This window comes from Pocillopora verrucosa, chromosome 4, assembly GCF_036669915.1.
Source record: "Pocillopora verrucosa isolate sample1 chromosome 4, ASM3666991v2, whole genome shotgun sequence".
NCBI classification, from domain to species: domain Eukaryota; kingdom Metazoa; phylum Cnidaria; class Anthozoa; order Scleractinia; family Pocilloporidae; genus Pocillopora; species Pocillopora verrucosa.
Window position 1 is genome coordinate 8,807,846 of NC_089315.1, and position 141,228 is coordinate 8,949,073.

The 141,228-nt window shown below is 38.0% G+C and overlaps 14 protein-coding genes across 18 annotated transcripts in view; 8 read left to right on the top strand and 6 right to left on the bottom strand.

Annotated features, from left to right (window-relative positions):
- Window positions 1-7,368, top strand: part of LOC131795633 (protein NLRC3-like) — a 9,302-nt gene extending 1,934 nt beyond the window's left edge. The window contains exons 3-8 of the mRNA XM_059113216.2: window positions 392-999; window positions 1,810-2,067; window positions 2,556-2,651; window positions 2,824-2,919; window positions 3,140-3,214; window positions 3,787-7,368. Coding sequence (XP_058969199.2) covers window positions 392-999; window positions 1,810-2,067; window positions 2,556-2,651; window positions 2,824-2,919; window positions 3,140-3,214; window positions 3,787-6,857 — 4,204 coding nt within the window. The 3' untranslated portion in view covers window positions 6,858-7,368. The remainder of the gene's footprint in view (window positions 1-391; window positions 1,000-1,809; window positions 2,068-2,555; window positions 2,652-2,823; window positions 2,920-3,139; window positions 3,215-3,786) is intronic.
- Window positions 7,369-8,873: 1,505 nt separating this feature from the next.
- Window positions 8,874-15,999, top strand: LOC136280488 (pre-mRNA-splicing factor 38B-like). Its single transcript, XM_066165767.1, has 6 exons — window positions 8,874-9,177; window positions 10,354-10,422; window positions 10,998-11,149; window positions 11,951-12,011; window positions 14,280-14,512; window positions 14,889-15,999. The coding sequence occupies exons 1-6, from the start codon at window positions 8,989-8,991 to the stop codon at window positions 15,286-15,288; spliced, it is 1,104 nt and encodes a 367-aa protein (XP_066021864.1). The 5' UTR covers window positions 8,874-8,988; the 3' UTR covers window positions 15,289-15,999.
- Window positions 16,000-17,409: 1,410 nt separating this feature from the next.
- On the top strand, window positions 17,410-61,986 carry LOC131795644 (uncharacterized). 2 transcript variants are annotated; one of them, XM_066164993.1, is made up of 37 exons: window positions 17,410-17,546; window positions 17,885-17,971; window positions 19,568-19,610; window positions 20,047-20,124; window positions 21,406-21,456; window positions 22,397-22,469; window positions 22,694-22,774; window positions 23,047-23,107; window positions 23,213-23,406; window positions 23,814-24,013; window positions 24,419-24,504; window positions 25,090-25,130; window positions 25,891-25,961; window positions 33,864-33,987; window positions 34,127-34,207; window positions 34,917-34,981; window positions 35,396-35,435; window positions 35,589-35,636; window positions 36,549-36,656; window positions 37,757-37,822; window positions 39,271-39,329; window positions 39,771-39,846; window positions 40,403-40,534; window positions 41,546-41,590; window positions 41,848-41,982; window positions 42,445-42,567; window positions 45,080-45,182; window positions 53,346-53,446; window positions 53,739-53,836; window positions 55,287-55,395; window positions 56,137-56,270; window positions 58,221-58,322; window positions 58,463-58,556; window positions 58,641-58,794; window positions 59,144-59,552; window positions 60,588-60,672; window positions 61,261-61,986. In XM_066164993.1, the coding sequence occupies exons 2-37, from the start codon at window positions 17,899-17,901 to the stop codon at window positions 61,351-61,353; spliced, it is 3,636 nt and encodes a 1,211-aa protein (XP_066021090.1). In that variant the 5' UTR covers window positions 17,410-17,546; window positions 17,885-17,898; the 3' UTR covers window positions 61,354-61,986. The 2 variants fall into 2 exon arrangements, with proteins under 2 accessions (XP_066021090.1, XP_058969213.2); XM_059113230.2 differs by having other exon boundaries at window positions 23,817-24,013.
- On the bottom strand, window positions 26,514-53,025 carry LOC131795645 (proline-rich transmembrane protein 4). 4 transcript variants are annotated; one of them, XM_059113234.2, is made up of 4 exons: window positions 52,928-53,025; window positions 52,194-52,352; window positions 40,390-40,520; window positions 26,514-28,507 (listed from the first exon to the last, which is right to left on the bottom strand). In XM_059113234.2, exon 4 carries the CDS (start codon window positions 28,463-28,465, stop codon window positions 26,960-26,962), a length of 1,506 nt encoding a protein of 501 aa, XP_058969217.2. In that variant the 5' UTR covers window positions 28,466-28,507; window positions 40,390-40,520; window positions 52,194-52,352; window positions 52,928-53,025; the 3' UTR covers window positions 26,514-26,959. The 4 variants fall into 4 exon arrangements, with proteins under 4 accessions (XP_058969217.2, XP_058969218.2, XP_058969216.2 ...); XM_059113235.2 differs by lacking the exons at window positions 40,390-40,520; window positions 52,194-52,352; window positions 52,928-53,025 and adding an exon at window positions 37,482-37,565; XM_059113233.2 differs by lacking the exons at window positions 40,390-40,520; window positions 52,194-52,352; window positions 52,928-53,025 and adding an exon at window positions 31,402-31,642.
- Window positions 61,876-64,176, bottom strand: LOC131795646 (bcl-2-related ovarian killer protein). The gene is made up of 2 exons (XM_059113236.2): window positions 63,648-64,176; window positions 61,876-62,506 (listed from the first exon to the last, which is right to left on the bottom strand). Exons 1-2 carry the CDS (start codon window positions 64,152-64,154, stop codon window positions 62,339-62,341), a joined length of 675 nt encoding a protein of 224 aa, XP_058969219.2. The 5' UTR covers window positions 64,155-64,176; the 3' UTR covers window positions 61,876-62,338.
- Window positions 64,177-66,554: 2,378 nt separating this feature from the next.
- On the top strand, window positions 66,555-71,191 carry LOC131795608 (RNA-binding protein RO60-like). The gene is made up of 4 exons (XM_059113191.2): window positions 66,555-67,634; window positions 68,218-68,502; window positions 69,201-69,434; window positions 69,932-71,191. The coding sequence occupies exons 1-4, from the start codon at window positions 66,801-66,803 to the stop codon at window positions 70,226-70,228; spliced, it is 1,650 nt and encodes a 549-aa protein (XP_058969174.2). The 5' UTR covers window positions 66,555-66,800; the 3' UTR covers window positions 70,229-71,191.
- Window positions 71,192-71,497: 306 nt separating this feature from the next.
- Window positions 71,498-82,302, bottom strand: LOC131795607 (tyrosine-protein kinase ABL1-like). The gene is made up of 7 exons (XM_059113190.2): window positions 81,974-82,302; window positions 79,812-80,548; window positions 78,625-78,887; window positions 77,943-78,127; window positions 77,279-77,431; window positions 76,558-76,647; window positions 71,498-75,877 (listed from the first exon to the last, which is right to left on the bottom strand). Exons 1-7 carry the CDS (start codon window positions 82,083-82,085, stop codon window positions 74,199-74,201), a joined length of 3,219 nt encoding a protein of 1,072 aa, XP_058969173.2. The 5' UTR covers window positions 82,086-82,302; the 3' UTR covers window positions 71,498-74,198.
- Window positions 82,303-82,401: 99 nt separating this feature from the next.
- Window positions 82,402-90,265, top strand: LOC131795679 (uncharacterized). Its single transcript, XM_059113274.2, has 12 exons — window positions 82,402-82,445; window positions 82,846-82,879; window positions 83,495-83,551; window positions 83,903-84,014; window positions 84,720-84,793; window positions 85,558-85,630; window positions 86,172-86,259; window positions 86,661-86,729; window positions 87,559-87,630; window positions 88,343-88,487; window positions 89,072-89,159; window positions 89,626-90,265. Exons 1-12 carry the CDS (start codon window positions 82,417-82,419, stop codon window positions 89,703-89,705), a joined length of 921 nt encoding a protein of 306 aa, XP_058969257.2. The 5' UTR covers window positions 82,402-82,416; the 3' UTR covers window positions 89,706-90,265.
- Window positions 90,266-92,216: 1,951 nt separating this feature from the next.
- Window positions 92,217-103,449, bottom strand: LOC131795696 (sulfhydryl oxidase 1-like). The gene is made up of 11 exons (XM_059113302.2): window positions 103,171-103,449; window positions 101,023-101,123; window positions 99,762-99,810; window positions 99,038-99,140; window positions 98,419-98,512; window positions 98,103-98,162; window positions 96,440-96,525; window positions 96,189-96,344; window positions 95,279-95,408; window positions 94,870-94,986; window positions 92,217-93,939 (listed from the first exon to the last, which is right to left on the bottom strand). Exons 1-11 carry the CDS (start codon window positions 103,415-103,417, stop codon window positions 93,208-93,210), a joined length of 1,875 nt encoding a protein of 624 aa, XP_058969285.2. The 5' UTR covers window positions 103,418-103,449; the 3' UTR covers window positions 92,217-93,207.
- Window positions 103,450-104,337: 888 nt separating this feature from the next.
- On the bottom strand, window positions 104,338-106,505 carry LOC131795693 (uncharacterized). The gene has a single exon (XM_059113295.2). The coding sequence runs from the start codon at window positions 106,363-106,365 to the stop codon at window positions 104,875-104,877; it is 1,491 nt and encodes a 496-aa protein (XP_058969278.2). The 5' UTR covers window positions 106,366-106,505; the 3' UTR covers window positions 104,338-104,874.
- A 5,193-nt stretch (window positions 106,506-111,698) lies between these two features.
- Window positions 111,699-114,865, top strand: LOC131795660 (uncharacterized). The gene is made up of 2 exons (XM_059113253.2): window positions 111,699-111,878; window positions 112,217-114,865. The coding sequence occupies exon 2, from the start codon at window positions 112,258-112,260 to the stop codon at window positions 113,953-113,955; it is 1,698 nt and encodes a 565-aa protein (XP_058969236.2). The 5' UTR covers window positions 111,699-111,878; window positions 112,217-112,257; the 3' UTR covers window positions 113,956-114,865.
- A 3,583-nt stretch (window positions 114,866-118,448) lies between these two features.
- On the top strand, window positions 118,449-120,110 carry LOC131795615 (uncharacterized). The gene has a single exon (XM_059113197.2). It carries the CDS (start codon window positions 118,449-118,451, stop codon window positions 120,108-120,110), a length of 1,662 nt encoding a protein of 553 aa, XP_058969180.2.
- A 9,462-nt stretch (window positions 120,111-129,572) lies between these two features.
- Window positions 129,573-134,797, top strand: LOC131795652 (uncharacterized). The gene is made up of 4 exons (XM_059113242.2): window positions 129,573-130,002; window positions 130,670-130,993; window positions 131,459-131,616; window positions 132,493-134,797. Exons 1-4 carry the CDS (start codon window positions 129,643-129,645, stop codon window positions 134,228-134,230), a joined length of 2,580 nt encoding a protein of 859 aa, XP_058969225.2. The 5' UTR covers window positions 129,573-129,642; the 3' UTR covers window positions 134,231-134,797.
- Window positions 134,798-135,697: 900 nt separating this feature from the next.
- Window positions 135,698-141,228, bottom strand: part of LOC131795694 (uncharacterized protein C1orf21) — a 9,835-nt gene continuing 4,304 nt past the window's right edge. The window contains exons 3-8 of the mRNA XM_059113296.2: window positions 140,515-140,698; window positions 140,081-140,214; window positions 139,566-139,606; window positions 139,151-139,207; window positions 137,948-138,005; window positions 135,698-137,427 (exon numbers count right to left, since the gene is read on the bottom strand). Coding sequence (XP_058969279.2) covers window positions 137,395-137,427; window positions 137,948-138,005; window positions 139,151-139,207; window positions 139,566-139,606; window positions 140,081-140,214; window positions 140,515-140,611 — 420 coding nt within the window. The 5' untranslated portion in view covers window positions 140,612-140,698 and the 3' untranslated portion in view covers window positions 135,698-137,394. The remainder of the gene's footprint in view (window positions 137,428-137,947; window positions 138,006-139,150; window positions 139,208-139,565; window positions 139,607-140,080; window positions 140,215-140,514; window positions 140,699-141,228) is intronic.

Below are 141,228 nucleotides of genomic sequence, written 5' to 3' on the forward strand. Positions count from 1 at the left end.
TGCAAAGTTACTATGTGAATTTCTGTGTTTGCTTTGCAAGTTTCATTTACAGCCAAGTTTATTGTAATTCCTCAACGCTTGAAAATATTATAATTTTCAAACCAAGGGTAAGTCACTTTGCCTGGGATGCAGAGCAGAGCTAAACAGCTTACTTTCAGCCAACTTTGTGAAATTTTAAATTTTAGAGCTCTTTTAATTAATTGCTGAAAACCAGCGGAGATGCAATCAACAGTCAATAAGTAAACCATTCCTTTTGTAGCAAACAAGGACACTAACCACTGAATTTTCAGTAAATAAAGAGAGACAGTTTTCTCCATAAAAGTACAATTCTACTTCGATTTTTCAGAAGTGGAAGCCAGCTTGCTAATTAGTTTACTCATGTAATCCTCAGTTCAAGCTACCTTGCTGTGACTGATGATCAGAAACGATGGCTTGTGGTAGGAATTGCACTCAACAAGATCCTTATACCACAGATACGTCCATTTGTAGAACAAGGAATCAACACTGAATACAACAATCTAAAGATCAGCCACAACATACATGTTCAGGACCCACCTGGTCGTCTTCAGAAGTGGCTTGCGTCCTCCAAAAAGTTGTTGAAATATGAGAATATCAATGGAAATGATGTTCGTCCAAGGCTTCATGGTGGAAGATTCAATTATTCTTTGTTTGATTGTCGGGTGAAGTCCCATGTGGACTTTGCTAGGCTGTATGTTGAGAAGTACATGGCGAAGTTCGCTGCCTTTGATGATCACTGTGATGCATCAGCTGTGTTGTCTTTGCTTGGTGGGGTTCCTGTATTCTCTGCTGCTGCTGCAAGCTCTGCAGGTGATGTCAGAATAGCAAGGAATGATTGGGCTCACTGTGTCTTCAATAAATGGGATCCAGCCAAGTTTCAGAAAAGTTTCACTGAGATGGAACAACTGGTCAAGAACATGGCCCTGCCTTCTGTAAATGAAAGAGAGCTTCTTGTAGAACTAAAAGACTGGGAAACAAAAGGTAATCTGTTAATTATCTTTATATATTGACAGAAGATATTTTTTATGTAAACTCTGTTTTTTAAGGTTTAAGAGGGAGGTGCATTGTGGACTGTTCATGATTTATGGCAGATTGTGGTATTATCTCTGTGTCTAAACTCTGATATGTTTTCACTTGACAGTCAAGAAATGATAGAAAAATGAAATTTTGCATTCACTTAGTAAATTTTTTTTGTGGCTAATGTTGAGCAAGTCATTGTCTGATATATTGATGGAACTGACTTAGGAACTGATAATATCCTTTTTGGTGCACTTTCCATCCAGATATTGGGCTGGAAATAAAGAACCTATTTTTCAGTATTTGGAGGCAGACATATATTTAATACATTTGTTTTTCATGATATCTTTGTTACTATTCAGCATTCTGAGTTGGGAAAAGGGTGTCACAGGATTGTTATAGATCAATCAATATCAATCAATCAATATTCTTTATTTTACCACTGGCAATTCATCAGTTATTCAAAATGATTTTGTCATTCTTGCCCTGTTAAGGACCATTAATCTCCAGTGTTTACACTTACATTAATCTCCAATTGTTTACACTGTTAAGTATACCAAAACAATAGAGTGAAAGTGATGACAGTAATGTGCTCCTAACATGTATGTATTAAATGTCTTCCTCTGCACCAATAAATTTGGTGTATTTCATTTTATATGTGGCATAATGCTCCACAATTGTCTTTAAATGTCAGCATGAGGTATAAGTGTACCATTTTAGTTTTAATTTACTTAGACTGCCTGGTCCTCTTTGCATTTATTAATTTTGCTGTAGGAGTACATCTTTGCATGAATTCTCCGGTAGACCCTGCATTGCTGCAAGTGGTTCAGCAGGAGCTTAAGTCACTTCAAGATGTGGTGGATAACATGTGCTTAGAATTAAACCAAAAGAAGACTAAGATTCAACATGAGCTGCGAAGTATTGCAGTTACCTTGAATTATATGGAAAAGAGACTTCAGAGGTTAGAGATAGGACAACGGAATCTGGAGAGCCATGTTGATCAAACTGATAGCAGACTGGATAAAATAGAAGGTGCTTTTAAATAATCTAAATATGAAATGAAATGAGTTGATCCAATTGTGATTAAATTATGAATATGTTATTGCACTGAAGAGTTTTAAATTAAGAATGGAAGAATTTTCAAAAACAACAAATCAATGCAAGCAGAGTCCTCAATTAAGGGATTTTTATATGGTGGATATTTCTTATTTATATATGCATAAAAAAACCATGTGTACTCAACTGGATGTAACAATCAAATGTACTTTCTGTTGGTTTACTTGTCAGCTTATGAATTTGTATCTTTTCAAAAACAGTCTATTGATGAATAGTAATTCATCATGCTCAAACTCATCTGATAATTGCTTTATCAACTCTGTTATAAACCAAATTACTGGTATTTATTATTTATGAATGAGGGGTTACATGGAATTGAAGCTATCTAGTTTTTAAGATTTAATGTTTTAATCTGGACTACTATTCTCTTTTCCTCATCTTTTGACATTTTCTTGGTGTTGCAGAGTGCATACATGAGAAGATGGAGAAGCTTGAGAGTGGTCAGCAGACTACAGAGAGTCGCACTGTCCAAATTGAGGATAACATTTACCAACTCAGAGGTGTCTAATTTGGTTTTGCATTATATTGTGAATTATCAATTAAACCTTGTGTCTGTATTATCTGCCTCAGCCAAACTATGGAATGGCAGCTGTCTCATTTTTTAAATTTTATCATTTCATCTGGACATTATCCTGTTTTCCTCATCTTTTGACATTTTTTTTGGTGTTGTAGGGCACATACAAGAGAGAATGGAGAAGCTTGAGAGTGGTCAGCAGACCACAGAGAGTCACACTTTCCATATTGAAGATAATATTCACCAACTGCAAGGTGAATTTTTAGATTTAAAACAAACAGGTCTTCCATTTCTTCCTTTCCTAACAACAAAACAAAAACATTGAGTGCTCAATACCTTAACCAATCAAATGTCCATGAAAGAACTAAGTAAATAAACTACTGCTTCTTTAATTGATACTGGTTTGAGTTGAGTGACCTCTGAATGCTTATATTCTAATAAATATGAACAAGCTTATTTTCTTCCTTAATACAGAACAAATGGATGACTTGTTTAAATCAAAAGAAGCAGATTTAAAAAGATCATGCCAGGAAAGTCCAGAGACAGCTGGTAGGTTATCCACAATAAGTACAATCATTATTCTTACTGACCTAATTGAGAGTATTTGGTCCATCATAGAAGTCTAACAGTGTCATCAGGATGGGTACATGATTGTTTTGTTGAGAAATCATCTTGTTGTTTATGAGAAAAGAATAAATTATCTTGGTCTTCTTGTATCCACACTTTTCCTTTTTCATTTCATTTCCTTGGATGTCAAGATGCCTATGATGAAAACTGACATGCCACACCTGTATTTTTGACTGAATTAAATAATTTTTATTGCCTTTCTTTATTTAAAGTGAAACTGTGAAATTGCATGCTTGCCTACTGAAAATATCATTGACAAATTACCTTTTTATGAAACATAAAAGGTATTATTTATATTGATACTGAAGTCTTTAACCTAACAATTTCATTGACTTCATTATTTTGAAGTCTTCTTTTAAAGAATTTCCGTATTAGAACGTAATCGCTCGTGACTTGCTTGTTTTGTGTCAACGGTACATATTTGCTTTTTACCTCGGTGTGGTGTAGAAGGTGATTGACTTTTACTAAGCAGTAGTTGTCGTTTGTTTTCCCAGTCTTTCCACAGAAATTTGTAGAGCTCATTAAACGAAAATACAAAGGTGCTGTACTGTGTCCCTTTCCTTGGTGTGAAGATGAACTACAACTGCAACTTTCCAAGGTTTTTACAAGACTGAAGATAGTTGAAAAGAAGAAAGAACGAGCAAGAAGGACAGAAGAAATCGTCCCAATGACAGATGCGTTTCGATCCCATGAAGAATGTAAAGAGCCCAGAGTGGTGCTGATTGAAGGGGAACCTGGAATAGGAAAAACCACTTGCTGTCAGAAGCTTGCATATGATTGGTCTGTGGAATGTATATCAGCCGAGGCCTGTTTTCCTAAAGTGAAGATGCTACTTCTGTTGAAGTGCCGAGACATGAAGACTGCTGACATTGAAGAAGCTATTGATGATCAGCTGTTGCCACTTGATGCCGAAGAGAAGGAGAAGAAAAACTTCTTCCGTTTTATCCACCAAAATCAATCTAGGATCCTACTGGTTCTTGACGGACTGGATGAATCAAGTGAGACAGTATATGAAGGATTGTTACCTTTGATTCAAGGGAGAATCTTTCCTAGTACTTACCTCATGCTAACAGCTCGCCATGAATTAGGAATGAAGGTGCGGCGTGAATGTGACACGCTTCTTGAGATTGTTGGCTATACCAAGGAGGATGCTGACACCTACATTAAGAAGTACTTCAGAGATCACGATGATCCAAGTCTTGCGAAGAAACTCATTAAGAATTTAAGGAAGAATCCTCAGCTGAGGGAATTAACTGCCAATCCACTTAACACTGCTCTTCTGTGCCTAATTTGTGAAGATACGCAGGGGAAACTTCCTTACAATAAAACCATGTTGTATTGTGAAATTGTTTCATGCGCCCTAATGAGAAATTTTCAAAAAAAGGGGATCGATTTGGTGAACGCAGATCCAATCGAGGTATGTTCAGAGCAGCTGAATCAGTTGGGTGAGTTGGCACTTGAAGCCTTGGCTAGAGATCAGTTGTATTTTACTACAGAAAAGCTGCGAGGTCATTCAACTGAATTTCTTGACTTTGGTCTTCTTTCTCGAGAAGCCAGTGCAAGTAAAATCAGACCAAAGCCAAGTTATGCATTTACCCATAAGACCTTTCAGGAATATTTCGCAGCATTTCACGTAGCCCATGAACTGCTGACTGGTGGTAAGGGCAAGGCTGCCTTGCTTACTCACCTCACTCCTCCGGATAAGTACTGGCCGGTGTGGGAATTCCTGATCACAATGGCATCAAAGAAAAGTGATGATGTAGCTGTTTTTTTGGTGTCAAGTTTGTGTGCTTCCTTCCAGAACAAAATGCCAGAGCACTTTAGCCTCCATTATTACTACGAACCGGAGGAAGAAGCTAGCGATGACGAAGATGATTCGGCGGACACTTATTCTTGTTACCAGTACGACAACGAAATTGATTCGGGCGACTGTGATTCCTATGACGACCTTGATGATCTTGCCGCAGAATCCGATGTCGACATTGACAACCGTCTCGATTACGGGTTTGATGCTAACGTTTGCAGAGAAGTGAACTTTCCCACAGAGTTAGGATCGATAAAATGGTCAAGAGGAATTGAGGAAGGTATCGTCGATAACACAATTTTTGTCATTGCTCAATGCGAACGACCTGAAGGTGAGCTAAAGGATTATCAGAAGAAAATGGCATCTGAACTGGCACGCTGCTTCCCGCTGGATAAAGTTAGAGTTAGCCATCTGCATACTCGTGATGGCTCCTTCTTCGCCGGTCGTTATTTCCAAGTTTTCTCTGAATATCTTAAGGTCCATTCCCAACTGACTGGTTTATTGTGGCATGCTGAGTTAGACGAGGTAGCACTAGCAGCGATTGAACACATCCTTCGATCAAGTGATAAGCTGACTTACTTACATTTGTGTGATGACCTACATAGCACGTCACTCACACCGGCTCTGCAAGCAAATCGTTCATTGACGCATCTCAACCTACGCAATGCCAGGATCCGTATCGCTGGAGCTAAAGCACTTGGAGAGGTTCTTCGACTGAACTGCACTCTGACACATGTGAGCTTGCCTGGTAACGCTATAAGTCATATTGGAGCAGAAGCTATCGCGAAAGGCCTCGAGCTCAACAACGTGTTGGTGCATTTGGATATAAGAGATAACTTCATTGGTAATCAAGGTGCTGTGGCATTTGCTAAAGCTTTTGAGTCGAATTCTACTTTGAAGTATTTTGATGTAAGTATGGTTATGGAAATTCAAAAAAAAATTGATTTCCTTCGCCCAAAGTCTGACTTTGATGACGTAGAAACTGACTGGATTCGTGACTCAGGAATAAAAGCAATTGCAAAGTCTCTTCGATCAAATTGTTCGCTGACTTATTTAGATGTTCAGGGAAATCCCTTTGGTGACTCAATAGCGATGGCTCTTGGAGAAGCTCTACAATCAAATTGTACCCTCAATCATTTGTATCTGAGAGGCTCACTGTTTTCCTCCATAGCAGGAACAACTCAGTTCGGCAATTTAGCAGCAGCAGCGTTTAAAAGAGCACTTCAGTCACGTGTTACAAAGGTTACCCATTTAGACTTGTGTAATACTTCGATGACGTCTTCATGTGTGATAATCCTTGCAGAGGCTCTCCAGTCCAATACAACTCTTGTCCGTTTGGATTTGAGTTACAACAGCATTGATTATAGAGGCTCAGCAGCTATTGCGAACGGACTGAAGTCAAATCGGACCTTGACACATTTGCAGCTGAGAGGAAATCAAATCAGTGATGCAGGTGCAACACAATTTGCCCGGTGTCTACGTTCCAATGGCACTCTTGTGTATTTGGATTTGATTTGCAACAGCATTAGGTATTCAGGCGCGGCAGCCATTGCGCAGGCGCTGAAATCAAATAGGACTTTGACTCATTTGCAGCTGGGATGGAACGAAGTGGGCGATATGGGAGCAGTGGAATTTGCGGACACTCTTCAATGTAACAGAACTTTGGTCTTCCTCAGCCTTAAATGTAATCAGTTTAGTGAATCAGGCAGAAGTATGCTTGAACAGATTAAACCGCTCATTAGCTGCGCGTTGAGGATTTAATTGAAAGACTGTCCTAGGAGTTTGTCAGAAGTCAATCTGTTAGTAAAAAACCACATGTATGAACATGTGGCAGATGCCAATCTGTTAGTCAAAAATCACATGTGCAAACATTTATGCACCATTTATGCACCATAGGAGACGGGATGCTATTAAATTAACAGGAACTCATTTTTAGGTTATAGATAAGGTTTAAGTGTGAACTTTCAATCAAAAAAAGGAGAAACTGAAGCAGTGATCGATGATGAAGTAGTGGCCGGTTTTAGTTTACTCCGGAAGTTTACACAGAAAGTGAGGGACTTTTTTTTATCCTTTTTGGTTAAGTATAGTTTTTCGATGGAGGAAGGAATTTTAAACTTGGCCGCTAGATTGACATACACACTGTAGCGTAACAATTAATGGCGAATATCACCTTGGATCTGAATACTACCTGTGGTATGTCTTATCACCGAAAATACTTTTATCTCCCTCTCGGGATCATGACTCATATAATAAAATTAAATATTCAATTGCATTTGGTATCTCCATTTTGGGCGGATATTGGTTGATTGGCGCAAATGTCGAGACTTTTTTATTTGAAATGTTTCAGTGTTAAATTATAATTCAGTCATATTGCGTAGCTTACCGAGAAACTTTCTTAATATGCCTCTCGTGTAACTTTGGCAGATACCTTTTTGTTATCCGTGCGCTGTAACACGTACAGAACTATATTGTAGTGAAGCTCGGTCAAAGTTAGAAGTATAATGTGAAACTCCATTCACGAACATAATGTACTAAAACCATTAATACTAGTCAACCTTAAAGGTGGATTGTTTAAGCGAATAGTATTTGAATCAGTGGACACAGGGGGCCTTAAAGCCAAGATTTCATCGTACCTCATTATCAGAAATTGAATGACTTATATCCGGGGCTAATGTCAAGAGTTTTTCGGTTATGATACGGCTACATTTCCGTCTGAGTTTATTTTTTTGGCAGGGAGACAGATATTTAGAGGACTTTCTTTCGGAAGTGATCTGTCGACATTCAGTCTTATCGACACAATTTTTAGCCAAATTTTGGAGAAAAATCCATTATCCAAACTTTTTCAAATTTAGATGTTTATATTTCTTAATTACCGTGATAAGTGAGATTTATACTTAAATCAAACGATATCTCAAATAGATTAAAACTACAAATTAAGAAAATATAGACCTTTTCAACTTCTGTGTACTCTTTAGAGCAATTTTGAAGCACAGATACACTTCTTTTAAAATCAAAGCAACAATTTAACAATTGCTCTTTTGTTCAAAATGCTTTACTTTGCTTTAAGAAAGTCAAGAGATATTTTCATTTAACCCATGATAGGAGATAACTGTGGCAGAATAGTGTCAAAGAATATTGGATTCGCTGTAGAACAAGAAAATCAGATCGCCAAAAGCATGTTTTTCCTCATGCTACTAGACCACAGATTTGGATACAAGGCAACTAGCCATAAACGTGCTACTTATACATGCACTGTTTTTAAACAGCCATAAGGTCAACCTGTATTAAGCAGTCACCCCGCCGTTCCCCGTAGGTGACCGCTAAATACAGGTGTGACTGTACCTATATTCATGTAGTTTCAAGTAGCAATGTACAGCTGTATTTTGTCGGGGTAAAAGGTTTCAATACTTCACGATCACCAGCATGGCCGAAAAAAATTTGCAATAACCTCATCTTTTTTTTGTTTTGTTCACTGTCACGACCACCTCGACCCTCACAAATAATTATCATAGAACTGAGTTCAGAAACTCGAAAGACGGTGAGCCGTTTGCTCCATCATTCTATAATTCCACCGTATAAGACGATGAGCAACGTATTTTTAAGGGTTTTGACACTTGAAAAGACATACTGAAAGCAACACACTACAGAGAGTTTTCTAAATTGTTAGTATAAAGGGAGTGGTTCACGAATGAACTGCCTCTTGGGAAAGTCAACGCAATTTACTACGTGAGGGAATGGTAACTAGCTAACGCAAAATGCATTATGGGTTATTGAATCGGCCGCCATTTTGGCTTCTTGAGGAGAATGTTAGATTTAGTAAAACGTTGTCACTATTTTCAACTTTAGGGTATAAAACTTGCTCTAGCTGTTCTTACACTAACAAATTTGCAACATGGACGTGGAGGAATCACGAACCCAAGGTCAAAAAAAGCAAAACAACGTTCTTCCTCTTTGGGGAAACGAAAAAACCATGAATCTGAACAGTATGATTCTAACAAATGTGCTGTCGTCGCCGTACTTCAAGAACGAACTTTTCCAGCTGAAAACCTATCACGAAGTGGTTGATGAAATTTACTACAAGGTAAGAACGGAAAAAGGTCGACGGAGAATTGAAGGACACAATTGCAACCGTGGACTCGTCACTCTTGACACGTAAGAATATAGTGGAAGCTATGAGCTACAGTACATAATTTTACTGTTTTACTAAAATTACGGCTTTTAATACTCTTGTACTATAGCTGTAGTTTTTCTATTTGAATCCTCCCAAAGGCGATATATTTCATCATGGCTTTCGACTTTTGTTTCGCGATTTCTCCAATTCAGATGCCTTGGTTTTTTTGTCGCAGACAGGCACACCTGTCTACTGTTTTGTGAGTTTGTTAAAGTAGTTGTAGCATTGATTAATAAAGTTCAACATATAGATGGAGAAAATTACCTTTCGTAATTAAAGGATCCCATGCTAAACAGAAATCTGGATCAGTGATTAAAATCAGGTTTACTTCATAGCACCAAGTCTGCATATTTGGCATGGGTAGACACTAGTTTTTCCCAACTGCCCATTGCAGCCAAAAATGAAGATGCTGAGGTCATTTCATCTGCATCTATTTTTGTGCAAACCTTTTTCCATCATCCTCTGTTAACTGTTTAGAGACCAGCAGAGGTGAATTGTCCTCTCTAGTTAGGTAACTTTGAAAATTATAATGTACATGTGAAGAGCATTGTGTGGCTACAAGAATGATTTCAAGTCACTAGTGTCAGGCAATTATTACATTCTTTTCCTTTTCCTACACAAGGCAATGTTTTAAGTCTGGTTTACTGAAAGATACTGGGAGAAATACAAGCACAATTATACCAGCATAGCATTTTGTCATAGGCTTGCAATCTTTAAACATATATTTAAAATGATACGGTTTGTTGTTTCATGTGTGCTTGAAAACTGTAGCTTCTTCCAAGTTGATATATGTTTGTGAGCTTAAATATGAGTCATTTTGGTAAAATAAGAGGAGGAAAATACTTCATCCTTGTGCTTGAGCTTGTGTTCAATTGTACCTTGTTTTCATGCTTAAATACGAGCCGTTATTGTTGAGCTTGAGTCAATGCTCCTTTAGGCTTGGCAGCAGCAATGTTAATTTCCACATCATTTGATGAGGAATGATAAGCAAATGGGTTTGTATGATATTTCAACTCTTTGGAAACCAGTGCTATTTGTAAAACTTTTGTGTATTATTTGTGAAACTTTTGCATATTATTTCTAAAGGTGGACCACCTGGAACCATGGGAGAAAGGCAGCAGAAAAACATCTGGACAAGTTGGAATGTGTGGAGGGGTAAGATCGTAAATACACTTGTATCATACATGTTCATGCATGTAATCCCTTTAACTCCCAAGATCTGAGTATTAGCTCTCTCCCCTTGCTGCTACACATTTCCCTATAATAAGTTATGAGAATTTGGCATTCAATCAAAGTAACAACTTCTACCTGATAAGTTATAGTATTCTCATCACCAGTGTGCTTGGTAATCTGTGGATGTTATAGGGTTCAGGGAGTGAAAGGGTTAAGGAAGTTGGATAATGTCACAAACCTGTGTATTTTCATTTTTATCCAAGTAGTTTTTCTTTGAACAGGAAGCAAATCTGGCTGCATTAAATGATTATTTAAGGAAGTTGTCTTTTTTCAAGTAGATATGTTTTTCACCCCCTGATATTTCTGGTATTTACAGGCTTGATGTTTGTATGCAAAACAAAGATAACATAATACTTGGGCCAAAAATTTTGTGTTGTAGGAAACGTTGATGATTTACTTGGGGACTTCAGTTTTGGTATTCAGTTGTCTTTTTATTTGAAAAAAGTTAAACATTCAAGTTTTTAATTATTTTCTGCTTCATTTCTTTGCTCTTTTAGGTTCGAGGAGTTGGTGCTGGTGGGATTGTATCAACATCATTCTGTCTCCTGTACAAGTTGTTCACATTAAAACTAACTCGCAAACAACTCAATGGTTTGATAACACATGTGGACTCTCCTTACATCAGAGCATTGGGTTTCATGTTTATCAGGTAGGTGAAACATGTTGGTACGCCCCCTCATAGGTATCATATTTACTCTTTGTGGGCTATTTTATGATTGGCTTTCCTATTGAGACTGTACATTACTGCTTTTTAACCCTTTAACCTCTAAGAGTGACTAGCATCTAATTTCTCCTTACAATATCACCCCTGAATCAAACCTTCAGGAGATGAGAATAAAGGAAATGGTCACCAACTAGAGAAGCTCTAGATTATGAAACAAATTCTCCTCAATAGCACCTTAGGGAATGTATAGGGAACAGTATGGAGAATATGCATACTGATCAGACATGGTTTGATGCTACTCTGGTTTACAGATTTAATGAATGTAACTGAAGAAGTTACAATTCATAGACCCAACGTTTCGACACTCCTGTCTAGTGCCTTCATCAGGGGTGATCTAAACGCTGCAACATACTGATGCATACTGATGTTAGGGTTGAAAGGGTCAAAGAGAACAAATTATGACTTGCACAATACTAGAACTACTGCTGAGAGTATGAAATCCAGCTTGGCTTTGTAAGCTTATAGCTTGTTTAGGGACTTTGCTGAGGGAATGGTTCTTGTCTTGGATTAATGTGAAAAATATTTTTCATCCTGGAAAGCGCAACTTTTTTAATTATGTACAGAACACAAGGAAAGTACGATATGGCCAAATTTCATTTAGATACTTTTCTCTGGAATGTAATCATACACTACAACCCACAGGTGCAGGGACGGGTGGGCTTTATTTTTTCCTCTCATATCCTTGTATCAGTTTTATACCAGTTGTATATTGTTACAATCTTACAGATACTGCCAACCTCCTGCCAAGCTTTGGGAATGGATGGAACCATACCTAGAAGATGAGGAGGTTAGTTACTGGTAACTAAAATATTTGAGAAGTTCTGATTTGCTTTATTTTGCCAATCCAACAGCTAAAAAATTAGTGCCTGGATGTCTAGCTTTCTCTGAAAATTATGCAAGTTATTATTTCTAAATATTTTTGGTTGTTTCTTATGCTTTTCTACTTCCAAAATAATTTTTTTAATTATAATTTTGGAAAATATATATCATTTTAGTGTACTTGAGTGTGCATTTTTCTCTTTTTTTTTCTCTTTCTTTTCTTTTTTTTTGTCATTAAACTTTTTTATCCTAGTCATATAATTTTTTTAATACATTGTTAATATTTACATATCAATTAAGTGATAGTCCTGCCAATGACATACTTTAAATTATAAAGATACATGCACATGTAGCTACGCTGTTTGTAACATGGACTGTTACACACACAGCCATGAGCCTTTTCAGCTTTTTGGCTGTGGAGCTACCTTACCTTGTGAATGTTTTGTTAATATGGTATTTGTATGTGATTAAGTGTGAGGCAATATCACTGAAAATGAAACTTTCTATAATGTAAGAGCAAAGTTTTCATTAGGTAGCACAAACAGATTTAGCCATGTGAAATGTCATCACACTCGTAGCACAATACAGCAAATTGTAAGAAAACAACATTTCTTTTAAATTAACATCATTTTGGGAAGGGAATTCATCCTTAATTCTTATACATAACTAACTAGATCTCTTCCTTGCCTTATTAAATGTAAATACCAGCAGTTGATGTGTAGGCATGAAATATATAAGATTATATCATTGAACACTGTTTGTGTTGAATACAGAAAACATAAAGGTACACTATGCATGTCAGACATTGTTTAAGGGGGGCACATATGAGAGGACAATGCTGTGTTTAAGTAGGTAATCAAGCAGGCAGGTGTTTCATGAATTGTAACACCCATTCCCCCCCCCCCCCCCACCCTAAAAAAAAAAAAAAAAGAAAAAAAGGCCATTGTGGGCTGTTATAAACATTTCTTATGCTACTCTAGCATTCCACAACTAAGTTTAAAGAGTTCTGTTGAATACAGTGGTGAGATTTTGCTTATTTATGTGTAAACAAAAGAAAACCATCTAATCAAGCCATTGGACAATTTATTTTGCAACTCTCAGTTTTATGTGGTGAGTTTGAACAAAATTTCTCTGCCTGATTTTCTGATTGTTATCACATTTTACCTGTTGGAAGTAAGTTGTTGACATGTGGTGTTGATGTGTTTGTAGGTTGTTCTGTAATGTACCTCTCTTAGGCAGCTCATGACAGCTGTTGTTTACATACCAACTGCTGGCCTTCAGATATGGAACTGCTCCGAGCTGCCTGACAAGAGGTTAACATGACACAATAGTAGCTATGGCCAACCTTGTGCTTTGTAGTTGGCAGTGTAGTCCATATTCATGACACCAGACTTGAGTTCTAACTTTGGAGGAATGCTCACTCCAAATTGGGTTCCTATGTAAAAAATTAATGGAGAAAAAAAAAAAAAAGAAAAAGAAAGAGAGAAAGAAGGAAAAATAATACATTTCAGTTTTGAAGGAAAATGAGAAGGAAATTTTTCGTCGGTTTGAGTCCTCGTAAGTCATGTTATCTTAGGTTCGTTGGATAAACGTCCTCTTTGTTTAAGTTTTTTGCCATCTTTAATATAGCAGTCTAAATCCTCTATGTTTGACTGTACTAGAAGTCAATTGAATCAAGGGGGTAAGTTTGTGAAAAAACTGTGGTGCTGTGTCGGTGGGAGAGTATAACAAAGTAATTTAGTGTTATCAACTGAGTTTATAACGTTAATTGGTCACCGTAAGGGGTTTCAAAGCTGACGTTTCGAGCGTTAGCCCTTCGTCAGAGCTAATGGCGAAGGGCTAACGCTCGAAACGTCTACTTTGAAACTCTTAACGGTGGCCAATTACGTTATCAACTCAATTGATAATACCAAACTGCCTTGAACTAGAAGCCCTTATGTTAGAGGCACAGCATCTCCCAAAGTCTTCTGAAACCAAGTTCGTCTTTTGGCGAGAAAATGATGTAGTATGGTTACATCTTAACAAAGCATAAGCGCTTGACCCAATTTGCTAGTACACCTTGTATGTAGAGCGTCAGTCACTTGGCAGGCGTTTGAGGGTTAGAGTGACCAGGTCAAGGTTCTTTGATTTGATACCGCTAATTTTGTTTAAACAGTTGTTTTCACTTAGCACCTCAGACCTTGCTGTAAATCACACTCAATCATAAATGTTCTCTTCTGTGTATTGTATTTTTCAGGAAATTGACCCTAAAGCTGGTGGAGGCTGCACTATGACTATTGGACAGATGGTCAGGAGTTTCTTGCTAAAGTTAGAATGGTACGGAACCTTGTTTCCTCGCATTCCTGTTCCCGTTCAAAAGGATATCGAGATAAAGCTGCGGGGGAAAGGACTGTGCGATGACCACAAACGTACCGCGCAAGACGGCTGGGGTGAGGCGGAGGAGTTTGCTCGGCGCGCTCGCGGTGAAAGGTGGGTGAGTTTGCGAGAAATCAACACAAATAGCACTGATAGCATTGTTTCCTACTGCCATAGAATTACTGCGAAATAGTGATATTACGTGAACATTCCATCGTAATGCACGTAACTGAAAGAAGGTTGGATGCAGTTGAAACAGTAGTTCCACTTGTGATCTTCGCGGTTGCAAAACTCCTGTTTTGTGACTTTTCTACAAATTAAGGGGAAAAAAACTTCTTTTCCGTGTTTGTGTATCTTGAAAAAGATAGTGAGTCGAATAAGCTTTTCCTTCTAGCAGGGTGTGTTGTGTTTATTTGATATGTTACTGGACAGTGGACAACTTCCTCTACGCAAGTATAGCTAATCCTTCTGCTGGTTACTTTTTCCGCAGCCCGCCAAAGAGTCGACAAGACGAAGAGGAAGATCTTCAACGAAAATCACGTCGAAGTCGAAGTCGAAGTCGAAGTCGCGATCGTGATCGTGATCGTGATCGTGATCGCGAACGGGAAAAAAGACGAAGTCGAAGTCGAAGTCGCGATCGTCACAGTTCGCGAAGACGAAGCAAGGAACGCCGAAGTCACGAACGAAGACGCGATGAAAGTAAAGAACGTGATAGAAAAAAGAGACGGAGTCGGAGCCCGAGTAGGCGAAGTAGGGACGACGACAGAAAAAGAAGAAGCCGAAGTCGGGATAGAAACCGAGAGAAGAGACGAAGTACTGATCGTGAAGAATCGCGAGGAAGAAGTAGTAAGGAAGAGAAAAGAAGCCGAGAAAGGTCGCGCAGCAGATGAAATACATTCTAAACTTTTAATCAATATAACTCATATGCCCCATGCTACTGCCATATATTTCCAAATGTACAGATCATGGAATACCTAATGCATGTTTTTATACTTACCTCGTGGCTATGTGTAAATTGCTCCAGTGATGTGCGCTTGTCGATCAAATATAGTTTTTTTTTTCCATAACCATCCCATGGCTTATATTGCGTGGCTTTTTTGGGAGACATCTCAAGAGGTTTGCAGTTGGCTCCTTACTGCTAGCTCACTTGAAATTAACAGAGCCAAGCAGCAGTCGCGAACGCTATTCATGGAAGCGTTGAGATTTTGGTGCCTTTTTTTTACGTTTTAGTATAGAAGAAACTGGCTCTCCGCCTTATTTAAGTAATAATTAAAAACTTTTATCAGCAGTATAATACAGTTTTCTTCGAACTAAGTCTATTCGTATTACTCTTTAACTTTTTAAACGGCCGTTGTCTTCCGTATACGTTCATGGTAAGAATGTGGGTGGTTTCAAACCTAGTCACATCCAGGGGTGTTTTCATTCTCAACTGTAAAGATGATCAGAAGAAAGAAAAGGATCTTTTAGCTGGATATTGTTTGAATTGACACCAGGTACTCCGGGCTAAAATTCTAAGAAATATTTGTTAGACAGTGCATCGACTTTTATTAAGGTCGTGGAAGTGATGGAGGTAATAAATTTCGCAGTGAACTGCATCGAAATGATTTCTTCCCTTCTTAACGAACTTACTCCCGTAACCGTTTTTAGAAAGCCCGAATTTCAGAATGTACTCAGTTTTACTCGCCTATGGTGGAACCTAGTACCTCTTGCCGTAGATATCTTTAGAAACGTTTTTACAGGACTACGACGTTAGTGGTGTTTAATTGTGTGCATAACTCTGTTCATTGATATCTGATTATGATGAGATATACTTAGCGAAACTTGTTTGAAATCTGTTATTTGTCCTCTTTTTTTTTTAATAAAAGAACAGCAAGAACTTTGCCACCTTTGATCATAGCGTCCACTTATATTGCACTGGAGAAAGTTGGTTTCCCCCCCCCCAGATGAAAGGCCTGAATTACCGAACTAGGAACACGAGTATTTCAACATGATGTGCAGCCTGTGTCTTTGCACTCGGTTTATCGGGCGATTGTAGATCCCCTCGGGGACAAGAGTAATGAGTAACGATTGTGTCCGCTGGCTAACTCAAATTATTAAATTTCGGCTCTGAATATTACACTTCTAGTGTTCTGATTGATTGATTCAACTCTGGTCATCAGCTTATTTTCCAAGTCACCTTAAATGGAAATGCATTGCGCTTACTGTAAAGAGGAATAACGGCTCCAATTATCCAAATGTTCCGGATTAGATGAAGTGAAGTAAATATTTAATAAACTTATTATTCCATTCGCGCTTGTGGGGTACGAAATCGATTATAGACCCCCATTATGGCCAATTCGGCCCTAAGCATCTCGTTGGCTATTTACCATCTCGTATCCAACGCGCGCTCATGGAGTAATTGAGACGTGGCCTAATGTCAGGCCGAAAGAGTTATTCAGTGATCATTGGATGGGTGAGTAAGGGTACTTGTGACACACCGTACTCTGGGGGGTGTCAAGGAGCTGACAATCGTACTAGACCCTGTATGAAAACTGAAACTTCTAGGATTTCCCTAGGAAAAGGCCTGGTGTTCATCAAATGCACATGGTAATGACCAAGGTTGAAATTCAGGGCTGCCGGTTAACTTTACACGCACAACACTGGACGAAGACAAACAGTCAAATATCCGGAATATCACACCAATATCGCGATAAGCTGCGGGCTAGGAAAATCCGTCCTGCAGATGGTATGGCCAACTCTAAGTATAACGTGTCTGAGAGGAAGCGCTTTAAGAATTTTCTCGCTCTTGAAAAGCTGCCATATCTTAGCCAGTAATAGTGCAAACACGATCGAAATGTTTGGGTTGCTCACGTGCTGCAAGTGAAAATTTCACTTTTCAAGTTCATTACTTTGTCCATTTTCCTCTCCGTGACCACTGCAAAATGAAGATGCTGATCGTGACACATTCGTAAAAGGGATGTCCGGGAATCTCTCCTATAGTTATCCCTAGTCCCCGCTCTAATTTTCAGCGACTTAGCCCAAGTTTGATTCTTGCGTGTGAGCCATTGGGTCACGGTTAAATTTTCTCCGCACTGGATAACACCTTTTTTACTTATTTCTACGAAGGACTAATCTGGGGTCTGTGTCCTCAAACGGATCATCTTTTAAGGTTACTGTGTTACTAAAGATTTCAGTTTTCATTGCTATTCAATTAATGTCGAAGCCAGCTAAGTTCATTTTGATCAGATTGTTGTCTGAACATTGTGATGTTGAATTCGAAGGACCTGAACCAATTTTTCTACTGTTATAATATCTGAATTTAAGAATGGTTGATCAATTATAGTTTCTCTTAATTAATGGTAATTTTTTCACGTCTCGCTTAATTCCTGTGTAGTGTATCTTTTTAATATGTGATGTTATTTCCTGTTGACTGAAAGAGAAGCGCAGGCGCATTCAAGTATGAAATACTTCTAAATGACTTTCTTGAAACTTTTCCTGTTTGTACAGTTAATTGGGTCGTCATGAGTTCGTCCGTAGTGAAACGCGAATGGCTTGGCTTGGAGGGGCACATACAAGCTCTGAACAGCAACTGTGGTACGTATTTAAATTTGAGTGCTCAACAGACCAGAGCGTCTCTTGGCTAAATTCGATATTTTCATTTCCTATCAATTAGCGGTATCGATATCATTCAGTTCTTTCGATGATGGTTTATAGTACTCTCTCGTGTAAACTAAATGTAATCAGGTGTATTCTTGGTAATCCTTTAAAGCCTCTGAACACTTAAACTCTTACAAGTAATAAACATAAAATTTAAATATATTGTCAAGCTTTAAATATATTGTCAAGCAAGCGGTTGATGAGAAGAATCAAAATTACTCACTACGAGAGAGAATTTTTCCGAGTGGCACAGTATTGCCACTCTCCAGTTTCCCTGAGAGTGTCCTATATATTTACATATGAGACACAGAAAGCTGAGAATTGAATAACTTAACTCCCAGATCAAATTTGTAATTCTCCTTTTGTTACACACTCTAAATTCAAATTTTTACTTTGTATTATTCAGAACCAAAGATGACAGAAGAACTGTTGAAACATGTTTTTAAATTTAAAAAGTGTTATTCATTTTCTTATTTCTCCTTACTGTCAACCATGCAATTCTTATGATGTTAGTTTGCAGAATTTAGTATTGGATCAACTAATTATCCCCAAATTGATATTTTTCTTTATTCTCATCACTCTTATCTGGTTGATATTGTATTGATATTGTAAGGAGAAATTCTGTCTTGGTCACTCATGGGAGTTAAAGGGTTAACACATCAACATTTGGAAAATTCATTAGTGGGTTTGGATCAATGTCATTATCAGACATCTACACACCTTCCCCTCTCTTAACCCTTTAACTCCCAAAAGTGATTAACATCTACCTTCTCCCTTCAATATCCATACATTATCCAGCAAACAGGTGATGAGAGTACCCAAACATACCAAATAGAAGTTGTTGTCTTGATCTAACACCAAGTTCTTGTAACTAATTTAAAAGGAAATATATAGTAGCTGGAGGGGAGAATTAACAATCAGATCTGGGAGTTAAAGGGTTAACCAAATAATAGTCAACTGATAACAACTCAGGGTTAAAGTTGGGTTAGGTGGTGGGGGGAAGGGTATGTTTGGTAGGTGTACAACTCCTGAGATGCTTACATTGATCCAGAGGTTTCATAGGAGACACTAGTTTCAAGTGTCCATGAGAGATGGGTGATTTTTGTCCTTTTCAGTAATTTTTGTCCTTTTCAGCTATACAAATGCTGAAATCAAACCATATTTTTAATGTCCATACTCTTAATTCATGTGTACCTGAAGTATTGAAAGGATGATAATCTATAATGCATGCATTGTACTGAAAAATGGGCCCCTTGTAACATGGAAACTTTTTGTGCTGCTCTGGGTTTCCTTTACCTTCAATGGAAGTTTTACTTAAATTTGTGTTCTAATCAAGTTTAGCTCCCTACTCAGCCACACAGGAGACAAGCTACTGTAGCAATTCGTAATATGCAAAATAGTGAGTTAAGCTCAAGTCTGGTGGTAGGGGTCATTGTGATATGTTCTTAAATGGCTTTTTGATTGTCATAGCTGATGCTGACAGTTAAATTTGCACTTCTGTAATTTGTTCCCCTCTGCATTCCATCATATTAGGGCTTTCCAAGCTAAAAGAACAAGACAAAGGGGACAGACACTGGTAAGTCTTTCAACAATCATGTAATCTCACTAAAAATTCAGTTAAACTTGTTTTTTTAAGCATACCCCCATATTAAGTCCCTGTAAATCTGGACTATCAATAAAAGGATATACAAACAATCTTCCTAGCAGAAGTTTCATTGGTGGAATAATTTGTTTTTTATCTTAGAGAGCAGTTAAGTTACTTAAAATCAGTAGTTAGACACCCCAGAGAACAGTAACTTTGCTTACTCTTAATAGAAATAATTATTTTAAGGTAATATTAAACCAGTTTTTTTCAAATATTTCAATTTGGTTTGCTGCCATTTAAATATAATTAATACAGGTTTTTTGTCAACTTAGCCAACTTTTCATCCTTCAGTGATATATTTTACTATGAACACTCTTACCACTCCTTGGTGGTTGAAAATCTTTTAATTTGCCTTTGTGGCTTACAGGTTCATTATGCAGGATTCCAACCTCTTGTTTTATGACCAAAAAGCTAGCCAGGCCCCACCAGATACCAAACCAACAGGGTAGGTATTTGATCCTGATCTAAAAGGATTGTCATTTGCTATGTTGTTGTGTTTTTTTAAACACTTTTTATGATAATAGCCCCACTATACATTCAAAGAAGTTGCACAAAAATCTAGCTAGTGATGTGAATGGGTGGGAGGGAAGGATGTTAACAAGGCTTGTGTGGCAACACTGTGTGAGAATGTTATACTGCTGGTGAAAAAATAGTTCTTAGATTTCAATTATTGATCAGTTATGGCAGGGTGGGCTCTTGCTTTCTCAAACTGTACAGGAATTGAGGACAGTGGGGTTAAGATTTTAGAGGTCTGATATACAAAGATAGTACATTATCTCAAGTCTGAAGCTGGGGAGGCAGTGGGAGTTGACAATAGTAGGACACTTGAGATATAAAGGGTCCAAGATATTGTAACTCCACTCTACCACATAAGTAAAATTTAAAACATTTATTTAATCTTTGATACTATATGTATGTAAAACCAAAGGTGGAAATATTAGAAATAGGAGGTGGCATAGTGGCTTAGCTTTTAGTTAGCACTTTAATTCATGGAAAGACAGGTCTGGGTTACAGATCTGGTATGGTTCTTGTGTTGTGTTACTGGGCAAGATTAATACTTATGGTGACTCTCTCCATGACAGGGTATAAATGGCTAGTCTAGTGAAGTGTCAGAAAATCTGAAAAAATTCTGGTGTGGGAGGGATACCTGTAAAGAACTGGAATTGCATTAAGGAAAAACCTCCTAGCCACCTTAAATGTTGTAGGAAACAGGAATGAGAGGCAGCAGTTATGGTCCTCTCAGCTTTATGACTTTACTTTCCCAGTCACACATCTTGTTGAGACAAAAGAGGTACTTTAGGGTAGTTTTTTGCAAGGTGCTTGAATTCACCTTTAGATCCCTCTACTTTATTAGCTAGTATGTGGTACTTTCATTAGTTCCTGTCTTTTTTTTGTATTCTCCTTGGTACTTTACGGCATGAATCCCAATCCCATTGCCATACTTTAAGCCTGTAAAGGTGGCTTGACCTTTTTAAATTTTAAGAATCCCTGTATCGCACATTGTAGGGAATTCCCCTTCTCTCCCCCCCCCCCACCTTCATATGCTACAAGCACTGTTAACACTTACTTAGATGCATATATTTGATGGCAGTGTTTAAAACTTTTGGTTTTGAAATGGGCATGTGTTTATGCATTTTTCAATTAGTACAAATTTAAGATAAACCTTTGAGCTAAAGGTAAATTAAACTGCTTTATCAAACTTGCGATCTTCTTTTATTGTTATCAGATCTATAAATGTTGGTTCATCAGTGGTAGATGTAATTGTTGTTATTTCAAGGTAAGATTTAATGTTCAATACTTGCATATAGACTCTATTGGTTAACACTTCGGCCCCTAAGAGTGATTAGCATCTAATTTCTCCTCACAATATCACCCCTGAAACACACATTAAGCTCATGAGAATAAAGAAAATGATCACTATTTAAAAAGGGTCTTGGTTGTTAAACAAATTCTCCATGTCAGCACCTTAAGTAATGTATAGAGAAAAGTATTGAGAATATGCATACTGATGTTAGGGTGCAAAGGGTGAAGGTCTTAGTTATTAAACAAATTCTCCTTGTCAGCACCTTAGGAAATGTATGGAGAATACACATACTGATGTTAGGGCGTGAAGGGTTAATAGAAGGAAATCAGTCAGAACTACCAACCAGACCAAATGAACTAACACAAATACGTGTAATACCAGCAATCATCGGGATCAGATACGCGCGGAAAAACGCTTTTTTAAAATGTGCGTCTTGTTATTTTCCTACTTCTAGCTGGGGATGAGTCGACTACCCCTTTTTTTTCTTTCAATTTTGAATCTTAATTAACCAAAAATATGGTGAAATTTTTTTTCTAGGTAGCTCTTTGTTGCTAATCTTGAAAATCTGATTTTCTGACCGCCATGCGCGCGCACGAGTTAAACGGACGAGTTCAACGTCAGCGTTGTGATGCACTACGTGATAATGAAGTTCCCATGGTGATAGAAAAAACTACTGAGACTCACGGCGAGGTGGGCCATCCGCGCAAACTGCCTGGTTTACAACTCTGCATTGCCTTGTCAGTGCATTGTAGGCAGTGCATACTATCGCACTGCTGAACGTCAAAATTTCGATGTTACGGAAACTTTTTTTTGTCGCATTTTGTTCAACTCTCACCACTATTTTTATTTCCTTTTTCAATCCTTTTTAAGTACCTTCCAGCGTTCTCAGAGTTTTCGTCATTTTCATTTTCAGCAAAGAGGGAAAAGACTATCAGCTGTTCCCTCCACGGGATGTGTGTGTATTTGATTGGGTTGCAAGTCTCAAGGTGAATTCCTACAGAAATACAATCAAACAAATCTTGTTACACTTTTACCGTGCGATTGTCCAGGCCATGATAACTCGAGAAAGGCATCCAGACACAGTCCGCATGCTTCCTTTGTCACGATTTTAACTTTGGAAGATTATTTCATTCTGACAAACAGTCTTCCCAGTTCATTGGATTTGATTTTATTTCAAACCAGGCTTTTGTTTTTGTTTTGTGTTTTCTAGGAAGCAACAAGATTGGCGAGTAAACAACATTCGGAGGCATCTTTTGAACGTGGGGCAGGAGGTGGGAGTATCATGGGCAGGGTGAGAGATTTGACGCGTTTACTGATGTTCGTGCGTGAAAAGATGTCATTCGTCTTATCATGATTGTGTGACTGAATTCCTATTTCTTTGACTGGGTGACTGACTGACTGACCAACCGATGAGTGTCCTCGCTGCCCTACTTGACATGTTGTCTCTCTGCAGAGGTTGAATTGAAACTAAGGATTTTCCGTTCAAACTGCTTAAGAAGTCGTTAATCTTAGTTTTGGTCACAGATCGATAACATGGTGAGCTTTTTTTCTCTTTTCCTTCAGTTGCGGAACAGTCTGCGCCGAAAGAAGAAAGTGACTCGAGCCTTGTCAGATACTAGTAAAGGTTAGGATGATGTCTTTTTTGATTATTCTAACGTTATTTCATTTTGTCGACTCCTATGTCTGCTGCTGGTGACTAATTGTTTTTATCCTTATATCTCATGGATAGTTGGATCCAATGTAAACGGTTCTGCATCAAGTGACGCAACCGGGGACCATGCTGAGGACCCCTCCTTGAAGCTGGAGACAAAGTTGAAAACCCGCGTTCAGCGTTCCAAGTCCTTTCCACACGAAGAGTCACAGATTGTTGAACTTAAACTAATGCCATCGTTTAATGAACAGGAAAAGGAACTGGCAGTGGAGGTATGCGTGAGTTTACATTGTCTTATTTTGTTGTGCCGTTCCTTTTGACCGTATGTCGCTAACTTGGATCTACTCCAGAGTGTTTCCCGTCAAATGAAGTAATTTTTAATTAGATTTCTGGAGTGATCCAGGTTTGCACTTGCCTGCTTTACTTTGCTCTGTGATTGGCTTACGAAATTCGAGCCACTACCAATCAGAAGCCAAACTGAAATCAATCGCGACCTAATCACTAGCGTTTTCCCGCGCTTAAAGTGGTTCGCTCTCTCGCTTTGAACTTTCAATGGCTTCCTCCTTGTGATGTTTTCCTTCCTTCTGATTGGCCATGATGAACCTCGATCGAAACCCAGTCTAAAGCCACCCTCCACTGGCTCAATGTTTTCTTTGATTTTTTTTTCTTCTTTTCGCAGCAGGCAGAAGAAGCGGTTTCGTGTGACCCTGTATGCGAAAATAGTTGCGAAAAGATATCAGTACAAATACCACCTAAAGATGGCGAAATTGCAGAGAACGAAGAAGAACGAAAACGACAACCAGTTGTAACTGAGTCCATTGAAGTGCAAACTGAACCAATTACAGTCGAAGAGTTACTTTCGTTTCAACAGCAGAAATTGTAAGTGTATCATAAATTTACTTTTACAGAATATGTCAATCAAATCACGATGGGAAAATTTGTGCTGCGTCGCTGATAGCAATGGCCATGTTCTTGCTGTAGCATGAAAAAATTGAAGCCATGGACGAGTAAAAGATAGTACATAACAAGAAAAACAAACCTTTGACTTTGTTTTACAGAATGTTTTCTCCTTTTAGGGAAATCAATCATTAATGCTTAGAAGGCATGGCGATGTATCATTCACTTGTTTCGTGGTGACAATCGTTATTTTTCTAGTACTCTGCTTGAACTTCTAATACGTTGTTTTAGTTGTCAGTACTCTGATGGGATTTTTATGAGAAAGAAAACTGACTTCAGGAAGAATTTATTGGTTATCAGCTTTATGTGTGTTTCATTTTCATTTAGAATAAAAGAACTTGAAATAGAGGTTTGCAAGCTGAAATGTGAAGTTATAAGTTTGATTCAAGGAAGTATAAAGATTCCTTTAAAAGGTCAGTTTTCCATTATTGTTATACGGTCATTACTTATGCTGCTAGCAGTTGTTTTTCTCATTGCCTGACTCACGTCACGAATCTCATTATTCATGATGTGAAATGCATGTCGGTCTCACGGCCGTTTACAGACATCTTTATACTAAATAACGATTTCCCGCGAAATCGATTTAAGTTAACAGATGTGCTGGAGAGAAACGGTTAAATGATTTAGGAAAAAATGTTCCTAGACAGAGAAACTATCATTTGAGGAAGAATTGTTTAGTCATTTCGTAATTGCTGTACTCTCGCGGTTAAGGTTAGCAAGGTTCTAAGTTGCCAAGGACACCAAAGTTGCGCGCGCCCTTGGTAATTATCTCTTCTAGTTGGAGCCCTGACACGGTTACCATAGTTAGCTGTGTTATCAATTGCAAAATAATCAGTTACCTCTTTACATAGTTGTTGTGCTGGGGATTTGCTACTTCGGATTTCAATGTTTCTCCACATGTACAAGTTCTACCAGGCGTTTACCACTCCCTGTAGCTCGGCTGAGTTATGCACCCAAGTAATTTACACTGTTCGTTTGATTTCTTTTCTTTGTTAAAGATGACGACTTGGCTGACTGGCAACTTATAGAAGACATCAGGGTAAGTCAGTAAGTCAGTTCTGTGTGCATTAGATTAAAAAAGAAAAAGGACGGTAACAACAACGAGGGCAAAAAATATACATGCTAGAGCTCTGACACCTGAAGCAATTTCATTTGAGTGTTGAAAGGAAGTCAAAGGGTGCATTTGGTTTTTCTCACTATGCTCCGTGATTGGCCCAGAAAATTCGCACCAATTTCTCAACAAATCAAATACAAAATTAAAACCTAAAAAACTCCGACTTGTTCACTCGCTTTCTCCCACGCCTGAGGTACTTTGCCTGTCTTAACGTTTAAGTTTTCATTGGCTAATGATGTTGTTAACCGATGTTCTAATGGGTTGTTGTGGTAACGTTGGTTGTGGTTTTTCGACAATCGGTTGAAAATCGCCCTAGAAGTACGGTTGAGCAACTGTTGGGCATTCACAGACGTAAGAAAAGCAGTCGGTTTCTTTGCCAAACGAAGTAAAAAACCTATCATGATTTTTTTGGGTCAAAGAATAATTGTTGCGCCTTCACGCCGGGAATCCCATAGTGTTGCAAAGAACGCCTGATCGCTGGTTAAGCGGCCTGATCTAACACGTACATGCATTGTGGTTGGCTGTACCACCGGGTAATATTATTTTATTTTGTGATATCGGGAGATTTAAGCCTGAAAGTGCGCAAAGACTGGCTTTTACAATGTCGTTACAATCACGTGGCACAGTCAATCGTGATGATAAAGGGGTTAATACATATTGCTTTGCGCGTGTTTTTCTTTTTCAGTATAAGGACCGTATTTATCAGTTGTTGAGAGAGGCTCGGCTTTACAACCCAAGTTTGCCAAATTTTGACAGGTGAGTACTGCGTGGTAGCTTGATCACAGAACAACTGAGGTACATTACTTAAAAGTTAACTCTGAAGATAACTTGCAAAATGATTTGACTTAGCTCAGGCGATAACTTGAGATTAGAGCCTGGGACCTAATCAGGGGTGAGGTCTCTGAGAATAGGAAGGATTGAGTTATATTATATAATTTCGTTGCGGGCTCTAGACACCATTTAATGCGGAACATTTGTTTTTGGAAAGGGTTAAGACTTCAAATAAATGGCAAGGGCTTCATTACAGAGGTCTTGGGAGATACTCAATCTTAACCTTGGGTGTGCATTGCTGGTCTCTGAGTAGCCTGAAGAACCAGCGTAATTTTTTCGTTATACAGGCGAACGGAGACAAGCGCTGGGTGAGCGCGGGTTACGCGCGAGGGGAGGAGCTCATCCCCTCGCGCGTAACTCGCACTTCGTGCTCGCCTCGCGCTTGCCTCCCTTTGACTGAAAAACGCAGAAAAAGTGACGCCTGTTCTGCAGGCTAGGATTTGAGAATCAAGCGAAGCTTTGTAACCATGGTTTCACGATTGTTTATTGAGATTTAATCTAACTATGACTTTTAGACTGTGTACTAAACCACGAGTAAGAAAAACAATTCGTTTTGGTTGGGATTGTTTTAGGCCTATAAACCCCGCTAAAATATTGTATTTACAGTTTGTCTGTAAAATGAACGGTTACGTGACAATTCTTCACTATTAGTATCAGAGTTTAATTCATGCAATTTCGTCTTTTGCGATGAGTCTGTAGACGCTATAGTTCCGTCCCTTTTTTGTTTGGCCAGTTAGGTTTTTAGTTTCTTTGTAAACTTCGCCCGATGTTCCTGGCGTTTTTTGGCTAGTATTCTTCCGGAAGTTTTCTCACTTTTCCTCGGTGATTTTTTTTCGGTTCGCGTTCGATTTTTTATTTCCTCACAGAAGGTGATGTACTAACAAAAGTTTGTGAGGTAAAAATGTTTTTAAACTCTCTGTAACTTATTCCACGTTTGAGATCGTCATTTCTTGCGGAGATGTTTGTGGAACCTTCGCAGTGCTCCTTCTTACGTAGAAAATGCTTTTCGTCACAAAGCTTCGAGCTGAGGGAAAAATTTTACGTTTGGAAGACGCCTTTGTATTCATGAGTAAGATTACAATGCAGATGGTGGTTTCAAGAAGGCGATTAAATGATTGGAAGATCCACCAAGGCCAGGGTTCGACATACTGCACATCTGAGTATACTCCAAAAACGCCAGCAGCCCCGTATATTGTCAGCACGCTTATCAAACCGCTCACAACTGCACACGCCGCAATGAGATACTGTAGACGCCGCATGCTGTTGTCGACTGCACTTTTGCTGTTGACATTAGCTTTGATGTTTACGTGAATTTTCCAGCCAACACGGACATATCCCGCCGCTAGCAGAAACCCTAATGATAGGAAATACAGTTGGCACACCAGGAGGAGAACCTTAGCTTCTAGGAAGTAAACCACCACAAAATCTGTCACTATCACCAGGACCACGTGGAAAACTACCACGGGGATGATGAACTGTATGCGTTGAAATTTAGGCGGGGCAACGTTCATTTTTGTTGTGTCAATAAGTACCAGGAGTAAAAGGCTTAAAGCGGAAATGATGCATGGATGACCGAGAGAAAACAAGAGCTGAGATACGATGAGGTGAAATCGTTTGGTCGAGCCGTACGGGTCCACAAAAAGCGCCATCGCCCGAGTTGAACTGAAGATGAAGATAATGACGAGCAAGCTGGACTTAAGGGCGGACATTTTGCCCTTATCGACGTGCATTCTCAGTAGCTCGAGCGTTGGAATCAATGCGATGATTGTGAAGATCACGCCGAAGCCGTACGTGTGTAGTGGCCAGGCAGCTTGCCATTTTCCGAAAGCTTGATCCCAATCTGGCTCTGGTTCTGGCCAGGACATTTCAGGCTCTGCTGTAGGGTCTGTTGCTCCTGTGTATCCTGTATGCGATCCCTCGGGTTCTCCCGTGGGTTCTGCTCCGGGTTCTGCTTCGGGCTGTCCTTCGGGTGTTCCCTCAGAACCTGGTTCTCGTTTGCTTCTTTTGAGAAATTTGTATTTTCTGTGGTCATTTAAAAGAACTAGTTTATCATTTAGGTTCGCCTCACTTTGTGATTCTCCATTTTTTTTATCCATTTTCTTGCTGCCATCTTCGTACTCGCATTCAACATTCACACTCGAGTTTATGTCTCCACTATCAAGTGTTTCTCTCTGTTTCGCTGTGTGATGCGCTTGAATAGTTTCGTGACTTGTACTACTTTCATCAGCAGCTCTTACAGGAAATAGTTCCGTTTCCAAATCGTTCTTCGTCTGGCGAAGTTCTTTGTCGATGTAGGTTCTCTTGCTGTTGATTCGTGCATTTGATTGTACATGCTTTGGATGGGCAACACGTCCGCTCTCAACAGAAATTTCCCACAGGCAAAAGATGAGACTCAAAATTATGGAACAGGTGCGCCTACAGCTTATCATCGCTGCCTTGAGTAGATATTCGCTGTATTCCCGTCAAGCTCCCTGAAAAGAACCGCACTTGAATTAGAAATTCGAAGATTTATCCCTTGAAGAAGGATTGTAACTCAAATAGTGCTCTAAGATTGTTTAAATGGAAATTTCGTTAGACAAATATAGACACAGTGGCCAACTCTCGATGGATATAGTCACCAAGACAATTGAGTTACGTTATGACAGCATTCATGCTTGCTACAACATTACCTTGAAGTGAACCTGTGTAAATATTAAGTTCTGCTGTATAAATGACAGCTAAAGATCAAATGACTGTGCCAGTGAGCTGCGTGTCATGATCATCTGAAAGTTATATTTCTATACTCAGGGAAAACTGGAATTTATTCCGGCTGCGCTGACCTCATCCAGTAATTTGAATAACTTGAATAACAAAGAACCCCTACTGCTTCATTGCAATTCAGCCTTGTTCTCTCATCGCAATAATTATAACTTGCTCAAGTAACCAGAAACAAATATGCATAACGATTAAAGCAGCACTATGCTTTTGAGGTTGCACTGATCTTTTATGCCGAAATTTGGAGACCAAGTCTGTCTCGTCAGCGCGTTCGTGAGATTCTTGAGTTTGGACTATACGCCCTTTGTGATTAGAACATACTCCAAGCTGTGTTTTTTATCTGATTGGAAAAAAAAATGAGAAACTTTAATTATTTGTCTACTCCGATGTTTGTGAAGATTTAAATAGTGATATTGTTTGTCGCCTCACAGTTGTTAACCTGGCAAGCCGCTCACTCACTAATAAGGGGGGGTGTACACCACCTCTTCTATCAATCCAACGGGTTGTGATGTTTTTCGGGGTCCTAAGTCTTCGCAATAAATGTGAAAGACATGCCTGGATGGGGTCAACATTTCACACTCTAGTTAATTTTCTATTATGAACAGGGTGGCTTAATGAGGATTTTTGTCTTAAACATGCTCTAAGTTTTATGGCCACAATGGCACAGCTTCACTAAGACCTCCCTGAGATGCCCTCCGGACATGCTTATCCACGGTCGATCGAGTGATTGACGTTTTGACAACCCGAGCGGACGTCATTATCTGAACCGCTTCTTATGATGACGTTCGTTGTGATTGTTACAACGTTAGTCACTGTCCTCGACAACAGTCTATTTTAGGTCTAAACTCATAGGAACGTTTTCACTCCACGATCTTCTGTTTTTCGTGAGTCTAAACCAGTATTACTTATCAAGGATTCATATAGTTCTTCAATCATTTGACCTTCTCTCCCTGGAAACCACTTGAAGCCTTTGTTATTCTTCTCTTCGTCGAATGATAATGGATTTCATCTTGTGCCTCAAATCAACGAATCGTGCATAATTGTTGATCATGAGCGAACTATTAATCATCTTTGGAACTTGTGTATATCTCATTATTTAACAATTATGAGCTGACAACTGAGGTTGAGTGAACTAATCGGAACACAAGAAAAGCAATATCCGAGGTGGAAAGTTTACTAGTTTAATCCCTTCAGTAATTTGCTGAATCGCTTTCTATTCTATGTATGAGCTGAACGTAATCTTTAAATCTTATTGGTCTTAAGAAGACTTAACGTTAGAAACGTGAGCTTTAAAACCTAGTTACGGTGGTTAATTTACACTGTCAAGTCAGGTGTTAAAACTAAAGTACCTGAAAATCGGTTTTATTCCTTCAAAGTGCAAAATGGGTCTTACGAGGCTGTTTTTCTTAGTTGCAGTCATCGCTCTTTTCTTCTCAGTGTATGATATCGAGTGAATTTATGAACAGTTTGCTGTGTATAATTTTGAGTATTGTAAAGTATCCGTAGATCTAAAGAAACCCGGTTCTATGAGTGCTTGTCAGGCTAACAGTTTTGTTAAAAGATAAGCAACAAACGCTACGATAGAGGGACCTAATGAGGAAAGTGAGTGCAATTGAGAGAATCTGTTGGAAAAGCGTCCAGATTCTCTGACATTTCATATCATTGATAGTTTCCGAAAAAACTCTTTTTAATACCACAAAAGGTTTTTGTCTATCATTAATGTTTTTCAAGAATGGTAAATTGAGTTTTAGCGAAGAAGTTGAAAGAAGATAGTTCAATTGAGTGTCCTCAAAACGTTTTTCATATTACCAAGTTGCTAATTGGGAAAATTTTTCCGTTTCCCGCGACAAATCGTTTGAGGTGTTCCGTTTTATTTCGAGCTCCTTAAAATAAAGAGAACAACAGTGTGGATTGGAGCCTCCTTGGCATCATAGCTTTTCTTTTGTCTTGTTTGCTATTGAGCAGAAATTGTCTTCTGTCTCGGGTAGAATTGGCATTGTGCCTTGCTAATTGACAGGGAACCCGCCGTGAGAAATCGTTTGGGAAAATGTTTTGTACCAGATTTTGGATTGATAAATTATAAAGGAGAACTGTGGAAGGAGAGAGAATAGCTTCTCCAACAAATGGAAGAAAGAAAGATAATGCCTTTGTTTTGCAATCTTGGCCACCATCATCGAGTTTTTCCAATCATCTTTGCGCAAGCCTCCAAGGAAAAAAACATACGTGTGTAACATACGATGTGGCCATGCAACATAACAACGGATTGGCATTTGTTTTTCACAAAGACTAAATGTTTATCGGAAATAAAGATAAATGCAAAAGCTCTAATGGTTTACTTTCGGTTTAGTTCAAGGTAGAGATCCAATCTAGCACTCTTACTGACTTCGTATTATTGTCGATTTTTTTTTTTTAGTTTCCAAGTGCAACTTTCTAGTAGGTATTCCAGAGAATTATTTTCCTGTTAGATATGAGATTAGGGAAACTTGACTTTGCTCCATACCGTTGAATATTGAGTTCCTATGGCTTTGAATGAAAAAATTAAGAAGAGTATTTCCTCCATCAAGTCCCATCAAGGAGGGATCAAGTACAGAATAACATTTTCAAGACTTACCTCTTTTGAAATCACTTAAGTGGGAATGGATTTCTACTAACGGAGGTTTCTGTTGCTCTACATTCGAGAGCTAAGCTACTGAATGGCTGAATTGCGATGTCAAGCAGAAGAGATGAATTAAAAAAGTAATTCTCGTAGGAGGTTATTCAGCTCTTCACTTTCAACTATTTTTTTCCGTGCGTTGTTTTCATGATGACGATACAAAACAAATATGAACACCTGCACCGGATTTGACAGATGTGTATGAGAATTGTGCAAATACTGGGGATATTTTGCATGATAGCTTAAATGTTTTTGAACTTATAAATATTTTACGTTCAGTTTCTTTGTGAATTTTTCAAGAAGGAAAGAAACATTTCATGACGCGTGCCGACTTGCGCGTTCAATTTGAGCCTGGTCTCCGTAGATGATCTCTGAGATAGCAAGCTACTGAATGCGTTGTCGAAGGGACTTCTTTTCCCTTTGAATAATCCTTTACTTACGCAGTAAGGCAGGGTTATTTAAACAAAGTTCACCTGTTGTTTACTAGAACTGCGTTCTAAACCATATTCAATTCAGCCAAACTTTTTGAGTGAAAGTTATTTTTTGTGAGCATTTTTTAAAAGCTGCATTCAGCTGACACTCAAAGAAAACTTTTTACTTGGAACAAACCGCTTGCAAAGGTCAGTTGATCGCCTAAAATCGCCACTTTGGTTAGGTTACGTTTGAATAACCGGCCTGAATAGTCTAGTTTTTCACAGCTTCATCTCGAATTCCTGCAACCTCTGAAAACCTGACACGCGTGATATTTATCCTTAATTTTTACTCGGCCCCATGCGATTACCCGTGGTAGTTGAGCGATCAAATAGTATGAAAAATTTTGCATGTCAGATAAGTCAACGTAGAACAAATGCCTTGCGAACTACTTCATCTCTTACCCACATTTAAAAATGATTTCTTCTTAAAGGAATCCACTTAGGAGCGTGAGATTCATGTTTAACTTTTAAACGAACGTGAATCTCGCATTTCATATGATGATCTCAAAAAAGGGAGAAAAAAAAATAAAAGAGTAACCTATTGAGACGAATTGAATCTTTCTCTCTTTTGTAAGCATTTTAATTCTCCTTATTGAGTTTTGTTGCCATAAATGCGAAATGCGCCGACAGTTGCAGAAAAAGCCAGCAACAACGCTGAGAAGAGGGTGGAGAAGAGGAAAAGTGAGACTCGCCCAATGAGAAATTCAAAACAGTTGTCATAAAAGTTTTCATGCTATGGCAGGCTAGATGTTATCGCGAAAATGCATATTTTTTTCCTTTAGTGAAATTAAACATCTTCACATCGTTAATCGCAATTTAAATTCAAGGCGAGTGATACCAGCAGATGCTAATCACATATTGACCGCTAGGTTATATAGCCCACCTGTCACTTGCAAGCCATTTAAGTCATCTTTTGACGTGAATGACGGAAATTTAAGAGTGCCATTTTAGTTTAATTTCTTTCGTTTTTTTTTTTTGTCAAAATCCAGCGCTTTGTGTCGTACATAGCTTTAATCTCTCTTTTTTATCTCTCGACAATAAATCCGTTTTGCGTTTTTTCTGCCATTATAAACTTCTGGCCTCGTCGTCTGCGCATTGTCAATCGACTGACTTTTGCTACCACCAACATCGGTGGGTAATAACATGCAATTACTAAATATTCAAATATCGTTGGCAAGTTTTCTGGTGGTTGGACCATTTCTCCGAGTTGTTTTGATGTTAAAGAGGAGTATTAACGGAACTTTTCAGAACTGATGATCAAGGAAAGCTTATGAATTTTTTTTAAACTTACAATCGGACTAGATACAAGAGAATCTTAAAAAAATGAAAATTTTTGAAGAATCAGTTTTCAGTCCTCTCTGCCCGAGACAATGCGAAATTCGATGCAAGAGATGAAGAGAGGACTAACCTCCTTCACTCCCTTTGCACTTTTCCAACTGGGGCTTATGTTTTGAGGAAAGTAAGAGGTTGTTGCTAGGCAGACTCCACTAGATAGACTCGACTGCTAACCGCTGTTCGGGAAATGAGTCCGCGATTCTCCCGCAAGGATCGAAAACTGGACTCGAGAAAACGGCGGAAATTGAGCCAAGCCTCCAGGGGCATTTCAACCCAGCAAGATGTTAAACTTTTGTCGCAAGCGTAGGACAATGAAAAATTTGAGTCCACCTTGGTTAAGGATTGGAAATCTAACTAGTTTCAATGATTTTTTTTTGCTCAAACGCTTTACTAATTGCGCCGCAACAGTACGAAGTTCTTGGTAGTGACCAAGGCCGCATGTTACATTCACATGTGACAAGCGTCCCGCTTGTTGCTAGTTTATTTTTATTAACGTTAGAGGAGAATGTAGCTTATTTTGGAAAAACTACTGATCTTGGGGGGCAATTGTGTCATGGATTTCATGTTTTAGGAGTTCTTTATTGGATGACCTTTTTTTCTTATCTTTTGAAGCACATCAGCTTCAAGTAGTTTTAGAGACAGTTATGGTTTTATCCGTGGAGCCAGAGAGAGCGAAAGTGAACTGTTTCACTTCCTTTGTCGCGAGCTGAAACAACATTACTCGAGCTTTTATCAGGTGAAATATACCAACCTTTGTGGCTGCTTTTGTTCAGTTTAGTGCCGACGTTATCTCGTGGAAAGTTTGCATTGTTCACAAAAGTATAACGCCCTTTTACTGGTCTTAGACGTGTTCAATAATTGTTTAATTTCCCTAGAACAGAGATGGTCATGCCCGTTTGTGGTCACAGTATGTGAAAGCTAGGCAACAAGAAAGCAAAGACGTGGTTTTTAACGAGGTAAGTGAAGCTTACAATAGGTCAGTTGTAGCAAGTTGTAGAATGGTGAAGGTGGAGGAAGGTAACATCATTGTTATCTAGAATGCTTTAAGCAGCTTCGTCTATTGTCACTGCGTTTAGCATCACTGCGTCTTGTGAAGGAAAATCCGAAAATATAGAGTACGTGGCGTTCAAAGAACACTTGTTATGACGTCATAGTGATCGAGAAACGATGAAATTAAAACTTATAATAAAGAAATAAAAAACGCGTCGAGTGCATTGTTGAGTTATATAGGCACACGGGAATTTTTAAGAACACGAGAGAAGTGCGGAGAAGCACGAGTCGAAGGCACCTCTCGAGGAACAAGTTTTTTATTTCTTTTATAAAATGTATCGTGAATTGCGCACGCTCGTACCGATGATGTAGGCTGCGTGCATTATATCTCAACAGTGCACTCGTGTGACGGAATGCGCGTACTTTATGGAAATATAATGAACTCGTTCCGACCAATCACGGCGCGCGCATTTCTTTGAACATTTTATAATTTGAGATATAGAATGAGTATACAGCAAACTGCAGCCAGCGTCTTTATCTTGGGAAACACGAGATATTTTAGTTTTTTTTTTTGTTTTAACTTATTGAGGGATGGTTGAAGATGTAAAAAAGGATAAGCAGAGTCAATATTTAGTTTGGCACTATTCTTGAACTCCTCCTTATTTTTGTCCACAGCAAGGAATGAAAGCATTGTTAAGAGAAGGTATCCCCAGAAGCTGCAGAAGCGAAGTGTGGAGAAGGTAATGTAAAACTCACAGAGTCCTAATTGTTTCGCACACATTTTAATCATTGAAACCAAGTTCTGACTCTTCTCTTATTACTTTGTTACCTTGAATCTCCCTCGTATGTGGGGTTGTTAAGGTAATTTTACCAGTTTGACGTTCTTTCACTGTTTCTAAAGGAGTTGCAAGTGATTCTCTTTAGGAGCCATTCCGTATCGCGCCCTGAGTGAACGAAGGACTCAAAAACCAAGATATATGAACAGCTTAATACATCAGAAACAACGTCTCCACTGCCTCGACAAACCGGAAAAAATCGATCAGATATGAGAAAGTGTGTGCCATCGAGAACGTTTTAAGCAACTGCAGTAATTTAAGCCAGTAATCTGAGCATCACTGTTTGGGTTTTAATTAATTTTATATTTCTCTGTTTAGTGCAATGGCGCAAAAGGTAGAACATTTAAAGAAAGAGAAGGTAATTGTCTTCCAGTTCTTTTCCGATTAAAATCTTCGTTAACGGTCACAACATGCTTAGATGTTCTACAGGAGTTCTTGGGAGGGGAACGCACTTTTTGAAGTGTCTAGAATGTAATTAACATTAAGTCTTATATTTTCCTTTATTTTTCAGGGGAGAGATTATTATCAAAAGCTTCTTCTCCAAGTGGAGAGACGCAAGGTATATATTTGAGAAAATGACCATTTCTTCTGATTGTTCTACTCATCCACTCACTCAGTCACCCAGCCTAGTTGCCCGCGTGGCCTCAATAAGGTCTCACCGCTCTGTTTTAGCTCCTCTTACTGCTTCCTTTCACTCTAAATTACCGCTTCTAAATGACTTTGCGCTGTCGCCTTATTCAGCCTACTACCTTTCGCATTGCATTCGTCGATTGAGAAAGAAAGGCCTGTAAGAAGAGGCTCAGTTGCAGTCGCGTCGACAAATTTTATCCGACGTTTTGCACAATAGCTCAGACAAAAACCTGTTCAACTTCTAACTTGTCCTGTAACAAAAACGGTCTGATATCCTTATGGGAAACTGGAAAGCTGCTGTGAAACAGAATAGTGTCATTGTCATTGCGGCTTAGCTGGCAAAGCTGTGAGAGACGTGCAGTCTGGCAGGCGATACGAAGTTGTTACGCTCTTTGGTGACGATGGTTTCTGCCGTTTCTGCCTTCGGGCATATAAGATCCCACCCGTACGCTCGACACTGAATTTCTACTTAAACCTGATCATTGTGTTATCCTTATGAAATAATTTCCAAGAAGTTCATATACGCAGTAATATAAACACAGTACCATTACTTTTTTTATTATCACATACGAATCTTGCGTATGGCTCGGCGAATGAGTTCTCCGTGGCTGACTGCGAAGTCGAAGCAAATAGGCTTGAATTCGAATCTTTACAGGAACTCAGAATATTTCTTCGTCTCACTGTTTATGCATTTTGTTAATATTGCAAGCTGTGCCAATGCTCTATGGTTTTTCAATGGGTTAGTTTTTTGAGTTGCACGTGACTTTTTACACAGGTTTCAAGGACAGGACATATGTTATATATCCTTCAAACTAATACGATGCTTATTTTCAAATTTTAGAATCTCTCTGCCAATCACCCGCTTGGTGTTACCGAGAATCAGATCAAGTGCGATCTGCTACGAACCCTGCCGAACAACGAACGGTTCCGATCAGCAGACTCCGAGGAGGTAAGATTGTGACTTATTTAACTGAGATTAGGGCGAAAATGTTCCTATTGGAAATTTCAGGGTTAAGGTTTCTGGAGATCCAGATTCGCAAATGAACTTATTTCCCAATTTCAAAGATATTTTTTTTTATACACAATTAAGAAATGTCGTTCAATTTTACAAAACCTGAATTTACTCAGATTGTTTACTTTCTGTGACAAAATGAATATTCGTGCTTTGTAATAGTTAGTGAAATATAGGTTCCGATGAAAGATGGTAAGTTTTGAACTCGTGAAAGAAATAGAAGCAGATTTTGCTATCTTTTGTCTCTAGCCAGTGACAAGCAAAAAAAAACATCTCTCTCGAAGGCCCTTTTAATTCTCCAGAGGAAGAGAAGAGGCTCTATTGTGACTGGGTTTTTAGAAGACGCTATATTTAAAATTAGTAAAATTAGCTCTCGCTGGCTCAGTGGTGAGGCATTAAACCGCGAGGTCAAGGGTTTGATCCCTCAATGGGAAACGCATTTTTTCTTTTCACCACGCTCATGGAAAAAAAAATATAACATGTTTCTTTACTACGTCTGGTAGTGTCCATTGATCAAAACTGAAAATTATTCACCACATCTGTACGTCTATCACAGTTTCTTTATGATGAACGTTTGGGAAATTAAAGTTGGCCTCGACGCCTCGAGGCCTCTCGCCCAAATTTCTCCCATCAAACGAACGAAGATGAAATTCTTTATCTCCTTACGTAATACTGTGAATAACAACTTGGGAATTTCCTTAGTCAAGTAGTAGACTTGCTATTAAGTTCATTGAAAGGTAGAAAGTTTGAGTCGAAACTCACCTTGATGAGGATACACTCTTGACAAATTCAAGACAAAGCAAGTGCCGTGAATGTTTCCAAACATTCAGTGAAGCAGTAATTACTTAGCTGGAAAGCTACAACTCTTTGACGGAGAATTTGTTGTTTGTTGCTAAGTGACGTGACAAGATGCAAATTGTCGTGAAAGTTCTGCGGTTTTTGTGGTTTTTGGAAGTTTTAATGCTACAGCCATGTTTATCTCTCATTAAATTGTTTTTATTTTATTTGACTTGCAACTGAAGTTTGTTAATTTGCAGGTTAAAAAACTGTCAAGGATTCTCCACGCGTTTTGTGTCCATCGTCCAGATATAAACTATCTTCAGGTAAGATATCAGTATTTATTAAACACATCATTGATCTCAAGTATCATTAACTAGTCTGTAATCGATGATTCCGTGCGAGAATCCTGTGTCTGGTGTAATAAAATATTTATATCAACGTTTGCAAGGCACCCTGATTGCAGGTGAAAAACATTGTTTATTATGATTTTTTTTAAGGGCTTAGGTCACGTAATTTTTAAGACTTTTCAAGTGAGAATTCACTTAAATACCACATTGACTCTGGGTAACTTCTCGCGGTAGTTAACGCGAAAATTTTCCTTACAATATTAGTAAATTACCCCCTGAGAGAAAGGAAAAATTCATCACGAAATGCATGGCAACTAGAATAGATAATTAATGATCAGATCTTAAGAGTTAGTGGGTTAAAAGTTCAGAGGAATTTACTAATGAGAAGGCGGTAGGGGCTAAAAAAATGACCCCTGATTTATCTTGATTTTTTGGAAGATGCGATATTTAGTATGCTTTACTTTAACGTTGTTTTTTGTTTTTTTGACGTGGCTTTTTTTTTAAGAACGTTTTCCCGCATGTTAAGTTAAAAATTTAGAGCTTGTTATTTACACGAATAAGCATATGTGTTTCAATTCCTATCACTTAGCTTATGCAATTACTTCGATCATCAGAAGTTATCTTTCGTTTGCCATTTACTCTTTGTTCAAATTAAGGCTGCAACGCCGGATCATCTCATTTTGTTTGTAGGCGTATTTTTAATCCACTAGATGGTTTTCGACTTTAATAGAGTTGATCTCTACTAGGTCAAACCAAATTCCTGTACCTCAGAAACTAAGAGGGTGAACATTATAGGAACCGTTAGGTTCAGCTGTTTCATCTTAAAAAAAATTGGTTATTTTTTTGAGAAAGCTCAACTTATTTTCCTTTCTCAAGTAAAAGCTTTTTTTCTGCCTAAAGGCTTTTTTTTCTATTAGCTTAGAATTTGCTGGTTAGGTAAAGGTTGTCATTAGCACTGTTTACATACAACTTTGTCTGTAGACGAACTGACTTATAATTATGAATGTTTCGATTGAACGAGTCTTCTAGAAGAACTGATTAATTCACTGTTTACTTTTCTGCACGTATTTCATGAGCCATCTGAAATTACAAAATTTCTGATTGGCAAAAGCAGACATTATCAATACGGTTTAACATCGCTTCAGTTGGTCTGTTTCGTAACGAAAGAGAGAGGCTCAGCTCTAATAGGCAAGTGAGTCACTGCGGGAGAGAAGGCGCACGTGCTACCACTTCTCTCTTTTTTTTTATAGTTTTGTCTTCAGAGACACACCTGTTTCCAGCTTTAGGTAGCATGGAAGAATATTACATTCATATTTTGTTTTTCTAAACGTAATCGAAGTACAACTGTAACGAGGATATTTCGCTTAACTCGGCATTACTATCTTTGATTTTTCTACATAAGTTATCCAACTCTTTTTTTTTAGGGGATGAATTTTATTGTGGCCATGTGTCTTCTTTTTATGGACGAGGAAGACGCTTTTTGGTAATTGATATATTTGTATTTTGTGTTTGGTTTCAAAAACTAATGCCGTTTTAGTAGATGTTGGTACAAATCGATCCTTACTGGGAAAAAATTACGTTAATTACTGAAAGTAAAACCTGATAGAGGAATTACCTTGTTGCTCCGTGTGCTTAATCTTTGGGACAAGTGATCAATCGAATGACACGACCGAAGTCAGGTCAGGTTTCGCCGGATGGCTTCACAAAACAGTAACAGAAGACGCATTTGCGCAATGTTTAACACATTGGACTCTAAAGTTTCGAGTTCTGGCTGGGTGATCATGTTGTGGTCCTGGGAACGACTCTACGTCAAGAGGAGTAACAATACTGCCAGTTGCTGACGCTTAGAAACTAGAATTAGCTCTCACGCTACCGTTTTTTTTGTGACAAAACAGAAGTCAAGTTTATTTTGATTGCTCTACAGGTCTTTTGTCGCTGTTTCAGAAGTTTATCTTAAAAACTATTTTGATAAAGCATTGAGTGGAGCTCTGGCTGATCAGGTGAGATATCTTTTCTATGGTTGTTATCAACTGAAAACTAAAGTTCTTGGAAGAATCTTACTTATACGTACGATCACAATAAATCAATCAGCAATCAGAGGTCATCGAAACTAATGTGTTTTTGTTCGACTAACCAACATTTGATTCTTCTAATGTAGTAAAATGGAAACTTGGGTTTAGTAATGTTAGTTTATTTATTTATTTATGTATCTATTTATCGATTACATTGTTTGAGCCGTGATAAGGTTGTTTTTGCATCATGAAATAGGATTTGACAACTGGGGAAAAAAGATTGAGATTGGTAGTTTTTAATGCACTTTATATGAAAGGGACTTTTTAGGGGATTTTGATTGACGGAATCTTTATTCAGTGTTTGGAAAAATTACATTTCTACGCGAAGGAGACTTAAAATGATTGTGTGATTGGTAACCAAAGAAGGGGTAGTAAAGCAGAAAGGAGCAATGATGATTCGATTAAATTAAATTTTTCAACGTAGCCCCCCAAAAAGCTGATCCTTAAAAACCTTTAAGACATTTCACTTACTTTATTCTTGTAGTCTGTTTTGAATGAACTCCTGAGTGACTTGTTACCAGCTTTACACGCGCACCTCAAGTACTATGGAGTAGACATCTCCACTGTCACATTCAATTGGTTTATTACAATCTTCATTGATGCTGTTCCATTTGAGGTAAGGAAAGAAAAACAAAATATTATTTTGTGATAAATTGGTTTAGTATTTACTTAGGTTTTCGCATGGTAAACTCCCTTACGGTTTCGATCTTCAATCCTCCCACTCGTTAGATCAAAGATCACTTTAACCCAACTGACGATGATACAATTACTTGAGGACAATTCTTAAGAATTTAGTTTGGTAATTGGAATAATATCCTTCTGTTGATAATTTCCCTGATTCTCATTGCATGTGTGTTTGATTGCGTCTTGATATGAGTAGGTAAGTTTACACCCTGATCACTCCCAGGAGTGTAAGAAAGGGTTCTGGAATTAAGACAGTCTCTCTTTTAAGATCATTATCTTAACACATCAAAACAGTCATTACTATTGCATTGTGAATTAAACCAGAAAAAACGCTCCAACCCCTTCCCACTCTTTGTGAAATAAGAAGGGAAACTGCTCATCATGCTGAAGAAAGTGGGATCTTGCATTAAGGAGCTATGTACCATTTTATCATCAGAGTCAAGAAACCCCTAACGATCTTGTGACGGAAATAATAACATTGCCAGTTAGACCAGTTTTTCAATGGAGTGTCGAACGTAGTTTGGTGTTTTTGTTGGCTTAGAAATTCGCCCTATCCTGTCAACCAATCAGATACACAAATTAAAGCTAATCAGGACTTGTTCATTCGTGTTTTCCGCTCTCAGTGAAGCAGGTTAAATATGTTTAGATTGAGTTCTCATCGACATCTTGTGATATTTTCCTTTGTTTATCCTGGTTTGCGTTTCACCACATTCAAGCGAAAAGCGACTTGATACTCTTCATCTTTCATTTCCTTTTCTTTAAATCGAACTCATTTTTAAACGTTATCATCGAGATCACAGATGTTCTAAAAGAGCAATAGATTGGGCAGAGCTAAGGTTCTTTAACGGATGCACTCTATTTTGTTCTTCATATTTTCTTTATCCGCAGTTTATTGTTGTTTTCTTCTTCTTAGTTATCAACATTTTTCCTCTCGATTTTGCAGACCGCTATGAGAATTTGGGATTGTTTTGTCTTTGAAGGAAGAGAGGTTGGTTTATTTAAAAGAGGAAATTTACTTCACACGTTTGCATAACACAATCGACCTGCCAATAATTGAACAAGTTTAGTTGCCAACGGTAACAAGTAATTGTTTTTCGTGGGGTTCTTTCTCTCGGTTCTAGTTCCCGTCGAAAATATATCTTTGTTGTAAATGATTTAAACCACTTTGATGTGGAATTCAGCCGTTGAAGTAATCTATGATAAGTGTGACTAAGGCTTGCTTTCCTACTTCGTAAAATTTTTCAGGCCCTATTTCGGATCGCCGTTGGCTTAATGAAAGTCCAGCAGCCGGCACTGTTGCAGTTGTCATGTCCGCTGGAGATCATGCAGTACATGAAGAGAGCTGCAAGGGTCACTTACGACAAAGATCAGCTTTTCAAGGTACAATTATACCGCGCATGCTTAGGTCAGCAAAGAGGCCTTGATCCGAACTTAACCGAACAGGAAACTGCAAGAATCGAATTTTTAGCTGTCTCATCTCTCTCTAAGTCGTTTGTGCTGGAATTAAAACATTATGTGCATATATTATGAATAGGAACGGATCTCTTCTGTTTTTCAAGTTCGTCATTTGTATTCGGTTTTAATATGGTCCATCCTCAGTCATTCCTTGTCTTGCTTGGTTTCTTGTTGCTCCTTTTGCGTTTTACTGCTAAGCTGATATTTTTCAGTCCTCCGCAAGTTGCAGTTAGTTTTACACAGACGGAGCAAATGATCACTTGATTGTATTGAATGTCCGTTAAGTGTCTAATGACACAAGTTTCCAGACTTTTTCGGAAGTTTTTTAAGTGTGGCAGAGCGTTTATTGATGCAAAATTATTCAAAACCTTTTTTTTTTCCATTCAGTCATCGTATGAAGACGTAAAGGTCTTCCCAACTATAGAAACTCTGGACGAGAAGCAAGCAAAGTATTTAGGTGGTGCTGATACTAGACTCGACGAGAGGTCGATTACAAGGGATGAACGAACGGTATGTTACTCCAGTTATTTGGTTTGATTCTCCGTTTGTTTTTTCAAGTGCAGTCATTTTAATGTAAAAACTCTAGTAGGCCATCATCAACGTCATTGTTATTATTATCGATATTATCATTGTCATTCTACGCCTCCTTATGTCACTGTCTTCTTTATCATCAATGATTACGGCAATGAACACCTGTATCGGATAAGTGCACCAACGGATTTTTGTCACCGTTTACATATTCGTGTTGCATCAGTTTTTGGCCAGCCAAACGCGCGTGATGTAGTAAAAGTTGACGTACTTTCGTAACAGGTTGCAACTTTGTCGGTTTTTTTCCGCGCAGAATAAAGGACATTTTTAAAATGAACGGGAACTGTTTTTTGTATCCATTCTGCTTGAGGCTTTCCCTTTGAGTTCTTTTCTTTTGTTTTCACTCCAACATATTCTCTTCTTGTTTTTCGGAAGGTAAAATGATTGATTCAACTCTACTTGAAAAATTCACCGTCAATGAATCGAGATCTCATTAAGCTAATAAGTTAAAACTAGATGCGGTTCTTTTCTATTGAATTAGAGAGAAATTTCGACGAGAGTAATTCAATTTGAAGGCTTTTTCCTACGAAAACAACAAGACTAACAGCAAACCTTACCTTACCCCTATTTCAGAGCCCGCTCTCACCGAAAAATCAATGTTGCTTAAAGCTTAGCGATTCGAAATTGCACAACCGTAATATTCAGGTTAGCGTATTTATGAACGAGTACTTATAGGGATTATGGATAATCTCAAGATGTGGCGTGAATGAATTACGTAAAGTTGGTAGACTTATGTTTGGCACACGACCTCCTTCGTTTAAAACGTGCAATGCTGACCTTTTTTTTTGTATCTCATCTGTAATACTTGCCTTGACAGAAAATTTTGTGTTTTGTTTCACTCTCAGTATATTGACGCAAATAACAGAAATTCCGCGATTCTCCGTTGTTTTAAGTACCAGATTACAAGTCATTGAAAATGATGATTGTGATAGCATCAAGTTCAATATGACGATCGAAGAGTCGGCCACGAAACTTTGTAGAAGTTTCACTCGAAGAACTAAACTTTTGTAAGATGGTTGGGTTTTATCCTGCAATCAGGAATACAAAGAGTTTTAACGAGGCTTAGTCAAGTGCAAACAACGAAGGAATATTAAATTGCGTTTTTCAGTTGTTAATTTGTTTTTTTTGTTGATTAAGAATCCAGCTTATTTTTTCTCAATTTTTTCATAAGGTGCAATCTAAGTACTTTGGTCTTTCGTTTATTGATATTTTTTTACAATTGTTTTTTTGTCTTTTGTTTCCTTTTAACGCGATTCTAAATGGAATTTCAACTATACACAGTTTCTTCCGCAGAGAAAGCTCACCATGTATACCGTGAATGGTGCATAAATTTTCATTGCATTGAACGCAAAAAAAAAAACAAACAAAACATTGATTTCAGAAAATCATAGAAACACCTTACTCCGTGCCCCGTTTCCGTCCCAAAGAAGTGGCTTAAAAAGACATCTTCCTTATTTCATACACATTTTTCATTAAGTTGACAGCTTATTTACCGAGTTGAACACACAAACTCAGCTTTTAATAACACATAATGCGAGGTAGCTCTTCTTATAGGTTTGTTAAACCTTGTTGTAAATAATCAGCTGTCCTTAAGTTCTGACATTAATGAGAAAATTTGAAGGTCGTCGCATAAAATTTTGACATTGACCTTGGAAACTTTTGGAAACAATTCCATTCGGCCTTGAACGAGAACCCTTGAAACTTGATGGGACCAAAGTTCGTATTTCAGGCTTGGAAATAACAGAATTATCATATACTATGGTCATAGAAATGAATTGTGAATCGAATGATAAACTGTACATACATCACTGAAAATCGATGAAAGTTATTGGATCAGAAACGGGACTAAGCACGACTCTCTGCCTTCCAATCTTTTCTTGAGCGATCTGAAGACCTTACTCTCGACGAGTGAGTTTAACCCTTTCACTCCCAAGATGTCATTAGTAATTCTCCTTACTGTCTGTTATACGACTCTTACGATGTTAATTCAGAGAATTTGGTATTAGATCGACTAATAATTCCCAAGTGGATATTTTTGTTTATTCTCATCACTTGTCTGCTTGATGTTGTATTGATATTGTAAGGAAAATTTTTCTCTCGGTCACTCATGGGAGTTTAAGGATTAAAAATGCTCTATACGATTAATTTTTCAATTAGCGACATTCTCCGCTCTTAGGTTCTGGCGATAATTTTGAAGAATCATCAGTGCACGTACAGGCATTATATGTCCCATGTTTCTGACTCAGAACTGAAATAAGTCTTGTGAAATATAGTCTCCGAGAAACTTCGGAAACGATTTTTCCGGTGTTAGGTAACTTTGTTTGTGGGGTATTTTTTGAGAGTTAAAGGGGAATTTCCAGTTCAGTGAATAGCTGAATTCTATCTCATTTGCATATCTAGTTCAACTGGTTCAACTAGTTTTCTTCGTTTACAGCGCTCCCGTGTCAGTTCTTTCACTGTGGAAATCCCCAACCAGGAGAAGCTTGAAAAACCGGATCAACACGAAATTCTGGAATGCGCTTTAGCAACAAGTCGAGGTAGGATTGCATGAGTTAAGAAGGACAACAGTATTGTATGTTATGTTGTGAGTTTCTTGTCCGTTTGGTGTAATCGCTTCTTTTGGTAGTCACGTTGAGTGATATAAAATGCTGAGTCGAGATGAGTTCAAGGTGACTAATACTGATTGAGTTGATGTTGAGTTTTATTGAAGCTGCCCTAAGAAGTGCTCTTCCTTTACCCACTGGTTGTTTATATTTTTTACACACGAATAGAGAATCATTGGAAAAAAGTGAAAGGGCACCATACTCGTTTACGAGAGATGGACTAAAATCTTTCTGGCGAGCTGCAGCCATAACAAAAAAACTGTCTCATTTTCGATGTTCGCGCGTTAACATCTTAGATTTAGTTTAGTTTTGTGATTGGAACTACGAAGGTGAAGCCTGACGAGTCCTGACGGTATTCAACAAAGATAGGAATGAAATGTCAATAAACACAGCGAAAACGAAGCTGTATGGAAAATGGATCCGATTTCAGATGCTGAAGTAAGAGTAATTTCAAAACATGTTTGAAGACAAAGATTTCAAAACGGGCGTAATGTGTGATTTTCGGCCTCTCAATGCTTTTTTGCCACTATTGTACCTTGAAGAAATATTTGAAAGACGCGATGAAATAATTTTTTACTCACCAGCACATGGAGATCGACCACACTGGCACGCGTTAGAGCACTGTGAGTTAGTTTTTGATTACACTATTCAGCGAAAAAATGCATTTGTATCAGATAATAGTCATGAACGATTTTAATATTTCGATCTTTTCGTTTTGATTTAAAAAGCCTAGGGCAGGTTGTTTTAGTTTTGTTCTCTGCATGTGAAAGGAAAAAGGGGTTCCTAAATTTTAAGATCGTGTTCTAAAGTAATATGTTACGATAGGTTGTTTTGACTTTCGGAATTATGTTGCTTTCCAAGTCAGGAAATCAAGCCCGAGATTTTGAATTTGAACTTTTGAATTTGAACTTCTATAAGAAATAAAGTGGATGTCAGAAATGTGTTCCGGAAGGAAATATTTTTTATGTTATTGTACACTTTTGCCGAGTACTTTTTTTTATGTTGTGAGATTTCCTATTGTATTCTGGAGGATTTTCCTCACGGTTTGTCCCTCTTGAAAAAAATAGCATTCAATTTTTAAGGCTTTCGTTTGGAATCCTTTTAGCGTTTTTGCCTCCTTGGTGTTTCTCTACCATTACAAGGCTTGTTTTCTAACTCACTACATTTTGAACGATCCAAAAAACAGCTTTAGGTATCGTGACATCGCTTCCATATGTTATGAAAACTCAGGGTTGTTTGAAGAAATGACGTTACTTAGAAAGGAAGTTTTAAATTCTGGATTTCTTTATAAAAGTACTTTCTTTGCGAGCTTATGTACGAAATCAATCATCAAGTTGTAGTGTTACTAACTATAGTGCAGGCACCATTTCCATATTTTGTCTTAAGAGATTTCCTGGTGTCTGAGAGAGGAAATGGGTCGTAGAATGTTCATGTGCAGCAGTTTTGCATTGGTTCTTCTGCAAGTAAATATCTGTGTTTCCGCAGGTTATGACGTTAAGTTTTATGTTCCTATCTTAGAATCGTCTTCGCTTAACTGCACGGTTTGATAAGTATCAGTCATGTGCGTCGATATATACCGATTATGTTATTCCATAACTGGCTGTATTTTTTTCCGGCGTGGGATAAATATTAATATACGTAATTGAGGGAAAAGATATCTTTAATGAAAGCTATTTCATTGAAGGGAATTTTGACACGAATTTGATTATTTGGTCTAACTCTTCAAGACACACAAACTGCGAACATCATAACGAAACCTTTACGTCAGTGTACTTTTATACGAACTGAAAAACAAATTTGCTATACAAACTATATAGTAATGTGAGAGGAACAGTTTAACTCTTTCACTACCAAAATCTGAAAGCTGCCTTTCCTGACTGATGATCTTACACTTCTTCGTCGGCTAGTACGGAAAATTTGGAATTTGACACAAACAGTATCCCTGTTACGAAAAATTGTCTAAGTTAAATCCTAGAACATTCTATAGAACAGTCTAGAACCCGAAGTCATCCAGACGTGACCTTCTCGTATAAGAACATTCTGGAACATTCCATTTCTTTTGTAATTACTCAGATTTAAAAACCGTGTTAATCCACCAAATTTAGTTCTCTAGAGAAGTTTCTAGATCCTTGTACTTTATGTATATAAGAGCGATAGTTTCGTCGAAAAAACAGAGAGAATTGTGAAGAAGCTTGGTGCTGTAAAGTCCATAAGGCAACTACGTGGAAATTAATCAGTTTGTTGCCGTTACCGACGATCCTGAGTTTTGTTTAGGAACAACCCTTCTCTACATCGACACTCGTAACAATCCCGTAGTTTATAAATATCTTCGTTTTTATCACCTCTTCGTTTGACACTGTGTTAGAATTTAAAACGAAAAATCTATCTCGTTGTCACTCCTGTGATTTACCAGATTAAGGAGGACGCCTATGGAAGTAAGGATATTCCTGTCCCTTACGACTGCGCACCCGCGCTGTGCATACTATTCAGTTGGCAAGCGTGTGCTAATTAAGTCATACACCAAAGTCGTACACCGCGTAAGAAGCTCAGTAAATGTACTGGTGGCTGGTGATAGAATCTTTAAGTTTAGAGTGGTTTCACGGCAACTGCCTCTTTTTTTTAGTTGCTCAATCCCTTTCCTGTTTCTTCCAATGAAACATAAATGAACAACCAAACAGACAAGCAAAACGAAAAACGCGCAAAAACTCCGCAGGTGCGAACTTAGCTATTGTTTAGTCTCAGTGTTGAAGTGCACTGGACATGAACTGAGGATTAATTGACCTCAGCAAAAAAAAACTGATAATTATACTTATTTGCGCTGAAATAGCTGAGCGATCCAAGATCGATTTTCTCCCATTAACTTCGACTGCCGGCAGTCGAAGTTTAATAGAAATCTTTCAAAAGATACTTTTTGCGCAAATTTTTTTTTAAAACACTATTAGTTAAGAAAATTCTGCCTTGAACCACTAAAGAACTTTGAAGGTTGACTCGTCTCAGCATGAGAAATTTTACTATCGAATACGCCAGGGCCTAACCTCTTTATATCAGAATCGTACGCGGTTAAATTGTTAAGTTTTCATTGATACAATTGTTCTCTCTAAGGTTTGGGGTTCTTTTTTGATTTGTGTAAATTAGCAGGGTCGTAACGAGGTATATGGGATCAGGGATCAAAGGCCTAAAAAAGGGTGGGATCAGGGATCACAGCCTCGGATCCGGGATCAAAGCCCTTGGGATCGGGATCAGCGTGTTTTCCATGGGCTCAAGGATCAGGCAACACTGGGAACAACAAAATTTTGTGGGATCAGGGATCAAAATTTTCATCACTTTTGGGATCAGGGATTAAAAATTTGCGTAAAAATACGGGATCAGCGACGAAAAAATATACCTCGTTACGACCCTGAATTAGGGTTCTTATTGTATGACATGTACCTTTCAAATGAACTTCAAACCATCCATTTCATTGAAAATTTCACCCACAGTCTAACTCAGTTTTAACTGCGTCAAATTCAACTGACTTGTGTTATATTTACCCTTCTACTTTTCTTTTGATCAGAAATTGACAATTGAAAATTGATTGTCGTATACACAAAGTGAAATTTGAAATTACTAATATCTTTCGTGATCTTCTACAGTTTTTTATTGCACTGCAATAAATTTCTGTCAAAGGAAACGAAAATCTCATCTCCCCTGTCTCAGCATGCTTCCATTGTAAAACACTAACTTTTTATCTTAAGAATTTTCTCGAAGAAAAGGCATCGAAATAAACAGAAAGTGCATGAGTCAGAGTCGGAATGAGTCAGTAGATAATGAAAAGGTTTTGAAGCTGTTTACGGTTTTACATACAGCAAGAATGTGAGCAGAATCACATAACTTTTCTGCAACGCAATTTTCAACACACCTCGTTAAAAAATGTAATGAACAAAAGTTAAACAAAAACGTTCAAAGCCAAACGCTTAGGGCTAATCCCTTCCTCTAAGGATAAAGTAACGAAACCATTTTATCTGATTCGGTGTAACAATCTGTGTAAAAGACGAAATTACGTTGTCTTCAATATCATTCCTTGTGTGATTTTTGCTCAATTTTGTTGGGTTTTGTTTTTGTTGTTTATCGACAGCTCAGTGTGGTATATCCTGTTGTATAATGAGTGCAAAGCCATCATGTCATTGACCATCGGCTGCAGTGCATGTATATAGAAAATACGAATAATTATAAAAGATTGTTTCCTAACTCACGGAGACGTTGTCCTGTGCGACGCCTACCATAACTCGCTGAATAAAACAAACTGCATCTAATCATTTCAATTTTTTTCTTCTTATGATCATTCTTGATTCACCTCACTTGTTCTTGTTTGCTCCCTGCAGTGATACGAGTCTTGTAAATCAAAATGTCAACCATAAACATTTCCAACAACAGAATTATTGCGTTGCGCTGTGAGGTTAAGCAAGTGGCGTGCAGAGAACATTTGCGACTAGAACTGAATATTTCATGATGATTTTATCTTGGATCCTCCTTGAAACGTGATCTGGTTTGCATTAATTTTGTATCGATCCCAACACTTTGGTTACCACAGATCAGGAAATTATTGAAATTGAAAAGCCCTCTAGGGTTAGGGGAAATTATATAGTTCAAATTTGAGTCGCTGAAAGAGATGTTTTGAGGAAAATTCAAGGAAAATTGAAACTCCATCTCAATGTATAACGTCATGGCTAATATATTTTGCCCTGTCTGTCATATTGTTAGCATTAGCCAAATGCGTCGGTATAATTTGCAAAAAGGACGGTTGTTATACTTTATCTTAACTGGCGAAAAGTTAGGATATTTTGAAAACTGACCACTTTCAGTGAAATAATAACACTTCGAGTGGAACACTTTGTCAGCTCAGATTCCAATAATTGTTACTGTTTATAATAAACTCCGTAGGTGAGAACTTAGCGATTCTCCAATCTATGATAACAGCTCAGATTCGAACGACGCTCCGTGTGATTTTTATTTGAGTAACACTTGCTGTACCTACTGGTGAGACAGTTCATCCAACAAATGTTAATTTGCTCTTCTACAGTGAGTGATTCGGCGAATTCAAATTTTTTTACGAGTAGTTCGCGAAATGTGTTTCGTCTCGGCATGTTTCTTGTGTTCGAATTTCGCGTATTTTGTGAATTAAAAAAATGCATAAAAGATTGTAGAGGACTGATCCCGCCGAGGTTGTTGTTTATTTACAATGTTGAAAGTTAATTTTAGGGAGATAAAACGCAAAAAACTTCTAATTGTAAAACGGAGATAACAATGCTTCGTTATTACAATTAAAAATGGAAATTTAACCTGCCGCCTAAAATGATTAAACTCAGTATTTTTTCAACTTTCCGTTTTTAGTTTTAGTTTTTTCATCTGTGTGTAGTTAATTTTTTTGTGGATATTGTCGTTGCAGGATTTTCTCCCGTAATGGAAGACAAAACGTTTGTTTTTCCTCACTTCTGCCAAATTGTCAATAGATATCCTTTGTATAATGTGTGTGTCGGTAAAGATTGCAAATTTTTAGACGTATCAACAAAACTTTATCCAATAGTCTCTTCTTAACAAGGTACTCTTTCTACCACAGAGAGATTTTTTCAGTAGATTGTGTTTCAATTTTCGCATAACTGTCCTAGCTACAGCGTGTGTTGATCAAGGGCACCTGTGAACGTTTCCATGTTCGTTTTACCATAGCAAAGAAAAAAATATCAGTAGTATGCCTTTTGTTAAGAAAAATTGATCGTATTGTAGTCGTTCTTAAAGTAGCTCTTTATCTTTTTGCTATAAGTGCCCTTTTGGGTCAATAGCAGATTTGGTCCTTAAGAGAGTGGCTTGTCATTTTCTTCACAAGAGATTTGTTACAGAAAAAATTGTCACATTTTTAACACACGCACCGCCATAGAATGCTTGATTAAGTTAAAAAAAAACAACAACAGCATTAAACAAAATTTTTGGAAGGTACAAATTGATTGTATAAATGCTTTCAAAGTTATCTCACCAACCTGTAGCTTATGTATTTCCACCCCTTGAAAATCTAGCCCGCGAATACTACAGTTTCGTAGCGGCGAATAACAGTCAGCGAGGGCGGTTGGCATGGAATTAATGAATTTTATGATTTAATTGACTAACTCTGTAAGTTGTGCGAGTGCAGGCGCTTATCTTTTTTTGAAGCCGGCCCCTTTGATTTGAGTGCGAGGCCGCCAACAAAATTGTTAATTTATGCGGCCCAAGGAGGAACACAGACAGTACTTTGTCATCTTACCTAATACCTTTTCATCAAGGTTAGCGCGAATTACAGTCACACTTGTTTCGTAGTCACTAGATATGAATACATGGATCAAACCGTGTAACAAACAACTCGTTACACTGTTTGATGAGATAGTCAAATTAGAACATACCCTCTCGATTGCAAGATGAGGGCCTTCAGCAAACCATGACAGTAACGAATAGGTGGCAAGACAAAAGATCCAAGGGACAAAGCAATGGCTTAGCACGTGCGTTTTAAACTTTGCACATTTCTTAAGCAAGCCACAACGGTAACGAGGAAATGGCAAGACAAAAGATCTAAGGGGCAGAGAAATAGCTCAGCACGTGCGTTTTAAACTTTGCACATTTCTTAGCCGCCCTCTGCTAAAAAAAAAAACCAAACCATAATACCAAGATGTTCGTTGTCTGATAACGGAAACCCCGACTGAAAGTTATTTAAGTTTCCATTTGGAAGTCAACACTACAAAACTACTTCATGCCGAAGCAGAGGTGTGGCGCCGTAACAAATCTAGCCTTTCGCAAAATTCTAACAAAAAGTATACATTAAGTTTGCAATCGACGTCTTCATCGGCGTTGCCGTCCTGACTCCCTAATGTCCCTGTTTGATAAAGAAAGCGAATATTCGAGCATGCATTTGCTATATTTTTTAAGGGAGCTTACATGACTCACCCTCTTTGTTAAACCAGCTTTGTGGGGTTTCTTGGGTTGAAGTTCTTCTCAATGACTACTGTGTCAGCCGGGTTTGAATCTTTTTGAGTCGCCTGTTTATGTAACCAGGGGGTTTGGTGTCGCCCAGTGGTATGTGTTTTATTATGAAGTATTGAGTGTCTTTAAAAAGAAACGTAATTTGCATGTCAAGTATGGAAGCATCTGCAGGTAATTTTCTATTAAAAATATTCATGTATTGAAACTTTGAATCTCTCCTTTATGTTATTGCTACATGTGGCCTTAGTTAAGCTTGCTTTACAATTCACCCCCAACAAGGCTTAGAAATTGTTTCTTTGAATTATTAACTGACTGATATGAAACTAATCAGAACACAATGTGAAGACACGTTTCAACATAATCTTGTAAATTTACACTTCACTTCGGACAGCAACGAGCAAACAAGCGCTAATCGAAGACCAATATAATCAAATTGGGGGAAGCTATGACAACACAAATAAAGCCGGAGTTATCAGTTAAAATTGTCTGCCTTTTTTAGCACAAATTATTTTACCTTGCTTTTAAATCGTGATGTTTAGTGTATGGCAATGGTCTCCAAGGGTTTTGTGCTGTTTTCTTCAATTTCAATTTTTTGTGCCTAATATTAACAAGTACTCTTACACTAGTGGTCTCCAGTGTTTCATACTCGTTTACCTATTTAGTTTTGACTAAGTATTTAGTGTGTATTCATAACTAACCAGGTTGTAGAGAAAGTGGGCTGAAGACTTTTCCTCTCATTTAGCGCAACACATTTAGCGAGCCAGCGCCGCTGACATGCCGAATTTACATCGTGGCTGATAAAACATCCACACCGTGAACCAACTATAACAACAGTCGTTAGCGTTTGCCTGCGCTTAGAGCCAATGACGTCAATGGCCTTTTTGTATTCTGATTGGTTCATATTAGTATTTTCATTTTGCCCTGGTTTTCTGCTGCTTTCGTCAGTTTACAAGTTCTAGTTTTACCACACTAAGCCGTAAACTGAATATCTATGTATCTTAGAATGAAATGATTCTGCTCTGTTTTCGAGATTTAGTTTGGAAAATCCGCTCTAGACTAAAACAAATAATCAATCTTTTCAATTTGTAACTTCTGTTCTATGCTTTTCAATGCCAGATTTGTCAAGCCCCGTGTGTCTATTCTGTAGCAGTAGGCTGACAGCAGAATTTTATCTCCTGGACATCAACAAGAAGGAAATGAAGGCGCTTGACGTAGATGTAAGTGCGTTTGTGATGTGCTGTAGCTTACCATTACCAATTGCATGGAAATGCTGCCGTTCATTGTCATCATTTGTTCACAACATTAACAAAAAATGTGGAAATTTTCTTCTTCTGCTCCAAGCAAAAAAAAATGAGAATATTTATGGATTGCATTTTTAATTGGTCTCCAGAGTGGTTTCAATTTTTACCAATATTCCGCACGAGGTGCTTGGTACGTAGGCACCTCTGCCACCAATGCAACAACTGCTAGATGTTCTAACCATTCAAATTTCCTCAATTTTATTGGCAGACGAAATCACGTGTTCTATGTTGTGATATGTTGGACGATGGCACTATCTTAGTGGGGACGGTGTCGTGGTACATACATGCGTTCGTTTTGGAGCTCAGGTGTGAACATATTTTGATAATTTTGGTTGAGAAACTATTGCTTTCATTTCACTTTTGCTTTATGAATTAAACACACAATCTGATTTATTACTATCCACAGTAATCGATAGGTACACCTCCCTAACTGTGTGTGCAATTGCCGTCCATTACAGCTGAAAATATACAACAGAACCGTCAAAAGTCATTGATTCATTTTATTTTGTAGACTGATAATTCTGGTTATATTTAATTTAATTTTAATTTAATAATAAGTTCTTATATAGCGCATTAAAATTGAACTCTATGCGCTTTACAATTACAAATTAACAAAATTTCGATAAAAATCCTATACATGCAATTCGCTACTCTATCTAAACTAATGAATTATTACGTGTTATGCATATGTTTGACAACGTACGATATCAAATAATCTGGTGGCTTAATTTTTGAAAAGATAAGTTTTCAATAAGCGTTTAAAGGAGTCAACAGATTCGGCGTTTTTTATGCATTCAGGTAGTTGGTTCCACAAATACGGTGCTGCGTAGGAGAATGCTCTTTGCCCATACGTTTTAGTTCGAATTGTTGGGACCTCAAGTAGATTCATATTTGATGAACGGAGGTTTCGTGCTGGAATATATCGACTAAGAAGTTCAACAAGATAGGTTGGAGCCATGTCATTTAGTGCTTTGTATGTTATCAACAGTATCTTGAATTGAATTCGTTTTGTGACCGGGAGCCAATGAAGTTTCCTAAGTATAGGTGTTATACTGTCTCTTGATTTGGCACCGACTAACAAGCGGGCAGCTGTGTTTTGGATCCGTTGGAATTTTTCGATGTCACAAATCGGTAGACCGTACAATAGGCTATTACAATAATCAAGTCTCGATGAGATAAAGGCGTGTATCAATCTTTCATTTTGCTGCGTCGAGAGGTATTTACGAACGCGACCAATATTTCTGATTGCTAGAGACGACGATTTACAGATGGAATTTATATGCGAGCGTAAGTTCATCACAGAATCAAGCATGACGCCTAGGTCTCGGACAGTATTAGATAAATTAATGATATCATCTCCAATATTGATATTACAGAAAGGAGGATTTTTTGAGAAGCGTGAGAGGAAATGAATGATTTCTGTTTTTGAAGGGTTGCACTGCAATCTGTTTTTCTTGGCCCACTCCATGATTGCATTAACACATGATTTCAATCTTTCCATGCCTAGCATTCTGTCAGAGGAGTTTATCTTTATGTAAAGTTGCGAATCATCGGCATATATCATACAGTTTAGGCCATGTTCAGCAACAATGTCTTCTGTAGGCGAGGTATACATTAGAAAGAGTAGTGGACCAAGTACTGATCCCTGGGGTACGCCGTAGGAGATATGTCGAGGCTTAGAGATGGAGTGTTTGATATGCAGTTAGTTGTTACCTTTTTCTCTCTGTGAAGTGACGTACTTCTGTATCTCTTTTAGTTCGGAAGTATGGTGCATCCAGCTTAATGATTCAGTCATCGACATTGCTCATTTACCAGAAGGAAAAATTTTTGCAGCCTTGGCCGATGGATCGATTGCCGTGTTACAGGTATGAAAAATATCATTTTTGATCAGCTGTTTTTAATAGGGACAAACAAACGGCCTCACGATTGTTAAAAGAACTCTGGCCGGGTTTTACGAACCAGCGGTCCCATGTCCTACCCGGTGATAACTCTTACAAAGAGTGTAATGGGTCGAGCAAACGAAGAGACGAAGATACGAACGAGCAACGAACGACACAGCGACCGGTTAAGCGAATCAGCGATCAAACTGAACGAACAAGCGAATGATTGAGCGAACGGTGCAACAACCTACCGGAAACTAACTTTACTAAGTATACGATCGATCGAGTAAGTGAGGGAAAAGACAGACGAGTAAAAGTCGAGCAGTACAACGACTTACCATTCGTACTCCGACGAAGTAAACAAGCGAGCAAATGAATTGACCGTCGCCGGGTCCAACAAGCTACCAATCTGTCTCCGACAGAGTGAGCGAACGAATCAGCGTAAAAGATCTTACTTTGACTAAAGAATAAAAGGGGTAAGTTTCTAGAGAAACTGGGTTGCTGCGTCGGTGAGGGGTATTCCAAGATAAGCTGGTTTTATCATCTGAGTTGATAATGTAAAAAAAAAGATTTCAAAAGCTGACTATTCGAGCGATAACCTTTCTTTACAGCGAAAGATTCGACCGATTCGGCTCTGTTAATAAAACCAAATGATCTTACTCTGACGTCTTTGACCAAGGTTACTCTGAAATTAGTCTAACTGCTTGTGATTAATATTTTTCCTAGAATGCTAGTGGGCAGGAGGTTCCATCAGAAGGCTCTCACATCCGCGTCGGTGGATCACCTGTCACGTGCATTACTCTCGTGAATGAAAACGTGTGGTGCGGCTGCGGAAACAATGTGGTGATTCTCGATGGAAGGTCAGTGAACAACACTCGTGCTTAAGTTCACAGTTCATTCCGCGTTCTAACTGATGTTGCCTTAATTGTGATGTTAGATTTTATTTTTTTTCCTTCTCTTTTTTTAATTTTCAGTCGCGTCTCTTTTTTCAACAAACCAAGAATAAGACGAAGTTGAATTGATTAAGATTTAAGAGCTGTGTTTTTTTGCCTCACAAATTTCAGAATGCTGTCTCTTGACTTCATAACAACAACAAAATAAGAACAAAGAAGATTAGAAACCATTATCTACGGCGTTAATCGCTTGCATGATCCCAGCCTGTAAACAACATGGTATCTTTATTTCCCTCTTTGCCATGTCTGTTCCCTAAATTATATTATTCCTATAGCCTTATCTGAATATTTCTCTTTTGTACGGCGAACAGAAAAAAACTGATTTGTTGTAAACAATCATTGTAGCCATGTTTTACTGTCAAATTGGGGCATTAAAAAGCCCTTATTTTCCAGCGGTTTTGAGAGCAGTAGCTCATGTAAAATTCTTTCATTCTTTATCTCATTGCTACGTTAAATAAGTGATGTATGTTTCTGTTTGTTAGTATCAGAACACTTTGTCGTAACAGAAAATGGGGCATAATAATATCGATGAAATTGCCCGTACATACTCTTTCTAGAAAAAGACTTAAAAGATTGCTCCACGAAAAGAACATATCGTTTTTTTTTTTTTTTTGGAATTAAGGGCTGACCCAATCTTGTTAATTCAATTTGGACACCTACCTTAGCAAGCGTACCTGCCCTAGAAGCACTGCAGTGTTGACCCCTCAACTCCTGCATTAGTATCGGTGATGCGGGGAATCTTTCTGAATAGTTTGTTTGAAGGTACATGTGTTTTTATTGAGACACCCACTGCTTTTACTGAATTATTAAACAACTGTTTTGCAAAATAGATAACCGCTTTGATCGATTGCATTGTCTTGGTGTCGCTTAACCAAGACGTTTGCTAATCAGGCCGACTGTTTTGGTCGATAAACAGAACATAGTGATGTGCGTGGTGTTTACGCGTACCAAACAAAATCTTTCAATATTTTTGGTTGTCGTTGCCCTTATTTTCTTTTGCGTGGTATTTCTGATTTCATTGTACCTATGGATCAATATGTTATCCCCAATAACCATACAGTATGTTTACATTAAGAGAATAGGTTTTTATTCAGCCTTTACCGGATATTTCTTTCAAGTATTTACGCAGAGTCAATAGGTAATCAAATCACAAATGTCGCAATTTTTTTTGTAGTTTTTTTTAAATCAATCGTATTAACTAACGTGAACTAATCGAATTAACACTTATTTAGAAAGAAAAGCCTTAGACCGTATCAGCAGGTGTTGAGTTATTCGTAGGCTAAATAGATTTCTCCCAACAACTTTTGTTCTGGATCATTTATCTGAACACTTCATGGAAAATAAACAGGCCCCCCGTTCGCAACCACGAACAATCTGTTGACAGTATACAGTATCGTACAAGACACTTACGCAACATCTTTTTAAGCGCGTCCAAAATTTCCCTTTGACGCGACTGCGAAACATTTGCCATGGGGAAGACAACTTTTTTTCAGAAGGTTCAGAATCATAACATTTGATTGATATTTCTGCCTTCCGGTTGCTCTTCAATTCGTTTTAAAATAAGGATAACGCCCTCAGGTGACGAGTTTGTCTTTTCTCCTATCCTGTTTGCTGGATATGGCCTTGAAATTGCACGGGAAAGTTACATTTGCATCACATGTGGGAAGTGGTTTAACTCCTTCGTTGTTCAATAAATACCTTCAAGAGCAATTTTCGTTTTCTTTTGAATTTTGGAGGCTCAAATGAAACACAGATATCAGTGATGAATTATTTTTCATGGGAGTGCAAGTTACCGCCTTACCTTTACGCTAAACTTGTTTTTTTACAGTTCGTGCTGTTTTTGTTTCTCTTCACCAGTTCCCTTGGTGAGCTCGGTTCACTGGTTGTATCAAACTCGCGTCGCCATCAGGTTTCCAAGTTAACGCACGGTAAACATGGCGTCTGGTGCAGCGTGAGAGGGTAAGACGCACTGTCTTTTAAATTGAAAACAAATTACTATTTTCATCTGTCTTTCATCCTCTTTACCACGCCCAAGTTGCAAAGAAGAGAAACTTGTTCTCTTTGACTTTGTACAAATCATATTTACCATTTGATTGCAGGTCTTCTTGCATTCTCTTGTTGGATCACGCCACTTTTGACGTGCTTCTCAAGGTCGATGACGTCACAAGCCTCGACACCAGCTCTGACTCAAGGGTAGGAAAGCTATTCTGTAACTTTCCAGTGGTAAAATTATTCGACGAGACATTTATCTTCATGTCGGTCTTCCTCTCTTTCCAGGTAATAGCATTCTGCGAATCTCGGGTCACAACAATGATGGCTCTAGGTGAAGAATTATGGGTAGGGCTTGGTAACGGACAAGTTTTAATATTTGACGTCACTAGAAATGACAAATTCGAAGACGAAGGTTATGTGGTCCTTGACGAACACAAAGGTGAGTAACAGTTTCTGTTTGTTTGTTTTTCCCATGAAAACAGGCCTTCCTTTGCTCCAGTAAGCGCCACATAAAGGAAATATGTTCAGCTATGTTGGCAATGGACTAGCATTCCATCCGGGTAGGGGTAGGAATTCTTCTTGCTGCTTTTCGCTTCGGAACGCGCATGAGCAATACGTGTCAGTCTTTTATACAAATACGTTATCGATGACAATGTTTTCTTAGTCTTCAATTTTCAATCACACAGCATTTTGCACCACAGGTGCAGCGAACTACAATACAGCGAGAGTACTCGCATCTGTCAAAGACATATAAGACGCGTTAATCGAGTTGCGTTGTTTCATTGTAGAATACAAAGAAAAGCGCAAGGAAAGTTCGACCAAATTTTTGCCAACGATATCGGAAACAGAGGAAAAAATAAAAGAACCGGAACTGACGCCAAGCATCGAGGATTCCACGACGCAATCAGAAGTAAATTCCTCTCCAGAGACAGTGAATACTTGTACCGACGAAGAAATTTCATCGATTGACGAATTTAGTGAGAGTGAATTGAGAGAGTCTCTTGAAATGTCCAAGAAAATTGTAGACAGTCAGAACGTGGTTAACGCCCAAGACCACGAAAGTCAGGCACAAAACCCGTCCGGCGAACAAATTAAACAGGACACCGATATGTACTACAGTGATTACAGATTTAGACTGAGGCTCAGAGTTCATTTCCGCATCAATGAAGAAGCCATTCGTTGTCTACTGCTAGTAAGGTAAGAGAAATGGGCATGAAACTTTCTATCCGTTTGTGTTACTGTTTGTTCATTATTGAGTTCGTTTCTTTGCTTATTCTTTTTTTTAATTGGCCCGGGTTTATTCTTAGTTTGTTCCTTAACCCTTTAACTCCAATGAGTGACCAAGAAATAATTTCTCCTTACAGTGTCAATACAATATCAAGCAGACAAGTGATGAGAATAAACAAAAATATTAATTAGGGGATTATTTAGTTGATCCAAACCAAACTCTCGTATGGCACACCGTAAGGAGAATTACTACTGAGATATTGGGAGTTAAAAGGTTAATCCATGTATTCGTTCAATGACTCGTTCATTTAAAGCCTCTCCACAACTGCTACTCTTTCGAGCAATCTCGGCTACTGTTATTAAACAATTATTTACCAATGTTGCCCTTGACGTTCAAAAGCTATTTCCAATGCCCCTCTCAGCCCTTACTATGTCAATGTCACTCAAAGTTGATCTGCTTCGGCCCGGAATCTTTGCCCTCGCTTTGGCTTAAAAAGTATCTGTGTACGGCCTTGTTTTTTGCTTCTGTAGCATGGCCTTTCTTACTTAGTCTTCTTCCCTAATGCCACTTGAATGAAAGAAGCTGCCTCTCATGAAAAGGTGACTAGCATTTTATATGTCCTTACAATATCACCCCCGAATCAAACATCAAACGAGAATAAGGGAAATGATCGCCAACTTTAGAAGCGCTTGGTTGTCAAACAAATTCTCCTCGCCAGCAACGTAGGAAATGTATCGAGAACAATGTGGAGAATATGCACACTGAAGTTAAGGTGTAAAGGGTTTACTCGAGACGTTTTGATGTCCTCCGCTCCCCCGCACCACAGAAAACAAAAGCTAGATTTTCCCCGGCATACACAGGTCACAAGAAAAAAGCCACGCCTCATGTTAACCCGGTGCGCTTTTTAGTGAACGAGGGGAAATAGGACACTGTCTATGGTTTCTGATTGTGAAACAGTAAGGCAAATTTTCAGAATCATTTAATGGCATATTTGTTTTTCACAGAGAACAAGATCCACTGGTCCTCAGCTGTGCGAGTAATTTCAACGAAGAAGGAGCTTTGTCACTATGGCAAGAACAAAGAGGAGAGGTGGGTAGCTTCACAAGAATGTGAACCGTAGTTCACATGTGTTGTTTATGACAGTGCTTTTGTTAAACCTGGTTTCTGGTGGTCTACCGCCGTCTTTAACCCTTTCACTCTCAATATCTTATCAGTAATTTTCCTGACTATCTGCCATGCAATTCTTATGATGTTAGTTTGGAGAATTTGGCATTGGATCGACTAAAAATCCCCTAATCGCTATTTTTCTTTATTCTCCTTACTTGTCTGCCTAATAGTGCACTGACACTGTAGGGAGAAATTCTCTTTTGGTCACTCATGGGAGTTAAAGGGTTAAGACCTCTTACTGACGCGTATTTAGCTTACGAACAAGCTCTCTTGTTTGAGTTTTGCCTTACGCCCACTTTTCTGGGCACATCTGCCTGTTACATTATCGGCAGTAGAAGAAGTCATTTAGACCCTTGTTCTGGAAGTAGCCAGTCGAGGCCTCTGTTATGCCTCTGCTCGGACAAAATTGACAATAAACCTGTTTTACGTCACTCATTTAACGGCGCGTAACTCTCCGCTTTTCGAAATTTTATAAGATAGGAAACTTTCTTTCTTTTCATTATTCGACAGGAAACGAATGAATGGCTCCCATTTTCAATAAAACATCGCTTCACCGAGACCGCTGGTCTATTTTTGAGGGGCGAGAATACACCGAGTGATTGACAACCCAACCCCTTGATCTCACGCTTTGTTGGTTCATTCTCCGAAGGCAAGACTACTCAATGATACTGAACAATTTCCACATATTTTCGAGCAATAATACATGGCTTGCACGACCTTCTTTTTCGATGAATTTGTCGCTGGGACAGAAATGTGCGAATGAAAGAAGCCGTCATTATCCTTAGACACTTAATAAGTCGTTCATGCTCACTAAAATGTTTTCTGCACTAGTACCATGTAGGTGGGTGAAAGATAGGCTATAATACTCTTTTTCTAACATGCACGTTTATGTGTGTCACAGACGGGCGCATTTCATTGATTTGGTCGCTGGATCGCAATGCTGCCGTTGGGCAAACGTGAGAGGTTAAGTTATAACGTGTTGGCGTGTGCGTGATATGTCCAACTCGATTAGTGGGCTTAGGATCTTTTTTTTTTGGTTACTTCAGCCAACCGACAGTAGGTTTTGCCATGAAAGGAATATCAATACAATATATTAATGAGAGTGCATAGCTAGGAGTATTTAAATATATCATTACAGAGAGATGGTTATCAAAATTATGTCCTTGAAACAATAATATATTCCTGTTTACGGCAAAAAAATTAAGCAAAAAGAACAAAAACTGATGAAATTGAAATATTTTTTTGTTATTTTTGTATGAATCAAAATGTTTTTTAAAAAGTATATTTTATTGGAGCCTCAATTGAAATAAACTTGCTATTTTTGACTTAAAGTTCCTGACTTTGTTCTAATAGAAACTGCTAACTACTGAACATTGTGCGGAATTCGCCTCAGATCCCGGTCTCTCTTTTAATTTTCGCAGTCAAGTTCATAGGCGTATATAACTAAACCAGTGTATTGCTAGATTGTCAACAAACACTAGCTTATTGGGGATTGATTAACATTTAATTTTTAAGTTATATGATACACATATCCCTATAAAAGGGATAAATGTTGTTTTTATTTGGTATCATTATACGAGCGGGATATTTAGCCTCCGTCAATGAGACCAATGCACTCTACTGTTGCGCACAGAAACGAGTGAAGTCTTTCCTTCGTCGTACTGACCAGCCACAATCTGTTGTAGTCAAACCATCGAAGGAAATACGCCATTGAATATCTCTTTTCAATGCATTTAAATGTTTCACTGATATCAACCTGTCCAAAAAAGGAAAGACCATCACTTATTAAATGTCAGAGTAAGACTGAAATTTTTCACAGATCATAAGGTTGATTTATTTCGGAGTTCTTTGCTTGGGCTTTGGCCGGAAGAGAAATAATGCTAAGATCTAAATATTATTTTTATTACGTGAGAGTATAGTTTTTTTCCAATTCGTCTTTCATCGCATATGAGCGAACGCAAGAGGTTATGACTGACAAAATCAGGGCACTTTTCTTTTCTTTAACCCCTTAACCCCAAAGAGTGACTAGCATCTAGTTTCTCCTTTCTATATATCACTACTGAATCACACATTTAAGTCATGAGAATAAAGTAAATGATCATCAACTCAAAAAGCTTTTGATTGTTCAACAAATTCTCCTTGTCAGCACTTTAGAAGTTTACATAGAGCAGTATGGAGAATATGCATGCTAATGTTAGAATTTAAGCGTAAAACCAACGAAACATCAAAAGTGATCTTTGCTGAAAATCATTCCAGTCGAAATATGATGATTTATGCAAATATGTCAGAGCTGTATTCTTCCGGCTACACGATTACCGTATCGACTGCCTCTATTGTTTTCAACGACGTTTTGCTGTCTCAGAATACAATTATTAATTTTTCCACCTCTGATATCAGTTCCCGGATTGGTTTGAATATTTAAAGTTAATTTTCTCAGCTCGTATTTGAATATTTAGTTTTTTCATTAAATGAGAGTAACCTAAATAAATGGTTAATTTTCAGATAGGTAAGAGAGCAATCGATTTATAGACTCTCTATTTTTCTGGCGCGATGATTGAACTTTGTCAGAGAATATCTGGAAATTTTCCCAGAAATTATTATACTGAAAAATTGAAAAAAATAAATGTATCTTAAAAATCGCATTAATTAAGTCATCCTCGCTTTCAGCTATTCAAAATGCCTTTTTGTCTTTACATAATGCGCATCAAGTTGTTTTCACTAAAATATTTTTTGTAGTTCATCATTCGTTTTATTTTTGATTCGGCAATGGCCGTACTAAAACTTTCTTTTTTGGTGTAGAAAACAAGTGTGTAACTAAGATTAAAAACGTCTATGTTAATTGGTTATCTTCATCACGAACACTGATTATACAGAGATATCAACAATATATTGCTCACCCATCCGCCTTGGCTCCTTATCCAAACCGCCAAGTGATCCAAAACATAGAGCCTGACGCAACTAAGTACATTTTTCACGAGTTCTGGTCGTCCCTGTGTTATGCAGTCGGCACTGATAGCAGCTGCAAACGCGAACAGGGCTACAATTCGTCCCCAAGTGACACCTTCCCGAAACAGCTCGCGTCCAAAGTTTCTGAAAATATCGCCGACTATTACCTCGCTCCGTAATTTTACCTTGAGCTGTTTTGAAACATTGTTATAAAGATGGGGATAAGATGTTTCCAGAAGCTCGCCGACTTCGATTATTTTTAAAGAAATTGATAGAGTGCTCTCAGACACAGCTTTGGGTCGGATAAATTCAAGATTTGAATCGATATTGGAGCGTTTCAGTCGCTCTTCAATGTAGTCCAAACAGTACAAATTCGCATCGTTCGCTATAGACACATATTCCTCATTAAGTTTTGCTTCAATGAACGGTTTCAACTTTTTAGTGACAGATTTGAGCATGATCGCGGAAAAGTAATTTCTTCGTTCACTCAGTTCTGCATTTTAAGTAAAACATTAAGCTCAGAACAAACTGACGAATTAGATTGAAGATTTAGATGACAGGTGGAAAAGAAACTTAGTGCAGGTGGCATGTTCAAGGGGTTCCTAAGGCTATACAACATTTGAATAGGGTCGATCATGAAAACAAACAAAATTAGCGAAAGTTTACAGATAAACGGTCATAGAAAGAAAGAAATTAACAAGCGTTTGACAAGCACTGTGGGGTCGGACGCATAACAACACCTTTTTTTAAAATGATCTTGACCTGACTCCTGACAAAATGATTACAGATGTAGTCCAACTTTTTGAATTTGATTTGCGACTCAGACAAGGAATATTCCTGACTACTACATTGTAATATCTTATTTCTATTTTTGTGCTGAGCCAAACCACAATCACCCAGCGAGTAGAGTTCCCGTCGATCCGACTGTCTAAGATGATCAAAGGCTAATTCGCTCGAAGAGTAAACCACCTTAAACTTGAAGAGGAGTGAAAAATATTTGTTTGGGAGAAGAACCAAAAATATCTCCGTGACATGGACACAAGGTCATGATGTATTGCTGATTTTCATTTGTCAACTTTCAATTAATGACTAGCTAAAATTTTCAGTCTTTGTGAAGAACGGGTTTAGGAAAATACCTGAATAAAGGAGGTAAGTTTCTAAGGAAATTGTGATACTTCGTCGGTGGGGGAGTATAACAAGATAGTTTGGTTTTTTCAACTGGGTTGATAATGTGAATTGGTCGCAGTAAAGAGATCGACAAAGCTGACGTCTCGAGCGTTAGCCCTTCGTTAGGGCCTATTTACACGGTACGACTTTGTCGCATGCGACAAGCTTACGACAGGCTTACGACACGAATTGTTTCGTGTAAATCAAACCTACAACTCGCTTACGACTCTTAAGTCATGTCGTAGGCCTGTCGTAAGCTTGTCGCATGCGACAAAGTCGTGCCGTGTAAATAGGCCTTTAGAGGGTTCGCTCTGACGAAGGGCTAACGCTCGAAACGTCAGCTTTGAAACTCTTAACGGTGGCCAATTTACATTACCAACTCGGTTGATAAAACCAGAAAATACCTGTCGGCTGACTAACGACCGACTGTCGGTGATCACAAAGAAGTGAAACTCGGGAAACGAAAGCAGACAAAAATGGAGTCTTTTCTTTTCGTCTGTTGTTCCCCTTGACATTTTCCCGTAACATTTACAGAACGATTTCAGATGCAAGAAAAGCTAAGCCGTTGTTGAACTTCCGTGAGGAGTACGGGTTCCGAAGCAAATGCCACCAAACAAGTACCAAGTGCTTTAGGGTTCACGGGGCGCTTTCGTGCCTAGGATCTTTTTGGCGTACCTGGATGTTTTGTGCCCACATCGAGACTCAATATGACCATGAGATTTTTGACCAGATTGAAATAAAAATATCAGATAATAGCATACATTCAAAAAGGGAAGACGACAAAAATTAAGAAAAGAAAATACCGTATTTTGCTCGAATAAGCGCCCTCGTTCTAATAAGCGTTCCCCCCCCCGCCCCGACTGAGCGCTCACCCCTTGGCCATAACATTAAACAAGCACCCCTCTCGAATAAGCCGCCCCCCCCCCACCACTCCCCCTCCCTCATTTTCTTAAGTAATAATGAGGATGCAAGGAAAACATATTTCTTTTGCTACTTGTTTTATTATTTCTTAATAACCATCCTCCTTCCAATAAGCGCCCCTCCTTTTAGATGGAATTTAAACTAGCGCCTGGGCGCTTATTCCAAGAAATACGGTATGTTATAAAAAAAATTAAATACGATGTCACGCAGTAGTATGATAAATACATAAAGAGGGTAAATTTCAAAAGAAACTGCCAACCTATGCTTTCGAACCTTCCTTATTGACGGGTATCGTGTATATCAATAGTCCGGAACTAGCTCTGCCGCAAAGGCCTGGTAACGAAACCTCCACCACCACTTTGAAGATCTCTTTCTCGCTCTCCATGAACAAGGTGAGCCCAATCTGTGATTGTCTCGTCTGAAGTAATCGATTTCATCATCAACTAAATCAAGCCCTTAAAAATGGAAAAAGATTGTTGTGCAATTGTGTTAAATTTTGCTGAAATCGAAGTGAAAGTGCTTACCGAAGCAGAAAACATAGATTACAACTTGATGATGAAATGTATGGTGTATAGGGTCCAGTCTACCCAAGAGGTTTCTTATCACGGCAAGTCTTCCAAATCTTTTCGCGTTTTTTCAAATTTTTGTAACAGCAAGATAATTTTTTTGAAAAATTGTGGATCAAGGCGTTAAAGAATGCCAACTTAGCAATTTTTTAAGAGGATCGGGTAGAAAATTTATCTGGAAAAGAATGGACCGTTCTTTCTAAGGGAGAGGGGTCTGGGTTAAACTCACTCAGCCCCGTTGCCGCGTCAGCCATTACACCTTGCTGAGTCAAAGATCTTTACGTCTAAAAGAAAGAAAATATACCTCTCTAGACACTTTTAGACCGATAGCAGAGTGAAAAAACATACGTAAGCTCGGTCCGTGTGCATTTTGTGAACGAAAGTGAATTAAAAGGCTCGTGAAACTGAGTACTTGACGAATAAAGGAACAAAGGCGGAAGTATTAGATTCATGGCTGAACAACAAGCTCCTCAGGATGTGGAAATGGCGAATGACCCCTCAGATACGCCACAATCGCAGCCGATAGCAGCAAACCAAGTACAGAATGAAGCTGGTGGTTTTGTATGGCAAGTGGATGACTTAGTGCGGTTTCGACGCTTCCTCGTGCTTGGAAGTGAAGGCGGAACGTACTACGCGTCGCAGCAACAACTTGGGCAAGAGAACGCTCAAGCTTTAATGCGACTTATCGCCCAAGGTAGGGGACCCGAAGCCGTAAAAATTATAGTCGAATACAGCACACAGGGTCGTACAGCCAAGCAAGACCCGATAATTCTATCTTTGGCCTTGTGTGCTCGATCGAAGCACATGGAAACCAAACGCGCTGCTTATGCCGCCCTCGGCGAAGTATTGCGAATTCCAACGCACCTCTTTAACTTCGTGGAGATCTGCGAGACCCTAAGCAAACCATCGACTGGCTGGGGCAGAGCACATCGAAAAGCAATTCAAAAATGGTACAATGGGAAGAAGCCACGCGGTCTTGCAATGGCCGTAACCAAGTACAAACAGCGCAATGGCTGGTCACACCGGGACCTGTTTAGACTTTGCCACGTAAAACCGTCCGATCCAGCTATTCAATTTGTTGTGAAATATGTGATTAAAGGATTTGATGCTGTTAAAGAAGATGCTGGGAAGGCTGGAGTTAGTCAGGATGTTACCTCTGTGTACACCTTTTTAGAAGGGGTAGAACAAGCCAAGACAATGAGTGAAGACGAGTTGGTCAGCGCCATTCCAAGGCATGGGCTGGTGAGGGAACATATTCCCACAAACCATCTTAGCTCCAAAAAGGTAACGAATTTATTAGTTTAAACGCAATAAAATTAAGTTATTGAAAAAAATTCTTGTAATACCAAATATCTATGAACTGAGATCGATAAGGTGTTTCATTGAGCTTGAAGGCAATTGATGCTTGTTAATTGATGTCAAAAGTACTACCTTAAATCAGTTTGTGGTTTATAATACCCAATCATTTGTGGATTTGTTAAAATTATGATCCAGGCTTAAAAAGTTACCTCAGAAACAATACAACATCTCTCTGACACTTTTCCTTTTAAACATGTTGTCTGATTGTTGTAGCAAATGTGTGTATGGAAGGGGCTGGTGTTAATGACGTTAGGTGATGTTTTGACAAGTTGGGTAGAATGGTCATTGGAGTGAAGTCAAGTGATTATGCATGAATAGGACTCCTATTCAGATTGAGGAAATGTCAGTAATTGTCACAAACAATGGTTTCCTTGAAGACTTCTCACCTGCAAAATTGCACTACACAAGACTTGTTACCTTCTTGTTGAAACCATGTACTTAACTTTTCATTTTGTTAAATTCAGAATTATTCTTGGTAATTAAAACAGTTCCTTTTTGTCATGAACAGATCTGGGAAGCACTCCTTGAAAAAATGCCTATGACAGCCATGATCAGAAATCTTGGGAAAATGACGAATGTTGGTGTATTAGCCCCCTTGACGGATGGAATGACCAAAGTCTGTGATAAGTTAAGGGATGAGGAGAGCCTCAAGAGTGCTCGCGTTCACCCATTCTCCATCCTTCTGGCTCTGAAGCAGTATCAAGCAGGTCAAGGAGACAAAGGGAAGCTTACATGGCAACCAAATCAAGCAATTGTTTCAGCTTTGGATGAAGCATTTTACATTGCATTTAAGGTTTGTAAAAGAGAGGGTTTCCTGTTTTTGTACCTGACTTTTGTGTTAGTCATAAGAAAGACCAATCATATCAAGTGTGTATAACCCCATAAGCTTTAAGGTTAAGTTTGTAAGAACTCAGTTCTGTGCTGTTAAGTTATATTACAGGTCTAAGATCAAAGAATTGAGTTATGCATGATAATTTTAATCTATATTATCTGAAAGAAAACCTATCAAAAATTTAAAAATGGTTCAGATATGATTTCAAGACAGTGATCAACTTAAATTATTTTTATTCTGGAGTGTCCATCCAGAGCTACTCTAGTCAGAAGAATATAAAAAGATAGGAATATTACTTTACAAGGTTAAAAGATCTTTCCACTAACCACTTTCCACATCATTAATAGTTATCATTTAAGCCTGAAAGTTATATCACCTGGGGCCCATTTTGTGAAGGTCCCAGTAACTTAATCAGCCAATAAAGCTGTTTCACTCAAAAGAGGAATTCAAAAGTTTGGAAAATTATGAAATAAGACTATAAGCTAAAGAAACAAGATGGATTGGTTAGGGTACCAGAACCTACCTTTCTGTTCTTAAAATTTTGGTTTTGAAGTATGGCTTTGGGATCTTTTAGTTACCAGGACTCTAAAGGAACAGACTCCTGGTCATTATTGTAACTTTTAAATAATTTCATAGAAATTCCATTTTTTTGTTTTCAGACTGTTCAACCCACCAACAAGAGATATCTTCTGGCTATTGATGTCAGTGGCTCCATGTCTTGGGGGAACTGTAATGGTACAACCATCACCCCAAGGGTTGCATCTGCTGCCATGGCAATGCTAACAGCCCGCACAGAGCCACAGTATCATTTTGTAGGCTTTTCACATCGTTTGGTGCCTCTTAATATTAACTCCACTCAGAGACTTGACACAGTTTTAAGAACCATTGAACAGGTGAGTTTAGAAATGACTTAAGCTTAATTCAGATTTTGTTCCTTTTACAAAGTAAATCTTGACTGCTTAGTTGGGATCTCAAGTTCCCAAATGAACATTTGTATGCATCTTTGGATAGCTTGGACTTTTCAAGTTATTTTATTTGCTGTCACATATTTTTAGTCTTCAGGGTTTATGCTGTTGTGGGGTAGAACTTGAAGGGTTCTATACAATGTATCTAAACATAATTTAGGAATGTAATCTTTTACTTACAGGCTATATGCACCAATTTGAAAGACCTACCACATCATGCTTTCAGTTTAACTGTCCACAGCAAATCTTGCCCTGCTTTTAATTGAAATAATATTTGTCACTTTTTATAGTGATTTTAACAGTTTGAAATTATCTATTCTTTGTGTCAGGGAGAGCAACAAGTTATTTTTACAACTTTTTGGTCATACAATCAGTTTTTATATGTCCACCAGTTTCCTAGTGCTAATATTTGACATGTCTTACAGGTTCCTATGGGAGGTACTGACTGTGCACAGCCTATGTTGTATGCCAAAGAAAATAACCTTAAGGTTGATGTGTTTATTATTTACACCGACTGTGAAACATGGGCAGGACCAGTGCATCCCAGTGAGGCTCTCAAGCAATACAGGGCTCAGTCTGGTATTGATGCTAAGCTCATTGTCTGTGCAATGACATCCAGTGGATTTACTTTGGCTGATCCAGATGACAGAGGAATGCTCGACATGGCTGGGTTTGACTCTGCTGCCCCCGACATCATCAGAGAGTTTGTGCTGGGTCTCTAAACACTAATGTGTAGCCAGTCTTATTACCTCTATATTTAATAAAACATTTTAGATTTAGACTTTTCAGGCCCACTTTCAACATGGTACAGGCTAGTTTTATTTTAAGCAATGTACCTGTTTTGAATTGTTTTCTCAAGACTTTAGATTGCACTACCATAATGGTAAATACATGTAAAGTTGTTTTTCATATGCATTCAACATATCCATGGAACTCGTATACATAATTTGGTATTGTATGGTTTTTCCTTGTATTATATTTGTTGGTATAATTAGCAATGATCTTTGGTAACAATGATAGTCACCTTGATCTTAATCCCAAGATCAAGAGCCTTTATCTTATATTAACTCCATATGTAGTCGAACACTTAAATGCCACCATTCCCTTTAGTGCTTAATGATAGTCACCTTGATCTTAATCCCAAGATCAAGAGCCTTTATCTTATATTAACTCCATATGTAGTCGAACACTTAAATGCCACCATTCCCTTTAGTGCTTAGTAATGAGCACTAAACAAGGCTTTATGAGATTGTTAGTTATTGGAATCCCCTTGGAGTTACAGAGCTGCAGCTGATTAATAGCTTATCTCACCTTTAGTGTTCTTTATTTTTGCTTAGAATAGGGCATGATGGTCGTGAAATAAAGGAAAGAAATTAACCCAAGTAATGTTGATAAGAAAAGTTGATACTTTTTGTCTATATTTTCTCCCTTGTTGGGAAATTTTGTAGCAAATTATTCTGTGACTATTTTTAGGATCACCTTAAGTTAATGTTTAAAGGTAATAGTACTTGTCAAGAGGATTGAACATTGCATCAAAGTGATGCAGCTGCTTTACATTGATTTTTTAACTAGTCACAAGAATATGGTGGTTAGATCAGGATAATAACCTTTTTTTGGATATGTACGAGTATTCTTGTTACCTGTTTGGTGGATAAGTGTTGGAAATAAAATGATTTCATTTGTAATTTGGTGTAAACAAGTACCTGTAGGGCTAGTGCAATATGTAGTCTTTGAAAAATTTCCAAGACAATGCTTGCAGAGCCCTGCAACTTTGTAGTCCTCTCATATTCATCAAGGGCACCTCATCAAAATTATATCAAGCAATGATTGAATAAAAGCTTTGGAGATTTTTATTTTTACTGCAAGTCTTTATTGACAACAACTTTGAATTTTCTGGATACATTCATCTGAAATTGTACAATTATAATTTCAATTGCTAACAGATTTTCTGTAAATCAGTAACTCTCAAAAATAAGTAATGAATATCTCTCTTCCAATGCAAAACATTCACTTCTATTTAGCTCATTGCATGTCAATCCTCAACATCAAATTACATCATGCATGCACATTTGTGGCTAGAAACAGTTATTGCAGATTTACTGGAAGCAATTGTTGCTTATAAGTTCTATATTAGTAGTTCACAAGTACTACTGAATAACATTGCATGATTTCCTATTCATGTCTCAGGAATTAAATGTGTCAAAATACAACAATATTTGTGACATCTAGGTATTTTGTTGAGTTGTGTGGGTATTATTTTAAGGATATAACTCAAGTTGTGATTATGACACACTAAACTTACTCCATTATGATCATAAGCACAATTTGTACCCTGCAAATCCCTCTAAAGAAATTGTCTGAGATTTAATTCACTCCTGCAGTAGATAAAAAAATGTAACTGCTCCTCACAAGTATAAAATTGATAAGAGTAAGGCCTGATTTCTACTTGATGACCCAATCATCCTGATCTCCCACATTTCTTGAGCCAAAAAGGATGATCCAAGTAATACAAAAACCAGGTTAACCCCTTAACTCCCAAGTTGTGATTTTTAATTCTCCCATCTTGCTACTACTCATTTCCTTGTAAATTAGTTACAAGTATTTTTTGTTAGATCAGGATAATAACTTAAACCTGATAAGTTTAATTAGTATTTACTAAACAATGGATAGCATTAGACAAGCGCTCTGATTGGCTACTCATACTCTGAATATCCTTTGCTATTCACATCAAAGCATTCACGTGCAGGATTTATGCCTGAAAATTTTGTAATCGTTGCAGGAATAAATGTTAAAATCATCTCTTTTTTTTGCTTCATTATCTCACTGTTTTAGTGAATACTAAAACAACAATTCACCTCAGTGTTGGTGGGCAGTGCTAGATATTTACCTTACTGCTTCAAGACTCATTAACTATCCTCCACAAGCCCCCTCCACTTTGGAGAATGGTTGTTAAGTATTTTCATTACCTGTTGAAAGGGAGCAGTTGCATTTTAATCACTGGTGGGAATTACAGGTTTAATGTAAAAGCACACTGGTGATCTGGATCACATGACACCTTTTTTCACTAGGCCCAGTTTCCATCCAATCATTCTAATCCACTGCACAGTGTTCAGTGTTCAGAATGATCAGAGTAGTCCAGGCAATCTTGGGCAGAAACCAGGCTTGAAAGAATGGGGGAATTGTTTTGATAATGCATAAAATTATCTCAAGAAAGATGGAGAGGATTGACATCCAAAGAAAACATTTATCAAAACTTAAGAACAATAAATAGAAGAACCACTATGTGCAAACCAAACGTTAGAGTATTAAAAAAAAAATGGAAAAATAGCAGATAAAAAGTAAATGGCAGATGGGAATAAGTACAAATACATGTAAAAATGTATGCACGTTAATATATAAATATTAGCATTTCATTTAAAAACTAGCTTTGGTATGTTGAAATTGCTGAGTTTTAAGCTTGTCTCTGTTAAAAAAAACCACTGCAAAAAAAAAAAAAGTTGCATTCAATTTGCACATCTACTGCACTCTGTCTCTGAATACTTCCTTCAAAGTGATAACAAACTTCAAGTGTTTCAATTCAATTAAGAGTTATTTGCTCTTTTTTGGGGGAATTTATAGTATTGTCTAAAAATAATTCCTCTATCATTGTAAACTTGTAATGAGCAATCAAGTTTACAGCTTATTGCCTTTCTCTTAACCCAAATGTAAAAATTATGACCCATTATTCCTACAACATTTGAGATATGAAATATAATTCCTTCTAATTACTTGCCCAAACAATGAGCAGAAATAAGAAGGGGGCTTTGCATCCTTAGCTCTTCTAGTTATTTCACATAATCAATTCAACATTGATCGTTTGCTAATTTCTGGTATGTGTTGTTTCATATAAGAACAATGCAAGTTACAATAGGTTCCTTTCTTTCAGACATATATTTGAAGGTATAAAAAGGGAAGGCAAGTAAAAAGCAAGAACTCCTCCTTGGGAGGGTAAAGAAATTCTGCTGGGCTGGAAAAGCACTTTAAATTGTCTAGGGTTTGACACCTGTAACAGTTTTAATTCTACATGTTTTAATAATTTGGGAAAAGGTGCTTCTGAACCCGACAGGTGTAGCTTCACATTGACAAAGAGATATTTTTGATTCATGTAAATCACAAACTGTCTGTGTACATTAACAGCCTGGCAAAAAATGAAATTAAAAACTACCCATATTTACACATTAACGCTTCCTAGATTGTGTTTCATGGGTAAAAATTTTTCCCAAATCTTGCACAACTTGACGATTGCTGCTAATCACAAGTGTGCAAGTAATGAATCAAAAGCCAGCCTTCTTTCTACTGGTATTGCAAAATAAAAAAATATTGAAAAATGCAAGAGCCTTTTTGGATTGACTTTCCCAACATTTGAACAAAAGAAATCATTAAGGAAAATCAGAACAAAGGCCATTAATATCACCAGATGTCAAGGAGAATTAAAAGTAAAAATTGGAAACTAGCCTCAAGCACTGGAAAATGAGAGTGACCAGGTCTCGCATCTGATTGGTTAAGAGGGAAGTCCAAGTTTTTCTGCGACCAATTTCAGAACATGGAAAAACAGAACTGAAGCAATTCAAGGTTACTCTTGAGTCTCATTTCAAAATTCCTCTAAGACTGTGAGATTCTTTCTTTCCAAGTATCCACAATGCAGATAAAATATCAGGAGGCAGTAGCTCTTACAGTGAAACACACATTTTCTAGTGCCTCAGAAAAACTGATCACTGCTTTTCCAATCCTTTCCATATCAACAGCATTAGGATTAGGTCCCACAGTTTCCACTACACCCTCCATGTCACTGTATTTACCCTCCAGATCTGTAACTGTTCGACGGACTTTAAACCGTGCCTGTGGTTCTAGAGAGTCAGTTAAGCTTGATGATGTCTCTAGAACTTCAAGAGAGATTCCTTTGAGCTCATCAATAGCTTGAAGAAGATTATTATGTGAATCATCCATTACTCTAGCATCAGTAAGAGAGAGAATTGCCCTCATCCTTGATTGGCATTGGTCAGAAAGCTGCAAAAGTTCATTTACTTTGGGTGGTAGATTAGAATCAGCTCCTGAACTGGGAGGGGTAATTTTAGGTTTCCTGGGAATGTTTGGTTTAACTGGAGGTTTTGGTTTAGAAGGAGCTGGTTTGGGCCCAGATGACTTTGGCTTCACTACCGAAGAACTGACTTGCTGCTGGCTTGAACTTGAATTATTTCTGGTTAAAGGTCTTTTGGAAATGTCCGGGATTGATGGAGGTGGATGCATTGGTTTCGATTTTGTGGGTGGTTGCCTGAGAGGTTCAATTTTAGAACCTCTATCACTCTGTTCTGATGGTTGTTCTCCCCTCTGCCTTGGGCGAGGTACTGGGCGAGGTTTGGGAGATGCCAGCCCATCATTTGAAAATTCTGAAAGGTTTGTATCCCCAGATGACAAACTTGAATTTGAGGTGGATTTTCCACTTTCTTGTAATGAGATTGGAGGTGGAGGTGGAGGGGGTCTGTTCCGTGGTCTTGGAACTGGACTTTTTGGCTTGCTCACTTCTGAATTCAGATGATCAGAGGGTTTACTTCCTGCAGCACTTGTCTTCCTGGCAGAGTTACTTGGTTTATCTTTATTTGACACCTGGGCATCCAGTTCTTTGGTTTTCTCCTCTAGCAAAGGTGACTTTGTGCTCTTATTCATTTGAAGAGGAGGGGAAAGTGGTGCTTGACTGGATGGACTGGACAAAGATTTCTGTAGAGACTGTCGGGGTGGTGGCAAAAGTGGCTTGCTAAGAGGTTGCGGGTGTGTGATTTTACGGGATCCTTGAGAGGGTGGAGTAGGCTTATTTCCATTTTCTTGCTGTTTTGGGTTTGAGAAATGAGGTGCTCCTCTCTGCTCCTGAGGTTGGTATTCTGGAGGTAAAGGTGCAGGTGGTCTTTTGTGCAGGTTATCAGCAGTAAATCTTGAAGGAAGATCCTCTTTTTGCTCTCTGCTATTTGAAACAATTCCTTTATCAGGTCCTTTTTTCAGTGTCCCAGACCTGTTACCCAATTCCTTCAGCAAATTGGACATCACAGGGTTAGTTGGTACAGGAGGTAATGAGGGACGTGCCTCCTTTTCTTTCTCCCAGTTTTGATCTTTGAGCATTGGCCGAGCTGGTGGTTCTGGAGGAGGCCCTGATGGATTCAGTGAGCTGGTAATTTTTTTCATATTGGACATTTTTGACTTTGAGCCATGAGAATCATCTTTCTTTTTTCTACTTGTGTTCTCGTCTTTTGCTGACAAAGAATCATTGGCTTCACCTCTTTTCTTGCTTTTCTTTCCTTTATCTTTTTTTGATTTATTCTTTTCCAAAGCTTTCTCCACTTCTGTTTTAAAAAAATCAAAACAGCTACTTAAAAAATCCTGATCTAAAATGTATATGACTGTTCAATTTAGATTAGCTTGGGTTAAATTGTTCTGACTCAGCTCTTAGGTTTAAATCATTTGTTATAACATTACACTGTTATATTATGTCTGAATCTGTTTTAGAAAATCTTCCCTGCTGTAGGTCAATGTATTGTTTTCTTGGATTGAACAAACCACTCTCTCACAGCAAGCCCCCACAAAGATGCACAGGTATGAATGGGAAGTGGAAAATTAGCAGAAAATCACAAAATGCTACATGGTCCCAGAATGGGATGAAAGCTATTGCAGGTGGAGTAGCAACACTCCTTGTTGCTCAGTTCTGCGAAATAACCCTCACACCCCTAAAGGTGACTAGCATCTAATTTCTCACCCCTGAGTCAAACATTGAGGTCACAAGAATAAAAGAAATGATCTCTAACAAAATAAAAGAACCTCCTGATTGTTAAACAAATTCTCCATGTCAGCACCTTGGGAGATATATAGAGAACAATAAAGAGAATATGCATACTGATGTTAGGGTGTAAAGGGATTGGAAACTTATGATGTGGACTAGTTAGCAAGATTTCTCCCTAAACATGTGTTCAATTACCATTATGTGTGAAAAAAAAAATAAGAAGCAGGTCTTTAATGGACAAAATACCTTCATCAACACTGGTTGTTGAGAAGACTGTGTTCAACCATTTGTGGATTTCAGAAAATGTTGGTCGATCTTGTGGATCCCAGCTCCAACCTAAATACAAGTATTTCAATTGCTAATTTAAGTTATTTACATAAATCCCAACAACTACCTAGTTCAAATTAAAATTAATACTTCATTGGTGTCACAATTTTCCCACAGTTTACAAGGGACACTTATTCAGCAAATGGAAACATTTTATTAACTAATACCTAATAAACAAAATATCATCTATCAGCTCTCCTGCACACAGGATACTATTAATAGCAATATGCTAAATGCTTATCACATGGTAACCTACACTAAGTATTTTGCTAAGCGCAATTAACTGAGCCACCAATCACAACATCCAAACTGGTTGAGGAGAACTTATTCAGGAGTTGAGGGGAACTTATTCAGCAAATAAAAACATTTTTTTAACTAATACCTAATAAGCAAAATATCATTTACCAGCTCTCCTGCACACAGGATACTGTTAATAGTAATGTGCTAAATGCTTATCACATGGTAACCTACACTAAGTATTTTGTTAAGTGCAGTTAACTGAGCCACCAATCGCAACATCCAAACTGGTTGAGGAGTACTCAAGACAGATTAATCTCCTCTCCCCCACCCCTATTCCCCCCCCCCCCCATTCATGACAAATTATAATATCATTTAATAAGACGCAACACAGATGACTCACATTTCATCATCATTTCATAGACCTCTTGAGGGCAGCCCTCTGGGGAAGGCATTCTGTATCCACTCTCCAACATTTCATACACTTGCGACAAGTCAATTCCTGGATAGGGTGACATACCATATGTTGCAAGCTCCCATAAAAGTATTCCAAATGCTGTAAACAAAAACAAAAACCTATCAACCCATCTGCCAATCTTGAAATAGATGCAAACCAATCACTATCCATGGATCCTTAAATGGATGGGTTGAAATGATTGACAGTAGTCACAATAAGACAATCTGTCTTCCTGATACAGTGCCTATAACAGTTTTGAGAGGATGAAAACATTGCATTCTTTGAAACCCAGTAAATATTTTTCTTCAATTATTCTAAGTCCTGATTAAGGTACATGCAGTGGTCCAATAACTTCATTCTTATATCAAGAATTTTTTGTACTCGGAATACTAGTCATTTTCGTAATTACCTTCAAAGAACCCTCTCCTACACTGTACCTTTTTGAGCCTCTGCCTTAAGGGAAGCTACTGAGGTTTTCTCGCCATTTAGAAAATGATCTGATTGTTAAGTATCTTCTTTTTTGGCCAAAATTCCAACCACCATAGAATTGTTATTTATTGGACCAAAAAATAACAGGGACTAATCTAAATTCTAAAGGGGTATAACATACCCCAAACATCAGATTTAATCGAAAATGTGTTGTAGGCCAGAGCTTCGGGAGCTGTCCATTTGATTGGAAACTTTGCACCTTCATGAGCTGTGTAGATGTCATATGTCACTAGTCTCGACAAACCAAAGTCTGCAACCTTTACAAGATTGTTCTCCCCCACAAGACAGTTTCTAGCTGCAAGATCCCTTCAATAACAAACACAAAGATGGAAAAAGAGTTCATATTTATGTAAAAAAAGACTTACATCAAGTCTAGAAGGGGAAATGCCCAAAATTTTCCCAGGAGAGGACACTAAATGGATGTTTTGACGAGAAAAACCTCTCAATACCTGTAAGCTACTGAAAACTTGACTTTTACTCTGCAAGTGTCCATGCCTACTTGTAAATAATGTTTCTGATTGCTTGATTCTACAAATTTTTTCTGGTTTCAGAACAGAAACTTGGAGCAAATTGATAGAAACTGTAGACTGAAACAACTTGAATTGTACTTTCTGACTCAAATCATTATCCTCATTTTCTTAATTGAATATATAACTTTCACCTTCAACATTTTGGTTATCTTTTTTCAAGCACAGCTAAGGAAGTTTTAGAATATTTAGCAACTGTACGAGAGTACTTTAGTTGGACCACAACAATCTATAGTTCAGTTCTTTTCATTGTATTTAACAATGTCAAATTCCTACCTGTGAATAAAATTCATTGATTCCAAATATGACATAGCATGGGCCACTTGTGTTGCCATGTACATCAGTGTGACAGCATTCAAATCCTTGCTTGCAGTGCTTCGTAAATAGTCCAACAAATTGCCATTGGTCATGAACTCTGTTATGATGTAAAATGGTGGTTCCCTTGTACAGACACCTAAGAGCTGTACCAGTCGTGGGTGTTTTATTTCTTTCATGACTGATGCTTCTTTCAAGAATTCATCCACCTCCATTGTCTCTTCCTAGATCAGATGATTCATAATTCAGTGAGTAAAGAACCCTTCCAAATTGTGCTGTTATCAGACATTTCATAGAACTGTTCTCTCATCTCCTCACCATTGCAGGCCACACCAATGAACTTAATGCCATTCTTACTGACCTTAACCCTTCAACTCTCAAGATCTGATTGTGAATTCCCTCCTCTTGCTGCTACATAATTCCTTGTAAATTATTTATGAGAATTTGGTGTAATATCAAGATAAAAATTTCTTCCTGATAAGTTTTAGTATCCTAGTTAACCATTTGCTAGGAAACATATGGATATCATAGGCAGAAGTTACACGTTAGCCACATCTGGAAGTTAAGGATTAATGCTAGTTACTATCATGCAAGAATTCCAAGGTGGTGTTTATACCATGAGGTGTTGTACCAATGAACTGTCAGAGGCTTAGGGTCAGGTTAACAGTTTCATGACATTGTAAAGACATAAGTGTGAACCATTGAATGTACCATAAAGAAATCAAAGAAGCCCAGTTTTCTCTGAATGATGGCTTCGTTATTTTCCTTAAGGATAGAAATGATTTTAAAAGTCCTTTTGTTGCTAAACTCAGATGATTCTGTCTTTCCACCATTTTAAACTGGAGATTATAATGCTCTGACTATTTTAAATAAACAGTATCTTGAAATCAATGATTTTTAAACATCTCTTTTCAAGTTGGTTTTGGAATCAAACATTGTTCTTTCTATGCCTTTTCATTGAGGGAAATTTCTCATTAAAAGTCTGTTAGAGGTCATCCCCCTTCCCTAAAAAAAAAAAAATGCATGACAATTTTAGGATATATTGCACCAACCTTTTACCTGTCTATAAGACAAGTAAAAAAAGGCAAAATTAATAATTAAAAAGATACTTTTTTAACAAAATGTGAGAAAGCACATGAGCTACCCACCCTTAAGGTCTTCACAGCCACTGGTCTGTTGTACTTCTTCCACACTCCTTCATAAACCTCTCCATACTGCCCCCCACCAAGACGATGTTTCATGGCAATTTCTGATCTGGGTATTTCCCATTCATCTGGTTCAGGTGAAAAACTGTACACAGTGGGTTTATCAGTCTTTGCCGCAGGATAATGAAGAGTTGTTACAAGTCCATCTGCATGCTTAGAATGATGATGAATAAGCTCCGCAATTGATGTAAATCTATTATCAGTGGAGACATACATTTTGCCATCAGGAGCATGGCTGACTCTATAGTGATACACTCTTGAATCAAACCGCAATGAGATAGATAACTGTCCAGGATTACTTTCACTTTCACGAACCAGAAAACTTCCATTGATTCCACTGCTGAGTAAATATTCTGCTGCATTACGTGAAATAGGCCCATGATACCAAGAATGCTTTTCCAAGCTGTTCACAGGTTTCACATAACTACTCGGTAACCAGCCAATATTTCCATTTCTAGCTTGACCTTCGCACCATTCTTCAGTGTCATTGAAACGAATGATAGCCAATTCTTCTCCTGTTCGAATAGTCAACTGATTGCTGCCAGCAGCTTGAAAGTCATGTATTGCAATAAATATTGATTTATCGCGATGGTCATCTGTAAGTAGGTCATCCTTAGAGTCCCATTCTGCAACAGACTTCTCCAATGGTGTTTCAGGCAAAGGTCGCTTTGTAAGATCAACTTTAAAAGTAAATGAAAAGCAAAGTCATTCATTAAGAGCACAATTATTACACAAGTTGATTCTTGTTTCTAATTACAAGCAGATTTGATGTACAGATGGACACTAGAAAAAGCTGCAAGGGGATTTCAAGAAACCCTGTTTTCCCAGTTTTATTAAAGGCGATTGCAGACAAATACTATACATATTTACGATCATGAGAGTAAAGTAAATGTCAATCGGTTACAAAAAGAAAAAAACACTCAGCCCAAACAGAATGAAGACTTCTAGCTAATAAAATGATCCTTTGTAACTTTCCTTCTGACAGAGTACCTGAAAAAAATTGCTTTAAATAATTAATCTTTCTTCCAAAGCAAGTCATAACTAGTAATGCTGAAAGAATCTAAAATTATCACATGTTTAGGGAAGTGAAAATGTGACAGCTTTGTACTCTCATCCACTAAACAGAGTACTCAAAAAACCATACAAGTGTTGTGATTAGCTATTAATAAGTGGCTTGAAACAACAGGTAACAGTTACGATATTACAGGTTTCACAGGACAGCTTAAAACCCACAAACTGTCTTCCAGACTTGAAATATTTGAAGGTTGAAAAATCTCTCCGAATCTCGCTTTATATTGCTCACTGAAAAAAATAGTCTAACGCTAATTGAACAGATTAATAATAAGGAAATATTTTATCTGGGCTGTCATACATTCTATATATATAAATAACAAACGAATAATCAATGCACACATGGAAAAGGAAGTATACAATTAAAGGATGAGAAATGTACGCTTTCACTCTGGGGGCCAGTATTCAAACAACAATAAATACTAGCTTATATGATAACTTTTGACGTATGCACCCTGCTTAGCACGCTTTAAGATGCTGATTAATGTTCAACCTTTAGCTGTAGTTTGTTTTCACAACACGCTTACAAGAGTGATCGATACCTGAAGGTCAGAGTGACGGAAGGTAAATCATACAAATCGCAGTCAATTAGCGAATTTTCGCTTGAATTGGCGAACTTTTCGCTTGAATTAACGTTGTGTGGAGCTATTTATTTCTACAGACCACGAAAGGGATTGGTTAACCATTTAAAATGTGATGTACATTTTGCGTGCGAAATTACAAGCCGCTGCCGGACATAATTTTTCCAAGTGCATTACGCTTTTAATTTCTTTTTCTGCAAATTAGACGGAAGGTAAAGATCACACTGTGCGGAGAGTCAAAGCTTTCCTTGTACGTCATTAGACGTAGAGACATGTATTTGCTTGACATACCTTCGGTCAGCAGATATTTGATCAAATTCCACAACAAAATTTCAAGCTTTACATATTCAAACAGTTCAAACACATTATCACATTAGTGTTTGAGGTTGATCAGATTCCAAAAACATCCGATTCGGAATTGAAAGAGATCTTCAAATCTATTTTCAATCTTACCTGTAGCAGTATGAAATTCTGACTTTTCAGCCTCTTTGCTCTTCCCAGATGCCTTGATCGTTTTCCCAGATTTTGATCGTTCCGTTAACGCTTTAACTGGCTGCTGACCCATACTAGCTTAGCACAGTTGGGTCTTAAGTTCTCGACGTCTCGCCACAAGTGCCATATTACAGCCCGAGTTGTCAACGTGATCTTCTCGCACAGATTACCCACAACTCACATAAAACCAAGCCATTGGATTCGATCAGTTGTCAGCTCAAGGCTACCCTATAGACGGAAATGAGAAACCAAAACGCTTTGCTATACGTCCGTCCAAACACTTTCTCGATGTCATGCGACCCGGAAACTAAGCTGGCTCCCAGTCCCCTCCCTTACAAGCTCCAAGGGAAAATTTCATAAGAACATGCGCAAAACGCAATTCGCGCCAAGGCGCTAAATTCAAGATGGCGACTGTGAGGTCATCATCTACGAGGTGAGTTTCCATATTTCTTTGGTTTGTTTTAGCTGTATATGAGATTGGTGACTATAAAAAGCTCACAAATGGACCTACTACTTACTAGGGTCCCTTCATACGCCTCTAGTTTGACGTTCGAAATGAATATTTGATATGGTAGTGTCACAAGTATGTTTCGAAGATCAGAGAGTATGATATTATGTAGATGTCTTAGGTCAGCACCGCTTGCAGACTGTGTAGAAGTTACTCAGTGATCGCTTCTGGTAGTTAAAGGGTTAAGAGAAATTTCAACCAAGGATGTCGATACTTTTTTTTAGCTTGAATATTTTGTTATTAGCCTAAGATGAATGATGATAAAAACCAGCAAACAATAATACCCCATTGAACACTTGCTCAACTATGGTTTCTTTGGCTTTAGGAAAAGAACCAAACGCACAGAAGAAATACCAGAGGTAGGGGAATTTACCTATTGTGCATTTAAATGATATTAATCACTTGTACCTTAAATAACTATGTTGAATTTTTAGTGGATAGTTTCTCATTTCACATCTGTAGCCAGGCTGTGACTAGACAGATTCCTTTTTATTTCAAGGAGAGCATAGATTCATGGAAACCTCCCACTATCTCTGTCTGTTTTGGGCCACATGTTTCTTCTCAAGCTACCTTCAGCTGTAACCTGCCTTGCTGTAAACCAGTTGGAAGACATAGAGGACTCAGATTTCTTGGCTAAACTTCAGAATACCCAGTCACTTTAGTCCACCTCACTTACATGTGTCGGGAGGCTTTGAAGATCAAGGCATGACACAATAGATGCTATTCTTATTCAATGACATGTAAATGAGTGGCCGGGTATTCTAACATTGCTCCAATTTCTCTCTTTCTCCATTGCTCTTGACAAATATTGAACATCTTTCTACATTTAACTAGCAATCACAAAATTAACATTAACATCTTTCTCAAGATACATGTGTTTTCAAAATAGTTTCGTTGAATTTATTTTAATGGCTGGTAAGATTTTTCTCTCGACCATCAACTGCAATAAGAAAAATTGTTACTTTATTTTAAAGGATGTAGGCTTACAAGCAAGTGGATTCAAGTTCTCACGCCAGAGTCGCTACCGAAAGGTAGAATGCTGTTAGCTCTTTATTTTTTAAGATTTTATCTGCATCAAGGAAATTTATATATCATTTTGTTCAGATGACTTGGAACCTAACCATAGCAAGGTCATTGTGGTGTGTTTGTGGACAAAGACTCTTAAATATTGCAGTGCCTCTCTTGATCTAGGAAGATGATTGGGAATCACCAATTGTGAAGGAAACCTGACTGAAAAGGTTGGGAATGACTTGTAATTCCCCAACATTCCATAATTTTGAAGGAGATACTCCCTGTTATGAAGTTATACACAGACTGGTAAAAGCTCTGGTAGTTATGAGCCATTTGGTTTAAAGAGGTACAGTGATCTTTTTCTTTTTAAGGCTCCCCAGAAAAAAGGAACTGTAAAGAAAAGTGAACAGAAGAAAAGAAGATCAAGCTTTGTTAGAGGGAGGAAGGAACGCAAGTCTCTTGTGTTTTCATCTGCAAAGTCTGGTTTGTGATATATAATTGTTTGTCTAATTACTAGTATTTTGAATAAATCAAGTAATGCTGTAATAGCCTGGATAAAGGTATCTCTTATTTCCTGTTACTTGTGCATCATGCATCCAATCAAAGGAGGTGGAGATGCCTCTGTCAAGGTGAAATCTTGGCTATGAATGATTTCTTATCAAATTTTTTTCTTAGCAATGGTAAATTCTTTGAGCATGCTGGACTACAAATGAGGAAGGATACACTTAGGCTTGATAAATGATACCAATAATCTGTTGTGATCTTAGACAAGACTCTAAGCCTTGACAGTGCCTTTCTCACCACTTAAAAGAATAAATGGGTATCACCAATCTATTGGAAAACTTGACCAAATGCTTGAGGATTGTTTTTTAATGGGAACAGCATACCATCTGTTGCGTATTCATTTATATTCTATCATTAATATTCATTGATCAAGTATCTAATAAGCTAGTACAATCTTGTTACTTAATCACAATACTTTTACATCATTCAGTAGTCCCACAGTGATAATACTAGCATTGGTACAAGTACTTTTACTATGTTCTCAATACATTACACCATCCCATAAAATTAATAATGTACTTCAAGGAGCTTAATGCTATAAAAAGAGAGACAAGCACCAGCACTTAAAGGGCACTGCTCTCTTTAGATTTCCAACAAACTTTTTTGCATCATGTTGTGCTGCAGAGCTTTATAAAGAGATTCCTACTGATTTGACACCTGAGGAAAGACTAAAAAAGTTATTTGAAGCCTGTCTTAAGGTAAACTTTTCAACTGTCAAGTATGCTAAAATGTTACCAACTGATCCTATCTAGACTCTTATCAGAGGGGGATAAATGTAGGCTGTATTGAAGACGTGATATTTTGGACAGTCTCTTCAGGAACAGCTTGTAAATTTCCCAATGAACCAGAAATGAATAGATGTTTTTAGATTTTAGAGTAGGCCTCTTTGTTTCCAAATCATGACTGATTTGCTGATTAGCAAAAAGTTGACCTGTCTAGAAACCTTTCTCAGTACAGAACTTACAGAATTGTATATTCTACTGTGGATGACAGAAACAGAACTTTTCACTAACCCATATAAACACTAATTGATCACCTTATGAATTCTATTTCATGAAATATAATTGTGCCCTTAAAGTTGCACTTATTCAAAATATGAGTTTCATTATGACCAAGTTTGTTTGCAAGCTGTTTGAAATGATATTCTTACCAGCAAGTACATGTAGCAACCATTATGGAATGGATGCTTGATATGAAGCCTCTAGTTACTCTTAATGTAAATTCTTCCTGTGTTTCGCATGAAAATACATGGCAATTTGGAAATAAAATCTATCAGTTTGTCATAGGTCACAGTGGGCTTTTCCATTCTCCCCTTCAAATCACAGTTAATAGAAACTAATTCTGAAAGGGAAAACAGATGGCTTTCCCAATGATATTTTGTAAACAAAAGAAAGCAATGCTCATTTGTCCATCAAGACTCAAAAAAGCTCAGCCCAAGCTTATCTTTATGTCATGTTTTCAGGGAGCATTGGAGAAACTGGAGAACAATCCATTGCAATATGAAGTTGACAGTATACCAAACTTTAATGCAGAAGGTATAGAATTTAGTGAATAAATTGGCTTATTTAATGAAAGAATTAAGCATTGCGGTGGTGGTGCCTCATTAGGAGGCTCTTTTACTGAATAATTTTGGTTATTTAATGAAAGAATTAAGCATTGCGGTGGTGGTGCTCATCTCCTTCACTCTCCACTCTCCACTGGCTTTTAGTGGTACAGTATAAAAAAAATCTTGGGTTTAAAGGGCTATATCACAGGTAACTCTATTAAAATTATTGGGGTTGAAATTTTCAACTGAAGTTCATCATTTGGCTATCCACCTTCACCTTTACCTTCCTTGACCATCATCTTTTCATGGGAGTTTATTCTAACCTCTAATGGTGTTTGTCAAACCAAGTAAATGATTTCTTAAATTTCATGGAGACTACACATGTTTGAGACAATTTCAATGCTGCTGAAATTATTTAAAATAATGTGGCATTAAGCTACAAGTGAATTATTCTCCCCATAGCAAAGGCACGTAGTGTACGAGACTTTATAAAACAAGTTTGAACTGTTGCTCTTTGTTCATTTTCCTAGCAAAAGAAGTGTTCAGCCATTTGCAAACAGTGATATCAGACAGCAATATTGTGAATGAAGCTTTTAAATCTGCTACCAGCAAAATAAAGTAAGTAGAAAATGAGTGAAGTGTCAAGAAACAAAATTTATTATTGCTGCTTTAATTGAATTAGCTTTACAATATTAAATTAGCCATAAGAGTTATTTTTATGTGTTAAACATTATACTCAACAGTAATCCAAGCTGCGACCATTTAGGAAGCCATAGTGGGAAAAAAGGCCATGACATTCAGCAAAAGTTGCCAAATTGGCAATCTGTGTTTGACAGACAAGGCACTGGCTGCATTGTTTTTATTCATTAATTTTCTTGATCAACATTTGCATGAAATTATTTAAGTGCTCCATCATTGCTTAACTTAAAAATTTTATCAACCATTTTCTGATTTTCCATGGCCAAATGGTGACTGATCTCTGTTTCCTAATTACCTAATGATTTTTTTCTTTCCCACAGGCAGATACCCAACCCTAAAAATGAAGAACTGGAGGCTAAAGCAGCATCAAGGCTGGCTGTTACTGAAAGGTACAACAGTATCATAATATATGTGTTTAAAACACTTAATGTAAGTAATGTTCTTGCATTCCTCACTTTTAAGGTAGCAGTAAAATTTACTATTGCGGTATCTAGTGCAGCAGTGATATTTTTTTGACTGGAATTTTTTGTACTCTTTGAACTTTTTCTGCTCAAGTTGACAAAAAAATATCTGCTGGGAGTAATTTTTTGCATTTTTTTTTTTCACTACCATAACTGTCAAATAGTCCCAACCTAACCAAAGCTACCTAGTTAACTCTAACTGCAGGGGAATTCGAGCAAGAGACTGCAGGCCATCTTAGACTCAAGGTGCTGTTCAAGCACCAGAAATAAATGAAGAAAACATACTTAGTCTTTTCAAATCCTTTTAAATATTGAGTTATTCAGAGAAATCACACTAGATGATTCAAAGATGAATATTTTGAGTCACTCCAAAGTATAGAGTAACTGTAAAAAGTACATAAGAGCTCTGGTTGGACTGAAGATAGCAAATTCTTGTGGCAGAATTCTTTTCTTTTGGAGAACTAACTGATGACTCATTTTTTCCAATCAAAGACATTAACCCTTTCACTCCCAAGATCTGATTAGTAATTCTCCTGACTATCTGCCATACAATTCTTATGATGTTAGTTCAGAGAATTTGGCATTGAATCAACTAATAATCCCATGATTGACATTCTTCTCTATTCTCATCACCTGCCTGCTTGATATTGTATTGATATTGTAAGGAGAAATTCTGTCTTGGTCACTTGTGCAAGTGAAAGGGTTAAGGAAAATCCCCTTCAAAAGGTGAATAAGCACATATCTTATCATTTTTCAGGCTGAAGGCAGAGAACAAGAAGTGGGATGAATTACTGTCCTCCCATAAAAGCAATATGGAAAAAAAAGATAGGTACAAAAAGTAAAAACACTATTTTTAACAAATATTCTTTCATTCTATCATTTCATCCTATCATTTTTTCATTCATTTATTCATTCACTCATTCATTAATTCCTCAGCCCAGTCATTTTGAGGCAATATTACCATATTCTCTCTCATGACAATTAGTACAATTCCTGGTACAGAAAGACATGCAGTGTAGTGGTCCAAGGGGTAAATTTCAGATTAAGGAGGGTGGGTTTGAGTCATGGGTGGGTCATCAAGTTGTGTTCGTAGACAACACACTAAGAACCAGTGTCCCTTTCTTTCAACCAAGTACAAAACATTATCAAAAAACTGAAACTTGAAAGGTTTGTTTGAGGATTAGTCATGGTGAACTCTGTAGCATTCTGACCAGGTGTAGAGGTAATACACATAGTCACTTATTTCATAGAAACTGGAATAAATTGCAAAAAGCAGTGATAGATTAAGGTTATAGTGATAAACCAGCACAACCTTAGGATCCACAAGCACATAAAATAGCCATGTACTGGTTTCTTGTTTTTTGTTTTTTTTGTTTTCAATCCATCCCATCTTGGATAATCTTTAAAACTTGAACCTGACTGCCATCTTGTTATTCTTGCATGCTAATGATCATTGTCACTAACCAGCACATGACAGTTGGAATGCACAAGTACTTTATATGATTCCTGATATCATTGATAAAAACGTTTTTATTTGACAGAGAAAATCAAGAAGATGATGTGAAATCCACAGATCAGTGTCCAGACTTCCTGTCCCCTGAACAGCACCAGCTGCTCTCTGGAAAGCCATCATTGAAAGGGGTAATGGACAGACTTCATGAAACAAAACTCAAAATGATATTACAGGTAAATAAATTTCTTTAGAAACAATAACATTAATTAATTTTTTTTACATCGAAAATCATGGAGAGTACCAGATTTGAACTGAGTGTCCAGATTGCTGTGGATTTGATTCATTACATTTTGTGATGGGTCTAACAAACTTGCACAGTGTAAAATTGAAATCAATCCCTGCTTGGTTACACACTTTGTCCCTTGAATGAGATATAAATATTTGCTTTGAGTTTTCAATGGCCTTTCTTATTTATTTACTTTTGTTTTGATCAACATTTGGGATTACTTTGGTTTTGATTCAAATTAATTTGAATGTTCTTCAGTTTGAGAATTTCCCCTTGCCTTTGCCTATAAATATATGATCCAAGAGTGGATCCAGATGAATTTAAAAAGGAATGCTGAAGTAGCCAAAACATTTGTGAAAAACCTTGACTCCTGAGAAGGTGTGTGTGTCTTTAAGGGGTGGGGGCATGACCCTTTAACTCTGCCCATGCAATCATACGATACAGTAGCCAATAGCCTTTGGTCCCTAAGTCCAGTATCTACTTTGTTGTTGTAACTGCTTAATTACAGATATTCCTTTTTCTTGTTTGCAGGCAGATGCAATCGCCACATCTATAAATACCAGTAAGGAGTATGAAGCAGTAAGTAGCAGCTTCATAAGTGAGCAAGTGAAAAAATTTGGTAAGTTGAAGAAGCTCTCATCTTTCAATTACAGTGAAACCTCCAACTATGGGGACACCCATGGGGGTAGAAAAAGAATCCCCTCTATTGGAGAAATCCTAGGATGGGCTGGTGTTTGCTAAATACAGGGTCTGCTTGATATGGTGGCTGGGAAGGGGGGGAGGCTGCTAACCACAGATATCACTGTATTGTGCTCAAGCAAAAATGAAAATTTGTAGAGGGAAACTTAGGACTTGGTTTGGTGTTTGCGAAGGACAGAGTGTGCTTGATATGGTGGAGGGGGGGGGGGGGAGGTCCACTTACCTCAGGTGTCACTGTATTTTGCTCAAGCATAACGACGTTTTTTAGGCTGAGCATACGACTGGCTACGATGGTATTTTGAGTTTCCAAAGTGTTACAATTTCCCTTTTGAATCCCTATTTACTTATGTGACATTTGGTGCGAGTTTTTTTCTTCTCATTTTCAGCCGGCACAACGTTTGAGGCAGTTAAAGAGACAGGGACGCCTCGAACAGTGATTCCTCGGTTACTTAAAAAGCTGTTTTAGACGTCAATCCACCGTTGGAAATCTTCATTTTTTTCACATCTTATTTTATATTCGTATCTACGTTACTGAATCACTGTGAACATTTTTGACTAATAACCGATAGTTCTTCGCTTATTGAAGATAAACATATTTTGTTTTAGTCATCAAACTGCATATATTATCACCTTTAGTTCATCGCTCGAACGAAGGGCTAACGCCAAGGTGGCCAGTTTACATTATCTACTCAGTTGAAAGACCAACTATCTTGAAATACCCCTGCCCACCCCCCCCTCCGACGCAGCACTGTAGTTTCTTCAAAAACTCAACCCCCCCAAAGTGTATATTTTGCTTTAGCTTCGTCAGTCTGTACTGTAAATCGGCCAAGGTTGTCAAGGTTGTCGAGCAAAGAGGTCGACTGCAACCTAAGCGGGGCAACAGGATTCTTGAATTATTGAAGAGCATGTAAAACCTCCTAATTCAAGTGAGGGGAAAGTACGGATCTGAAGAATCAACACGACATGTGTTTCTTTGTGCTTAACCAACAAAATATATTTTTCAATAAAACACAGCGTGAAAATCAACATGACTGTCAGGTTAGCCTGGGAGAAGGCTGTCATTATTGCCCCCGCATGTGGGCGAACGCTTGCTCGATACGATCCGACGCGCAAGGCGATTATGTGAGAGGGACCAAAAATTAGAGCCCTTACAGACATCTTCGGGCTCATATCGCTCCACCCTTGTGTCCCGCGCCAGTGAGAAACCGCACAAGGCTACGGTTAGGCAGATACCCATTGTGCGACGCCCCTTAATAAATGCCATCTACTAAATACACGACAGAAAGACAGAAATAAAAAAGGAACCAATGTCATAAATTTGTGTTCTCTATTTTGTCTAACGTAGCTTTCTGTGCTACAGAGCCCAGTACAGTTACCCACTGGGTGTCAAAGATGAAAAGTTTTTGCAAATAACTACCACTAGTTCGGTTGTACGTCAAATGTCAGCATACTTACTAATTTAAAAGGTAAAACATCCTCCCACGATCCTTCAAGTTTAAGCCAATATCTAAACTTTGCAATGCATTTTAGAAACATTGATAGATTTACAATGAGAAAAAGTGAAACAAGGAAATTGAAAACACAAGCGAAAGAGGATGTGCGTAAAAATGGACAAGGGAAATGTAAAAGTTACAGAGTGTGATCGAATGAATAATTTTGGTTTTAATTTAGCGATGGCTTACGTGTAGAAAAATCTTCGTCTATTTGTTGGCCCTGTCCACATTTAAACGGATAAATCTGAAATGAACATTTTTTTACCAACACTTTTGTCTCCGATTATAGCAAACGATCTCAAAAGGATCTACGTTCCGAGATCGTGAATAAATTTGAAGGCCTGCCAAACTACCTTTAAAGACAGTTTTAAAAAGGCTGCGACATATTTGTCTGGAAAGATTAAAAATACAAAAGAGGAACACAGTAACCAAACACAAAAACAGACCGCTAAGGATGGAGAGAATGCTGAATGATTTTATACAACAAACCGCTCAAAATTTTAAGAGATAATTTTTAGAGATAATTTTAAGAGATAACTTTAACCCTAAAACAGAGACGTCATTCCTTCAGCTAGATCGTCTCCGGAATGGAGAAGGACGGGGAAAGGTGGAACGTACTCTCTCGTTTAACTTTAATTGATGTGCAGTTTTGACCTGGTTTTTCAAATTTACAAGAGAATATGGATATTTTTAATCTCTTAAAAGTTCCTAATCATCCCCTAGAACAGGCCTTCTTTCTGAGACAGATTTGTAAACCTTGGTGGAGACATTTGAATAGGTCTGGCAGTGGGGAGTCCACACTTCTTTGACCCAGTGCTCTTTCGATCTTTTTGTTCATTTTCAAATTTATCTAGATTTTGATGGATGGGAACCTTTATCATTTCTGACTCGTTCAAACTTTTGTTACTGTATGAGAATAAAAAACATTGCACCCATGTGCACATATCATGATCAAGATCATATCATGATCAAGATGTTCAATTTTGCTGTTAAGCGATGAATTATAAAAATATTCTACAACAAAATTCAAAACCCCAAGGTTCGTGGATTAAACCGCTTTGCCCTCATGAGTAGCGCCGGCGCTAATTATCCACAATGCATTATGGGTTTGTTTGGTTCCAGTCGCCTTGCAGCATGCAGCAGCAAGTTCACAGACTTATTACCGTGCGATGTGCGTAGGATTTCAGATAATTTCCGCAAATGGATCTAAGTGTGTTTCAGTATGGTTGGTATCTGAGTGTGTCTTGTGTTCACTGTCCTCCGTCTGGTATTTTTTCGTTTGTAATTGTCGTGCAAAGTAATCAGCAAACTCCTGTAAAGTGAATAGATTACATGTCAGTAACCGTCTGTTGCAATGTCCACAATAAAGTGTCCTCTACCTGCTGTTTTCAGCACAAGCATAAAATTCCTTTCGTAAGAGCCCATGCTCAAGCTAGATCTCGCTAATTTACAGTATCCAACGCCAACAGGAAGAAAGTCATCAATCCAGTGTCATATTCTTTAATTCGTTGCAACAATTTACTCTTAGAGGTGTCTTAATTCACGTGTGAACATGATCAAATAAATCAGCAGTTCTAGCTGCCTGTCTAGGCTGATTGACTGATTTCAGTGTTGGTAAAATCACAGAGAATAGCGCTTTAAAACGCGATTATCTTTTTGCCTTGTAAGATTTAAAATTTAAGACGATAACGTAGAATAAAATTGAATTCAATCTAAAACTCTATCCATTAATATATTATTATGTACATTGGAAATTTTATAACAATTCAATATCATGTAAACTTTAAGACGTTCCACTTTCTCCAACTAATAATATAACTCTAAAATGCTTCCTTGCTCGAGGAGCTACAAAGGAAAGGTCAGTAGTGCTAATAAAACTCTACAGTACTTCGCGCTAGACCTTATGGGAACTTCTTTTCTTTTTTAAACTCAACATTCAAATCTTACTCAATGAAAATTTATGAGGAGATCAAAGTTTTTTTTCCGCTCCGATTTTAAACCAAGTTAGTTTTCATACATCTTTCAACAGAAAAACAGAATCTTGTGATGGAAATACGTTTGTTTGTTTTTTTTAATTTCTTTGCTTTAAATTTTAAATTTAATTTCAAAAATACATCGTGTTAAATTTTCACTTCCGATTTGCGATTACTTTATCTAGTAAAATCAAAAATAACTCAAATGAATTTAGTCTTGGGAATAGTGTGCCCTTTAGCGGCTTTCATATAAATAAATAAATATTAATAGTAAAATAGACTGAGAGAATTTTAAACAAGTTTTAGCCGGCAATGAAAGCTTCTGACCCTGTAACTTGCTATGATTTAAAAGAAAACCGAACGAATTTCCATTGATCAAGGGCGAAGCATGAAACGACCAGAACATTGACTTTTTAAACAATTTGTGTTCAAGTGAACTTAACTCTCTCGAATCAACAAGTGCCCTGACACGACGCATCACATGAGAATTTTTCTGTTAAGATTAAGGTGTGTGAACGTGAAGCCTTACGATTCTCCGGCGCCTTCGTATGAAATAGATGTACAAGGCGATAACTGCAAAAGCTATGGCTGAATATAAAATCAGACACATGCTGGCGTCAATGGAACTCAGACCGATTATACTAAGATGAGAAACAGAATGACGCTTGGAATGTTTGCTTACAATATCAGTGTCCTCTAACTCTGGGGCTGATCGCGCTGGCGGTTTCTTAATCCTGATATTGTCTACCCCATAATGATTCTTCAAAAATTCCAAGACCACCGCCTCATTCCACTGAACGTTGTGATCATCAGAGCCAGGAACCCGACACTCCTCACAAAGGTCCTTAGACGGAAATTGGATCTTGGGGTGCTTCGGATCTTCACTTTGGTCGCCAGCCAGTCGATCATTCACCTTGTTGTGACCCCGCCACAGCCATAGGATTGCCTCGTTGTGCGAATGGACTTCGTTACTAAGATTTGAAGACATCGCCGTGAAGTGTTTCCTACATTCTTCGCAGCTAAAGAAGTAGCGGATGAATTCTCTGATACGAGAGAGAACATCCAGACCTGTTAGCTGGTGGCTCGAGCCGCAGTTCACGGTGAGTGTGTGGAATAAAGTCCATAAACTACACGGGTAGCCTCGGTACTCTGGCTTGCTACCAGAACAAGCCACCCACTTAACCTTTTTGGGTAGAGGATGGGCGTTTGAGCCACCGTCCAGTCTCACGTTCGCCTGAAAATAAATTGTAGAGACACTGTACAATCAGCCACTGTCACATGATTAACGTCAGTGACTTGCAACTCGCTTACCTAAACTTTCCCCAACGTAATTCATGCTATACAGCCACTAGGAGTAACACTTCTTTCCCTTGATGGGGTGCTAGTCACAACAGGCTACCTCATTCACAGTAGTCTTGCAGTTGTTGGTGTCCACACTGATCGAGTTCACCAAAAAATTTCCTGGGCCATTCTTTTAACATCAATTTTTTGACTTGAATAAAACCCGCAAAATGTCTACCCTTGTATATGCTTTCACAAAATTGAAATCAATACTAACTTTAAATGCTTTATTCGGGCTGACCACCTTTGAAGCGAGCGCTCCCTGGGCTGTATTGCTAACTACAGTGAAAACTTAACCCTGGCTTAGTGTCCACCGTGGTTAGAACACTAACCTGAGATCAGAGACAGGCAAACTCAGAGGTAGTGTGGAAGAGTTTGTTAGCCCACCAATACCTGGAAAGATTGCTACCCATCCAGGACAAGACGCTAGTCAAAAGCCGATAACCTCCCAGAGATTAGTCAAAGTTTCCCTGGAAGTTCGCAGCGACCCACGAATATTCCTGAGAGGGGATAAGTCCTGTGAGAGTGAGATGTCTTGCCCACACGGCTAGAGCTCGAACCCAAACCTCTCGATCGGCAGTCCAGCGCAAGAATCAATCGGCTATCACCTCTGGCACAGCCGATCCATTAGTTTACCGCTTCAGTCACACACGACAAGTCATTCATCGATGCGAACTTCACCAGGAAAAAAACACGGCTTTTTTTTTTAATCACACGAAGCTAAAATCCCACCTTAGCGGTAGAAACGACCCAAGTAAATCAGGCCTTGCTTTTATGTTTTTGGGAATGAGCTGAAGGAAAAAGTTCACCTGTACGAACTTACCTGAGATCGCTGCACATTGTACAAATATTCCGACCTGAAAATGTTTGTCCGCGTGAGAGGCAACTTGGCGTGTAAGTTGTTTAACACCTGGCCCAAGGATGGTCTTCCAGGAAAACACTGAAAATATACATTTTTTTTAATGGAGTTAGTCATTATCTCTGACTGACGTGCACTCTACTTATGTACTCTAATTATCTACTCTGAATATTGGAGACTAACAAAGTTTAAGCATGCATTGTTAACAAATGTCGTCATCATTATCATCACAGTCATTGACGTTATCATTAACTGAATAAAAAAGAGACTAAATTAACCATTCAACAGAAGTGATTTTGTCATAAGATAGAGATACACAATGTATCACACACATGTAGCGTATTTCTGAAAACGGATGAAATCTCTAGGTTACCTTTGCCAGCATTCCTATAAAGTTCCTCAGCGCCAAGTACTCATCTCCCTGGATGATCGGCTTAGTAGCCACTTCAACGTTCAGCATAAAAGATAAACCACTTTCTAAGTCTTGCATATATACCTCGGAACTGTTTCAAAAAGAGGTAAAAAATGCCTTCATAACGTAAATCTTACCAAATCAGTTATTTGGGGAACAACAAGTACATATTATGTGATTCAAAAGGAGATTAACGGACCAACCAAATGAAACTGACACACTGAACTGACTGGCTTGTGGGTAGAATGACTGGTAGGCTAACTGACTGACTAACTGGCTGGCTGGTCGGCTGGCAGACAAAATGACTGACTGACTGATAGACAGACTGAGCAACTGACTAACTGGCTGGCTGAGTGACTTACTGGCTTGCTGGTCAGCTGGCTGACAAAATGACTGACTGACAGACTGAGCAACCGACTAACTCACTGACAGACTGAGCAACTGACTGAGTGACTGATTGGCTTGCTGGTCAGCTGGCTGACAAAATGACTGACTAACAGACTGAGCAACCGACTAACTCACTGACAGACTGAGCAACTGACTGAGTGACTGATTGGCTTGCTAGTCAGCTGGCTGATGAAATGATTGACTGACTGACAGACTAAGCAACTGACTGACTGACAGACCGAGCAACTGACTGACTGACTCACTAGTTGACTAGGTACACCTGACTGACTGGCTGGCTGATGGAATGAATAACTAACTGACTAACTGATTTATGCACAGGCTAGGTCACACAGATTAACTTAACTGAACAAACAATTGAGAACTAACTGATTGGCTCAACTGATTTGAGAGAAAATCAATAAACAGTCAATTTCTTTATTCACATAGTCATTTGATAAGAAAGGTATTACCACAATGTTCCCACCTGCTTCCAGCTTCTTGCTTTCTTTTCTCTGCTTTTCCATGCAATCTCTTGTACAGAGTCATAGCTTCAGTGATTTCTGGGAGCTCCACAGAAGGCTTCACTCCTAAACAAAGTTCTTCAAGGGATTTTTTGTAGCTAGCATGTGTCTTTTCATCACTGCACAAATGAGAAAAAAAAATTGTAGCAAAAAGGTCTCTGGTTTTTTCTAATCCTATGCAGTTACAAATTGTATCAAAAAAGTTTTCACTTACTGTGAAAGTTCTTTAAATGTGCCTCTTCGATGGACCACAATAAGAGAAGGGAATTTCTTTATTGCATATTTCTCTACCAAAAATTTCTGTGTAGAAGAGTAAAATGATTGATCAGTATTTTCTAAAAATTTGGAATTGGAAGACCATCAAGTTACTTGATTGCAAGGGGGTGACCAGTTATTTCACCCAGAGCTGAGTAGCCTACGGCATTATAAGAGACTGAGGAGCCTTTAAAAAATGCTTCCTCTGCAGATTGTTTCATTACTTACCAGTACATGTTGTGACCTAGATAGAGTGTTCACCTCCTATGCCCTAATAACAGCTAACAAGTTTTCCATACTGTATTTGTTTAACAATCAAGAGCTTCTTTTGTAGGTGATCATGTACTTCATTCTTGTGACCTTAATGTTTGATTGAGGGGTGATATTGTAAAGAGAAATTTGATGCTAGTCAATCATAGGGGTTACAGAATTAATGAGTCCCTCTACATTGATGGGACATCATTTGATTAGTGAATCTTAGCTACTTGGAGTTTTGCTGTGAAGATATCTAGCTAGATGCCAAATTGTGCTGAGCGAGGGAATGGAACCAAATGTGTAATGACAAAAGACACCAAATGAGGTCTTAAGATGACAAATATTTAAAAGTGAGTTAAGTCAAAAAAAAAAGAAGGGCAAACAGTGACAATGATAAAGGAAAATGATGGCCAATTCAAGCTGTATCAGAGCAAGGAATATGTTTCAAACATGTATTAAAATTCTGACCAGTAAGATTCATGCCCTAGGAGCAAAATAAGCTCACAAGGTGATTGTCTGACAAAAAAAAGAGTCAAATCAAATAAAATCTGTAAAAAACTTCAAAATATGGTGAATAAGCTGACAAATATGTGTCACGTTTAACCATATGGCTGCCAAATATTCATGCAAAAATCAAATTGAAGACAAGAATTAAAATTGCTCATATCTATCTTTGAACTGTTTTCATCTTTGATTTCAAGACTTTGAAGCCCTTTTCCAGTTGAACATTCTTCTGTATGTTTGCTCTTTGTTTGTGAGGTCTAAAAGGTGTATTTTGATCAAGAATGGAGAAAAAGAAGGAAAAACCACCTTGATGATTTTAAAGAACAGTCCAACAATATATTTCCATATCGAGCATTGGGACTGTTGTCATTGTCGATATTAAGACTCTGAAGCCCTTTTTTTCCCAATTAAGTATCCTGCACACATTTCCTGTTCATTTGTAAGGTCTACACAGGTGTATTTTGATCAAGGATGGAGTGAAAAAAAAAAAGGAAAAAACCCACCAGATCATTTCAGCCTATAGGCCTGACAGCAGATGCCAATTTGAATTATGTTGATAAATCCATGTACTCAGGCAACTATTTCAGCCTTTGTACCACCCCAGCTATTTTAACAGAAATCAAATGTATGATATAGGGAAAAGAGGCAAACCTAGTAAGGGAGGCAGGGAATTAATTGTCTAACAGAACAGAGAATGGAGGGAGGGAATGAATGAGTAATTAAGTAAATTTCTGACTGACGTTATACCATGAGATAAAATGTCAACATAATATCTGTAGAGGATGCGACTTATTGCAATGGTGCAACAATTGTGTTTGCCAACAAGACTGCTGCCAAGATTAAGATATAGGCAAGACACTCACATTTCGACTCAGGACTCTTCTTACACCCAACCCTGGGCATTTCATCATGTCTAACATGACCTGAAAAAATATATAATCATGGTTATATTCAGCTCAATAGTGAAAGCATACAATGCAATTTACAATGACTTTCAACTATTTGATTTTTTATTGTTAAGCACCATAATTGATTTACAAAGAGTATACAAATCACAGTAGTTTAATTAAAATCATTTTCAGCTACAAAAGATATAGGATTTAATTTTGTGCAGTCAAAACTTAACAACAGGCTACTAAAAATATCTAATCATTGGGGCCTGCTTTAGAAAGAACTCACCTCACGACCAATATATGAAGTTGGTACCTCAAAAATTAATGCCAACTCATCATACAATGTTTTACCCTCCACAAAACTGGATACAAATTCTTTCCTGCAGGAAAAATTTAAATTTAGGTAATAAAGAAACTGAATTCAGTGCCAACAAAACTTTATAAACATTAATTAATTAAAAGAAATAGCAAATGTGTGGGAAGGGTGGCAATTTTTTACATCAAAATCATATCTCTTTATTATATAAACTGTGGTGTTTACAGCCCTGAGAAAAGCCTTACTTAATGCAAAATTCAATATATTTTTGTGAAATAGGTTTGATATTCCCATCATCTACTGACAGGTAACTCGCCTACAAACAGGCAACTTGCCTTTCTCACCATTCTATTAGGCAGATGAATGAATAACAAAGTGTTCACCAGTCGACTTTTCTTGTCAGTAAAGACTTAGTGTTTATTTTACCAAACAAGATAATACGTGGTTGCTTGTAGATATGGCATTTCTCTTCCTGTGTTCAACTTGATATCTCTTGAGTTAGCACAGAGAACTATCGAGATATGAAGTTGAACGCTTGAAGATATCAACACCCACCCATACGTCATTCTTTATTTCTCAATTAGCTTACCCTATGGGTACAAAATCCAAATCTGTACGAATTAACCCAAGTGTTTTTTGTAGCTCAGCAACCTTGACCATTTCATGGATAATACCTAGAAGTGTTCTTTCTCCTAATTGAAATGAAGAAAATTAATAAATTTCAATTCCAACTATTAACCAAAATTTCACACAAACTGAGCAATAAAAGATAATTATGACAAAATCCTCAATTGTGATTGGTCATTAGCCACTTTTATCTGAGCATTTGTAGAACAGTATACATATATGGTTGTGTACAAAAGCATAATAGGACAGTTTAGAAATCATGCCATACATGTAACTGACATTCAAGTGAAGGCAGATCTGATTGGTTGTCAACTTTGGTTTTTTTTCAGTGAAGTCTTTCTCAAACATATTCTTACTTTCTTGTAACAAAACTGATCTTAAAAACATCTTTTTATCTTGTTATGCATGATCTTAGTAAAATTGAAAGGTTAAATTCTACACATAATCTATTAATTGACTTAGCACTAACTCAAGAGTGCAAAAAATTTTAAGCACGCCATCTTTTAATTACTGTTAATCATTTTGAGATTATTTACAAATCACCAAAATAGTGAAAATAATAAGAATCAATTATTAAATAATAACATCCAAAAATAAAAAAATCACAGTTAATGCTTCATGGGAATATTTAATATCCTAACTGTATGTGACAAGAAAGTTATCTACATCATATCCTAACATCATACCTGTAAATGTTTTGCCTAGATTAGAGCTTGGAGCAGATGCATTAAAAAACTATTGGAGAGAAAACATCAGCAGAAGGGTAAATATAGTGTGTTGAAACAAAAGCGCCTGGATGTACACAGTAAATCTTTTCTGTTAATTATTAGGACTCAGCATAAATAATAATGTCAAGACACTTTATCAATAGTATTATTTCATGAGAAAAATGCTTCCATGCACTAGTTTATACAGCTGTATATTTCGTCAAGCAAACAAATTCCATCTGAAATAACATATGATTTAAACTGTGTTGTTGGTTTTTATGGTGCTTCATTCTCGAAAGGGACCAATGGCAATACTTCATGTGTATTTGTAGAGAAAGGAGGCCTCCGGTGACATGAAAGCCCCTTTTTTGTGTAATATAATCTGAGAAACTCAAGTGGTGTGCTGTTTGATTTCAACTGGTCTTGGACCAAGAAAATTTTGCTGATCTCTTCTTGCCTAAATCTTCTCTACATTCTCTGATATCAAGAATGTAGATTACTAGTCATATAATATTATAAAATTGTCTTCATACAAAACATCCCTAAATGTGGTCCATAAGAAAATTTTGATAATTTTGTAATAAAAGCCTGTTTGTGTATTATCTCCAGAAGTGTCACAACCCACAGAAAATGCACAGATACAATTGACAGTTTGTTGCAAAGCTCCTTTTTTTCCAGGCTTCCCAGATCACCTTCAAATTCAGAATTAAAGCCAAATCCTACATCACACAGCACCTGACCCCTTGAGTCTCTAATTCCACATTAAGATAAGATTGACAGTGGAGACACACAGAGTTTGAGTCATGGCACATTGTTAACCTTCCAACCTCTAACAGTGGCTAGCTACTTAGTTTTGGCTTATAGTATCACCACTGAAAGAGAAAAACAAAAATGATGGCCAGCTAAAAAGCTTTTGATTTAACCTTCCAACCTCTAACAGTGGCTAGCTACTTAGTTTTGGCTTATAGTATCACCACTGAAAGAGAAAAACAAAAATGATGGCCAGCTAAAAAGCTTTTGATTGTTATCAAAATTCTCCTTGTCACTACCACAGGCAATATATAAATTATACTGTGGAGAATATGCATACTGATGTAAAGTGTTAAGAGTTAACAATAAACAGATTGTATGACTCGTTGTATGGACCTGCCACAGTGACCTGTTGCCTTGTGTTTCATGACCTCTGTTACAATGCCATGCTAAACTGAGCACCAACAAATGACTAGTGTGTCACACTCACCTTTACAGAAGGATAACCTTCTATTTGATAATGTACACATGTTGCTAGATTACGTTCTTCAGCACAATCGATAGCAGCAACATGTATAAGCTGCTTCCAGTCTATAAATTAAAGAATATAGGTAACAGTGAGAACTCAATGGAAAAAAGGCAAATTCTAAAATTAAGAGGAGATTCACAATGTGGCTACACAATATCCTCTGTTTAAACTTTTCCTTGTTTGTTTTAGTTATTGTTCATGTTTAAGGCAAGATGCGTAACAATGAAAAATTCAAAAAATTGATTTCAAGACAGATATGATTTCATAAATGAACTTATAAAAATAGTTCATTATAATTCCTGTCATAATCCATCTGATATTTTTGCTTGCTAGTAATTGATATAATTGCATCACATGATGCAGCATGCCCCAGCTACAACTAGGGAATATCTGAGGATATAACCCAAGTGATATTTGCCAATTTTCAAACCGTACATCAACTGCAATAAAAGCGATTGTTTAAAATTCAAATCAAGATGAAAGAGCATTTAGCTGTTGTTACAGAGAAAGGGATGTTTTTTGGTTCATTAAGTCATACCAGAGATTACTGAAAAGTAAATATCCCATGTGCAGCAAACAGTCAATTGTTTCAAACACTAATTCATTGCAACTATCGATACATACTATCAAACCAAATAGAGGCTACTGCTTAATATATAATTCTTGACCCTTTAACTCCCAAGATCTGATTGTTAATTCTCCCTTCCTGTCAATTTTGTTTTCTTCTTTTCCTCTACAAGTGAATTTTGCATTTAAAAGAAAACCAAGTGCTTGTGGAAGACAGGGGAAGGAAACAAAACTTTGCATAAAGCCAAGATGGACACTGCACATTTTAAAGGCAAAAAGACCAAAAAGCTAAATTTTTCCACAGATTTTGTTTGAAATTGTACTTTAAGATGGTTCTGATCAGAAATCTGATTTAAACTAAAGTAGATATAATGTTCCTTCTAAAAATAATCAATAAAAATCATTCATCAAAGAAATAGGAGGCATCTGCATACAGGCTATCATGCCTAGACTCAATATTAAATTCTATATATATCATACATTTCAGCTGTTCATTAAAACTGGCACAGGTAAAATTTATCTCTGTTTTAAAACAGATTTTAGTGCAAAACAAAGCGATGAGAAAATCATTATTTCATTTCATGCAAAAAGATACCTTATTTTCACAAGAAAGGTGTAGCACTTAGACTTATTTCTTCAGTGAAGCTTTCTCTTTGACAAATAGCTTTTTGTTCAAAAAGAAAGGCCTTGTGCCTGTCTAAATTAGACATAATGAATATACTTGTTATTCTGAATAAATTTGCCTCAATAATAATGGCTGGTTTTCTTTCCGAGCTTAATGTTTTAATTGAAACAAGCAAACAGCTTCCACATGTATCCCTTGTGTCTAAGTCTTGTTTTCCCACACCATCATTTGGTTTTAGTAAGATCACGACTTTAAAGCAAATCAAAATAAAGGATATAAAAGAGCTGAAAAGGATCAGCAAGTAAAATAAAATGAAAACCAATGGGGTTTTGTCGCGAATAGGTTCTCAAAAAACCAGCTGTTTACTTATAATTTACATTTAAATAGACTTCCTCTTCGAAACTTCATTCCGTGGGCCAATACAAGAAATATAATGGTTTTCGTTCTTTCAGCTCAAGCTTTAAGTTCGTTTCAGCCTTATTTCTGCAGCAGGCACCGAAGAAGGAATGGCGATTTAAAAAAATTCCCCATAACTGTGTGGTGTTAAGTTCCCTTTCCTCTGTGACTGATAAATAATTTATCAGGATAAAGAAAATGAACTTGCGACGGCAGCTGACTTTTGTCGCCAATCTTAGATTCGACAGATTGGCCCTGACAAAACATATTATTCGCTTCTTAGCAAATAAAAGGGAAGGGCTGGGAAAATAATTCGCCCTGAAACAATTATTATAGAGATCTCATTCCCTCTTATTTCATGTCATTAAAAATAGATCACATCCAAACAAAGAACATTCGATCGCGAGCAGATTGATAGATTTTTAGTTATCCACTCTTGTAGTTCTTTCCCAATTTCCTCAGTCATATCACATCATAAATAAATTTCTACCGCAAGATACATTCTATTCGTTAGGACTCACCTTTTGCCATTTTTGCCAGCTTCTTCCATGTAGGAGCAAACGCATGACAATGTCCGCAAAAACTGGAATAAAATTCTACTACCCAAGCCGATGGGCTATTATGAATTACACTGGAGATTGTATCGTTTTCTAAAAGAACCATTTGATCGGCTAACGAATATAAAACGCCATAAGAAAGTCTAAAAGAAAGGAAAAAAACAAAACAAACTACAAAACAACAGCGTATGTTTCCTCTGTGTTCGGCCATCTTTCATGACGACCGCGATTTACCGCTGGTTGTATTGAAGGCTCATAAAATTTGACTGACGACCGAGAGCGATTGCTGGCCTGTCAAGAGGCTTCTAAAAGAACAAATATTTTTATAAAGGTCCGACATCGGCTATTATCTGATAAAGATTCGGTTTCTGATTGCATGGAAATTGACCAAGAGAGGGCAAGAACAGGTCCTCCTGATCGCCTAAATTATTCGATTGTCTACAGCTTTCCTATGTGAATTTTTTCACACCTGCGTAACTTTTTAAATCAATAGTATTATTTATTAGGACAATCGCAAACCGTATTGACTCGTGCTGCTTTGTGACCTGCCGAAAACTGTTTCAAATGACAAATTTTTTCAGCCGGGTCTTTGCAATATTCCACATCGGATGTTTTGGTGAAGCATGGGATGCTGGGCGAGAACTGCGTAAGCGATTTAGAAGTCAAAGGTATGACGCTTTCCGCTAATATTACTCCAATTTCCAAAAATGTTCCCAATACTAACGAATATTGCTGAAGCTTCATTTTGGAATCCACGTCCACAAGATGCAAGTCCAATTTATGGTCGATATGGGAGAGTAAGGCTTATGGTTGCACAACCCTTTAGAAGTGACTAGCATCTATATTCCCCATACAATGTCTCCAAAGAATCAAACATTAAGGTAACGAGAATAAAGGAAAAGATCACGAACTAAACAAGCTCTTGATTTTTAAACAAATACTTCTTGTCGACGCCGCAGAAAATGTGTAGAGAACGGTATGAAGAGTATGTATTCTGATCAGTGTTGGGATGTAAATGGTTAAAATGAAGTGCACGTGATAACGGGTACATTTGACAGAAGAGCACGTGATACCTTTTTTACACATATTTCACCGTGTTAGCAAATGCAACAGCTGGGAAAAGCACTGAGATGAAAAATCAAAAACTGCTGACAAAATGACAGTTCCAAAAATGACAGTCTATTTATAAGTTTATTCCTAAATATTTCTTCGAAAAAGCAGGAAAGGCTGACTGAAAGACTGAGAGGATCATTTACTGTAATCTCCCTAGAATCTACAGGCAGCTAGGGTAGGAGCCGGCAACCAGGTTTCCAACAATGGCGCGTGAAGGTGGCTCTAACTCCAGGCTCCCTCAACGGCCAGACTCGGTTGCTGTACGGTTGCTGATTGAGTTTTGCTTTGGTGTTGCTCTCTTCAAGCTGAGAAAACGATTGCGATTTAGAGCGAAAAGAGAGGAGCGATTCGTGAACAAATCGCACTGCTGAGAGCCCATCAGATTGCAAAGATCATCTATGGTTTAAAAATAGATGCAATAAATCGAGATACCACTCAATCATGTAATCGCTGATAATTTTTTTTTCTGTATTATTATCGTAACCTGTTGGCTGGATAATGTACATTCATATCACAACATGAAGCTAATTGTTAAGCATTTCCAGGACTTACTGATTAATATGAGTTTTTCGTACAATCAATCAGTTGGAAGTTCCTGCCACGCATCTTTACGCCATTTTGAACAAGAAAATCACGAATAATCCGGCTACTCACTATAATATACCAACAGCCTTCGTGTTCTTGACAGATAAGTTTTATAACTCCCAGCTGAACAAAACCTTCCAAACTTTCGGCAATTTCCAGTATTGAAACGTCGGGAAAGTTCTTCTTTCTTTCACTACGTTGTGCTGTGAAACCAAGCTTGTATAAACTCTCATCTTTTGTGTTCATTTCGTCGTGGGAATGCTCAATCACAAGAACCGAAGATTGACGATCATCTTCCGAAGTTGAAAACCCTTTGTCTTTCGAAGATATATTTTTTAAGTCTTTTTCCTTGTTTCTGTATTTTTCGTTAGATCTCTGAGGTAAATTTGATGTGCTTTCCTCTTGGCTGTTTCTCGCTGTCTTAAAGTTTCTGTTGCCGCCTCTCGTGGTTTTCCGACCTTCAATTTGAGGAAATATCTCTTCCTCTTTTACTCCGGATTTCAAAACTTTTTTCACCCACTTAGACTTCTTTTTGCTTTTCATTGACTTGATGTCAAATATTCCTACACTGCTGTTATGAAGCATTTTCAAGAAATTCGTTTTCGGTGCTGGCATTAAAGGGTAAGAACGCGATCTCAAGTGATGATCACTGGTTTGCAGCGGAGCAGTCGATTGTTTACGGTTTTTCATATGTTCTTGACTCTTTTCTGATATTCCTTTCTCGCCATTTATAAGAGTGGACATCCCCTGCCTGACTTTCAAGAAATTTGTGTCTGGTTCCGCTATCGAGAGGTGAGACCGAGATCTCCAGTGATGACCATTGGTTTGCAGAGGAGCAGTCGATTGTTTTCGGTTATTTCTACGTTCTTGACTCGTTTCTGATTTTCCAGTTTCACTAACTTCAAGAGTAAACGTCCCCTGCCTAACAAGAGGGGCCGAAAAAGATACAGTTTTATTTCTTATTGTTTTGTGATTTGACTGAGCCGAAGTCTTCACAATTTTTCTGTAACAACGTCTATTAGTATCTGTGTTATGATCAACAGCTAATGACTCTGGCCTACTCATTTTATTTTTAGCGGGCTGAAAATCTCTTTCTTTAACTTTTACACCATCCTTGGTAATATTTCGCTCTTGCACTCGAAGTTTCGATCTGCTGAGAAGTTTTCCCTTCTTTGTTTTAGCTCGCATCAATGCTGTGTTTCCATGCCGACCGTCATTGTGTTTGTCGTAGTTATGTGAAAATCCTCTTGCACAGGTAGAAGTCGGTAAAAACCGAGGCTCCTGTTTGTCAAAATCCACCAAATCGACCTCGCCTAAAATTTCCGACAAGTCCTGATCACCAGTCTGAAACTTTCTATCACAGCCAATACAGCCTTTCCCAGTACACAGAATATTCCCTATTTTCGTTTGGTGGACCCGATCTCTTGTGTACAATGGAGCTGTCGATATAAGCTCGCTCATTGTTTTCTTACTTGAAACAGAACACTGTGAATACGAAGGTGACGAAGCGAGAATCCTCACTTCGTCTGGACACCGTCAAAGAGTAGAAAAATAAACCTTTTTTCGTAAAACATGTCTACCAGTCTTAAAGTGCGACTGAAAACTCGTAAGAATTCATAGATATACTCCTTTGGTCGAAAACAATGTATTTAAAATTCATTTTCAATCCTTTTTGATTGGTGAACGCGGACACCTGCCGTTTACCATCGCGATCAATTAGCGCTTTGATTGGACAAAATGTTTATTTTATGCAGTGCTTTGATGAAAGGGGTGAAAACTCGGCACAGCAAGTAAGATATTACAATGAAATGACAACTTGCTATTTGCACAAAATATGTACTCGATCACTTTTGTGAAATTATGCATGTGGGGCGACGTCCAAAGAATTAATTCACACGACGGAGACAAACTATCGTGATTAACCAGAAGCTGACCACATAATATAAAATGGCTTTTTGCGTTTGGAGTGTTAATACTTTTAATTTTAAAGATTTCAAACATATGTTTTTGAGAGCTTCGGTAAGGAACATATTAAAGTGTATCTTTTCCGCCAGAAAAATTCCCGGCTATTGCATGTCTTCCCCAAAAAATGATAAATATAGAGTGTAAAATTCTACACAAAAGCTGTCGGAAAGACAGTCATAAATAACAAAACCACGTCTAAACGTCTGAGGATGAAAATAAGTGAAAACCAATTGTCATGGAAATCAGATACATTTTGTCGATCTGAAAATGCACCAGTGATCAAAAACAAATCAGGAATAAAATATGAGGCACGAAAGATGACAACCCAATTTACTAAACTCCAACAATTTTTATCGAGGGGGGCATTGGGGCCTATTAGAAACCGCAAAACCGTAGAAAAAAACCATCCAGAACCAAAAAACCGAAAAAATTCGACCAAGACCGAAAACTGCATGCAAAACTGTCAAAACCGATACATTTTCACATCCCAGTTATTAAAACCCTGATCGATCCGATACAGTGGTGACAAGTGGAACATACAGAGTAAACTACATTAATTCCATTCAAGACGCGTGAACCCCCAAGGGATCCCTTCGATATTTCAATTTGTTTGTCACGCATTCCTCTCAATAACATTTGCGTTTAGCGTTTATTCAATAGGAAAAACCAAAAACTGCATCGGATATCAAATTCGAAAACCCGTCGGTACTTTTCATGAAAACCGAAAACCAAATGCTAAAAAGATACGGGAAATCCGTAAACCGCAATAATCCGTGTACCTTAGTGCCAACCGATTTTCAATTGTATAGGAAAATGAACCTCAAATTTTATTTTCGTTTTTCGTTTGTCTTCGCAGTAAAAAAACGATAATGGACTTCCATTTTGGTATTTTATTTTTCCCCGTCGGGAAGGAAACGTAATTCAAATTCACTCAATGCTCTCCGTTTTTCTTTTTCTGTAGCTCAAAAAAAAACGGATTTTAATTTTCTTTTTCGTTTAAAAGTTAAAGTTAAAACATATTGCTCATATCATGCGATCCAAGAATAAAATATCTAAAAAAGGAGTAAAAATATTATCCCTAAGCTGACTTAATTTAAAATGTTTATACAAAGCATTCTTCAAAGTATTTACAGATTGAGAAGCGCGTAGCCTAAGGGGAGGTGATTCCAACATCTTGAGGTTGTTGCAGAAAACGTGCGGCCTCCCTCTTTCTCTCTAATGTATCTTCAAGGTAAAATTGTTAAATTAGCACCTCGTGTATTTCTGCTGTGCTGGCTGTTTGTTTAGTTCTAACAGTTCGTTTATATGGGCAGGGCAAGTACTCATAATCTTCTTGTAGGCCATTAAGCATCTTCTGATGTCAGACTCGATGTTATATGGCACCTACCCTAAAGTACTATTAAATAGATCCACAGTGCCATGGCGTTGTTGGGCGTCAAGGACGATTCGAGCACAGCGTTTCTGCAGCTTAAATATCTTATTTATATCATCATGACTACAGCAGCTTGTCCATGTTACACTGCAACATAATATCAGTGGATTAATAAAAGAATTATAAAGTGTACGCTCTGCTCATGGTAAGTAAGCCTTAATTTTGTTAAGTATGCCGATACGCTTTGAAAACTTCTTACATAAAGAGTCGATATGAACATCGAAACTGAGCTGTTCATCAAGTTCAAGGCTTAGCAGCTTGACATTCTTGACCTGTTCTAATGTACTTCCCTTAAGCTCTATCTTGAGCTTGCGATCTTCATTACTCAGTTAAACGTTTTCGTAGGCGCAGTCCATCAGTTCGTATTGTCTTCGTCTCGGAACAATTTGGCACAAAACAGGGGCAGTTTGTTGTTTGTTGCCCACTCATCGACGAGGGAGAGTGTTCTTGAACTCTTCTACATTTATATAATAAGAAGAAGCGAGGAGGGTGGTATCGTCAGCAAACATGCCGTCGTTTCGCGTGTGAACATTTAAGGGCAAGTCATTTATGAACAACACAAAAAGTAAGGGACCCAATATGGAACGGTCGATGTCTGTCCTTTGAATGAAACCAGTTGAATACGATTGTTTATATATGACTTGAACCAAAGTAAAGTGCTCCTATCCAGTTTAATGGCCTTAAGCTTGCTAAGTAGAGTCACGTGATCTACCATGTCAAAGGCCTTCTTATAATCAACTAGAACCATACCATTGATATGGTTTTTGTCCAAATTGAATCGCAGAGTATCAACTATATAGGCAAGCGCTGTCTCTGTGCTGTACTGCTTTCTAAATCCGGACTGGTTCTTATAGATGAGGTCGTGCACAATTAGATATTCAGACAAATGGTCATGCACATGACGTTCGATGATTTTAGACAGCACGGGAAGTACTGAAATAGGTCTATAGTTATTTACATCATCCATGGATGGCAGTCACTCTGGCTCTTTTCCAATAACAAGGAAAAGTCCCCGATGAAAGCGATAGGTTGATTAGCTTTGCTATTGACGGCGCTAGTTCTGTGATGCCTAGGCGCAAAAGAGCACAACTGATTCCGTCAACTTCAGTTGCTTTGTTGGCTGGAATTTCAGTAAATATGCCTTCACCATATCAGCTGTGACCAGAGGTATAGTGAATTGTGATTCAACAGGTAGCCTTTCGCTAACAAACTGTCTGAGTTTGTCAAGATTGCAGCCGTTTGTGGTCAGGAGAGATCGTTTCGCTTTATCTGCAACAGCTGTAAAGTGCAGATTGAAATAATCCGCTATGTTTGTCGCTGTTGAGATTATCTTTTCTTTGGTAACTTTAGGAAATTCTGGTTGACGGGTTGGTCTCCTCCAAGGGATCTTATTAACTTCCAAATACATTTAGAGTTCCCTTTGCTATTCTGAAACGACGCCTTGAAGTAGTTTCCTTTTGCTTGTGATCATATTGGTGGCCGGATTTCGCGCACCGCGAAACCTTGCCCATGCGTCAGCGGTGTTATATGCCCTGGCTAATTTCAATTGGGTGTCTCTTTTTGACAGCTGATCTAAAATGTCTCTTGTTAACCGTCGCGGCTGCTTGACTTTACGAACCCGGGGCCGCTTATGCATGATAGGCGCGTGCATATCAATTGCCTGAAATATTTCCTGCCCCGGCAGATGGTCTGAAAGAGCATATTTTAGCACCAGTACATCTACAATATTCTTGCTCCTATTTGTATAAACATGATCCAAACTAGTTCCTCTCGCGAGTCTTGTTACGTAAATTATTAGCTGGTCAAAGCGCATGGTCTTGAGACCTTTTGTCATGTATACAGTTCTTGGATCAAGGTAACAATGGTGAAAACAAAAGATTGCCTGTGCGACAACAGACTTTGGACAAAATTTTAAATACTTAAGAAGTTGAATAACATCAAATCGCTACTCTTGAAGCCAAAGTTTTTTCTCCCTTGTACTCTACAAGTTAGGCTGCGTGGAAGATGTTTCATTAGAGGGTTTGATTAGCAGAACTGAATATCTTCCAATGGCTGATCCAGGTAAGTTACCTCTTGGGTTATCGATTAAGCAGCAATGGTGCAACATAACCGCACATTTCGCAAAGCGCGATTTCTTACCGATTCACGCAAATGTGTCCAACAAGTTTTGTAAAGCTTAATGTTTAAATAGTATATCGAACGAAGAAATAATTTGAGATGGTTCGGCAGGTCGAATTTAACACTTTTGCCTGAAGTTTTTAAGTCTCTAATACAGAATCTTGAAGTGAAATGTTCAGTGAACTTAGCCGAATTATGGCTCATAAAACAACACGCGAGTTTTTTCACATGACAAGGTAAAACAAACTGTTCAAGGCGAGTGTTTTTTGAATGAACGACAGCCGAATTCACCGGAACATGAAGATCGCTAGGGATGACAGCGCGGCAAAACTCGGCTGCAGTAACAGATGTGACTTTCCACTCAACGCATTGGAAAGGATATCAGAGCAAGCTCTTATTTTTTCACTCGAAGGGTGGCCCATGTAGTTTCTGAGGCTTGCTTTACTGTGATGACCGGAGATCGCCATGATAAGCGAGCCGCTATGGACTTCAGCATGATCATATTCGCTTAGACACTGTCATGATTAGAATGAATTTTAACAGTTATGCCAGTTTGGTTATATTTTTCATCATTTCTGTTTTGTTCTGTTTTGTTTTTGAAGACTGAACTTTATATACTGTATGAGTGTTAGCTGTGTTTGATTTTTATTTCCGTACGTAAGCTTGCAATCTAACTGAAAGTGAATTAATCTTTAAAACTCGGAATGTCTATTTTGTTTTTCCTTTGAGGATTTTCGTACCTGCTCACGTTTTAATAACGTAAATTACGGCGCCTGGTATGTTTACAAACCTTTGTTTGGTTCTTCTATTGCTTCTTGCCGGCTCGCTTGTTCCGAAATTTCACTTTCAATTATCGGAAAAAAACCTAAAAAGAAGTCCCGGAAAAGGTCAAACATAGTACAATTTGGCAGATGGCGCGACAGCTTTAGCTCAGCTCTACGCTCTATATTCTCATAGGACACACTCTTTCAACCAATTTACAGCGCGCGTTATATCCGAACTTTATTATAATAAAAAGTAGCGCGCGTAGGGCGATTTTCCGTAAGGCACCTTATTTTGTCGACAATAATCATGGCATAAAATGACGTTTTTCATCGTTTCTTTGGAGTGCCCCTATTTTGTGGTCCCTGTATTAAGCGGTCAACCTGTATTAAGCGCCATTACCCGTGGTTTCGTTATATTTTGAGAACGCTCTGTTTTTAATTGGCGGTCATGACAGCTTTCAAACGTTGATGGGATGGAATGATTGCGTGACGTGCAAGTCTGACAACGTCTGCGTTCTCATAGAAAAGCGTCACGTCTACTGACCCAACGTGCTCTTACATGAGGCGAGTTCGCATCGCGTTGAAGCCGTTAGAATGTGAGAAAAAACGTTTGGATGAAACGGTATAACGCCATTTCGTCAAGAAGAAAACAGAGGCTTTTGCACTGGGCCTGGACCAAGGACGCAATCATTGCTGTGAGTAGGACTTTCAGTCGCCTTTAGATGATCAAGTTACCAGACGGTCGAACTGGTTGTTTTGAATTTTCATCTTCCTTCCCACCAATTATCATTTAGAATTCTTCAGTATCCTTGATGTGGAACAGCTTTTGAATCAGGGTAAATGCAGCTGATGTTGATTTTAAAGCTGTAAATACTTTCGTGAATAAACTCATCGGTCTTCGTTGATTAAACTTTGCATAATAGTGTATTCATCGATCCAGATTGTGAAAAATAATTTATGCTTTCGGAGAATCCTATGCTTAAGTTACAGAACACATAAATGTAATTGTTGTGACCAACCCTTTCGATCTTAGGCTAAACAGCGAATAGTTTTGTTTAAAAAAACTGCGAGGATATGACAAAATCGTTGGTATATTTGAGGCGACATAAACTAAAACTATTGATGTTATTGCTATTATGCTCGATTGTTTGCCATCTTCTAATTTTGGGATTCAGCAGTGCCAACAACTCAAACTCTGTGCTTTTACAAACGTTCAGTCTCACCAGACTGGACAAACGCAAAGGAACTTCAGATAGTGTGGCTTCTGATTATGTGAATGATCTTCGCAGTAGTGTGGCTTCTGATTATGTGAATGGTCTTCGTAGTTGGGTGGCTTCTTTAAAAGCCTTGTTATACACTGGAGAATGGCAAAATTCATTTTCTTTCATCTACTCGAACGGTGGATCAAGCCCAGCAGGCGTGACGGATGAAAATAATCGCTACGTGATGGTTCTACCTTTTTCAAAAACAGAGGAGAAGGCTTTTAACGATTTGGCCGAAGACGATAAACTCTCCCTTTTGAAGCTGTATGAATTTCTCGATGTGATGGTCGATTTCGACGGCGCAACATGTTTACAGCCGTCAACTGAACACAAACGAGCGGATCACGAGTTGCACCAGGAAAAACTATATAATCAAATGAAGGATTCGCTGGAATCGTCCTGGTGTCGATTTATTACAAAGAAATGGAGCCTTCATATAAAGAATACAGGCCCGGTGCTAAATACACGTCTCGAAAGAAAAACGTCAACAAATGGATCCTCTTCAAACAAATTTTCGTTTCCGGACTTAGCGAACGGCATACTGATTGTGTACCAAGTTTGTAACGTTGCACAAGGTCCTTTCGTGATGAGAGGTGACGTGTTTCATCGCTATGGAGGATTGCTTAACGGATTTGGTAGAATGGCTTTGTTAGAATTTTTTGTTCGATCTAAAGGCGAGCTAAAGATAGCGAAACTTTCAAATTGCAGTTGGACACATGAGATAGCGCGCGTGGATCGTGGAACATTAGAGGGTTCAAACGATGTCCCGGAGTACGCCGCTTTTGGAAATAAATTCAATATTCTTCGCATCGTCACAAACAATCGAATTGAATGGACAACGTGTGTGTCAAACTGGAAATTATGCCCGGAGAAACCCTATGTAAAGCCAACAGAGCTGTCCAGCGTGGCAGCACCGATTTGTTGCGGGATCGTCTTATTTCAAATGCTGAAAGATATAACATGGGCACTGACCCAACTTGGTGTAGATTATCGGGTTATTTATGGTACTCTGTTAGGTGCAGTTAGAAGTCAGACTGTTATACCTTGGACGTGTGATGTTGATATCGCGCTTACGAAGGTTGACTACGGTAATTCTTCGACCTATTCATCTATTGCAGAACTTTTAAGGACAAAGGGCAGCCATTATTATTTAGGGATATCTTATATGGGTATACCAAGAGCCCATATGCTGATGGCACCTTATATAGAGGTTGACACAGCTTCCCTTTTTGATGGCCCTGATGATTTAGAAGGTAGTAATTTATTGTTTAGCAGCGATATTGAGCAAGCCGTACAGGGTATGCTGCCTGTTTCATCAGGCTGGAGAGAACGTCGTTACGTCGACTTTTATATTTCCCCTTCCGTTTGGTTGAACGGATCCGCTTTTGCTACCATTAACAATGAACAATTTGTTACTCTGAAGGACATTGACTATGAGTTAACTAATTGGTATGGCAAAGGTTATCTTCAACCAGCTCGTGGAGGAGAATGGTTTGGTTGCTCAGACTAACAAACTTTCTGACCGCAAGTGTTGCAAAGTTTTGCTCCCCCCTAATTAAGACAAATGCCATTTCTCACTTTTTCATTTGTCACAGCTCACAAGAGTGTCAATTTTTCCCCCTAGATATGATAGCCTGTACATTAAGCAGCCGAATAAAACGGGTGCGCAGTAAAACAGACCCACACTCGCTCGTGGGAAGTTCGCTTTCTCCGACGCGCGTGTTAACGCATATCGTCTCTTATGTAGATTAATTTATCTGCCTTGCAATCTGCCACGTTTCAGGTTCGCTGCAGGTTTTGTCTTTGGTAACAATCTCTGGCAGGCAGGTGCCCTTTCTAGCAATACGAATTTTTCTTTGATTGTGGCAATTTTCTGTTTCGTCTCCTCTTAGTTGGGTATTTCTTGCTCACGATTTCGTTATGAGTTTCGTTTTGCATGACTGTTTATAGGAACAATATAATTTGTACATGAATATGGAAGCGATCTTCGCAGTTATTAACACTACTTGTAGTGAAATAAGGCTCGAAAAAAAATTCAGGCCAGTACGGGATTTGAACCGTTAATAAAATTCGGTTTTATCAACGAAGTCGATATATGTGAATTGACCAACGAAAAGAGTTTCTAAAGTTGACGTTTCAAATATTAAGTCCGTTAGCGCTTCGCAAATGATTAAGGGATAACGCTCGAAACTTCAGCTTTAGATACCTTTTTACGGTGGCCAATTTTTCTTATTAACGCAGTTGATAAAACCAAACCGTTTTGTTTCAACCGCCAGCTTCACCGATTAAATATTTTATTCATTACGTTTATAGGAACATTTTAAAACAAAGCATTTCTGAATATTTGTTCAAGTGTCGTCAGGTGTAGAATCAGGGACTGCTAAACGAAACGCAATGTAAATTTAAATAAAATTGAAAGGCTTACAATTTTGGTATTTACTCCATATATTCCAAAGATACTGCAAAAAATTTACCTCGATATAGTTTGTAGGGCCTATTAACTTCCCAGTAAGAGAACCACGGTATTCACAATACCGTGACAACGATCAAACAATACCGTGACAACGGTCAAAATGTATTCCCCTTAAAATCGCTTGACAATCTTTTCAAACGATTTTCCAACCAAGCGTTTGCAGTTCCCATAGCCATGTTTTGTGTGTGAGTTACAGTTTCCTGAAAAGGAAAAATCAATTTAAAAATCAGTTTAAATTAAGGCACGTTTTCATACGTTTTTACCTTACAAATTTACCACCCACTGCACTCCTCCCCTCAAACTTCCCTCGTGTTGCCTGAACTCTCCCACCCCTCTCCTCCCATCGCACCAATTCGCCCTCGTCAGTTCACATGTTTTATCTCACCCCACCCCACTCCACCAACCGCACCTCTACACACCCCACTGGCCTTGGCTCAAAGCACCTCATGCAGTCCCACTTTACTTCACCCACCCCACTCGTCACAATTCACCCCATCCCACCCCGAGCCGTCTCATCTTAAAACCTTCAATTTGATCACATCATGTGTTCGTCTAAAGAGATAACAATATGCTCTCCTTTCAAAATGGATTGTGGATGAAAATTCGTGATTGTTGATTTCCAAATCTCCTTCATTGCAGAGTGATTTAAACATAGCGACAAAACCGTGATATCATTAAACAGAGGCCGTCTCACCGCCCATGTATTGTTTTTGTATGGTATCATTTATGTACCCAATAGCAAATTCCCATGTGCAAGTCGGCGCATGTGCGGTTTACAGGGATCTCTGAAAATATTCCTGTTACTGTATAATCATTGGAGTTCATTTCCTGAGGATCGTTCAAAACTCATGAATGCTTTATGAACGTCATAGAGCATAAAGAGGCGCTTTTGGTACGTTATCAAAGTACTCGTCCTTCTTGCCCCCAGTTTGTCCTTGACGCCATCAGGAATGGTCATGAAGAACAGTGGATCGAATAACTCTCTCCTTTTTTCTTCAGTGTAGCTAAACGGAGTCCTTGTGTGGCCATGGTCAGATAAGGTAGGTGTCAGGGTGTTCGGAAACGAAGTCATATCTGTGATGAACTTCGCCATGATGGCGTCCATGTTGATCATCTGTTTCCCAATCACTTCATGTCTAGTGTTGAAATGCATGTATGGGACCAATGGCTAAGCTTTAATGTTGTTCTTTTACGGCGGTATAAACCTTTTTTATGTAGTAAAAGAAGTACCAACCGTAAAACTGCTAATTAATGTAAATTTTCTACAGATAATCGTGATGATTAGTCAGGCTAATTCTGTCCGAGACGGTGTAGGAAAAATGTGTGATACTCGATGATCGACAAGTTTTTTTAGCCACCTTTTCTTGAACTGTTGAAAAAAAGAGTCGCTAATTATTCGGCCCAATGTTGATCCAAAAGTTGTCAGTTTTGACGGTATTGACAAAGCTTACATGTGACTCTGTGTTAAATGTGCACCTTTTCTGTTCTACTTTGCATTACTACCTGATTTAAACAAATGGATTTGGCGTCAAACAACTCTCACAACACACCCATATCAGAGAGATGCAGAAAAAATCCCAACTAACCAAAAACTGAAGACGGGAGGTAAACTCAGCACTTGAAAAATACTTCCACATGTTAAGAAAAGGCACTGAAACTAATTTGTTTTCACGGCCTCTCACACTAAAGAGATGATCAGTTGTATCCTTGGGAAAAGTTTTCCATTTGCTTACAGCTTTTCCTGTTTCCGATGGCATGAAGGGAACATGACCACTTCCCTCACAATCATGATCCGTGCTGAACAGTCCAGTTTCTTTGTATTTTGTGTGACTATGTTTGAAATGGGCCCTCCACAATGATCTCCAGATTTCATCTTTGAGACGAAAAGTAAAGATAGCAGTAAAAACTTTTTATTAAACCTTTTCAACCAAATCAAAAGCTGTTGCATTAAAGGTTTTGATGTCTAATTTTGGAGATTTAGCTTCTCAACTTCGTTTCTTCTCCTTTGATGCGCTTCTTCAACGCCAGATTTCTGTCTTTTCCCTGATGGCAGTCATATACGGCTGTTCCGATAATCATAAAAGGAATGCCGTCGAAATTTAATTTCTGTTCCTTAACAGGCTGTGAATCTTCCCAGAAAATTATGTGCGATTCGGTGTGGACCTCTATTAAAAAGTACAAATCAGATAAACTACTTGCAGTGCCAGAAGTCTCTGCTACTGAAGCAACGGGAGAAGTCGACGCGCACTGAAAGAAACCCTTAGCACGGTTGATAATTCGATGAGATAAGATACGACTTCATACTTTACACTACAGTATCGCCGTATTATAAATGAATGCATCCAGATATAATGCATGGATTACGTCTCAAATATATATTTTCTTTTCTTTTTTTTAACCTTTGGACTCTGACATAAAAAAGTTCGCGTTTAATATTTGTGCCGGGTCAAGTCTTCTTCTCCTGTTTGTCAGACCTTTAACCTAAATACCTTTAGTTGGATGTTAAATGAAACAGCGCCGACCCTTAGGTAGATGTTATTTTTCCAATGTTGATTTGGTCATTCATTTTTTGGAAGAACAAACCTTCCTTTCTTTGTTTGTTTGACCTTCCATGAAAAGTATTTAATTCAGTACAATTTAATTTTCTTTAACCGACTCTGAACTGCTTTATTTTCACTACAAAGTCAGGACTGCAGCTTACCTTTCCGCCTGAAATCCTTTGGTCCCTTTAAATCCCTTTAATTATGTTAACGTTCTCAAAATCATAGAGGTAGCCATAATTCACAGAAATCGTAAAATCGAAATTTACCGCTATTTTCGACAACGTGGCAGTTTTCGTCATCACATCGAGACAGTTTATTCAGCGGTTCACGGTTGATTTTTAACGTTTCAACTTCCGTTAAATTCGTGCCGCCCGAAAATACGAAAGGTTTCGAAACGCAACATCCAAAGCCGTGACCTCCTTAAGGTTGATGTTACTTTGACCCTTGCAAACTTTGATTTGAATGAATGATTGCATGATGTGACAAGTCTGAGGACGTCTGTGTGGTCATAGATAAGCGTCGCAGATTAGGTAAAGCGGGTGGCTCTTAATTGGTGTAGAAGACACGGTTACGTCACAATAAGATTCATCACAACCGGAAATACGAAAACAATGAAAACAATAGTGTGACGAATACTGTGTCTTCTACACCAGGTTAGAGCACAAACTGGTTGTTTTGAATTTTCATCATTTCCACCAGTTGTTATTTGGAATTCTTCAGTATCCTTGATGTGACTCCGGAAACTCTTACGAATTATTGGGACAGCTTTTGAATAAGGATAAATGCAGCTGATGTTGATTTAAAGCTGTAAATACTTTCATGAATACCGGTAACCTCATCGGTCTTCGTCCAGATTGTGTAAATAATTTTTGATTTTGGAGAATCCTATGCTTAAGTCACAGAACTCATAAGTATAGTTCTTGTCACCAACGCTTTCGATCTTCGGCTAAATAGTGGATAGTTTTGTTCAAAAAAATTTGTGAGGATATGGCAAAATTGTCGGTATATTTGACGCGACATAAACTAAAACTGTTGATGTTATTGCTATTATGCTCGGGTATTTGCCATCTTCTAATTTTGGTATTCAGTAGTACCAACAGCTCAAATTCTGTGCTTTTACAAACGTTCAGTCTCACCACACTGGACAAACGCAATGGAACTTCAGATAGTGTGGCTTCTGATTATGTGAATGATCTTCGTAGCTGGGTGGCTTCTTTAAATGCCTCGCTATACACTGGAGAATGGCAAAATACATTTTCTTTCATCTACTCGAACGGTGGATCAAGCCCACCAGGCGTGACGGATGAAAATAATAGCTACGTGATGGTCCTACCTTTTTCAAAAACAGAGGAGAAGGCTTTTAACGATTTGGCCGAAGACGATAAACTCTCCCTTTTGACGCTGTATGAATTTCTCGATGTGATGGTCCGTTTCGACGGCGCAACATGTTTACAACCGTTAACTGAACACAAACGAGCGGATCGTGAGTTGCACCAGGAAAAACTTTATAATCAAAAGAAGGATTCGCTGGAATCGTCCTGGTGTCGATTTATTACAAAGAAATGGAGCCTTCATATAAAGAATACAGGCCCGGTGCTAAATACACGTCTCGAAAGTAAAACGTCAACAAATGGATCCTCTCCAAACAAATTTTCGTTTTCAGACTTCGCGAACGGCATACTGATTGTGTACCAAGTTTGTAATATTGCACAAGGTCCTTTCGTAATGAGAGGTGACGTGTTTCATCGCTTTGGAGGATTGCATAACGGATTTGGTAGAATGGCTTTGCTAGAATTTTTTGTTCGATCGAAAGGCGAGCTGAAGATAGCGAAACTTTCAAATTGCAGGTGGACACACGGGATAGCGCGCGTGGATCGTGGAACATTAGAAGGTTCTAACGATGTCACAGAGTACGCCGCTTTTGGAAATAAATTCAATATTCTTCGCATCGTCACAAACAATCGAATTGAATGGACAACGTGTGTGTCAAACTGGAAATTATGCCCGGAGAAACCCTATGTTAAGCCAACAGAGCTGTCCAGCGTGGCAGCACCGATTTGTTGCGGGATCGTCTTATTTCAAATGCTGAAAGATATAACATGGGCACTGACCCAACTTGGTGTAGATTATCGGGTTATTTATGGTACTCTGTTAGGTGCAGTTAGAAGTCAGACTGTTATACCTTGGACGTGTGATGTTGATATCGCGCTTACGAAGGCTGACTACGGTAATTCTTCGACCTATTCATCTATTGCAGAACTTTTAAGGACAAAGGGCAGCCATTATTATTTAGGGATATCTTATATGGGTATGCCAAGGGGCCATATGCTGATGGCACCTTATATAGAGGTTGACACAACTCCCTTTTTCGATGGCCCTGATGATTTAGAAGGTAGTAATTTACTATTTAGTAGTGATATCGAGGAAGCCGTACAGGGTATGCTGCCTGTTTCATCAGGCTGGAGAGAACGTCGTTACGTCGACTTTTATATTTCTCCTTCAGTTTGGCTGAACGGATCTGCTCTTGCTGTGATTAACAATGAACAATTTGTTACTCTGAAGGACATAGACTATGAGTTAACTAACTGGTATGGCAAAGGTTATCTTCAACCAGCTCATAGAGGAGAATGGTTTGGTTGCTTAGACTAATAAATTTGCTGACCGCAAGTGTTTCAAAGTTTTGCTCCCTCCTGAATTTAACAAATGCCATTTCTCACTTTTTTATTTGTCACTGCTTATAAGAGTGTCGATTTTCCCATAGCACAATCATACAACTATGACTAAACGGTGCTAGCTTTCACAAAAATGTTCCTTCAGTTTTCAACATGTGGTTTTCGAGTGCACCCTGAAAAAGGCAGTTACGAGGTGGCCGTGTTCTTTCAATGTTGGCTGTACGTTAGCCAGCTGCATGAAAATAGTAGCTCTCGAAGGGTTAGTGTTTTGTTTATACACACAAAGCTAGCACAGGGCACTAAAAATGCATTTACATAAGCATTTACATGGAAAAACTACTCCGGCTCTCTTTGACGAGCATCGTTTTGGAGTGTCATTCGCTTAAGAATATGATAGCCTGCACATCAAGCACCCGATTGGAACGGGTGCTCGCGCGTGGGAAGTTGCGTGCATGACTGTTTATAGGAAAAATATAACTTGGACATGAATATGAAGCGATCTTTGCAGAGGGTTAGTGTTTTGTTTATACAAACAAAGCGAGCACAGAGCACTAAAGATGCATTTACATAAGCATTTAAATGGAAAAACTACTCTCTCTTTGACGAGTATCGTTTCGGAGTGTTATTCGCTCAAGAATATGATAGCCTGCATATCAAGCACCCGATTAGAACGAGTGCTCGCGCGTGGGAAGTTGCGTGCATGACTGTTTATAGGAAAAATATAACTTGGACATGAATATGGAAGCGATCTTTGCAGTTATGAAAACTACTTAAGCAGTAGTGAAAGCACCCGATTAGAACGAGTGCTCGCGCGTGGGAAGTTGCGTGCATGACTGTTTATAGGAAAAATATAACTTGGACATGAATATGGAAGCGATCTTTGCAGTTATGAAAACTACTTAAGCAGTAGTGAAAATAAGGCCTGAAAAAATTCAGGCCTGTATAGGATTTGATCATTCGTTTCCCAGTCATTTCGTGTCCAGTGCTGAAATCCATGTATGAGACCAATGGCTTAGCTTGGATGTTGATTTTTCAGGCGGTATAAACCTTTGTTATGCTGTCAAAGAAGTACCAACTGTAAAACTGTCCATTAATGCAAATTTTCCCCATATAATCGTGATGATTAGTCAAGCCAATTCTGGTGCAGGAAAATGTGTGATACTCGATGATCGACAAGTTTTTAGCCACCTTTTCTTGAAATGTCAAAAAAAAGACAGTCGCTAATTACTCGGCCAAATATTGATCCAAAAGATGTCAGTTTTGACGGTATCGACAAAGCTTACATGTGACTGTGTTAAATGTGCACCTTTTCTGTTCTACTTTGCATTACTAGCTGATTTAAACAAATGGATTTGGCGTCAAACAACTTCTAAGCACACCCATATCAGAGATACGCAGAAAAAATCCCAGCTAAAGGAAAACAACAAAAATTTACCTAAGTGCCTTCTGCTTTCAGTTTAGTGTAAGCTAAAGTGCAAATATTTTAGTGAGTTATTTTTATCAACAATTGCAAGATTATATTGCTGAAGGAATAAGGAGTTAAACTCAGCATTCATTTTTGCCGTTTTCCTGTTGCTACATACGCTGGCCTAGCTTGGAATCACTCAGCAAAGTCGTGGTTATGCCTAGCGTTATGACCAACCTTGTGCCCACGGTACGCTGCATTGGGACATTGCAATCACCAGGTTGTATATCGTTAACGTGCAAGCACATACGATTCCTTGTTACACACGCAGCGTACATGCGAACTACCTTCTCCTTTCCCCTTCTAAATACGTAATGCCGAGATGAATGCCCGCATTGCAGTTATTCACGCATCCTTAAAGTGACACTTTGTACGGACGTTCGGTTCAATGGTCACGTAATATCTCAAATTTTCTAGGCTTTATGGTTATTAGTATCACTACCATTTTTATAGGTATGGGGCTTCGTTGCGCGCTGCGAGCTCTGCTATAATTGATAAAACTAACTCGACCAAAGAGTCTCAACCCATTTCACAGTATTCAGAAAAACCATAATGCTGTGCACTACTTACCTTTCTTTGGTCAAGATCAGATAAACCAATCCCCCAAATATTGTACCAACAAAGGTCTTCTTGAAAGAACGTCTGGTAGCCCCACTTTTTAAAGGCCCCATATAACACCTCTACGCCTAGGGGAGCCCGTGTATTCTTCGCGGAGGCACTAACCTCGTCGTCATCTAGCGAGTGATAAAGTGTTTCTAATAAATACATCTTACATCTGGGTACGATATCACTGGCGCTTCTAAATACTTACTCCTAGTGTATCCTAGGGCAGTGGAGGCTGAAACTGCAAATCCTTCCCGATGATCTGGTGGAACATGTTCTTCGCAATAGTGAATGGTATTACGAGTAAAGAGAGTTTCAACTCTTGGAGCGCTTCTCGATTGAATGTTGTAAATCCAAAACCAAACTGAGTAACTACAACGTCAATCAGAGCACAGAGAAATATTATAGAGCCAATTAGATTTCAGAGCAAAAAAAAAAAGCAAGCAACCGGCTGAAGCGCGGGAAAACGCAGTTGACTAAGTCGCGATTGGTTTAGGTTTGGCATTTGATCGGTTGAGAGAGAGGCAAGAATCATCTGGACCAATTGGAGACCACAGTGAAGCAAAAACAATAAGATCCCGCATTTCTTTTGACATTCACTTAAAAACCTGTGATGAATTTCGCCATGATAGTGTTCATGTTGATCATCCGTTCGTTTTAAATAAGTTTTATTAGTAACATTTTTTATAATCGGTATGGGGCTGGTAGTTGATTGACAGTATTATTTAAAACTTATCATTAAATTATTTAGAAAACCATACGATAATGTAATGACATGATAAAAGTTTAGTTGCATTTAGCTGATAAAAAGTGCCTCTTTATGCTCTATGACGTTCACAAAGCATTCATGAGTTTGAACGATCCTCAGAAATGAACTCCAATGGTTATACAATAACAGAAATATTTTCAGAGATCCCTGTAAACCGCACATGTGCCGACTTCTACATGCTTCCCTTGACTAGATGGAAGTGTGAGGGTTTTGACGCAGAGATTCCTGTAAATGACAGTGCAAATGGTCACATGGGGTTGGCCGAATTTGTTGTTGGGTATATAAATGATGCTATACAAAAACAATACATTAGTGGTGAGACTGCCTCTGTTTGTTGATATATTTTGTTGCTATGTTTAAATCACTTTGCAATGAAGGAGATTTGGAAATCCACAATCACGAATTTTCATCTTAAATCCATTTTGAAAGGAGAGCATAACTGCCTTTCATTTCTGCGACGGAATTCTGGATCGTTTTCGTTTGCGTTGGAAGTAGCAAATGTTGGTACAACTAGTACTTATAAATTTGAACTAACAGGAAATATGGATCAAAGGCTATTTTTTAAAACTCGGGAGTTAGCCTCGAGAACTAATTATTTTTTTATCTCTGTTTATAAGTACATAATTGAAGTAAATACGCCATTCGATTTGGCAGCAGTATTCAAAATTAAGAGATCCGACACGTTTAATTTTTTGGGAAACTCCAACGTTTCATGACCGTTGTCACGGTATTGTGAATACCTTGGTTCTCTTACTGAGAAGTTAAATAGTTAGTGCGAAGTCGTCGAAAGCGTATGCCTCTAAATTAAGAGGCATTAGATGGCAGTTTTTATGGGAGAGAACCTCATTAAAGACCGCAAGGCAGATAAATGAGAACCAAAAGAATATAAATCTTGTGATAACATCAATATTTGCATTATTACATTACCTCGAAGTTGTTTTCCGCCCTTTCATGTCCCGCCCCACGGCCCTCATAATCAGTGTGATAACAAACTATGTCGGGGTAAATTTTTGCAGTATCTTTGGAATATATGGTTTAAATACCAAAATTTAAAACCTTGCAATTTTGTTTAATTTTACATTGCGTTTCGTTTCGAAATCTCTGATTCCACGCCTGACAACACTTGAACAAATATTTAGAAATGCTTTGTTTTAAAATGTTCCTATAAACGTAATGAATAAAAGATTTTAATCGGTGAAGCCGGCGGGTGAAACAAAACGGTTTGGTTTTATCAACTGCGTTGATAAGAAAAATTGGCCACCGTAAAAAGGTATTTAAAGCTGACGTTTCGAACGTTATCCCTTAATCATTTGCGAAGCGCTAACGGACTTAATATTGGAAACGTCAACTTTAGAAACTCTTTTCGTTGGCCAATTCACATGTATCAACTCCGTTGATAAAACCAAATTTTATTAACGGTTCAAATCCCGTACAGGCCTGAATTTTTTTTCGAGCCTTATTTCACTACAAGTAGTGTTAATAACTGCGAAGATCGCTTCCATATTCATGTACAAATTATATTGTTCCTATAAACAGTCATGCAAAACGGGCCTTAATTTTTTTTCAGGCCTTTTTTTTACTACTGCTTAAGTACTGTTCAGAACTGCAAAGTACACTTCCATACTCATGTCCAAATTATATTGTTCCTATGAACAGTTATGCAGAACGAAACTTCCAACGAAATCATGAGCAAGAAATACCTAGCTGAGAGGAGACGAAACAGAAAATAGTCAAAATCCAAGAAAAACTCCTATTGCTAGAAAGGGCACCTAACTGCCAGAGATTGTTACTAAAGACAAAACCTGCAGCGAAACCTGAAACGTTACAGATTGCAAGGCAGAAGAATGTATATAAACAAAACCCTAACCCTTCGAGAGCTACCATTTTCAGCTGGCTGACGTACAACCAACCTTGAAAGAACGCCACCTCGTGACTGTCTTTCTTTGGGTGCACTCGAAAACCACATGTTGAAAACTGCAGCAACATTTTTGAGTTTTTTATTTAATTTTTTTAAATAACTCTGTGCAAGCGTACAGAGTGGTATGTTACTCGCACCAATCAGATTGTTTAGGGTATTTATTTATTTATATCGCACCAATCAGATCGCCGCATTACGGTATGTATCTCGCACCAATCAGAGCGTCGTCGGCTGTTAAGGGAAATTATTTGGCTGTTTCGAGGGTAATTTTTTATAACATGATGCCTAGAGAAAGTGATCTTGCAGAGTCGTAAATGTTTGGCCAAGGACGAATTCAGATAGCATCGTTAGCATGTTTCCGGAATGAATGATTTACGGAGGTTAGTTTATATGAGGTGATCTACTTGTGCTCTAAGTTTGAAATGGATTTCGTTTGTTTCGAGTTAATAAGACATTTACATTCCTTTTTTTTCCTGGATATTTAAACGAAATTTTTGATTAAGTGAAATTGGAGTCTTGGATAGTTTGAGGTTTGTGAAATAAAGCTGCTGTGATTGTGGTGGTACTGTTAATATCTTTATGTAGGTCAATTTTAGGAGCATTTTATTACGTATTCCGAGTTGAATCATAGTCAGTTACCTTTGTTGTCGATTTTTGAAAAGGAAGTGTTGTGTTCTGAACTTATGAAACCATGAATTTTTATTTTGTTTGATTTGATTTACTTTCACATTTTTTTGCACGTAGTAACAGAAGGGTGTGTTCCAAAATAAATAGCATAAAATCACTTAATAAAGTTTTCCATCCTGAATAACATTGGTATGCCAGATTTGGGCATGATTGGTGTGTGGGTTCGGTGTAGTTGTTGAATAACACATAAGGTGATTCAATTAATTATTTTAAATGAAGAGCCATAAATTTAATAACAACCTGATTTTAATATTATATAGTCAGTTTTTTAAACACGTTTTGTATTCTTGTTTTCCTTTTTTAGTCATGTCAAGTTTCCCTGAGAAGAAAAGATTCGTATTCCCAAGCAGCCATGGAATGTTCTGTTTACTTTATTTATACTGATGAAATTTCAAAAGAACCGGCCGCGGGCCTGAGCGGGAAGCTCTCTTGTAATTGGCTAATCATGTTAGTAACCATGGCGACACCACTATCCTCACACGTGAAAGATAAAAATAGTATCTTCACTGCGCGCGATGAAGATATGTTTTTTTTAGGAAAAGGAAAAATCCTGGTATTTCATCAGTATCTATATAATAAAGTGCGATTTCAAGGCAGCTTGTTGAGGGTTTGTTTACCAAGATTACTCACATGGCCAAAAGTTATAACACACTGTGATAATGGAGCTCATCAGGTTGTGGGGTCCACTAGTAAAGAGGTAACTCTGCTGTATCCATGGAAAAGTATCAATGATATGGGAATAAAGCAGTAAGTTTTGTTTTGGTATCGTTAGAGTTTCTTTTAGAGTTTGTTTGTCATGAAGCAATTTCACAGTATTTGTAACATTTACATGGTGCAACAATACCATTGTGTTCGGTAAAATTGAGACATTCTTTGTTGCGGAGTTTCCTTGTTGTCGTCATCTTTTTTTGTGCAGTTGGAAGAATTTATGATCTTTAGTGTGATAAAAGTGGACAGCATTACTCAAACTTCAGTAGATGTGATCGCAGTGGCAGAACTGCATTGTTTACGAAACGAGTCAAAATATTAAGTGGCGTGATGCTCATATTCAACTATGAAGTCTATTTTTTTATTAGGGGTGTAATTGGTTCTAATTTAGCGAAGAGGTTTGATTCTGCCAAAATCATGCTACTATGAAAATGTTCGAGTTGTGCAGGGAGAATTTATATTGGGAAATTTAAATATGTGCTTGAATAATTATTGCTTCACGTGTAAAATGGTAACAACGCTGCAAGTATCACTTTTTAAAATTTATTTGTTTAAGTTTCTGTGCTGTTCAGTTCTCAAAGGAAAAAAAATTGTTTGGAGTAGTTTTTTGGGGGGGGGGGGCTGAAGTAAATGGGAATATGAAGCCTGGGTGGCAAACGAATTTATGTGAGTGAGTTAATTAAAGTGGCTTCAAGCTGGGGTATAGTTACTTCGATGTTTTTGCTTGATCTGACGCCATCGTTTCTACGCGTGACTTTCGCATTGGGAGACTGGAATTATTTCCCTTTCAATTTAGTATGCATCCAATCTCAGGCCCAGGGTCATTTTGGCTTTTTGTCAGCGGTATGGTTACCACACAACATTATTTGGTGACTATAACGCCAATGAAGTCTGACTTTCACATGGTAATCTTTTCGTCACCGTCAAACAGATGAAAGATAAAACCACTAGAAAGTTAGTAAATGGCCAGTCACGAAAACAACGCTTCGCTTTCCTTATGAAAATTCGCCAGTCCTTAATGTAAGCAATATAATATGAGGCACATGTAAAAATCAGCGTGTGTACACCCCTGAACGTTGAAAATATATCAAGTCGATAGAACAGTTTTGGTCCCGGTCCGCATTTTTGTCAACAAAATGAACATATATCGGTTAAAAAAATGATAATACGGACAACGTGCAAAGCTGTCAATTGTTTCTCGAATATTGGGCGTTAATTATTCAATACTGACATCCCGTGTGCGAAGTGAGAAAGACTCTATGAAGAACTATACTGAAGAGAGATGCAGAAAAAATTCTAGCTAAGGGAAAACAGCAAAAGTTTACTCAGGTGTCTTCTGCTTTCAGCCTTGTGTAAACTTGAGCGCAAATATTTCAGTAAGTTATATTTATCAGCAATTGCAAGATTATATTGCTAAAGGAATAAGGAGGTAAACTCAGGCTTCATTTTTACCGTTTGCCTGTTGCTACAAACGCTGGCCTGGCTTGGAATCACTCACCAAATTAGCGTTATGACCAACCTTGTGTCCATAGTACGTTGCGTTGGGACATTGTAATCGAGTATGCGCTCTTCACTTCAACGCCGATTAGTGGTGATAATTTTAGACTTATCCCACCCAATTGTATGGTTAGTTAGGTATGTGTGCTCCGATAAAGCTGAATTTTCCTTTTTACAAAAGAAAACCGCTTTTTGATGCTCTTTCAAACGTGTACCAAACTGGCGTTTGGTCTGTCCGACGTATTCAATTCGTTGTCACAGTCATTGCAAGGAATGGAATAAATGGAGTCGGTTCGTTGTTCTTTCGTGACAGGATCCTTAGGTTTGGCAAAAATATGCCCTAAAGTCTGAAAAGGTTTTTGAACAACCTTAACGTTGTGGCTATTCAAAATTCTCTTGATGGGTTCCGCAACACTCTGAATGTAAACATTAACCGCAAAACCAGTCGCTGGTTCCCCTTCATCAGGAGTGCTACTAGTTGTAACTGGTTTTTGACAGTTATGGAGGAAAGTTTTTGTATAGCTATTCGCTTTTAAGACATTAGAAACATATTTCCTCTCCTCAGCCTTCGAATCGAGTGAAGATGGTAGACAGTCAGCCCTCCTGAGTAGAGTTTTGGCTACAGACTTTTTATGGCAAATAGGGTGGTGGTTATAACGAACGGACCGAGTGAATCGATGTCCATGCATCACGACAGAGAACCAAATATTTTTCCGGCCCGCCCGACAAAACTCAGTCAATAAGGATTTTATCAATGATACCACTCGTTGACAAAATTTTGACATTTTGTTTCAACCTTAATAAGATACATGAAAAATTACTCTGTCCTGATTGATTAAGATTATCAAAAATAAGTTATTCACGTAGAGTTCTCTAAAGGGGGTAAATTACCATAGAAACTGTAGCACTGCGTCGGTGGGAGAGTATAACAGGGTAATTTAGTATTATCAAATGAGTTGATAACGTAAATTGGCCACTGTAAAGAGTTTAAAAGCTAAGCTTTTAAATTCTTCATGATGACCGATTTACATCATCGACTCAATTGATAATACTAAATTACCCTGTTATCCACATAGTAAGTTATTTTCAAATATGAAAATATTCAATGCTAATATATTCAAAATATTCAAAACTAAATTACCCTGTTATCCACATAGTAAGTTATTTTTAAATATGAAAATATTCAATTAAATATCAATATTTCCTAGCCGTAGAATGGTCTAAAATTTATTGAAAATGACCATCTGTCAAATATTTTTGGAAATCTGGGAAAATGTTTTGCCCGTGTAAAGATGATTCGAGACTACAACTACCGGTACTCATGGCATGCGGCTTAAATACTCCGTGAGATTCATAAGAAGTTTAAGAGTTAAATTTTGGATTGTTTCACAGTTCACGGTTAATCCCTATTGAGTAGGTTTTGATGATAGATGCACCAGAACGATACAGACCAATACTGGTTGAGAATAATAGCAACAACACAAGTATCCCTAATGTGCATAACAACAAACCACGACGCAGTCATTTTTTCATGTCGAAAAAAACTGATTGGCACTAATGAATTATAAGTAATGGTAATAGGATTTAGAGGAGGTGATTCAGTAACAATAATGAAACGTGTGAACTTAATCTTTTTTCCCCGTCATAATTCCCGCACCAGCTTGATTAGGACTTCGCAAACACCTCTAAGGGGCCGCCCTAAGTATGGTCTTTGAGGAACGCACGCCTCTTTACTTGCTGTCACACGCTGAACACTCTGTTGCTAGGCTACACGTAGCAAAACTACAACAACTGTCATGGCTTCCCGGCTTTGTTGTTTCGTCGAGTTGGTCTCAACATTGTGACAGTGTTTGCGCTTAACGATGGTTTATGACGGTTCTAACAAGGGCTTTCCGAAGACTCTTGGAAAAGGAAGTGTTTTAAAGAAGTCACAAAAGTCTAAGTTCGAGAAGCAACGAGAGGAAGAAGTTGTTAGAAATGCTCACGAGCGAGGTTATTTGCGCACCCCGACAGCGAATGATATTTGGGACAGTATCGGCGAAAAGTGCGATCTTAATGACATAAGCTACTTGAATATGAGTAGGATATGCCTTCATACTGTTCAAACCATTGACTGGTGTACGAGGCTACGAATATGCGTCTTGCATTCCAACTACATTTCTTCATTTGATTCTCTAGCAACCTGTAGGGATCTTGTTTTCTTGGATTTGCATAATAATCAGGTGAGCTTTTCATTCCCTGTATGCCGTGAACTTCGAAGCTTCACGTACTCTCGAGTCAATTCCTAACATTTTAGATTTTGAATGTGGCATTGTTTCATTTTAACCATAACATGAGAGAGTTTCGGTTCTCACTTTCACAAACCAGAAAGAAGGTTGTCTTATTTATTGTTCATCGTCGCACCGGTAGAGCCTAGGTGGTCGTGAGATATCGGACATCGGAGAATGTTCCGGCTATTGGCATAAATTTCCGACCAAATTTTGATGTCTCGAAGTATTTTTTCTCACTCAGATACGGTGAATATTCAAAAGTCGCCTAAGTTTATTCAGATGATACCTATCCTATTCCTCATTAATGAAAACCCTAAGTATTCCTGAAAGAGGGGGGAAGGAGAAGTTGCATTATTTATTTAGTTTTCCCATTTGATCTTTTACATCATTAAGCATAAACGTTCAAAGTTCTCTAGAGGTACTAGTAACTGGTGTTCACTTTAAAATTATTTGGGTGAATGGCCGCTGTTTGTATTTTTAATTTGAATAATTTGTCGTTAGGTATCCAAATTGATGATAAATAAGTTTATGTTGTTAATAATGAGAACGATCTTAATTCTAGGATAAGATATTTTAATGGCATATATGAAAGCAAAAATCTGTAATCTGTACTCATCAGATAACAAAACTCCCTGGTCACAAGTTTTGGGCATCGCTCACGGAACTGAAGGTTGTTTTTCTACACAACAACAGCATTTCTAAACTTGATGATGTGAACTACATGGCTGCATCTTCCAGCATTTCTATTCTGACTCTAAATGACACTCCTCTCAGCCTAAAACCAAATTACAGACACCATTTGGTGAACAGTTTGTGGACCTTAAAGTCCCTTGACAATTATGTGATTTCTGACGAAGAAATCATAGAGGATTCATCTTTTGGTGGTCGCTTTGCACCTTTGCGATCAAGTTTTTACATTAACTGTTCTTGTTCTCTAACAAAGGTAAGAAAAACCTTGTACTTAGTATCTGGCCTAGCTCTCAATCAAATCACCAGACCTCAGTTGCATCAAATAAATAAGATAAAATTGTTTTTTCAAAATCAATTGGTGTTAACTCTGTGAAGCTTGAAGGGGCATTTGAAATTATTTATTTCCAGTACAAAACAGAAAACCTCTTGATCAGATTTGATCAAGAGCTTTGAATCCTCACACAAGACAGATGTTACTTTGTCCCTTGTTCACAATAAATCCGTGACATATTTCTTTAAAGTAAAGCTGTTGTGAATCATTTTGATGTTCAGCATATTTCTATATTGTTTAGCATGGTGATAAAGGTAAAGTCTTTGAGAAATTTAAAACCTGTAATTGTAATGAAGTAGCCTGTATCATACAGTGTGGCATAGTAACCTCTCTTAATAAATTGTCAGGCGTCAAGTTAAGAAGATCAATTTATTTTGGTTCTTTCAGGAGAACACTTATGAGGAAGCACTGAAAGAAGTTCACAGGCTTACTGCTGAAGTGAATGGAATTCAGGCAAAATATTGCCCAGTGTTGATAATACAGAGATACATCCGAGGACACTTGACAAGATTAAGGTTTAAGTTCATTCAGGACATGAGATTGTGGTGAGACTGAAGTAAATTTAAGTTAAAATGTGCCTTGACTCGAACATAGTTGGGTTAATAGTCTTAACCCATTACACCCTAAGATTGCCATCCATATTCTCCATACTACTCTCTTTACATTTCCAAATCCAAAGAGAATTTTTTCAACAATCAATTAGGCTCTTAGGCAATCTTTTCTCTTAACCCCATTACTGCCTGCGTGAGGTACAGAGTATGTCACACAATTTGAATACTGTGTGCCTCCATGACCTACTCAGTACATCGAAAGTTAAGGTAATGGTCATATCTCTTGCACTGGAGATGTTAAATACGCTGGCCTCTAAAACTTAAAACAAATTACATAATACATATGCTTTTATACACTAGGACTTCTCAGTAGATTTGGTAGTTCAGTGGGTAATGAATGATTAAACAGTATTACTGTAAGGAAAAATAAGATGCTGGTCACTCTCAGGGTTTAAAGCCAAATCTGATGTTATCACAACTTTAAAAATGTTCAAGAGGAATTCTTGACTGCCACTATTCTGTGTCAGTAACCCTTGTTCTTGGTGTTTATCGCATCCATTTTTGCTCCAAAGAGGTACCAAATGTTTTTTTTTTTTTTTGGACTTCACTTGTTGTTCACCCTTTTAACGCCCAGAAGCGAAAAGTGCTTAACCTCTTACAATATCAAACAAACCGGAAATGATAATTGATAAACTTTCGCGGAAGGGTGTTATCTTGATGTAACTGGTGTACCCGTAACTTTCCCATATTTGAAAGAAAATGAAAGGAGAGACATGTGTGACCATGGACGTTCTCTGTTCCTCTCGTTCGTGGGCCTAAGTAACTAACTAAGCCTGTTCCTCAAGTAGTTATTTTTCGTCTCGTCATCAGGGCTGCAGTCTCCATTCAGCGGTATTACCGTCACTACAAAGGATACACAGCAGGGGGTACCCTACCACCACCAACATCCCCAGCCCCCAGCCGTTCCAACTCGTCCTTGACTCGCTTTGATTACGAGACGTATTTGCATGGAATAAAACCCGGTTATCCGATCAGTCCAAGGGCTTCCGCTGGGAGGATTGCAAGACGCCCTCGTAGTCGTAATGTGTCCATAACCGTGGAACCTATCAGCAGCATCATTGAAGAAGGCGAAAGGAGAACAGAGGGAAGAGTTACAACTTCTCCGGTAGAAGATCTTGAGATTCCAAGAAAAGACAGCTTCCCGGTTAGAATAACTACTAGAATTTCTTTGAACCTTAGGAAGCTGGAAACTAGTACTTCTGACGTAATTAGAGCTAAAAAGGAAGCTGTGACTATTCGTAAGAACCTGGGTCTGATCGATATCAAGTCCAGGAAAAGTATGATTGAAAGTCGTGAGTCGATGCGGATCAAGTTAGCCACACGAAATGACATCCGAGCGAAAAGCAGGGAACTACAGAAGGAGGAACAAAAAATAGAGGATAAAGAGGGAAAGAGGAAAAAGCCAGACCGAATTGGGAAGTACACCACTGTGCGAGTTTTCCTGGGGCGAGTTGTCGACTCGCAGCCGCGCACCGAATGCGAACTGAACGACACTGAGCATGAACCGAAGAAGCAACGATTTCGATTGTCGGGTCTTCGCCCCCCGATTCAAAAAACTGACCCGCTGCGTGAGATGCTAATTTCTAAACAAGAGGCTGGAAAGGATGTTAGAGAGGCTGCAAGGGAAATAGAAAAAAGAGCGGCTGAGGAACCAAAGAAATTTGTTACTAAACGTCAAACGGTCACCACGGATCAAAGACTATTCATCCGCACTCACGGCACGATGGGCTTAGCGTGTTTACGAGCCGTTCAGCATGCCTACAGAGAAAGGGAGCGAGCTGACACTGTCTCTTCAAAAGCCATCACAGTGGCACAGATGAGAGAAGACCGTGAACAAGCTAAAGAACGCGTCAAAATATTTAAACAGGAGTACAAGGAAGCATCGCTTAGGAGGAGAGTTCGAGATGGTGTTAGAACCACCGACGCTCTCAAGGAGCGGCAAGCGAAGGAAGTTATTGAACACGAACGGCTGTCGACAGCACGAGCTGTTACTGCGGAACAACTGAAATCAAGACGGGCGGATTGGGCGTTCATATCAGACTTTAACTGTCAGCACACATCCATTTCCAACGCGTTGCAGCGCCATGACCGCGCCTCACAGAGAGACGAACGTGTGCAAGAAATTGAAGATACCGTGCGCAAGGGGAAAGAAGTCTCACAAGATCAACAAGCTCTGGTACGTCGATACATGGAACACCGGCAGTTGTTACGTCAAGCAGAGACAGCCATGGCACGCGCTGAGTTGGATGCGCATTTGACGCGGGAAGCCAGTCAGCGCAAGGCGGCTGCTAAAGAGCGCGTGGCACAAATAAAGGCGCGAAACCAGGATACACAGGAGTTTTATTCTCCGCCTGTGACGCATGCACCGGCGAGACTTCCTCCTCTGGCCGTTGTATCGCCCGTGCAAATGGACGTCTGGAATGACTTGGAAAAATTTGAATGGACTCCGGCGAGTCACGAACGCTGCTTTTCTGAGCCATACGGTAGAGTGGTGTCTTCAAGAAGACAGCGAATGTATTCATTAGAGCCCACGTACGGCATAGCATGATGCATGGGAACCTAATTTTGATCAAGATGCAGTGTGTGTTTTTATGTAGCTAGCCATAGATTCGATTGTTCTTTTTTTATATTATTTATTTAAAAAACACTGCACTCGATCAATAAGAAAGCTGGAGTGCATTATGCGTTGACGATTAAAGAAGTTCTTATTTATTTTAAATCAGAGTGTATAATATAAGTAGCGAAAACGGACTTCAGTCGTTTTTTTTTGTTGTAGTGATTGATAACATTGTAGATAGTGTGAGATATCAAATAGTTTTACGACTTAAAGTCTATAACACAGTGCAAAGTTAGTTAATATAATATACTGTATAGATAAGATATTTGAAATTGTTTGAAAGTATTTCTTTGGTTGATTAATATTGCATATCTCATGAACCTAGTCGCCGCATTTTTTTTAGTAATGGAAAGTGTTTAACTTTTGGACCATGTAAGCTTCGCGTTTTCTAAAGAGTGCATTTCGGTGAAGTATCGTATGACCAAATACAAAACAATCCCAACGGCCAATCAGATCAAAGGAAAATGTCACAATTAACCAATCAGACAAGCATACTGCCCGAAGCGCGGGATAACGTGGATGGTCTTGCTTTGAATCTGATTGGTTGAAAAGTAGCACGAGTTTTCTAAACCAATCACTTAGAGACACCTGGCTATCTTCGCCACTCAATAGGACTTTGCTACAAATCTTCCTTGACAAATTTGGATTAAACGAGTGCCACTTACTTTTGCGCGCAAAAAACCAGAAAACAGGAAACGCCTACACTGGGGTTCTACCACCAAAGTAGATCCACAAAAGAATGGGAAAAGATCTTTTGAAAATATTTCGAAATTAGTGCTCAAAATGAAGGCAATCAGCAAAGGTTCAACTCTTTTGGGTTACTTCTCTCGTATTAGTACTCCCAAGTCTCTTCAAATTTCGTAGAAACTGTACAGACGTGGCAAAGTTTTCGCGCTAATCCTAAAAAACGCTTTGAAAGGAACGGAAAATGGATTCAAATTCTTCAGTCCAAGAACTATGGTTACGCTCGATGATTATCTAATCTATACGAGAAAACTAAAGGACATGTCAACACTGTAACAATGGTAGGATACAGGTCAAAATTTACACAGCCTTCCTTACATCCATGGTATGCCCCATCACATCGTTATACGCGTGCGCACATCCGGCGATCGATATTACTAGGGTCCGAGAGTAAAGCAAAATTTTATGTTCATTGTTTATCTTTTTATATTTTTATCCGCCGGAAAAGGGTCTCTTGCGATTCGTTTCACACGTACATTAGTCCTATATTTGACCGAGTCAGGGGAACACAACCTTAAATATTGGGGACCGTCACAAGAATAGGCGAAATCCGCACACGATTGCTAGCACTCTAGCGACAGTCAGCACGTCGTGCAGGCTTGTGTCAGTCTAAATATCTTGCTAAAGGGACAATCAAGAAACAAATTATGAACCTCTATTTAAACTAGAAATTTATTATTAATTAATATGCATGTAATTTGATTACAGTGGATAAAAGTTAGAAGTAACTCATCAAGAATTTTTCTCTCTCGTCCACGTTTGCGACTAGGCATTTTAAACATAATTATTACTGCGGGTATATTCATCGATATACAAAGATACATAACCATTTTCTATATATAAACACTATTTAGTGTGTAACAACAAAGAGTGCTGGCAAGTATTTGATCTTCCAGGCCCTCAAAACCAACCCGTCCAGAATTTTGATAAGTTCCCTAAAACCTATCAAAAAAATTGTAACTACTTCACTAATTCCTTAAATGCTAAGTTAAATTAAATGTCAGTCTTAAAAAATTATGATCATAGACGGTACGCAGCTGCGGTTTATAAACGCGCTACCCTTTTTTGGCGCTGTCTACCAAACACGCCCAACTTGAACCCTACGAGAACCAAAATTAAAAATTTTTAACTTGGTGGACGAAATTACTTCGCTGCAGCCATTAAAGGTGGCCACGGAAAGTGACTTAATATTTACGGAAATAGTATTTCGAGTAGTTTTCAAAGAGGAGCAAATCTCGTGAATTGCTACCTCGAACTCTCTTTGTTATCCATTAGACTGACTTTTTTGATATATAAAACACTTGAATGTTGATGCCCTTGTTATAATCTTGTGTGTTTTCCCCAATGACAAGCAGAAAAGACTCTCTGACCAGATAGCTCTTCAAAGAGTCATTAGGTATTAAACCTTTCGCTACTCCCAGTACTTTTTTAATCAGGTCACACTGGAGGTCCACAGAACACTTGACTTGCATTTAAATTTTATTCCGTCGCACAGCATAAATTTAAAGACCGCCATTTTCCCGGTCTTTATTCGCAGTCACATATTAGTAGTCCCCAAAGGAAATACTCAATTCCACACCAATTAACTTCAAATTAAATTATGTAGGCCTCATGAAAGCAAGACATTTAGGTATTAAATACTATATAAATACAACACTTGTTGTCTGTGCGAACTGACTGTGTAAGGATTGAAAAGCAAACGAATGGCCTATACCAATATAGAATGATACACCATTTAAAACAACTCTGACATTGTTCGGGAACTATTCAAAGCATCCTTGCTTTACCACAGAGAGAGAAGGAGGGGACATTAACTCCATACGCATGAAATAAGGTTTTGTCAGACGGAGAAGTGTAAGGGAAAACAAAGCCCACCAACAACGGTTGCAGAAAAGAGGGATGGGGGGGGGGGGTAGGGGCATGTTACAGAGTGGAGAAACTTAAATCTTAATCTCACTACATCAACATTCTACCGGTTCCAAAAAGTCAATTGATTGACATATCTGTTCCCTTGTTAGCTTCAGTCTATTTGAGTGCTAAGTTCAACCTTCATAGGTAATATTATTTGGTGGCATTTCATGTTGTTACAAGTCAGTGTGGATGACTTGCATCTGACCCTTAAACTATAACATCATCTTTTTTATGGGTCCAGCTTTAAGCAACCTTTGAAAATATGTCCACAGACTGACCCAGAAGATTGTATGATAAATATCCTCCACACAAAGCAAAAGCTGGTGCCACATGCTGATGGAATGCAGAATTTATCACCTCTGTTGGGATCTAGTTTGTAAACTTCTAACTGTTTTTTTTTCAGGAATTTACTAGTTCAAGACTTATTTTCCAATGTAATGTCAGCTTTCAGCTTCTGAAACATAGTCTGGCCCCTTAGGAGAAAAAGGGAAAAAAATTACAATTTTCATTCTCAAAGTAAGTCACTAATTGTGTCAGTAACATTATGAGCAAAACCATACTGTCTAAACTCAACTCTCAAATTACAGAGTCCTAGCAATCTGACAATTAAATCAAAATGTGAAACAGCCAATGCAAACAAAGCACTAAATGCTAATAGCTAATCAAATTTAGCTACCTCTTCAAAGCTACCATTCAGCATCAAGAAAATAATAAGGTTAATTAGCTTGGGGTTAACCAAATTCAGCTTGAAAATATGACTTGTGGACCATTTTAGAGAGTTGAGTTTTAGGCAAATGTATTACTTTGGATGCCTGTCCTGACACTAAATGCTTCTCCTCCAAGTTGCTCCCATTTTGTTATTGACAGAATAAGACAAAATAACTGAGAAAAATTACTAATAAAATTTTGTACAGACAACATCAGTGATTGATAAAACCTCAAACATGAATTACATTTCATTGACTGATCAACTGACTTAGTATGAAAACAAACCTCTGCAATTTTTTGATCAAGCATTTTGAAAAACTCCAGTTGAGACTTTGTCATTTGCCTAATGGAGAAAAAAAAGCAGGGATTATAAAATAACATGAAAACTCACACTCACATCAGTGATACTCTACAATGTGCCTAAGTCCTATGGGTCTAGAACCTTTGCTGTTTCTGTCCCAAAACCCTGCAACTCTTTGCCTGATATCATGCATTTATGTGATAATTTTAATACCTTTGAATTTAAGCTTTTTACATAGCCATTTTAATTTTGTTTAAATATTGATTTAGTTTTAATTGAATTCTCAAGTTTTTGAAGCACCTAATGCTGTATAGGTGCTATACAAGTATTGATTATTATTATCATTATCATCATTATTATTTTTATTATTATTATCATTGCTTCTTTTAGATACCACATGGGCAAACAAAGGGAAAAATAAGTTATTCAGAAAACCACCCAAAAGAATCCTTACTTATGACTGACAAGAAAACACTAATTTAATCTAAAATTTTATCAGTTAAATCATGACACAACTAGTGTCAAAACATATAATTCACATACACCGTTATTCAAATCATAGCACCACTAGATAAAGAAAAGCAAATCCAAACAATAACTTGGGCTTGAGCAGCTCTTGGCACAGGCATTGGTTGGTTGCACATCCACTGTTTATAAGTCCAAATGGTATTAGAATGTTGGTGAAGGGAGGAAATCTACAGATCCTGAACAAACCCAATAAGCCATTTTCAATGTAATAAAATTAAAACTTGGCTCTGAGGCTTTGGGAATTAAAAAAAGGGATGAATGATTAATTTATTTTGTTTTAATTCCCCCTAGTCTGGGTACCACGTTAGAATTTTTAATATATAAAAAATGGCCTATTGGTCACAGAGGACCAAGAGTGACAACCCGAAAAGATATTCAAGCCACATGTTACGCAAAGTACATGAATCAAAGCTGGGCCATAGACCACTATCATAATGCTCCATTTCACTAAAATAATAGTATTTGAGCAGAGCTGATCTAAATACAAGGATATATGGAAAAAAAACCAGAGTGACTCTTGATGCAACCTAAAATTTTCCTTGTGTTCCACAAAGGAATGTAAGACATTTGGGGAGGAGAATCTTGCAGGCTGTCAGAATTCACTTACAGCTTTTTTCCATACACCCTCACAACTAATCAATTTGATCTACAAGTCTTACACTCTGACTTGACTGATTGGAACAGACTTTGGGGCAGCACAGTGGTTGTCATTTGTCCTAAAAATAAATCAAAATGTTTCAGGTCAAGGTCGTTTTAAGATTATTTTCAGAACATCTTAATTACCCCTAGTATCATAACTAATATGTACAAAAAGAGATCTTATGTAAACTTAATCAACATCCCCTGTCAGCAAGATGGTTTAAATAAATATAGTTCAATACTGCATCACTATTTGCAAGTTAACACCAAGGACAATTTATGAATCTCATACACCTGACAATAAATTACACAGCAAAAAGCAAAAATTGTCTATCTTGAGTGTTGACTCCCTTTTTTTAGAAAAAAAAACTGTTTACATTTGAGAATATTTTTCATCTGAGAGGAAAATGTGAGGAAGGTTTCCAACTGCCCTACCTTATTGGGGTAGGTTTTCTTCTAGGGATTACATCCTGATTCTGAAAATAAATTAATGAATTGATTGAGATTGGTAAAAACGGCTAATCATATAAATGTATGGCAACTATAACTAAAATCTTTTTCCACCCTTATAACAGCTATAGTACTTTTCTATATCAACAAACTACCCAATTTAATTAATCACTCCATCTGTGGTCAATTCAAACTATTGAAAATGGTCAACTTTCCCTTGCATGAAATACAACTTTCAACAAAACGCCATGAGCCAGCTATTTACCAAAGGTCTAACCCAAACTGCAGTTTTCCCCAAGTTGAGGGCCTCAGGTATTCTCATTAGAGGGTTGATTCGATCATATAAATGTCTCTCTACTATTAGCTTTTGGCCCTCCTAACACTGTTAACAAAATAAATGTTCAGATAACAGGTTAGTCTAAATTGAATATGGATAGAACAAGGTTTTGTTAGACATTGGCTAAACTTTGTTTAAATGACTGGCCTAACAAGTCTGTTACCTTATCCTTGATTACTGAAGATCTGTCATTTTTGGGTTCTGGAATATCAGGCTCTTTGACTGAGGTGATACTATTAGATGAATCTTTTCTGCTGTTTTTTAGTGCACTGCTTTCAAGTGAGTGTCTTGGAACATCTGTAATGAATACCAACAAACAATATGTGAAACTGAATTACCGGTACAATGGTTCAGTAAAAAACGTGTTGATGTTTTTTACACAACAGTATCTAAACCTGGATGGCAGTCTCCACTGTAAATTTTCACAATTCATCTGCAATTGAATTTCCAATTGAAAACCTGGTTTATATTAATTTTTAATATAATTATCCTCTGGCAAACACTGAACACCCTTGAGATGAAGTAAAAAGAACCTGTAATTAAAGCTGTCTTTGCTGTCAAAAAAGACACTGTATTAAACATTCCTACAATTCTCACCAGGTGTATGTACTGAGCAACCATTCTCTTTTGCTGAGTGGGAACTGGAGCTGACTTCTGGACTTGTGGTCATATGCTTACCAGCAGAACATCCCATAATATTAGCCCACAAGGGGCGAGGCTTTCGCCAGGACCACCCAATGGTGAAACAGATGAATTCTTGGTTCTTATAAAATCAACAATCCTAAAAAAAACAATACTTTGTTAATGCTGTGGAAATAAAAGGATATACATTTCAACCTGTATTAAGCAATCATCCATGCAGAATGGTAGGGTGACTGCTTAATACATTACAGGTTACCAGCTTAACACCAGTTCCAAAGAAAAGGAGTCAAACACGAAAAATGCCATTTTAGGCCATACTTAATAGATCAATCAATGTCCAGTTTATTCAAAACCTTGCTCGAAAGTGCATTGACTGCTCATAATAATCAGCACCAACAAAATGGTGGTGCGATGTAAAAACTGAGCAATAAAGTAGAATTACTTTATGTGATAAACTGTAATAAAATTTTTGAACAATCTAGGTCATTAACTAGAAAATAACTTGCACGATGTTCATGCGCAATTATTGCCCTAAGAAGAAAGATAATCTGTTATATATTAAAGACAATTGACCTCCAAGTTGAAAGGTAAATGTAACAACGATTTGACTTGAGAGATTATTCTGACTTAGTTCTCTTTGCATGGAACCACTTCATGTGACTGATCAAA

Excerpts from the sequence above, each read along its gene's own strand:
- LOC131795696 (XM_059113302.2), bottom strand. The coding sequence starts at position 103,417 with ATGGCCGAACACAGAGGAAACATACGCTGTTGTTTTGTAGTTTGTTTT. Across the intron at positions 101,124-103,170 it reads GCTGGCAAAAATGGCAAAAG|ACTGGAAGCAGCTTATACAT; the intron begins GTGAGTCCTAAC and ends TTTAATTTATAG. Across the intron at positions 98,163-98,418 it reads CTTCATATATTGGTCGTGAG|GTCATGTTAGACATGATGAA; the intron begins GTGAGTTCTTTC and ends ATATTTTTTCAG.
- LOC131795644 (XM_066164993.1), top strand. The coding sequence starts at position 17,899 with ATGAGTTCGTCCGTAGTGAAACGCGAATGGCTTGGCTTGGAGGGGCAC. Across the intron at positions 39,847-40,402 it reads GTGGAGCTCTGGCTGATCAG|TCTGTTTTGAATGAACTCCT; the intron begins GTGAGATATCTT and ends TTATTCTTGTAG. Across the intron at positions 56,271-58,220 it reads GTGGTGATTCTCGATGGAAG|TTCCCTTGGTGAGCTCGGTT; the intron begins GTCAGTGAACAA and ends TCTCTTCACCAG.
- LOC131795646 (XM_059113236.2), bottom strand. The coding sequence starts at position 64,154 with ATGCTCAAATCTGTCACTAAAAAGTTGAAACCGTTCATTGAAGCAAAA. Across the intron at positions 62,507-63,647 it reads TAAGGAGCCAAGGCGGATGG|GTTGATATCAGTGAAACATT; the intron begins GTGAGCAATATA and ends TTTTTTGGACAG.
- LOC136280488 (XM_066165767.1), top strand. The coding sequence starts at position 8,989 with ATGGACGTGGAGGAATCACGAACCCAAGGTCAAAAAAAGCAAAACAAC. Across the intron at positions 10,423-10,997 it reads AAGTTGGAATGTGTGGAGGG|GTTCGAGGAGTTGGTGCTGG; the intron begins GTAAGATCGTAA and ends TTGCTCTTTTAG. Across the intron at positions 12,012-14,279 it reads CATACCTAGAAGATGAGGAG|GAAATTGACCCTAAAGCTGG; the intron begins GTTAGTTACTGG and ends TGTATTTTTCAG.
- LOC131795652 (XM_059113242.2), top strand. The coding sequence starts at position 129,643 with ATGGTTTATGACGGTTCTAACAAGGGCTTTCCGAAGACTCTTGGAAAA. Across the intron at positions 130,003-130,669 it reads TGGATTTGCATAATAATCAG|ATAACAAAACTCCCTGGTCA; the intron begins GTGAGCTTTTCA and ends TGTACTCATCAG. Across the intron at positions 131,617-132,492 it reads ATTCAGGACATGAGATTGTG|GGCTGCAGTCTCCATTCAGC; the intron begins GTGAGACTGAAG and ends TCTCGTCATCAG.
- LOC131795693 (XM_059113295.2), bottom strand. The coding sequence starts at position 106,365 with ATGAGCGAGCTTATATCGACAGCTCCATTGTACACAAGAGATCGGGTC.
- LOC131795607 (XM_059113190.2), bottom strand. The coding sequence starts at position 82,085 with ATGGGTCAGCAGCCAGTTAAAGCGTTAACGGAACGATCAAAATCTGGG. Across the intron at positions 78,128-78,624 it reads TCAATGAATTTTATTCACAG|GGATCTTGCAGCTAGAAACT; the intron begins GTAGGAATTTGA and ends TTGTTATTGAAG. Across the intron at positions 75,878-76,557 it reads AACAACCAGTGTTGATGAAG|AAGTGGAGAAAGCTTTGGAA; the intron begins GTATTTTGTCCA and ends TTTTTAAAACAG.
- LOC131795645 (XM_059113234.2), bottom strand. The coding sequence starts at position 28,465 with ATGATAAGCTGTAGGCGCACCTGTTCCATAATTTTGAGTCTCATCTTT.
- LOC131795679 (XM_059113274.2), top strand. The coding sequence starts at position 82,417 with ATGGCGACTGTGAGGTCATCATCTACGAG. Across the intron at positions 84,015-84,719 it reads GTTTTCATCTGCAAAGTCTG|AGCTTTATAAAGAGATTCCT; the intron begins GTTTGTGATATA and ends GTTGTGCTGCAG. Across the intron at positions 87,631-88,342 it reads AATATGGAAAAAAAAGATAG|AGAAAATCAAGAAGATGATG; the intron begins GTACAAAAAGTA and ends TTTATTTGACAG.
- LOC131795608 (XM_059113191.2), top strand. The coding sequence starts at position 66,801 with ATGGCTGAACAACAAGCTCCTCAGGATGTGGAAATGGCGAATGACCCC. Across the intron at positions 67,635-68,217 it reads ACCATCTTAGCTCCAAAAAG|ATCTGGGAAGCACTCCTTGA; the intron begins GTAACGAATTTA and ends TGTCATGAACAG. Across the intron at positions 69,435-69,931 it reads TTTTAAGAACCATTGAACAG|GTTCCTATGGGAGGTACTGA; the intron begins GTGAGTTTAGAA and ends CATGTCTTACAG.
- LOC131795660 (XM_059113253.2), top strand. The coding sequence starts at position 112,258 with ATGACAAAATCGTTGGTATATTTGAGGCGACATAAACTAAAACTATTG.
- LOC131795615 (XM_059113197.2), top strand. The coding sequence starts at position 118,449 with ATGGCAAAATTGTCGGTATATTTGACGCGACATAAACTAAAACTGTTG.